The sequence below is a fragment of the Uloborus diversus genome, chromosome 9 (genome assembly GCF_026930045.1).
Source record: "Uloborus diversus isolate 005 chromosome 9, Udiv.v.3.1, whole genome shotgun sequence".
NCBI classification, from domain to species: domain Eukaryota; kingdom Metazoa; phylum Arthropoda; class Arachnida; order Araneae; family Uloboridae; genus Uloborus; species Uloborus diversus.
Window position 1 is genome coordinate 78,487,668 of NC_072739.1, and position 121,028 is coordinate 78,608,695.

At 32.7% G+C, this 121,028-nt stretch overlaps 2 protein-coding genes across 3 annotated transcripts; both read left to right on the top strand.

Annotated features, from left to right (window-relative positions):
- Positions 1-66,637: 66,637 nt before the first annotated feature.
- On the top strand, positions 66,638-86,176 carry LOC129230730 (uncharacterized). 2 transcript variants are annotated; one of them, XM_054865150.1, is made up of 5 exons: positions 66,638-66,760; positions 75,530-75,619; positions 77,936-77,979; positions 83,677-83,834; positions 85,691-86,176. In XM_054865150.1, exons 2-5 carry the CDS (start codon positions 75,598-75,600, stop codon positions 85,932-85,934), a joined length of 468 nt encoding a protein of 155 aa, XP_054721125.1. In that variant the 5' UTR covers positions 66,638-66,760; positions 75,530-75,597; the 3' UTR covers positions 85,935-86,176. The 2 variants fall into 2 exon arrangements, with proteins under 2 accessions (XP_054721125.1, XP_054721126.1); XM_054865151.1 differs by lacking the exon at positions 66,638-66,760 and adding an exon at positions 72,504-72,555.
- Positions 86,177-108,761: 22,585 nt separating this feature from the next.
- LOC129230731 (uncharacterized) lies at positions 108,762-119,084 on the top strand. Its single transcript, XM_054865152.1, has 4 exons — positions 108,762-108,833; positions 113,743-113,790; positions 115,150-115,187; positions 117,818-119,084. Exons 2-4 carry the CDS (start codon positions 113,772-113,774, stop codon positions 118,244-118,246), a joined length of 486 nt encoding a protein of 161 aa, XP_054721127.1. The 5' UTR covers positions 108,762-108,833; positions 113,743-113,771; the 3' UTR covers positions 118,247-119,084.
- Positions 119,085-121,028: the final 1,944 nt, after the last annotated feature.

Sequence of the window (121,028 nt, forward strand, 5' to 3'; positions counted from 1 at the left end):
CCCATTTTTTATAAAAAAAAACTAATTAAATATAAATAAAAAAATTTTTTTTTAATATTTATGTTATGATTTTGCTTATTAAATAAATGGTGAATCAGTGCAAAAAATTTCAAAACTCTAAAGTATATAATAAAAAAAATTTCAAAATGTGTCCCGAACCCCCTTAAGTTCGGAATCGATATTGATTTGCAGTTTTCCGGTAGGCGCTAATGTTTAGGGATTTGAACTGTTCAAAATTGAACGGAAAAATTTTCAAATCAAAAAGATATTTTCTATACATGCTCTTCGTCAAAAGCTTTCTCCTACAAAGTTTTTTTAAAGCAAATTTGCCTCGAAGTTTGGGATTGCCTTGAATTTCCCCGTAGGTGCTTTTGTAAAGTTTTTTTGAACTGTTCAAAATTGAACGAAAAATTGTTCAAATGAAAAACTGAAATATAGGAATGAGGTGTCCTTGCCAAGATCTTTTGAACAAAAAAAAAAGTCTCCGAATTGGACGGTTCACTTTAAAAAAAAATTATGTGGGGAACAGACAGACAGACTGGCAGACAGACAGATGGACATTTTCCCCCATCTCAATACCCTACATTCCAGTTTTTAATTTTTCGCTATTTACATATTTAGACATTTTTTTTATTTCTGACTTTTTTTGTTTTTTGCCGATAGTTTAAAGATGCATTAAGCCTTCTTTCATGTTCTTTTCTTCTTTCTCTGTGTTTTACTGGGACAGTAAGTTAAAAAGTGGTAAGGGAGTAAAACTGGGCATATCAAAACTGGTCATATCGATATATTGGGTTTCGAACTCCAAACTCCTTTAATTTAAGACCCGAAATTGCATTTTTCTAAGAGCGAAAAAAAAAATCTCTTGTGAGAGCGAAAAAAAAAATGTACACAAAAATTAGAAGAAAAAAAACGCCTATAGAAACCCCTGATTTTTCTGCGTTAGATAAAATTTGTTCCAGTGTTCAAAGGCAATTAAAACGTAAATTTTAACTGTTTTTAACCCATTTCATGCTGAACTGTAGGAAAGCCTTCGATCAAAAATTCATTGTTGATCACAGTCGTTGTTTAACAATGCTTTTATTAATATTTGTAGCGTGGAGAAAATCATTGAAAAAAAAAAGACCTGTTGCTTTTTTTCTCGAATGTGAACAACAAAATTCCAGATTTTGTTTTGAGGGTTTTTTTTTTGTAATCGGGTGATGTAAAAATTTTCCTTTTTGGTTATTTTTCTGCAATGTGTCAGGAAATTTTTCTATTTTTTTCTTGTTCAAGCCTGAATGCTGAACACGCGTCACAACTTTTATTTACGAGATAGACCGTGCAAACCTGAGAGGCGCAGCTCGTTAGTAATAAAACCAGATTGTTGTGATGCTCATATTTTCCCACTTTTATCAAATTTACTTCGAGGAAAAAACTGACTGATGAGCAAAGAACTACTCTCTCCTATATACCCTCTGTAGATGTTTTAAGCCATTTACTGTGGCTGTTTATAAATGTATTTGAAACAGCTCTGTGGACGTTGTGCATCAGATAGGTTGTTCCACACAATACGGTTTTATAAAGGTGCAGTTAAAAATAACACCTGCAGTGGAAAACCACTGCAGGTGTTATTTTTCAACTGGCTGCGTCGCCCGGCTTTGCACGGTCTACCTCGAAAATAAAAATTATATCAAGTGACACTTGTTCAAAAATCAGGCTTGAACAAAAAAAAACATCAAAATTTTGCGCCAGGTTGCGGAAAAATAACCAAAAAGGAAAGATTTTAAATCTCCCGATTACAGAAAAAGCCTTAAAACAAATGCCCTAACTTTATTTTTCTCTTTCGAGAAAAAAATGGCAACAGATCTTTCTCTTCAATGATTTTCTGCACGCTACAAATTTTTTATAAAAGCATTGTTACGGAAAGTTTAGATGAAGGACTGATAAATAATTTGAGTAGAGGAAAGCCTTCCAAAAATAGGGATTTTATGTCGAAATCTAAGTATTATAATTAATAGATTTTAATTGATATCTCTGCTAATTATTATTGGAGGATTATGTTAGATAGCCAAACATAAAGACGGGAAAATTACAAATCTATCGATACCTGATTCGATGGTCAATTTACTGGCGTTCGGGAGAAGTAACTCGGACATAAATACATACATAGGTGTATATATATATATATACAGATACATAAGCTCAGTTTTTAATTATATAAGACTTTTGCTAAAGTTACCCCCCTCCCCCCTCCTTTTTTTTTCTTCTAAAGAATGAACTTAGCCTATTGGAGTATAATTTGTTCACTTAAATGAATCAACATATTTAATTGAAAACGTATTTCAAATTGCTGTCAATATGTTCAAGGACAGTTGGGGCCTATATTGACTATATCGATATTGATATAGAGAGTTGAGGTTTATATGTTTGCATTTTTACCATTTTAAATTGCATCCCTCTGTTGTACTTAAATTGGGATTAGCAAGCACTTTTTAAACTAGAATGCTGTTTTTTTATGGGAGCTAACCTTGAAACAAATTACTTTGTTTCAATGTCGTTACTCTTGTATTTTAACTTGATGAGGATATTAATAAGTCTGTGTCGAAACATGAAACAGTATATATTAATATTTCAAAAGATTTTTTAATAAAAAAACAACGTTAAAAGTAAAATGTTAAATATTTGGCGCAATAAATAACCTCGAAAAATTTTACTTCGTTTTCTTACTTTTTCAAATTTGTTCACCATTAGTTTCTTATGTTGAACAGCAATATTTTATTACGGTTAAAATAATTTCTTAACTCTTTCCCTTTTCTTTATAACTCCCAGCGTTGAAAGTTAGGAAGACAAAAGCAAATAACAGAAAAATCGATTTAAAAAAAATATCCTTTCACGGAAGAAGTTCATTACCAAAGAAAAACATTAAAGATATTTAATTTTCTTTGTATTAACACTACAGCTCTTATTTATATTGGCAATTAAATTCCAAGAAAGCCTCTCATTTCTTTGTTCTCATGTCTTATTATCTCTCTAAGATGCTTGTGAACATCCTGCAAACATCGAAAAAACCATCTATTCGCATGCTAATAGGGGCCGACCTCTTGTGTCGGCTTCTTGACGAAATTTGTAGCCCCATAGGTGTTCGTCGGCTTAGCCTCTCCAAAAGTAGGTTGAAGAAGAAGAACGGCGAAGCTCTTGAAAGGGAACAACCATTTCGTTTTCTCCGCAGACAAGACCCCGGGTCATTGGGACGAATAAACAAACTGTGGTGGAGGTATATAGTTTGTTACAGGCACGACCAGGCAGAGGTCTTTGTTGCACTTTCGATTTTCTTCGAACTTCACTGCGGGAAATGTTTCTTGAGTGTTAAGATGTCACGCGAGGATGGGAATTTATTTGGGAGTATGTTTTTATAAGATATTCCATCACGCTCAATAATGAACAGATTTTATGTGAACTGGATTTATTTCAGGTTGCAAAGTCGTTTAATGTCAAGTTTTATCAGCATGATTAGTTTTATATTCAATCATGGATTTTAGTTTAATAATGCATTTTAATTCCCCCCATATTCTCAACACGTTTTAAAATTTTTTAACTCATTGCGGGCGGTCAACAATTTTTTTTACTATCTAGAACTTTAGACTTCTTTAATGTCTTTCCATTTTAAGTTTGAGTCAGATAGAACCAAACGTATATTTAGACTTTTTTTTTTTAAATCAATGAATTCTTGAGAAGACTAGAAGACATTTACTAAACTCAAATGCAATGCTTATAAGAGAAATTGACTTTTTCTTTCTTGATTTTCTTATAACCAAGTTTTTAAAGTTTTTATTTACGTCAACAGCTCTAGCGAAAAAGATTTGAAACTTTGAAAACATTGTAACTGATATAAAACTCAAATAGTTAATGTACATGCAATATGTGGTTTAGAAACAATGATCAATTAAACTTAGGGGGTAAAAAAACACGTTTTTCGGGGGAAATTTTCAAACATTTACCCGTAAAATCTGTTTTTAGTTAATTGCTTCCAAATTGGAGGGTTATATAACTCTCTGGTATCTAACGAATACATGAGCACAAAAAGTTTTTAAAACTATGAAAAAGTGAATGCACTGGAAGTGTTAAGGAAATGGTAGTTTTTTGCTGAAAATATGGCATTAAATGTCTGGCTACTGATAAGATGGAAAGGCAAGCATCCGGTTTACAGGTGGAAAGAAACGTGATAGTTTACAAGGATGCCAGTTTTTGCAGATTTGAGTTAGCCATTAAATTAAGCACAGCCACATTGAAATGAGCAAAACACGCGCAACAAATTCTTCCCTTTCCCCCTAATTCAGATAGATTCATATTACCTCGCTGCTTGCCAATTCCATCGCTTCATTTAATTATGTGACTAAATTTCTTATTTTGTTGCTTATTTTGTTTTAAGCATCAACAACTCATACAGATTTGTTTCAATCATGTAACTAAAATTTGTGTTTTATTTTGCCCTGTAATTTCACTAATTCAAATCATTGAATTCAAAATTTTGTTCAACTAATTATATTTTTTTAGTCAATTGAAATTATTTTATGTAAAAATATTTCGACTAAATTTTCATAACGTATAATATTGAACACACAATTTGCCGAAAAGTTAATTGAACTTTAGTTTTTATCAAGCTCTAGTTATAACGTTTTATTTTAATTTTAGTTATAGCAACTAAAAACAAAGTCTAACAAAATAGTCGGAATGATTAAGGATTTCTTTCTCCTGAAAGCTGTTTCTGAAATCGTTGGCAATGCGTAAAATGTAGTATACTTTTTAATAATAATGTACAATGCGCGCTTGAAATGTTTTTAATTCGGCAGTGTTGTAGTCATAAAAAAAAGTGTTTTTAGGGGATTCACCTATAATGGTAGTTTCGTGCCAATTCATATCACATTTGCATTAATTTTGCAATAAAAATCAAATATTTAGAAGGAAGGCGATTTGCGCATTCATTGTTTTTAGGTTTCGTGTACTTTTTAATTTTGAGTGCTTATGTTATTCCTCCTTTCTCTATCAAAAACAACTTATTTTCCATGGCTTAAGTGATTTTGATAATATTAATTTATTGAATCTGCCAAAGAATAACACAAGTTATAACATTCTTATTAGAAATCTTTTTGTATCATAATTCTTCCGAGAAAACCATACCATAGAATAATAATGAGGAAAAAAAATCTAAATAAGTAACAATCGAAAGAGCACAATAAAATATGTTTTTGGCCGGATAAATTATTTGCCCACATGTCCCGTTGCTGAACTGAAATATAAAGCCATAAAGTTTGCAGAAGTCGACCCAATTAACGAATTTCTGCGAAAAAAGGAAGACACCTTTCGCACGCTTTGATCATATATTTCTTGCCACATGCAGATGGTCAAGTCCTGTGGTACATTACATTTCATGCCAAGTCTTTAAATTTGGCCACATTTTTGACATTTTGGCAGACTTTAAGAACTAATATCTCTATATCTAGGGAACGGGGAAGCAGGGGGGGGGGGGCAAGGACGATAATTTATGCGTATGAAAAACTCTTATTATTTTTGATTGCAACACATTTAATTTTTTTCCACAATTATATATTCGTGTGGTTCCCTAATTAGATGAGTTTCAAGAAAACCTTCACCTTTATTTTTTAATTCACTTAAAAACGTTCAACCTGAGGAAAGGGTTTCACAAAAATACACTACAACTTGCTAAACGTTAAGAAACATTTTATGGAAAAACGTCACAATGAAGTGCCTTGCAGAAACGGGTTCACAGTTTGCCGAACTATAAAAAAAACACTTTCTGGAAAAACGCAACAATGATCTGACTTGATGAAACGGGTTCACCACAATTAAATATGTTTCTTTCCATACAAGGTAATTCATAAAATTGCTTGAAGCAGGACATAAATAAAAACACTGTACTATTTTTTAATGCCACAGAGCTCAAAAGTCAACTTCGCGGCAGATGTGCGAAAGCAATATGATCCTCAAAAAAGACCTTGTGCGCATCTCCAAAGGGCAAGAACTGTTTTACGAAAATCGTTAAACCAGTTTAATCATGAACTGACGATTTTTTCCTTTAGCTACTAACGATCATTTGTGAAAATTATCCATCTACTTCAACTGATGAATCTTTTTTAATAATCCATAAAAATCCGTGAGGCATTTGATGCCGTAACCTAGGAATCAGGAGTTCCTAGGTTAATGACTGTTTTGATTTTATTCATTCTGTCGAAAACAGTACGATAAATAAATATTGATGTTTTGATTTGTCGTTAAGATACTTGATGAATGAATGTGTTTAATTTTTTTGTTTGAAATATCTGAAACCGAATTTTCAATAAGTATCATGCACTGCGGACTTCAGTAACTTGACGACATCTGTGGCACAAATTGTGCTTGACTGTTCATTACGTCTTCATAAAATTAGTTAAGAATAAAAGGCAAAAACCTGCTGACCTAGTAAATGTACTTTACTTGCAAAATTTTTTAAAAAAAGCTCAAGTATAGAACAGATTTGTCATTTCGCTCTTTTCTGGTGCTCTAGAAATCAGCTTAAAATGAAAAAAAGACATGTTGACATAATTTGCAGCTTTAGCAAATTTAGAGCATGTTAATTAGATACTAGAAAGTCGATGTATAACGGGAATGTAGGCTCATCTAGTTGTGGACGGAGCTTCTTCTGCTTGGAATGTATATAGGCTAAAATTTCAGAATATATTCAGAATCTAAACAATATTTTCTATTTTTTCGCGCGAAAAAAATAATTTTTCTCATTGTCGTTAGGGTTAAAAAAAATAGAATTACTCAAAAAATAAGCGAAAAAGTACTACATCAAAGAAATCCGCTCTATACATGTTCCTCATAAAGAGCTGTTTCCAACAAAGTTTGTTTGAAGTAAATTTGCCATTAAATTCGAAATCTCCCCGTCGGCGCTAAAGTTAAGGGGTTTGAACTCGACGAAAAATTGTTCAAATGAAAAATATTTTCTTTATCAAAAGCTTTTCCCCAACTCTGTTTGAAGCAAATCTGTCTTTAAAGTTGAGTTCTATTTATATTTACCTTAAATTTCCACGTAGACGCTAATGTTAACTAATGTTTGTCACTAGAAGGATCATCAGAAATCTAAGGCACTTCTAGCAGTCACACAAAATGAAATTTTTAATACAGTTAGTATTTATCATGTAGGGTAACGGCACCAATATCACACAAAGGTCCAATAACAGTCAGTCGTAAGTTTAGATTTAAATAATAAGAATTTTACGCGGGTAAAACTGATGTTGCTGCGACCCATGAATACGGTTCAATCATCTAGTATTATGAGAAGGAAGTTTATGAGCTAGTTGGTATTTACAAGGCAGTGGTGGAAAGTTCTGAACAGCCACCATGAGGTCTGTCGGTATTTCATGTTCATTTGAATTTAATAAGGCTTTAGATCTAAAAATAAAGAACTTTTGGGAAAATAGCGATCCTGTAACTTACTCATCCTTTCCTCATCCTATCTAATACAGGGTAATATCAGGGTTGTGGGTGTCTGTCACTAGGGATCGGACGTTTTTTCGAAATTGAGAATTAACTAATTCACAGGATCCAGAAGCATCAAAACGTTAGGTGAGATGTAGTTGCATAAGAGAAAAATAGTTTTGAAAGTCTAAATAGATTAAAAGGCTCAGAATATTGATTTAATCTCAGACTCAGACCAATGTCTTAAGCATAACTGTTACAGTGCCACTAGCCTAGTGGAAGGAAAATTTGAAAAAATCCGAGATTTAAGTCACGTGATGTAAACTTAAGAACTGTTTTCCATGATTGTCAACTAGCTATCCAACAGAAGGCATTTTCTTGAATATTCTTCTCTATCAAATGGGATATCCCACTTTAATCAGTCGCGTTGATACATTTATTTAAAAACACAAGAGTTTACGAAAAGTGGCGATGCCGCCCAATATCTCTAAAGCACCTGTTTGTAAAGAATAGAAATGGACTATTTTTAGGTTAATTAAAAAAATTTTTATCTTTCCCCCGGTTACGGCAGAATTTCGATCACATTCCGTTAAATTTATTTTAATAAAATCCCTACCAAAGACTGAAAGGGCATAAAGCCAGAAAAAAAAGTTTCTTTTGCAACTTTAAGCATTGACAACTTTACATCGCAAACTTTAAGCATCATTAAAGACAAATTCACAGCAGCACACTGTAGGACTGTAAGTATTCTTGAGGTGGTACATCTATTGCAATAGTAAGCATTTAGTTTTCTACCAATCTCTATTTACAACACTAAATTTTTTAGCTTATCTCAAATCAAACACAAAATACCAGAACTATATTTAAAACTTTTTTATATATAAAAAGACATTTAGAAACCAAAAATTAAAAGTTCATCGTTACGTAAAATATTTCTATTAAAGTTATATTAAATTTACCAATTAGAAAATGGTTCCCTTCCATGGGGCAGTTGTAAACTTTGAGAAATGATTTTTTAAAGAGGATTCCCTACTAAAATCTCTAAGCATGTATTATTCAATTGAAATTTCATGCAAGCATGAACTGTCAATAAATACAACACAAGCAATACATCCTTGTAATTTTGAAGCTACAGAATTTGGAATAGAAAACGACTGCCGGCAGGAAAGTGAATCATTTTTTTTTTTTTTTTGAAAAAAAAAGTAAAAATAATTATTTACTCTTTTTATTATAAAATTTAAGATGCACAATATTTTGCATCCTCATCTTACTCATGTATTGATATGTTATTCTGAGTGAGAAAGCAGACATTGCCTATCCCAAGATCCACGCTTAACGCAGTAAAACGTCTCACAAGGGATTGCTAGGCAAGTTTCGGGCACTCAGCTAAAGCTCTGATTAAAAGCCATATGCAAGCTATAATTTTATTTAAGGTTTAAAAATCTCCAACTCAGAGTACAATATATTCACATTGCCCAACACCAGAAAAAAAAATCCCGTCATTTGTTTTATTACAGAAAAGATGTTTAGTGTCAAAAGAAAAAAACTAATTTTCTTTCGCCACTGTAAGCATTGTAAAAACAAATTCGCAGCAACACATTGCAGCACTTTAAGTATTGTTAAGGCGGTACATCTATCGCAATAGTAGCGTTTAATTTTCTACTAATCTCTAATCAAAACGCTACAAACTTTAGCTTATTTCACATCAAAATAAAACGCCTGAACTACATTTATTACTATTTTTTCCAATGAAAACACATTTAGAACACAAAAATTAAAGTTTTCTTCGTTACGTAAAATATGTCTATTAAAGTAATATATAATTTACTAATTAGAAAATGATTCGATTCCTTTAGACCAGTTGTAAACTTTGAGAAAAGATTTTTTAAAGAGGATTCCCTACCAAAAACTCTGAGCATGTATTATTCAATTGATATTTCATGCAAGCATGAACTGTCAATAAGTACTACACAAGCAATACACCCTAGTAATTTTGAAGCTACAGAATTTGGAATAGAAAATGACTGCCGGTAGGAAAGTGAACCTTTTCTTTTTTTTTTGAAAAAAAAGTAAAAATAATTATTCAATCTCCTTATTATAAAATTGAAGATACACAAGAATTTGCATCCTCATTTTACTCATGTATTGATATTTTATTCTGAATGAGAGAACAGACATTGCCTATCCCAAGATCCACGCTTAACGCAGTAAAACGTCTCACAAGAGATTACTAGGCAAGTTTCGGGCATTCAACTAAAGCTCTGATTAAAAGCCATAAGCAAGCAATAATTTTATTTAATGTTTAAAAATCTCCAATTCAGAGTACTATATTTTCACATTGTCCAACACCAGAGAAAAATATATCTTCATTTGTTATATTACAGTAAAGATGTTTGTGTCAAAAGAAAAAAAAAACTAATTTTCTTTCTCCACTGTAAGCATTGTAAAAACAAATTCACAGCAACACATTGCAGCACTTTAAGTATCGTGAGGTGGTACATTTATCGCTATAGTAGCGTTTAATTTTCTACTAATCTCTAATCAAAACTCTACAAACTTTAACTTATCTCACATCAAACAAAAATGCCTGAATTACATTTATTACTATTTTTTTTTAATAAAACACATTTAGAACACAAAAATTAAAGTTTTTTTCGTTACGTAAAATATTTCTATTAAAGTAATATATAATTTACCAATCAGAAAACGATTCGATTCCTTTAGGCCAGTCGTAAACTTTGAGAAATGATTTTTTAAAGAGGATTCCCTACTAAAAACTCTGAGCATGTATTATTCAACTGATATTTCATGCAAGCATGAACTGTCAATAAGTACATTACAAGCAATACATCCTAGTAATTTTGAAGCTACAGAATTTGGAATAGAAAATGACTGCCGGCATGAAAGTGAACCAATTTTTTTTAAAGAAGTAAAATCAATTATTCAACCTCCTTATCATAAAATTTAAGATACACAAGATTTTGCATCCTCATTTTATTCATGTATTGATATTTTATTCTGAATGAGAAAATAGACATTGCCTATCCCAAGATCCACGCTTAACGCAGTAAAACGTCTCACAAGGGATTGTTAGGCAAGTTTCGGGTACTCAACTAAAGCTCTGATTAACAGCCACATACATAATTGTGAACATAACAGCATATTTCTAATAAAGCAATTTGAGCGCTTTATTTGTGCTTACGTAATGCATAAATTATTTCTACTAGTTCTATTTATTACATTTAGAGTACACTAAATAGTAGATTATTCTGTATCTTACCATTTCACGCAAAAAATCTCGTCAAGCAGGCTTTATTCACTACTTTATTCAGGGTACGCATAAAAACATTATTTTTTTCTACTTAAAAGGTTACTACAACGGATTCTCCGCTTGTCGGATGCATCAAATCTGGCGATGACCAGTGAAACAGTTTAGTGCCATTTATTGCTATGATAGTATGTTGCCATTCGATTTATGTCCAATATATTACGGAAATAATGATGTCTAATGGCATTACGGTCACCATAAACATTGCAAGGTATCTTAATAGAAAACATTTTATTGCAAAGTTGTTTAATAGGTACTTCACAAAATACTAACAAAAAAACTGACTTTATTTCACATGAGATCTCAAAACATTTTACTGTGGAAGCGAGATTTGCATTTTTGTAATTTATAGTTTTGGTCGAATTTTGGATAGTGCTTCCTAATACAATCGATATCAGTTGAAAATGAGGCAGATAAGGTGACAATTTTGAGGTGATTTTTGTTTTGATCTCTCGATAAAACCTAAGCCGAAACACACAAGCGCTTAATACTTGTAAGAACATTGACGACCATAAGGAACATTGCAAAGAATCCCAATGGTTGACATTTTCCCGCACCTTTCGAAAGCCAAAATACCTTCCAAACAGTCTATCTCAACAGTTTACAAATCGTTGCATTCGTAAAATTTTACGACGTCGCCATTTTCTGCAGATTTTGTACTTGTTATTAATTGTAACAATGCCAAGTTCCGATTCACTAACGAAGAATTTCCTACTTAAAAGCTGGAGAAAACCATCTGACGGATAACTTATTAACAATTAAGGAAAGGGGCTGCAAAACTACATTACGTGACTGAAGTTTCAGAATGCTTCATATTTTCCTTCCATTTCATACAAACTACTAACCGCACTAAAAATTCTAAGCTTGTTTGCTTGAGCCTTAGATTTTTTTATGATCCTGCTAGTAAAATCTTCTGTCAATGGTAAAGTTTAAAAACTTTGGCTGGCAATATTTCGTAAACTATTAGTATAAATGGAATAAAATTACTTCTAAAATTAAATGGAAAGAAATTACTAATCGGATGATCTCGATGAGCACTCGGAAAGTGATCATCGGGAATTTGAGCAGCCCATCGCTCGAGAACTCGGAAAGTGAAAATCGAGAAGTCGAGCAGTCCATCGCTCGACGGTGATAAATGAGAACTCGAAATACCATAATCGAGTTCTCGAATGATCTTGAATAATCGACTGATTCGATTATGAGAACTCGATTATGTCCGTCAATAATTCTAATTAGATTCGAGAAAAGGATTTAACAGCTGTTCTTTTCTTCGCTTTCTTCTACTCAACTTGGCGTTTATTTAAAACTTAAATATTATCCTTCAAACAGGAAATTTTAGTTTATTTTGGTCTGGTAATATCAGCAAATCACAAACAAGTTACAACTCATTGTAAAAAAAGTCGTCAAATTAGTTTCAACTTTGTCTTTGACATCAAAAAATTGCTAACACTGGGGAAAATTGCAAAGGCTTTCAACTATTCTAATCTTTTTGAAAAATGAGTAATACTAGACAGCATCAGTTAGATATTATTAAATTTAAAAAAAATTAATGACGTGTAAAAGCAGCCAGTAAAATCGTTGAAAACTTATGACAGGAGGGCTCACAAGAAGGGGTTCATTGAAGTTTTCGGACGGTAGGTAATTTTCACGGGGTTTTCATCCTATTTTGGAAGGTCATATTTTCGGAGGGGTACTCTGTAGCATTTAAATAGGGGGCGTTTACGACGTTTTATGAAAGGGGGGAGGATGCGATTGACATCCCTGGTTATAACGCTGCAAAATTGGACTTAATTTCGCAATAATTGTTAAGTAAAAGCTCGGAAGTTGTAGTTATTTAACTTACATTACTAAATGTTGAGGTAAATAATGACCAATTACATAAAAATCTTAAATAAGGACTTTAAATGTTTGGTACGGTTCGTAAAGGTTTCTTTCTCTTTTTTCGAATGGCAACGATATGTTTATTTTCAAGCCAAAACTGCTAACATTTTGACTTGATTCTCTCAACGCCTATTGGCGCATAAGGCCGATAGCGTGGCATTCCATCCCGACCGGTTTAATGCCACCTCCCTGGCACTCCCCCAGCTTGGACAACCAAAGGCATTCCTTTTTTGAATGGCCATCTGACGCCAGGTTAGTTTCGGACAACCGCGCTTCCTCTTGCCATCAGGGGTCCACGTGAGAGCAGTTCTTGTAGGTCTATTGCCTGTATTCTGAGAACATGTCCTATCCATGACCATCTGTGTCTTTTTTTATCAGTGTGGTTATCGGTTTGCAATTTGTACGTTTGTATAGCTCTGCATTCGATATTTTATTTGGCCAGTATATGTTTCATATTTTTCTCAGGCTTTTAGTTTGAAAGGCATCAAGCTGTTTTTCTTGCTGTCTAGTGAGCTTCCATGTGATGCTGCCATAGAGTAGGATGCTAACATCTAGAGGGCGTAAATATTCGGAATAATGGTGAGTAACTCGATGATTATTATGAGCGTACGCATATGTATTATATTTCTCATTTACACAAGCAGAGCATTTCTCCCAAAACATAAAAAAAAAAGTACGTTATCTATAGTTTCCTTTAGTCAAAAGTACTACTTTTAGTCACTGAAACTGATGGAATAAGCAAAAAAATATAACATGGAGCGAGAAAAGATCTTCAATTTCCCAAAGCTTAGTTTTTAATTATTCTTTTAAAATATCCGATTTTAAAACTAAGACGTGGTTTTTATGACGTCACTAGTGATGTACTTTGACGCACCTCCATAAGTGCGCTGAATGCTTACGCGTGCTGTCTACCGTGTTTCTAGCTCATCATAATTCAGTAGCCAACTGAATGTTGCACTCAATGCTTGCTGTCAACCATATCGTTGCCAGTATGTGTGAGTAAAGAAGCGAATTAAATATCGCGCTCTGTGCCAAAGGCATTAGAGAATGTGCAGAAGCGTAAACAATGAAATTGCACAGTTTAAAATAATTGTTAAAAGATGCTAAACTTTGTCAAATTATTTAAAAAATTGTTAAATCCTATGTTTTTAAGCATGCTCATTGCTCATTCAGAAGAAAAATACCAGATTCAAAAGTAAAAATGGAAAGCAGTTAGAACTACCCTGCGTGTCTGAAACTTCGGAGCGTTTAAATTTTTCCCTTTTATTACATACCCCCCCCCATTTCCCTTTTGTTTCTAACTGAATAAATGTTTCAAGCTTGTGTGACTGCTAGAAGTACCTCAGAATTTTAATGATTTTTTCACACATGCGCCAGTGACAAAATTCATACATTTCGACTGGCTATAATTCGTAAACTATTGGTATAAATTTATTGTAATTTGCAAATGAGGAGTTTACTTTAAAAACGGTTTAAACCTTGTTTTATATTTTTTGACAAAACAAAAAAATAAAGATTTTAAGCACCAACTAGAATTTCAAATTTCTCAGTGTTTTGGTAGAATAACAAGTGACTGCATTAAGTCTAGGAATTTTTTCTCAATTTTACCAAATCTAAATTGCTAGTTTTATTTTGGATGTACTCGTTTGGAAATGAAAGTGAATGAGTAGGTACCGGCAAATAAGGGATAATTCCACTTTGCTGTAAAAGATATGGCGAGAATGGATAGATATACACCGTTTATCTGGTAAAACCAATGTTTACGCACTTTTTAACAGTAGATACAAACTACTTAGAGAAGAAAGATATTCATGCGTCGATAGGGCTTATATTAGAGATTCTAAAAACGAAAAAAAAAATTTCTCCAAAAGTTTATATAATCCATTTTGGATGTAAACTCCTCAAATATGGCCCGTACTCACATGTTCTCAAACTCCATAAAAAAAAATCAGACTTTTAGCTTTGCCACAATGAAGTTACAAGTGGGGGAAGGGAGGGGGGCCAAAATGTCCTGAATTTCTTTGAGAAACGGATACACTCTCCACCATGTTTCACTTAATGCAGTAAGACAAATTACGTGAGATTAGTATGCAAGAGCTTTGTTTCCTGAAAAAGAGGTAGAAACTGTTTTAGATGAAAATTGTTTTGCCACGAAGTTTATTTTATCAACTAAAGAACTCCCATCATGTTCTTTATCCTCGCATTTCGCTGCCATGAGGAACTCTATGACCAACAGAACTGGCTATTTCGCCAGTACTACTTTTGTCACCGAATTGACTGAAATATTGTTAAAAACGAAAGAATGATAACTAATGGTTTTAATTAATATTTCTGCAAATTAAAGTCTTATAAAAACGAGGCTAAACGAGATTGGTTCCCCTTGAAAGTTCAAATACTTCGTTTGACTTTTAACAACCAGTGGTTCTCGAGGAGATTGGATGTCAGACAGACAAACACGCACAAATGGAACATCGTATTTCACCTTTTTTTTCGAACGAAATGCCTGCGTAAAGTGGGCGATACTCACAGGGGCGTGCACAGGGGGGGGGGAGGAACACACGTTCGCCCGGGACCGAGCCTGAAGGGGGCCCAAAATTTTTAAAATAAGAGGTTAAATATATGCAGGGACGTAAGGGTAAACATTATGAAGGGGGGGGGGCGTAAAAGTCATTTGTGACGAACCCCAAAATTTATGTGCACATCCCATGAATACCCATAAACATTACAGATATAAAATCTTCTTTAAATCATTATCTTCTGTGAGAAGCATGGCTTCAAATTTTGGAATTATGAGCTCAAACACTAAAATGTTCTCCAATTTTGTAATACAATAAAAAGGTTATATTTTTGCTTTGAAAGAACTCAGCTGTGAAGAAATTTGATGATCAAACCTCAAAAGTTCAGGAAAGTATTCTTGGAGAAAGCAAAAATGCCTTCTTTGGTGCATGAAATGGTCCGTAAATCTAGTACAATAAGCATTTTTTTAGATTTTCGACGCAAAAGGTTTCATATTCATCTTATGCTTGGATTATAAAGGTAATCAGATCACATTTCACATCAGTTTGATCTCCTCCATCCCCGAAAAGAAGTGCCAGAAGAGACGAAACGGACATTTGCCAATTAGGTTGCCTCGTTTGGCAATTTTTCCAAAGATAAAATGTATTACAGACTCCGCAAGCGTTGCAGAGTTGCGGACTTTGACTGAAAATGACAGCCTTCGACTCTTTGAATTTAAAACCTTCTATACTACCGACTCCCACACCATCACCCAAAAATGGAACCGATTATGATTCGATCTGACTATGATTCCACAGCCCTGGTTTTTACTGTGAGATAATTGTCGTTGATATGATTTCCTTTAACTTTCGCTCGAAAATTTTGGTTTATGTATTCATTTTTGGCAACAGCAAATAAAAGGAAATTCGGAATGCTTTATGTTTTAACATTAAGAACTGCGTAGACTATTTTGTTTTCTTGATGATTATTTTTTTTTTAAGTGGACATTTATCATTTCTTATTTATTTTTAAAGTACATTTTCTTAGTTATTTCTTAGCAACGGGAAAAAATTTAAGTCAGAGGTGCTTTATATTTTTAATTTTCAAAAACAGCTTAACTTTTTTTTTTTTTTGATGAAATATATTTATTTTAATGCAATGAGGAGTTTACTTTAATTTGCAAATTCTAGAGAATGAGCTCATTCTTTTAAACTTTTTTTCCCTTTTTGAAATCGATTAAGGATTTGTTTTTTAATGAAAAAAATATATTAGCTGCATTGTTAAAAAGGTATTACTATTTTTGTTCATTTATTTTTTACAGATCAAATTCATCATATGATTGAGACATATTACGGGGCACGAACTCAACTTAAAATGTTAAAAAGGTATGTTTGGCATAATTTGCAGTCTTAGCTAAGTTACAGAATACTGATTTGGCACGTCTAGTTCGGGACGGAACTTCCATTTTGATCGTTCAATTGGGAAACAAAATCTGATATGGACTTGACATTACTTCTTCTTGCAATTGCAAAATAATGCATAGTTTAGAAAAGGGATGTTTTCCACCATAAATGCGTATTAGAAGTTGCTCTTCCGAATTAGTACAATTTTTTAATGAAATATTTGCTTTTCTATGAATTCTTAAGACACTTTTAAAAGAGGGTTAAGCTTGATAAAAATAGATACGTTCCGCGTGAAATTCCAAATAAAAAAAAATTTGATGCTTTCGTCAGCGTTTGAAATCTGAAATCGCATATCAAAACTAAATAGAACTCGTAAAAAGAACAAAAATTCAATAATAAAAGTGCCTTAGAGTGAGATTATTTCCAGCAGTCAAAAGTACTAATTTTAGTCACTGAAGTTGATAGAATGAGCAAAAAAGATAGCATGGAGCGAGAAAAAGCTTTCATTTTCCCAACGCTTGGTTTTCTTAATTATTTTTCTTTTTTAATTTCCGATTTTGAAAATAAGAAGTGGTGTTAATGATGTCACAAGTGATGTACTTTGACGCATCTTCACTAGAGCGCTGAGTGCTTACTCTTGCTGTCTACCGCGTTTCCAGCTTATGATAACTCAATAGCAAATTGAATATTGCGCTCAACGCTTGCCATCAACCATATCGTTAATGTGAGCGTAAAGAAACGAATTAAATATTACGCTCTGCGCCAATGGTATCAGTGAATGGCATTTCATACTTGAGATATCATGTGCAGAATGAAACTGCACCGTTTGAAGTAATTGTTAAAAAATATTAAACTTTGTCAAAATATTTAAAAAATCAATAAATTCTATGTTTTTAAGCATTCTCTTTCAGAAAAAAAATAGCAGCCCCATTAGCAAAAATAGAAAGCAGTGAAAACACAACAATGTGAACTTAAAAAAAAATCATCAAAAAAAAAAAAAAAAAAAAAGAATAGAAAAAAGAAGAAAAAAGGGGGGGGGGATATAGCCTGCGAAGAACTTAAAGGACTCCGAATGGGGTTGTTTCCATCAGTCATAAGTACTACTTTTAGTCACCAAAGTTGATAGAATTAGCAAAAAAAAAAAAAGAACTAGGAAATTCATTTTCCAAACGTTTAATTTGTAATTAGTTTTTTTTTTTAAATTACCGATTTTTAAAACAAGGCGTGGTATTCATGACGTCAAAAGTGATTTACTTAGGTGCTATTCCACTGGCAGGCTGAATGTTTACGCTTGCTCTCTACCGCGTTTCCTGGTTATGATAGTTCAGAAGTGAATGAAACATTGCACTCTACGCTTGCTATCAACCATATCGTTGCCACTACATATGAGTAAAGAAGGGAATTAAATATTTCTCTCTGCACTTATGGCAGTTCATCATTTGTACTGTCATATGCAGAATCGTAAAAAATGAAACTAAATCTGTGCACCGATAAAATATTTTTAAAAAATATTAAACTTCGTCAAATTACTAAAAACGAGTTGATGTGTGCATCACATGACTTCTTTTTATGCTAATTTAATGATGCTAGTGCCTTGGACTTGGACTAAGCAACGAAATACTTTAAATATTTTCACTCCAAGTTTCTTGCGAACCGAAGCAAAAAAACAACGTTTTATACAGATTAATTTTCCCAATGTTGGCAATTTTAATGTGATTCAATGTTTAATTCTTTAAATATCGCCGACAGCGGCTAAATTGAAACCAGATTTAAAAAAAAAAAAAAAAAAAAAAAAAACGCCAAATGTGTCGGCGACAAAATTTGGTGACCGAAAGCTCGACGATATATAGCCAAGTGTTTGACAAATTGAAACACCATTTGAGTTTGTATTGAAATTAACTTGATTTCCCCCTTAAAAGGTGTAAAAGACCCTCTTAGGAACATCTGAATGCAACCAAAAGAGGAGGTGCAGAACTAGACCCCACTAGGAGTCTACGTACCAAATTTCAACTTTCTAGGACATACCGTTCCTGAGTTATGCGACATACATACGTACATACAGATACGCACATATGTACATACGCACATACGGACGTCACGAGAAAGCTCGTTGTAATTAACTCGGGGATCGTCAAAATGAATATTTCGGGTGTTTATACATTTATAAGAACGTCTCCACGTGTGGTCGGGTTGAAAAAATAAATTATCTCCATTCGCGGGTTTGCAAAAATGGAAATTATTTTTGAATGAAAACTTTTGAATGAAATTTTTTTCGTGAATACAATACTTCCTAAACTATGTAAAGGGAAGTAAAAATGGTCACATCCTATGTTTTTAAGCATGCTGTTTCAGAAAAAAATACTATTTCATACACTATCTAGTTACATGTAGCCTTAAACAAAAAAAAGGTAGTTTTTTAAAAATTCATAATAGAAATATCGGCAGTGTTTAACATTTGTTCAATGGGAGCTGTGTCAAATATCGGTTGCATCAAAAAATCAACTCGGTATTCGGCATGTCAATTTTGGTATTTGCCGAAAATTTGAAGATATGTCCCTAATTTCAGACGTTACTTCAGTTTGCGTTATGTGGAATAAAACTTGAAATTAAAATAGATTCGCTTCAATTACACAAATAAAGTTACTAGTGGATGGTGGAAATTGTTGCTCATCACGTTCATTCTTACAGGATGTGAAAGAAAAGGGTGATTAAAACGAGAATTTGTGTTATATTTGAATCGGAAATGTTTAGTTATTGCAATTTTTTCCTTCACTTTGTATAAGAAAGTAAAAGTAGCTGCATTGTAGGGTTTGCGATTTGTTTTTAAATCAAAATGTTCAGATTTTTTAAATTTAAATCTTCTTTAAAATTTAAATCAATTTATTTGAACAAAATAATGTGTTTGATAATTACTTTACATTTGTAAACATATATATTTCACCCAATAGTTAAAAACGCAACTAGCCTTTTTCATTTCATTGCAGTACTATATTTTAATACTCCGTATAAGTTATACCAGTTTTAATACAAATGAATGATTAAAATTGAATTTAAAGTTAACCCTCCTACCCCACCCCCCTAGGGTGTTTTCAAAAAAAAAAAAAAAAAAAAAATCAGTTAGAGTCCAGGACACCCCCTATTTTTTTTAGTCTTACTAATAACATTATGCTGTAAACGTTTTAGCTTCTTGCTCAAATTTAAAGACGGTGCTCAATGACACCTTAATTTAACATTAGCCGTACCGTAGAAAATGTAACAAATTTAGAAACATTTAATTTCCCTAACTGTTTTTATGGAAACAATTATTTTATTGCAATGCATATGCATAATACTCGTGTATATTATATTATGTAGTGTTTTTTCATTTCAATGTATTTTTAACCCCCCCCCCCCCCCATACTGATAAAGTTTGGTTGAAGAGGTTGAGCACCCTCTTTCAGTTGAAATGGGAAGCTAATATTCTTCCAGTGTATTGCTATCCACAAGTCTAAAAATATTGAGGGGTGACCTTGGTACTCTAAGAGAAACTTTTTTTACATGTATTTTTGAACTACCCCCCCCCCCCCCATTCCCCCTGGCTTCAACCACCAACCCTTCTATAATTCTTGGAAACTGTAGTATGACTATTTTCCAGAATCATAATTTTCACACTTTTTAGAAGAAAAAAAATTCTTAAAATGTGGCGGTGTTCCATGTTAATCAACGTAATTTCTGAAATGGACTGAATTGTTCAATTGAAATGAAGGTAAAAAAAAAACTTGATTATAAAGTAATCAGAACTAATGAATCCATTCATCTTACTCTTAAAATTAGGATAAGTTCTCTAAACATTCAATAAAGTTTTTAAGATTTCAAAATACATTATAATGTTTAGATAAGATTTGATTTTGTTTCATGCTTTGCTTTCAGATAAGGTTTCCTTCATCATGTACGTTTATACGTTTACAGCGTACAATAATATGCTGAACAATTACTATTCTTAATTATATTAATCATGGTTTATAAGAAAAAACTGCAACTTTTTTTTTTTGCTCTAATTTTGGATAAAAGCAATACTGCAAGAGTCTGAAAATCTATTACACACAGAGAAAGAAGAATCTACGCAGTTTTGCCAGTTGAATTTAAGATTGTATATCACTTGACTCAATTCAATTGATTTAAATCAATATATATATATATATATATATATATATATATATATATATATATATATATATATATATATATATATATATATATATATATATATATATATATATATATATATTTTAATCACTTGATTTACATTATGGTTTTAATCATGATTTAAATCAATCTGGTTTAAATCAGTTAGCCCCCCCCCCACCCCCACCCCCTTATGTTGAATTTCTTGCTGTTGAAACTTTCATTGTACCAAATAAAGGGGGAAAGTAAAAATTAGACGAGCTTAGAATAGCTCACTTATCGTAAAAATTGGTCAGAAGATAATAATCCCACTCAATAAATGAATTCGGAGCATGCAAAATTCAAATACTCCCCATTTATTTATATATGCCTCAAATACACTGACATACAGTCAAAGGTGCCTGGACCCGTTGGGGGAGGGGGATTTTCAATTAGTTGAATGAAATTCCGAATTTCACCGAATGTGAAAAAAAAAAAAAAAAAATAGAAAAGCACGTACGTACAAACAAACATACCAACCATTAGTAAGAAAATCCATTCGGCAAAAAATATTTTTAAAAAACTGTAATATTGTCTTTAAGAAAACATTTTGGGTGGTCATGGTGACCTCCCATCGGGAAGCAGCTGCTTGTAGCAACCGTCATGTAACCGTAGCTGCAATCTCACATTCAACCTCAGTGATCATTAAAATTAAAGCAGAATAATTTGCGTCCGACTCATGTGTCAGACTTGATCAACAGGCATTTATTTTCTTGGACGTGATCTTTGAATTATCATTACAGGTTGCAAATACAGTAGACATTCTTTAATCCAAACTAATCAGGGAATCAGGTCCACATATATTTTTTTAAAAAGTATGGATTAAACAGAACAACCTAAAAATTAAGCCAAGGTGCAATGGACATACTGTTAACAGTAAAAATTATATTTTGAATTCAAAAGAATGAAAGATAAAACTGAATTAAGAGAAAATTGCAAAAATACTTTAGAAAAATACCTTATTGTGCTAACTCGCCTTTGGTTTATCCGGTTTAATGCGAGTCCCGTTTGATGAAAGTTAACTCTGTTACCAGTTGCTTATTTTCTGTGAATGCTAAAATAAAATGTGTTCACGTTTATCATCATTCTTCCAGACAGAGGAGGGGAGGGGTGGAAGGGGGATTGCAAAGTCTATGCAAAAATGCTAAAAAATTGCATATATATGTACAGCTACAAGTAGGTAACTAATTTAGTTGTTTTTTATACCCATTCGAGCTTCGAACAAGACAGCGAATTACTGTTTTCAAGCGATTTCGAAGGAATTTGAAGACTTGATTTAAATGTCACTAAAATACTGTCTTAAATTTCACTCAATTCGAAATATTTATGCCTTCTTAAGAACACTCCCTCCCCCCCCCTTTCAGCGAAAGTGGAACATACTATTACATCAAATTTGCAGTTTCATATTCCGCTAGTCCAGTCTTGTTCAGCCGACGATAAAAACCCAGGCTTTCTTGTTCAATTTTACATGTTTTAAGGTAGGGCAAAAATTATCACTTACGAACAAACCTCTTTTGTCCAAACAGTATTTTTGCGTATTTGTAATATCCTGAAAATAGTTAAAAGGAACCAACGTATTTTCTGATATATTCTATTATTTTTAGAAAATAATGACACTGATACAGAATCGCAGCAGAAGCTAGTTCAAAAGAGTATGTTAAATTACATCTACATTCATAAATACGATCTGATTACTGTCAGTAGAAAAATATTCACTTACCTTCTGCTGTTGAAAACTCAGCGAACTTAGGACCAAAAGATGCGTTCAAGTCCACACACAGAGCTTGATACAGCATTATATACTTGAATGCTTCAAAGTTAATTTATGTCAACAGTCATAACAATTATGTCGTATTCTTCTTGAAACGTTTCATTATTGCACATTTGAGTCAAAACACAATCATTTGCAGCTAAACGATATCAGACACAAGCTATATCTTTGCTTGTAAGTTGTTATTCGTCAAATTTTGAAAGAATTGGCGCCTTCTCTCTTCAACTCAGTTACTTGTTGGGACAGTTCTTCAATTTGCAAAGCCAAGCGGTTCAATGCCATAAGGATTTTTAGGTGAGTAACAGTCAGTGGTCGCATACAGAGGTGAAGGTGATGGCTGCACCACCTCTGCTACCTTGTCAGCCATTACTGCCAGCTTATCCAAGGGCTCATTAGATGAAGAAAGTACTCTCTGAAGCCATCCTCTCTGCAAAAAATCTTCAGTGACTTGATCACTAGCTGCCTCTCATCTTCCTCAACAATTGACTGGGACGCTCGTCATCCAAACGCGGCTCTTTGAGAATTTTTTTTTTTTGTAGCTCTTGATGTTGCGATTCCTCGAACTCGGCGATAAGACACCCACACAGCGTTTTATACTTCTCAGCTTGCGGTGTAGCTACAATAATGTCCGACACTAGCAAAAGAATTTTAGCATCGATTTTTGCGACCTTTTCGTGCTATCAGCTGTGATTTTATTCAGCGCAAATGCGTCGTCACACTGCGCTATCCATAGTCTAATATTAGACTTCCATAACGGCGGAAGTCGCAGAGCGATACTCGAAACCTGCACTGCCTTGCTGTCGGTCCCTCGCATTATTTCAATTCCACAGTTCAAAAGTAAAAACAGCTAAAAAAACTTAACGCCAGGCTAAGAGGAAACACAGCGGCTCAAAATTAGTTTTCACATGTCTTCAGTGATTGCAAAGTTCAAAAAAGCATTTCCAAAGCAACATAGTTCAACAGTACTCGTCACCAAATGCAGAGTCGCAAAAGAAGCATATTACACTCGTTTGAACAAGAACTAATTCAATTGCTTTAAGACACTAAAAAGTACGAACATTGCAACAGTTTAAAAACATTTAAAGTTAGAAACTACTACATGACAAGACCGCCGCGTGCAAGCATTCGATTCGATTCGATTCAGAGTCACAACTGACTTCAACTGCATTTATGTCGAGGTCTGCATACTGAGTGCCTTACCTCCATTATTTTTATATACCGATAGATGGCAGCACCATCACCGGATCGAGCAGTTAATGAGAAATTTAGAACTAGTCCAAGAGCTAATAGCTACCTGGTACTAGCACCCCCAGAGGTATCGTTTCACTTGGAGGACATTGAGACCACGAGCATATTTAACGTCTCCCAGTCCCCCTTTAATGACGACGCTGGGTCTTCGACCAGCAAGGATCGAACCCGAGGCCCTCCGGTCCCGAGTCCAATGCCTTACCGATCAGGCTACCACGGCCTTGTGCAAGCATTCTTTCTTTCTTTCTTTTGGTGCTTAATTGTACAGGTTTATTTTTGATGAGGACTACAATCTGAGTGCTTGCCTCCCTTACGCATGATATATTTTTTATTGGACATGTAAACAACAAATGAAAGATTTTACATCACAAAGAGGGGGAAGGTACAACCGGAGCGAGGGTGGGGGTCGAACCCACCGCCTCAAGTGTGCCAATGTCAAGCAGTCACTTATTAGACCGCTCGGCCACTGAGGCCCCTGCAAGCATTCAAAACGTCAACACAAGCACTCGCGAGTCGAGTTGAGTCGCACTCTGCTGGCGCCGCAAGGGAATCGATATTAGATTCTGCATCCAGCAAGTACAAGTGCAGTGCGATCCTCACCGAATCTTGTTAACATAGAACCACGTAAAAGTTTCATCTTATTCACAAACTTACAGACTTCACATCTGAAATTTTTATTCCTGCTCAGAGCAGTTTAAATGCATCTTGTGTTTAAAAGTTGTTACCATATTCGAACGTTCAACTGAAGTTCTGCTATTTCTGAATTGACTACGCCAAGAATACTCAAACTGGGTACTACAGGAAGAAATGAGGGGTGCCGCGAGGTGTCCGTGGTATCAATAAATTTACTTATTTATTTATTTATTTATTTATTTAGAAGCTAAACAGCCTCCGGACGCAAACAGGAAAGATTTACAACACAAGAGAAGGAAATAAAGCTCAGGGCACCAGCGGGAATCGAACCCACGATCTCCGGCTTCGAACACGAAGCTTCTGCCACGGAAGCCCCTGGTATCAATATATATAATTAAGGTAAGAGGGCCAAATTATGCTCAGTTGACCAGTAAAGAAGTCCTACATTTTTTTGAAACAGTAAACAAAAATTCACTACAATGTTAAAAATTCAGGAAATGTTTCAGGCAAATACTACTGCAAAATTAAATGTTTGCAGTACTGAAAAATTTCACCGGAAAAAGTAAGCGATTGTAACGTCAATTTGTACACTACGAGACTTACCGCGCGATGCACCAACCCGCTCACCTACCTCGTACCATTTGGCTTGGGGATAGCGAAGCGGCCTCGAATCCTGACGGCGCAGGTTCGGATCCAGTTGTGAATGTCTCGTTCTCTTAACCTGTCGCAACGTTCTCGTTTTTTTTTTTTTTTTTTTGTTAAAATAGGATTTTTCTGTAAAAAGTACTAGCAGCATAAATTAAAGTACTTTTTCCCGTAAAATGTTGGGCAAATTTTTAACAGTGTAGATCCTCTTTCAGCGCCAAAATCCTAACTGATGATAAAGCGTTATCAATAAGCAATTTTTAACAACCAGGCAACAGTGTTGCAAAAGTTGTTTCAGAAGAGTGATGTCCAAACCAACTGATCTTATTTTACAGTAAAAAAATTTCTTCACGATTCCTTGAAATTTAACTATAAATAAAAAAGTTGCATACTGTTCTTGAAGCTTAAATTACGTAGTTGAGGAATTCAAAAAGAAAAATGTTGTGTTCTGCCATTTTTTCCGAAATTTGATAACCTAGAAAAGTAGATTGTTGTACAATAAGACCATGGTTCGCCTTACTAACAGGGTGTTCTTATAACACCGGAGTATTTGGGAGGAGGATATGATACTATGCATGCTGCACATGCTGCACAAACTGTGCGCTGGTGTGAAACTCTCCCCCCTCAAAATCACTACTTGTTAGTTGTTTACATAATAGAGATGAACTAGAGTGCCGTGAGAAAATTCTAAATCTTCAAAGGATGCCTCGATTCAAAAAAGTTTGAGAAACTCTGGGCTGTGCCATTTTGACTCTGATAAACCATAGCTCAAATTCAAGAGGCACCTACGTCTTCTCGGTAGTCTCTGACAGTGGGACAACCAGTTTTTGAAAAAGTAATTCGTGAATTTACCAAAAATTGAGCCTTATCAAGACACTCGCTTAAAATTTAAAATTATTCCACATTAATTGTTTGCATTAGTTTATCAAAACTACTTGGGGTTGACTGACGAACGAAATGAATGTGAAAGTGAAAATACCCGCATGCGCAACAGATTTCTATAAGTTATCTAAAGCAGTGGTTCCCAACGTGAGGGCAATTTGACTCTTCAAGGGGGCAAAAGATTCATGAGGTGCGATTGGAGAGCGCTGAGTATTTAAAACAAAACAACAAAAATAAAAAGCCAGAGAACATCAAAGCTGAAAAGTATACGTGACCGATTGTTAAAAGTTTGAACAAGGAATCATATTTTAAAAAATAAACTAATTGAAGTTCAGAAGCTTCCTCCTTGCACTTTTCTTTGAACCTTGAGGAATTCATTCCTAAGTTTATGATTTTTTAAAATTCCCATTTCCATTTTTTTTTTAATTTTTAAGAGTTATTGCTTTTAATTTCTCCAAACACCTATTTAAATAAGAAGTTCCGTCCGGAACTAAACGAGACTACTTTCCCGTATACCAACATCAACTTTCTAGTATTTAATCAACATTATGTAAATTAGCTGATTACGAATTACGCCAAACGTAACTTTTTAACATTTTAAGCTGATTTCTAGAAATAAAACATGCCTTTCCCGTCTAAAGAAATAGCTACGTAAAAAATGATAAACGAACAAACAATGTATCAGCACATTTAAAGAAAAGTAACTAATATATTTTTTTTCCATTAAAAAAAATCTTAAATTACTTTTAAAATAAAGGAAAATAAATAAAATAGTTTCATTGAAATTAATACATAATATCAAAAAAAAAAAAAAGTTTGCTTTTCTTCCGTTGCCAAAAATTTATTCAAAAAATGAAAAAATATTCTTTAAAATTTAAAGTATATTTATTCATTTTTTAAATCTACTAAACTCCTCCTAACAGTCCACCTAAAGAGAAATTTTCGAAATTCACTTCAAAATTCGCATTTGTAAGCAATTTTAGTAAAACAAATAGAAAGAGGGGTAGCGATTTAACCCCCAATTATTTTTAAAAAATTAAATCAACTTTATTCACCTTTGGTAACGTCCAGGGATTTTCCCTTTGCAAGTTAGTTTTTAAAACTTAATTTTAGACTATCTTTGGGGATTTATGGTCATACAGAAATGAAAATTCAGATGCTCTCTTCGTAAACTTTTTGGGAATGAAATTTTAGAAACACATTTTTGCAAATCTTCAATGATGATAGAAGAATAGTTGGTATTTAGAAGCTATCTCGGAAATTGTTTGACATCAAAGTTTCAAAAACAATTTTAAAGCAATATTCCTGAAATATTGAAACGTTCGGGAAAGAGTTGAGGACTATTGTAGGAAATCGTTTGGAATTCGCCCAGAATTTTTTTGAAATTGCAGTTCCAGAAATGCAATTTTAAACTATCTTTGCTGACTTTATGGAGGAAAGTGAAATTCGGAGACTCTCCTCAAAGAACGGACGCTGCCCCCTTTGGCCTCTGGTTACACTCATGCTAATCTAAGTAGTAGTTTTTGAGATTTTCTGGGCTTAATTTTCTTTTAAATTGTTTAAAAGAAAATATATTGTCAAATTTAAAAAAAAAAAATCTAGTTTGTTAGCTTTTCGCGGCCAGTTAAAATCCCGCGGGCCGTGGGTTGGAGACCCCTGCTTTAAAAAGTAAATGAAAACAATGTAAACCTGATGTAATAATTTCATTCATCCCCCCCCCCCAAAAAAAAAGAAGAAGAAAGAAAGAAAAGAAAAGGGAAAAAAATCGTCTGCGCAACTTTTTATGATAAAACATAAAGAACTTCGAATTTGCTTCATTAGCCGTTGACAAAAACAGAATACACCAATAACACTTTAGAGTAAAAATAGAAGCAAATAATATCAACAATTATTATTTCACAGTAAAAAACAGGACTGCGGATTCGGAGTCGACCTGATTTTCTGATAAAGGAGTCAGAGTCGTTAGACGAAGATCTTAAATTCAAAGACTCGGAGTTGGTATCAGTCATTTTCCCTCGAAGTTCAAAAATCTGAAAATGTTTGCGGAATCGAAATCTGTAATTTTTCTTAAAAGTCTGTATTTCTGCCAATATTTGAGGAATCGGAGGCTGTCATTTAACCCTCAAAGTCTCAAATTCTATCAGTGTTTGCGAAATCATAGTTTGTCATTTTCCCTCAGTCGGTAACTCTGCCACGGAGTCGGAGTTATTTTGGGGTAAAGAAGTCAGAGTTGAAGACTTTAAAATTCCTAGGGTCGGTGACAGTCCATTTTCCCTCCGTGTCTAAGTTTTTGCCAAAGCTTTGATTTGGAGTAGGAGTCGACATTTCAAAAATTCTAGGAGTCGAGAGTTGGTCATCAAGAACTATATCCAACAAAGTTTGTTTGAAGCAAATCCGCCTTTAAGCTCGGAATCTATATTGACTTTTATTTTCCATGTAGGTGCTAATGTTAAGGGGTTTGAACTGTTCAAAATTGAACGGAAAATTGTTCAAATCAAAAAGATATTTTCGATACATGGGCTCTTCGTCAAGAGCTTTTTCCAACAAAGTTTGTTTGAAGCAAATTCGTTTTCGTTTGGGATTCAATGTATTTTATCAAATAAAGCTGCACACTATTTATTTATTTATTTAAGAAAGCCTTGGCAAAATTCTACCATATAATCATCTCTCATGTTGCTAAGAGGATAAAAACATAAGCATATAATCTTCGAACCGTCAGTTTTTACCTATTTATAAAGCATTTCTGTAATACAAATTTTTAAAGTGATATGATAAATGACGGAATAAAAATAAAATACATTAATTTTTAATGTTTACTTTATTCACTAAAAATACACCCATTTCTGTCAACTAATAAGTCTTTAAACATTCAACAAATATAAAATTATCTGAATATTACAAAAAAGCAGGATATTTAATTTTAAGTCAGCAATATTTGGGTGAAATTATAAGAAAAAATTTGCGTCGAATCAGATATTCAGCGCACGCTCCAAAATCATCAATTTTTCGGTTGTGGAAGTAAAAGATACATCACAAAACGTATTGCAAAATGTTTGGGCTGAATGATGAACCAGTTATGGGAAGCTGAAAAGACGAAAGGAAATTACTCTTCCGAAATTATATTTCGATACCCGCTGGGAAACTTTCGCGCAATTTTGCAACTCCTGTGGATTTCTAACTATTGAATACCTTTCCCTGAAAAGCCCCACTCTGCGATGATTCCTCACTATTGCGAAAATGCCCTTCGGTCTAAATGCAACGAGAAAGATCAATTGAAATGCTCTTGTAATTATTTAACCTCCCTTTACGACAAGGACTACTAAACTTAATATTTTAAAACGCAGGTTGTAAGAGAATGGATCGTAGAGTCAAAGGTCGTCTTCAAGGTGGTCGATTAATGTCTCTACGCTGGAACATTTATTCGAAAAAACGTCCAATTAACAAGTTCAGCTATGATGGAAGCAGCGATAAGACTTTTGCTTCAGCTAATAAAATGCTTTCTCATAGCTTGATGTGGGAGGATAATAACATAATCTTATCAGATATTTCACTTGAGGTGTTGCCAGTCTTTTAGAGAAAGATTGAGATACCTGTTACGAAACTGCCTTGGAGGATGATCAGTTCACTTCCGTTTCAGGTAATAACTGGAGAGGGGTACTCGAAGGAGATAGCATCTTATAAAACGGCAAAAATGAGTTAACTTCGGCAGCACTATGTGGCACCCACACAAACGCGTCTTTAAAAAGATGAAACTACTCAATTCAAAAGTTTAGATAATGATACTTAATGGTTTACTCATAAATAAAGTAATTGCTAAAATATTCCATTTATCATCTTCAGCTTATTTTCTTTTGAATATGTTTTTTTTTTCGTCACATAACAGCTCTTTTTGTATTGAGTGCAATAGGAAAATTTATGCGTGATTTCGAACATTTTTTAACACTAAAATTTGGATTGTGCGTTCATATCAATGGCATCTTCTTTTTCCATTTTAATGCTAAGACGATGTCTATAGTTCAAACATGTAAAATTTCATCAAAAAGTTCATGACAAGTGAATATCAGTGCTCTCTAAATTAAAAATAACAAGTGCCACAAAACTGACGAATCTTGAAAGAATATATTGCCGTGGCCAGGTAAAAGGGCAGTATCTACAGAAATGAGTTTTCGAGACATTTAAAGAAATGTGTTGGATTCAATACTAATAGGGCAATGTTCGAATGAGACGTTCTTTTCGTGAGGATTTTTTTTTCAGCGGAAACCAAAGAAGCAAGCCTGTACAGTAAAACAGATGACGAAAATGAAAAACAAAAAATGAAAAATAAAAGTCTTGCAGTTACTACCCTTTCCTGACCACGGCAGTATAATAAAAAGCAAACATTTTTCGTCTTGCTTCTTTTTCTTTCCTTTCAATGTCTTTTCTTTTTATTTTTTTATTTATTTATTTATTTATTTATTTTTTTTTTTTTTTTGCATTCTGAATTTTCAGATGATTGCTTGCTTTTCTTTCGTGTTCTTTGGCTTTCTTTATTTTCTTTTTTTTATTTTTTTATTCATCCGATTCCTTTTCTTATTTACTTTAATTTTCATCTCCATAGCAGAATTTGGTTATAACAGTCTTCAGGGTCGGCATGGCTTTTACCGTCTGTAGTATTTACCAGTTTTTACCGCCTTTGAAAAAATCTGTTTTCTCCGTAGTTTATACCATCTTGTAGGAAAAAATATAGTATTTTTTTATTGCTTCTGCCATTTCTATGCACATGTATTTGTTGTTAAATGTAAATTAAGTTTAAAGCTGTTCGTATTTAAGGTGGTAAACATGAACAGTTTCCATTTCTATTAATATAAAAATTAGTTTTGAACGACAGCGATCTAACTTTAGACCATTCCCACCTTAAAATGTGTTTTGAACTCAAGAAGAAGGGAGGGGGCGGGGGACGGAGTGTTATAAATAAGAAGGGCCGCAGGATTATACTTGGTGATGATGAAATATGAATTTTGAATTGATTTAGCATATTTTTGCGTGACAACTATATGATAATCTTAATGGGGGAAAAATTTGGCTGTAAAAAAAATTGTATTTTTGTTTTTCTATAATATATACTGATAAATAAATAAAAAATTTTGCCAACAACAATTTGCAAATTTTTCATAAAAACCCATGAATTTACCAGTCTAAAAAAAAAAACATGAATTTAATAATCTAAATCCTTGTGTGCTCTTAACGGTCTCCAGCTAAATACAAGTTTTGTGTTCTTAAATAATCAATTTAAATTTTTAATAGCACGAAGCTTGTCCACTCCCTTCCCCTTTATTTTGAAAATTATTTCCTACATCTTAAACTTATGAAATAGATTTCATCTCATTACAAAATAATAGTAAACTATAATATAAGTTCATACGTAAAATACACCGCTAGCTCAGTCATTCCCTCCGAGGAATGACTGAGCTGGTGATGTATTTTATGTATTTCTGCCTTAGACCTGGGTAAATACCATGCCTTGCCTGCAATCTTCGAGTTGAACCGAACCATTGCTTCGGTCACTCGTCTGGCCAGTGCTTTAATTTTACATTAGCTACCAATTTGTATGGCTCCCTTAAGAGGTTTTCCATCCCCTGATCATTCCTTTCCTAGTCCGGACTGATGAGTGCTAATAAACACAAAACTGCAGTCCTCGGAAGGAATGACTGAGCTGGAGGTGTATTTTATGCATTTCTGCTTTAGACCTGGCTATAGGACGGTAACTTACTGAAAATATAATATAAGTTAAGTAGAAGCTAAAAAGTAAAAATAATAAATCACTGCCTGCCAGCAAATAAGCAAGGTCTAACGCTAATGGTATTTCCTACGTTTTTACCACGGGTTTTTGCCGGTAAAAGTCCAACCCTTACAGCGTTTAAATGAGTTTTTTCTAATTAATGCAAAACTTTATTGCAAAATGTAGCCTTTAAATAGATAAACAATTTTAAAAACTTTGCAAAAAAAAAAAAAAAGCGCGAATTTGTATTCTAATCAATACATTCTATGCGTGTGTGGAAGGTAAGTCCTTCATTTGACTTTCAAGACACTAGGTTGCGTTTGATAGCTGTCGGAAGAAGGTGCAATAAAAATGCCTTTCGAATTACCGATCTAACCACCTTGACGTGCGATACTGATCCTCTGCAGCATGTTTCCTTTTTATTCATGCAGTCGTCAATCCATTTCTGAAACGTAATGGGATTAAATTTGTCTTTTTCAACACAAACATACATCACGAGACAAAAACGAGGCCAAGGTCTTGAAATTTTAACCCTAGGGTCAAACTTTCCGTTTTTTTTTTATAAATTATTATGTCGAGAAAAAGACTTATCATAAAAACAGGTAACTGTTTTGTTTTTTAAACAGATTAGGTTTTTTCTTTGTGTTGTGTGATGCTTGTGTTTGCCAAAGTCTAGTCTTTGATCATGCTGTTTCGTTTTTTGTGTCCAACTTGGTTGATCCTAGTGTTCAGAGAAACAAAAATGTAGTTTAAACACAGGGGTGCCCCGCCAAGAGCAAAGGTGCGCCCCCCCTCCCCATAATAGCGAGAACACTCCTAAAAGGAAAAACGTACCCCTAAAAGAATTCCCCGACTTCTAAAAATTTAAAATATGCAGCCTACGCAATGATTCCTCCTAAATACGCCCCCCCCCCCTATTTTCGTAATCTTACTCTCGTAAGTAGTTTCAAGCAAATTTTCTCAATTTTTTTTCTTTTGAATAATTTTGAATAAAAGTTTTGAGTTGAGTAAAGTTTCAACTGAAGTGGGAGCTATGTACATTCTTTTTTTTTCTTTAATGTATATTCTTGTAACTTTCTGAGCATTTTAAAGCACAATTTTCGTACTTGAAGCGATAACCATTTGCATAAACTGTTTTAGCACGTGAGCGAATAATCAAGTAAAATAAAGAAAAAAATGTTCCTGATCAATTCCCTGCAACAGAAAGAATTAAGCTGAAAACATAATTAAAAATTTGTACCTTCCAAGAGCTATTTGTATAAGACCTTGGAAAGAAAGGTACAGAAAAAATAAAAACATTCTAGTGATTGCAAAGATCCCTTACCATTTCTATTTCAAACTTTCTCATGTTCTAGAAAGAGATTTGTTTTAAAAGAATTATGTTTAAGTAATAAATCTTTATTTTGTATTATTTTTTGATAGCGATCGCAACCTTCATTTTGAAGCACCGTCACATTTTCATACTTCATAAGTGCCCCAGAATTAATCTATAAATCTTCAAGATAAATGCGAAATCAAAAGTACTTAATCAAGTTTGAGATATTTTTGCTTTTCTTTCCTATTACACTTGCTCATATAAGCAAGATAATTGTCTTTTTTTTGCGTAAAAATTAATTAAAACTTTCATATTGAAGAACCGAGATCTCGAGTTAATAAATTCAGAGAGGAAATCATTAAGAAACAATTAACTAATAAGGTCATTTACGACCTTCAATGCTTTTTATGAATGAAAATGAAGTTGGTGTCATCCCTTTGAAAGCGTTTTTGTAGCAGTTATGACCGAAATTGTAATTGTTTTTCTTTTAGCACGAACCAGTATTGTAAAAGAGTTTTAGAAGCCATTTGAAACGGGAGATTTTATTAAATGGTCACAGTACCTTTCAAGCAATTTCTTTTAATTTATATAAATTTTATATTTCTTTGAAATCGTAACATGCATACTTATTTCGTAATCAATAATTTGTTTTCAAAATTTAAAAATATTGCCGACTTTTTTTTTGAAAATTCAAAAAATTGGGGAAAATTTCAACTTTTTAAAATCCCTAAGGCTTTTTTATTTTTGCACTAATTCAAAAAACGTTTTTTGCAAAACGATCACTATAATCATCTCTAAAAATCTGTGCATTCATTTGCTTATGAGTTCATTCGAAAATTTTCTGTGATTAATTATGTAAAAAATCAAAGTTTTTTTTTGTAATAGTTTTTAAAGGTTTAACATGCTCTAAACATTAGAGTAATTTATAAAATGCTTATCCTATGCACAGTTTTGTCAAATATGTTATCCCAATTGCAAAAAGTATTACTTTAAAGCTGTATCTTTAATAGAAAAAAATCCTTAGGGATTCTAATGACATGAAAACACAAAAAAACCATCATCGAGAAAAGGCAATTTGAAGTTTTTCTTTTCCATAAGAACACATAGGGAGCATGGCCTAAAACCACTCATAACTTTTTAAATATTTGAACTACAGCATTGAAACTTTTCCCCTGTGTTCAGAATAGTTTTTTGTTTTGAAATAAGCAATAAAAAAATTTTTGATCGTTTCATCATTTTTGAGATACTGTAACCCCTTAAGAAAGCGTTTCTTAAAGCCGAGCAGGTGTAATAAAATGCAGCTGAGAGTTTCAAGGAAATACTCAGAATTGAATTTTTACTATTTGTTGGCGAGATATTTTTACTTTACTTTCATTACATCTGTCTCAGAAATAAAAATAATTTAGTGATTTATCCTTTTATGTACTGCGTGAATTCTTAGACCCCGTCAAACCGATATAGGAACTGCTAAAAATCTCAGCAGTAGTTTTTTGCTCAGTAAAGCCTGATCCTGATACCATCTAGTTTTTAACAAATAACAGAAAAAATAAAACGGGTTTAAAAAGTTCCGTAAGGTTTTTGTTGCGTGTTTATGATCTGCAAAGAAATGTCTCTCACAGGGCTCAAATCTCTACCTGATAAATAAAGAATCACGAGGCCTCTATGAGAACCAGAGGCGGATATAAAAGGAGGTGGGTCATAACCTCCCCCCCCATAAATCGTCGATACTTTTATGCATTCAAATTGTGTTTTAACATTTTTGGAATGAAATGAAAATAATTACAGTTACCTTTTAATTCGTTAAAATATTTTTACAATAAACATTTGAAATATTACTTCTTTTCACTCCTTGCCCCTACCCTTAAAATGGTAACAGATATCCACCCCTGATGAGAGCAATCGCTGTGGCTGTCTGGATTACCATCGGTCCAATTTATACCATCCATGGACAGGTCAACAACAACAACAAAGGATTAAGAAGTTGGCTGAAAGTGGTGACGTTCGGTGTCTAGAAGGAGAGGGGGAGGGCAGCTCACTGCTCTTACAGGCTGGGGCACCCGGAACTTACATTTTTGGGAAGGTGGACAGTTTCAGTTTGCAGAATATGGAACTCAAAATTTCACCGAATGTTGCCGAATAGTACTCCTAGTTTTGCAGAATGACGATAATTTTGCCGAATCGTAAGACAAAATTCTCCAAATAAAGAAATTCTCTCGACTGTTACAGTGACCTCCCGTGACCTCCCATCGGGACGACCCTGCTCATAGGTACTCGATAGACTTGGAAACATCTTCATTTTTAAGTAAAAAATCTTCGCAAAACTCTTGGTGACTGTCCATAACTGACGACAAGAAAATTTTCCGACTCCTCACCTTAGTCATAAAAGGTCACACTTCCATTTACCTCCTCCTCTCCCGTTATCACATGTTCCGCAGTTTTCATAAGCACATTGTTATAAAAAAAACCGTGTGATGTCCGGCTTCTTTGTTACTCCTTGCCTCCCTTTTGTCACAGTTTCACAATTTCACGAACCCTCCTCTTTTCCTCAAAACGTGACATCATTGGTGGACGACCCCTTGGGACGTTAATTGTTTCTGATTGGTTTAATTATGTTAGATTAAGTTGTGCAATATGTCTCTCACCAAAAAGGTAGTAAACAGCATTCTCACCCCACCAAAATGTGTATTTGATACCAAAAAGTAGGACTTATTTTTGCACGAAAGCAAATAAAAGGACAAATAATGGTTTTGTCGCTAGTTTTCATATTCCCGTTAAAATAATTTCTCGAACAGTCTGCTAAAATAGAAAACAAAAAACCAAGTAAATAAAAGAGGTCATTACTTTGGTTAAAACTTCATTTAAAATGATAAATGATAAAAACATATAAAAAAACATCAAAAACTCTGCTAGTCATTGCCAACCACACCAAGTGATCAGGTTTTCGTTAACCAACCCAACCGCGTAAATGTTTTTTTTTTTTTTTTGTTTAATGTTTCTATTTCATTCTTAATAGCGAAATATGTTATTTGAATTCGTCAGAAACAAATTCGAGATAAAAATAATGTTTCAAAAGTTTTTTTTTCTTTTTCTAATAAAAGTTTTTCAAAATGAAAATTCTTAAATTTTTTTTTCGCTCATCCTGCACATGGTTATTGAGGGAGGAAAATCTTTTGTTTCGTTTCATTTTCAATCATGAACATATTGCTCAAGGCGAAACAAATCGGCTTTTCAATTAAGTTAGCAAATTCTCTATAACGTAACAAAACTGTATTTAAAACGCATAGCAAAGATGCAAAATAACTTTTCTTTATTTTCGTCCGTGACGTCGAAACTTCGATATTCATTACATCACATTCTTATCGTGGTTCATTTTAACTGAAAATAAAACTTTGAAGTGTAGGCTCAAAGGTAATATCAGCTGATGAAATCGTGTTCCACAATCCAGGAAGAAGCTTTTCCTAATTATAGAAATTGCCCAATAACAGTGAATGAAGGTTGTAAGGCAAAATTATCTCCTGCATAATTATGCAAATGTCATAGGAATTTATCGCCTACTAGGAAAAGGAACTTCAATTATCCTGTTGCTGTAAAATTTGCTTTACTCCGTAGTTCAAAAGAGCGCCGTGGTAAAGTTTGTGAGGGAAAAAAATCGTAATTTTTTAGTTAATGGCAAGAATGTCATCTCATCAAGCTTACTACTGTTTAATGACAGGAAATTAAAACGTTTTTGCTTTGGAAAAGAGTTCTTTCTAACCAGATAAACAAACCAAACTTCTTTTTGTGGGAGAGAATTGATGTACCAGGCGAACACATTTTATAGAAGAATTTTCTCTGATAACTTCTTTTAAGTTAGCCGCCTTAGGATTGCCATATAGAACGGGAAGGTTTCTCGCATGGCTGGAATCGAGTCCGAGTTGTCTAGAAGAGTAAATTGACATTGAACCCCAGAGATCAGACTTGTTGGAGGTCTGTGGGGCACACGACGTTTTTGGTTTAGTACCCAACTTGAAGACTTCATGGAAATCGTTTTTTTTTTTTTTTTTCTTGATTGACTACAACACTTTGACAAAAATACAGTCAAAAAAATCAGGTTCTGTTTTCCGTTTTCCACGAGATGGCACTTGACTCCTCCTTCGTCACGTGGTATCCAATGATTCTATTTCTTTCTTTTAGGCACATAGAATTTTACTGTGAAAGCAGCAGTTTTTAAAATGTAAGAATAACTAAACTGGCATCAGACAAATGAAGCAAGTGATGAAAAGGACACTAAGACTTTTTTGCACGTTAAAATGCACGCCCAAGTTAGGGCTGTCTGGTTGTCTCCTTTAGAAGCGCGTAGATATGATTACCGATCATCCCCGCGTAAAATGGAACTCTGCGTTCGAAAAGGCGTGGCAAAGTGCCTTCTCGTAAAAGACGGCAATATTTTAACGACTTTGAGAAATCTCTACAGTCGCATTTCCCTGAAAACCTGAAAAAACTTACAAAATAGAAAAATCCTACTTCGTCTTTAACCTCATACACGCCATAAACTCAACCACTCAGACTACAAATATTTACTTTGGTCCTCTAATGGAAGCTTTCTCCTCATAGCTAGTAGAATCACTCAATTCGATCTTGCCTGATCATTTGTAACACGTTAAAAGACGGTTTCTGTGCATGAAAAATGACTAATGAGTAAGATCTGGCAATCATTCCTCATATATTAAATAGCCAATGATCGAGTGACGCTCCCAACGTCATCAACACTGAAACTCGCGCCGCGGCATGATAATTTGATAATATTTTTTGGTAATGTTTAACATGCATGGAAAGGATTTATTGTGACAAGGCTGAACTGGATCCGGTAACTTAACGGTTATACTGGTAAGACTGTAATTTTAGGAGAATAAAGAAACGAAAAAGTGGTCAACAATAAACGCTATCTACTACAATTTAGGGTTAATCCACTGGAGTGAGGTTTACAATTTCAACTATCAAAATATCACAGAATTGGCAATTGCTTCGTTCAAATGCAGAAGCAATTTTCACTCGTCATATCTGGATGAGCGATTTTATAGATAGTTAATAATTGCAATTACATTTCAGTCTCGTACCCTTTCTCCACAGGCCAATGATATGAGCAGAAGCATCCGATAGGGTAGTGCAATTCTGCGCATTGCAAGCTTTCAGTTTTTATCTTCTGAATTTATTTTAAAGAACGCAAATATACTCAGATGCTTTGTCTAGCAAATTCTGGATGCTTTAAGCTTTAAATGTTGAAAAAAAATCAGGCCGGTCGCTTTTATAGTTAAGGTATTACTGCTCTGTGAAGATAAGTTCGCAGAATTCACCCACTTTTCCCTACGTCTACGTTGACTTTATTTTTGAAAATAGAACTTGGAAAATTGACACACTGTAGCAATTTATTGCAGAAGTAGAAAATCATCCGTCAAGGTATGACGGATGAAATTTGATTCTCCCTTTGAACGAAGCATTTGCCTGTTTGGTTATGTTTTGATTTTTGAAACTTTAACCCTAATCCAGTCGATTAACTCTAAACTCCAGTGGACGGTATTCATTGTTGACCACTTTTTCTTTTCTTCATTCTCCTAAAATGCCAGTCTTACCAGTAAAACAGTTAAGTTGGAGAATTGAGTTCAGCCTTGTCAAAATAAAGCATTTCACTGCATTCCAAATATTATCAAAAAATGTTATCAAATTATCATGCCGTGGTGCGAGTTTCATTGTTGATGACGTCAGCTTTAATGGATCAATGAATTCGCTATTATATATAGGAGGATATCGCTGGTATAAAATGTTGTGAGTGACAGAGCTGGAAATTCTTTTACAATGACCAATAGCTTATTCACTGCAAACAGATTTTTCATTCCAAACTTCACCATGCATGCACGAGAAACGCGCATGTTTGAACTTATATTTGTTCCAAATGCGACGTACTAAACTGGATTCAGTTTAAGTCCTTAGTCTGGTCACAAATCTTTCAAGATGTTGCAGATACTTCGTAATGCTTTTCACAGTTACTTTTAAGGTCAGAGGCTAACGAAAGAGCTGTAGAGCTTTAAATCAAAAAGAGTTGCTCTTTGAACTGAAAGATCAAGATCGTTTATGGACAGAATTAATGTTTCTCGTTGGCCGAAAGTATTTTTCCATGCAAACAGTGGTGGAAACGTTTTTCTTAGCATGGACAAAATGAATCATACCACAAAAGTTTACTGTATTTTTTTAAAGGTTTTAAGCACATGATAACAAGCAAAATTTATGCTGGAACATATGGCCAAAAACTAAATGCTGACGTGCTATATTCACACTAAACTAGAAGCTGACGGATGCGTAACAGTTCACAAATTTATCACACTAAGAGAATTAACACAACCAGGGGAGCCCAGAACTTAAAATTTTTGGGAGGGCGGAAATTATCGGTTTGCCGAATGTAACTTCAAATTTTTCCGAATGATAAACTACGGGTATGCATACATAGGTACATCTAAAGAAAGAGGGCGTTCGGGTATTTCTGCAAAATCGTTACTATGTCTCCAAATTTGCCGAATCGTTAAAGTTTGCCGAACAAGGATAGAAGGTCTCGGTGACCTCCCCTGACCTCCCATTGGGGCGCCCATGCTTACAACATTTTAAATTTCAAGGAAAGTTTAGAGCGGTTGTTTAAAGTTGCGGTCTGAATAATCGTCAAGAAGCCGTCGCTAACACTTTTCACTCAATAATTTGTATAGTTGCATTCATGCACAAAACTGTTCGATAAAACTTATAAACATTCAATTACTGTGCTTTTTATCTAAATTATGCAAGACACAGTGATTGTTCTGAATGAATAGTCTTAGATTCAGTTCCTTTTTTCTGTCACAACTCACCCCCGGTGGTGGACAACCAACCCCTAGCATGGGGCTAAATGTTACACTGCTCTTTTCTTAGAATCAAGTTGCTCATACTTTCTGTAATAAGCAGGTACCTATCACTACTTCCGAATCTAAAACTAGAAGAGCTACTTAAAAAAAAAAAAAGAACTAAATTTATGTAAAACAACTAAATGTACAAAAACCTGTGACTGTTTGTTTAAACGAGCTGATGTGTGCGTCACATGACTTCATTTTACACTAATTTAATGTTATTTCCCTATTATTGCAATTTTAAAGTGATTCTCTCTCTAACTCTCTAAATATCACCAACAATGGCCACATTGAAACCAGATTTAAAAAAAAAAAATCAGCCAAATTTGTCGCCAAATTGGCGACAAAACTTGGTGACCAAACGACTGACGATATATCGCCAAGTATCCGCCAAATTATAACACCACTTGAGTTTGCATCGAAATTAACAATGAATTCCCCCCAAAAAGGTGCAAAAGACCCCTTTAGAAACACCCCGAATGCTTCCAAAATGGAAGGTGCACAACTAGACCCCACTAGGAATCTACGTACCAAATTTCAACTTTCTGGGACATACCATTCTTGAGTTATGCGACATACATACACACATACACACATACGCACATACATACGTACATACAGACGTCACGAGAAAACTCGTTGTAATTAGATCGGGAAACTTCAGTCCGAAATATTCGAAAACATACGAATATTTCGGACGTATATATACGTTCTTAGGTGCATATGTACGTGTGGTCGGTTCGAAAAAAAAACTCAACATTCATTTGGGGGTGAGTAAAATGGAAATTAAGGCCGATTTTTGAGTGAAATTTTTTTCTCGAATACAATACTTCCTTTTTTGTAAAAGGAAGTAAAAATGCCACAATCAAGCTCAGTCTCTCCCGCTGCTTATGCAATTCCTATCAAATCGCTTCTTTCGCTCGCTCGATGCTAACATTTTTTGGTCGATGTTTTTTCAGTATCTTAGGAAAAGTAGTACTCAGCCAAAAGAAAAAGAGCGATTAAAATTTAAGCTACTGTTTTTATTAAGGTCCTTAAAATTCTTCATTTACAATTTTAAACTTGGAACGACAAAGAAAGACATATTTTTAATGCCATTACAAGTATATTCCACTCATACGTCTTAAAAGCGCAGTCAAATGTTTTGCATTATGAATAAAAATTTAGCACCGCGGAAAATGGACAGATGGGTGACAATGGAAAAAACGCGTAGTTGGGACTTTTTAATATTGCATTTTTTAAATGAAAGAAGGAAACAGTTTAAAGTATAATATTTTGAAACTCAAAATATTATACTTTTTTACTTCTCTCTCATCTTCTATTTCACCTATTGTTGCGCGGACACAGTCAAATAAATTGGTTTTTAAACCATACCTCATTTTGATATTTTTTCTACCGTTCATTTATTAAATATCGATAAAAAAACTTCTTTCGAACCTTTGAATGTTAAACTATTTCTTGAATAAATGTCTCAATAAAAAGCTTTTTAAAAATTTTGCCGGCAAAAAGTGGAAGTTATTAGAAAGCAAGCAAGTTCTCTAAAAATGTCAAAAAAGTCAAATAAATTGGTTTTTAAACCATACCTCATTTTGATATTTTCTCTACCGTTCATTTATTAAATATCAATAAAAAAACTTCTTTCGAACCTTTGAATGTTAAACTATTTCTTGAATAAATGTCCCAATAAAAAGTTTTTTTAAAAATTTTGCCGGCAAAAAGTGGAAGTTATTAGAAAGCAAGCAAGTTCTCTAAAAATGTCAAAAAAGTCAAATAAATTGGTTTTTAAACCATACCTCATTTCAATATTTTCCCTACCGTTCATTTATTAAATATCAATTAAAAAACTTCTTTCGAACCTTTGAATGTTAAACTATTTTTTGAATAAATGTCCCAATAAAAAGCTTTTTAAAAATTTTGCCGGCAAAAAGTGGAAGTTATTAGAAAGCAAGCAAGTTCCCTAAAAATGTCAAAAAAGTCAAATAAATTGGTTTTTAAACCATACCTCATTTTGATATTTTCTCTACCGTTCATTTATTAAATATCAACAAAAAAAACTTCTTTCGAACCTTTGAATGTTAAACTATTTCTTGAATAAATGTCCCAATAAAAAGCTTTTTAAAAATTTTGCCGGCAAAAAGTGGAAGTTATTAGAAAGCAAGCAAGTTCCCTAAAAATGTTCTTTTCTGTGATAACATAATTTTTTTTTCATTAGCAGCAAATAACGTTTACTTGTTTGCCCTGATTGATGAAAAGAAAGAATGCAAGTTTCGCGGAATCCTTGAGGAATCGCCATGGAATCCTGGGGTTCCGTGGAATTCAATTCAAGAAATGCTGGCATATACGTATGTAAAGGGTTGTTGAGCAAACAGTTGTTTGAGCAATTTTGCGTATACATTAGTTAAGATAGGCGAATATCCTAATTTTCGTAAAAAATCGATTTTTAGACTATGAGAGGTTCAGAGAACTCCATTGTTCTTCTCTCCAATTCAGCTTTTTTTTTTTCAAATCGATAAATTATTGAGAAAACTAGAAGAAATTTACTCAACTCAAATGCACTGCTTATAACTGAAAGAGAATTTTTCTTTCTTCTAACCACGTTTTCAAAGTGTTTGTTTACGCCAACAACTCCAGCGAAAAAAGTATTAACTCTAAAGATTTGAAACTTTGCGAAAACTTGAACGTATTACTGTGATATAAACCTCGAAAAGTTAATGTGCATTCAATATGTGGTTTTGAAATAATTATCAATTAAACTTAGGGCCCAAAAAGCACGGTTTTCGGGGAAATTTTTCAAACATTTAAACATAAAAGCTGTTTTTATTTAAATATTTTCAAATTGGTGGGTCATATCACTCTCTGGTATCTAACAAAGAGACAGACACAAAAAGTTTTTAAAATTATGACAGAGTAAATGCATTGGAACTCTTAAGGAAATTGTAGTTTTTTGCTAAACACTTTTTTATTAAAAAAAAACCTACAGAAATTTTATTTTCAGCAAATAAGTGGTCAAACTGTGTTGTTTATGTCATATTTAATAAGCGTATAAAGTTTTAGAAATGTGTAATGAATATTGAAGAAAAAATATTTAAATTGTTCGCCTCCCTAAACCACCAGCATTTTCTGAAAACTAAATGAGTTTATAGCGGAAATAGCTAATCACACCTTTCGAAGGTCGTATACAAAAATTGCTCCGGTATAGATTCTCCCGATAATGAAGATTCTCCTAACCTTTGAACTGATGGCCGAGTTGCTCTCCTTGAAAGGATCCTCTCGCTACAATTTCCCCATTTATTTATTCATTTAAGAAAAAGAATGTTCCTGTCCACATTGAAATTTATTATTCAGGTATAAAAGTCAACACAAAGAATATCGTGCATTTGAAAATAATGAAGCAGATGAAACATTTTTTATTTGTGATTCTCAAGGATAATTTACTTTGAGATCGAGGACTTAATTTCGGTATTATTTTCCGGGTAAGCCTAAGTGCTTCAGTTATGTAGTTTTGAATGTTTGCTTTTTATTTGGTTGTTCTTTTTCGATTTCTTGTGGCATTCGTGTTTACCAACTTACTTATTGAGACTTTAAACACCTAAAAGCATTCAACCTAAAGCTTCATGTATTTATCGAGCAGTGAAACAATGAAAGTCATTATGCTATAATAAATATATGTACTTGTAAATGTACTACCACAGACAATTGATATGAATGTTGCTTTTGTGGGGTTTTTTCCATACATATTTCTGCAGAAAAACCCACAAACCCCTTCTCCTTGACTTTGACGTCAGCTGAGTTTCTGCCTTCATTTCTAGTAAAATAATGACAATAACTCTGAAAAGAAATCCGACGAAAAATAAATGAACCTGGTTTTGGGATAAAACTTTCAGTGAACAAGAGTTACATAATGAAAAGAAAGAAAAACTTTTCTTTCTGTTAAAAAAAAAAAAACATTAACACAGGTATATTAAAACATTTCATTGAAAGATCAAAATGTGATAAAACTGTTCAGTTCTAATCTAATTTTCTTGCAAATTATTCCACTGTTTTTTGTGTTTAAAATGAATCATCTAATCTATTTAGATATTGAACTACGTTTTATACTTATAGATTTCCATTCTCAGAACTGTGCTCTATTGTTATAAAATGCAGCACCCTATTAAAGATCGTGAGTTCAGAACTCGATTATTCATTTTTGTACAACTCTGGGGGGGGGGGGGGGGGGGGGGGGGTCTGACTTCGAATTTGGAAAACAGCAAAGGAAAGACGAGCAGAATATCAGATCATTAGTCTCACAGATTCAAAACGAAAAGCAATGTCCGTTTTCTGTGAAAAAAAAAAGACAAAACAGGATTTTTAATATAAAACCTTACCCATCATAGAGCTCTTATGTTTTAGTGAGTCCCCATTACTTATAGTAGAACCTCGATTATCCGAGCTAATTGGAAACGCTAGTGCCTCGGATGTCAAAAATCTCGATTAATAAAAACTTTACATAACACTTACCAGGATCGCAAATTTTTTAAATGAGTTACTAAAAACACAATAGAATTTCTTCAAAGTGTGAAAATTTACACCAAAATTTATGTTTTGCAGTTAAAAACTGAAGTAAGAAAATAACTTAAAGTAAACTTTTACAAAATAATTGGCATTTCTTACAATGCCAAGTTAAATATTGAAAGATGCATTTAAAAAAAAAATCCATAAAATATTATAAAATATTATTATTTTCAAGTTAAAAATTCATCCTTTAGTAAAATGTACATTATAAAAAGAAATAAATAAAACTTCATAAACGGCTCGGTTAACAGAAGCTTTGGTTAATCGAGCTTCTACTGTACTTAGTGTTAATTTAAGAAACAGACTGTCTTTTTTTTTTTGATAATATCGGTCGATATTCGACATTTTGAATTGTGCATATAAGTTTATGTCTTCCCCTATGTGGCGACTAGTAGTACGTAAAAATATAACTACAATGCAGATTTGTTTGTTCGGACTAAATGGGATCAAAGACAGTCAAAAAAATGGGAAATCTTGATAATGCGGTTTATATGCATAAATAGCTAATAAAACTCTTTAATAGGTAATACACTACATATTTATTACATTAAAAAAACAGCTTTGCATCAGACTTACGCAAAATTTGCTTACAGGGTATTAGAAAAGATTTAAAAAAATTGCACACTAGTTTTCAACAAAAAGAATTGGAATAATATCTTCTGTTTCAAACGTGAGGGGGTTTTTTTCAAGCGCGGATACGGAAACACTTCATCATAAAACAAAAACAGCGAATGTTTGTGGTACTTATAATTGCGTTCTTGATATCACAGTTTAAAACTGTTGTCTATGGGAGCATTAAATGAAAAGAAAAACAAATCTTCAAATTATATCCGAAATATTCAGCGATCCGAATAATCGAGGGCCGGACAAACGAGGTGCTACTGCATTGAAAACTGCGATGAAATTTATATACATCCATCTTATCACCAAAAGTATTGGAGCACCCTTTCAAAATTTCATTCGCTCGAGAAATAAGAGGCCAACATTTCTTCCGTGCGCAGGTAAGCGGCAGTATCCGGCAAAATGAGTTTACGAGACATTTGAAGAAACGCGTTCTGGATTCAGTGCTAACAAAATACTGTAGGAAAATGTTGGAATTAGACGCTTTTTCGCGCTTTTTTTTTTTCTTTTTTTCAGCTGAAACCAAATAAATAAGCTTGTTCAAAGAAGCTAACGTATTATGGATGACAAAAAAATAAAATAAAATAAAATAAAATGAAAAATTTGGAATTACTGCTTTTTACCAACCCACGGCAGGATTTTTCTGTAATTATTTTCACACAAAAGGTATTATTCTCCAGTTATAATTTTCGAATTAAAATTAAAAGATGAATCATTACACACGCTGTACAACAATAGTAAACATGAAGTTTTACACATATATGCAGAGCACTAGGTAATAATTAAACTTAATTAAATTAATTTTAGCCTTCATTTTGACGTCAACCAAGAGTTACCGAAGGACAACATAAACTCTACTCTACTTTAAAATTACAACTCCAGCTCAACTATTACACGAAAAATGAGCGCGATACACCTGCCAAGAGCCACAGGCCCTGTTATTTACTTAACTGATAATGTAGTTAGGTCGTGGCGTAAGAAACAAGAGAAAAGCAGTTATTTCACCAAATTGCGGTGAGTCATGCTATTGAAGTTCGTAGAAGTCATGATAATACTTGCGTTGGAAAGAATTTTCGTGGAGCAGTTTCATTTTATTTCTCCCACTTTTTCTTTATTTCGCCCCCATTACCTGATGTCATGATGTTTAAGAATTAAAACGTGGTCTATCTCGCTCTCTGAACAGCTGTAGACTAATTTCACACTTCTTCTATGTAATTTTATCAAGAACCTTAGCTGAAACGCCATGGGCACTGGGGTGAGATGTCTTTTTTTGTGTAGGAAAAAGGCATATTCAAGGCTCAAAACCGGATATGGCATTCCGAGGAAAATTTTTTGAGGGGGGGGAGGCAGAGACATCTCATCCTTCTTAAACTTCGTGATAGTAAAATAACAAAGAAACGTTGATTAAAACACCAACTAATCACTCAATTACAGTTAAAATAAAATAATCTTATGAAATCTAAATCAATTTATGTCTGATTTCCATATCATTAACTCTATATTCGAATGCTTTTTTTTCTATAAATTTTGAGCTTGTGTAACTTAAAGAGTCTTTTTTATAAACACCAAAAAAAAAAAAAAACAGCACATTTATATTAGTACATTACAATTAATATTTAACAAAACAACTCGCAATTTATCAAAACGTAACCATATATTAAAAAAATGACGCTTCCCTTTTCAGGTTATTTTAACTGTTCATATATGTGAACTGAAATATCTACTAAATATGCACTTACATTGTACGGTTCTGCACTTCTAGAAATCAAAACCTGCTTGGTATAAAATTACAGTGAGCGTGAGCAGTATACACATGTTTTGAAGAACTAAGATTAATTTATTAACTTTTTTATTGCATAGATGCTGTAAATATTGAAAAAAAAAAATAAAGAATTAAGTTTTTATTAATGATATTTTTAAATTATTTTCTTTTTTAACTAATGGAATACCAGTGCATTAGGTAGTTCGTTAACAGTAGTCATATCTATTATCAAAATGGCGTGTGAAGAAGTTACTTCGTTTTACTCACTTTTATGTTCAAAAATCAATTGAATCATTAGTGATTGTGGAAATACGTTTCTGTTCTTTTGGGTAAAACTATATATCGATATAATTACTTATTTCAATAAACTTATAATAGTATTTGCTTATGTGATGTTGATACTGAGATTTTTATAATGTATACGAACTTGTAACTGCACCTTTATGCAGATGAGTTATAAAAGATACTGGAGACATATTTTATGCATCTACTGTTGTGGATTTTTTTCCCTAATAATTTAATAACCTAATGAAATTACAATTGCGAGAAAAAAAAAGAACGATAAGTCCGATTTTGTAGTAATTTTACCTACATTTTTATATTTTTCAATGAAAAAAGCATATTTTTAAAGCTCGTAAAAGGTTTACCCAGTTTTGAGGACAGCGATGGTGTTTTCAAACCAGCAATTATACATATGAGGTAGTGAGAAGCAAAGGGATGCAAGTAGCAAAATTAAAAATTTGGAGATAACCAGTAAAAATGGTAGGTGAACCTTTCCTCTGTCTTGGGACAAGAGATTGTACTAGTAGCCCTGGTAGGTGCTGCTGTATAGCATGATTTAGAAAAAAATTTTCAATGAAAGCCTACCTAGGAGCTGACCTTTGAACGCGTTTTACTCGAAACTTAAAATAGTCCACTTGCATCGTTTTGCTTCTCATTGCCTCATATGAGATTGTGAGAAGCAAAGTAGTGTAAGTGGACATTCTCAAGTTTTGAGTAAAACGCGTTTGAAGATAACGTCCTAGAAAGGCTTTCATTGAATTTCCTTTCTAAATCATGCTATACAGCAGCACCTACCAGGGTTACCAGTACTATCTCTTGCCCCAAGACAGAGGAAAGGTTCACCTACCATTTGTACTGGTTATACTCCAAATTTTTAATTTTGCCACTTGCATCCCTTTGCTTCTCACTGCCTCATATGAGGCAGTGGAGATAATACTAATGGCTCTGGTAGGTGCTACTATGCAGCATGATTTTGAGAAAATTTTCAATTAAAGCTTACTTAAAACCGGCATTTTAAACCCGTTTTCTTCACAACTTTAAAAACTCCTTAATCCCTTTGCACCTCACTGCATCATGTGTAATCATCTAAACATCCGTTTTCTAAGCAGTTTTCTTCTACTATCTCTCCTCTTCCTGTCAGTTTGATGGTTAAATTGACCAATTTAAATCTGTAATTTCTCAAAGCGAAATAAAAAAAGAAGAACTACAAAAGTTTAAAATAATGATCAAACAAAACGTCTCTCCTTTATCCAAATATGGGACCATTTGTTAAAAAAATAAGTTCGAACATTACTTCTGAAATCATAGGAATGGAAAAGTTCTTTTGAATACAGGAAAAGATCTCTCAAATTTAGGTTGCAAAGGGTGCAGAACGCCGTCTGCCTTGACCCCCGTGGTCTTCTTACGGAATTATCTGCCGGCTGCAGGTCGAAGATTATCGCCGGCGCATCAGTTAAACATCTTTTTACACAAAAAGTCATGATACATATATCTTCCACAGTTAAATTATTGTTGTAAATTATGATTAAGTTAAAATGAATTACGCCGGAAAAAAAATGGGTAATATTAAGAAGTAGAATTTAAATTCAGCATGTATTCTAACCGGAAGTGGAAAATTGATTCTTTGATATTACCAAACGTTATTGTTAAAGCAAAATAAGAAATATAAACTTATAATTGCACAAAATTGCATATTACTGCAGGCACGTTTTTCGGGGTTACCGTTTTCAAAGCAAAATGAGTGACCTCATAGATGAAAAGACATCCACTAAAAGTGATTCGAACAGAAGTCTCAAACGCAGTACCGAACGAAGGTATTTAAGGAAAGCCATTTTTCGTGATAAGGAACTTTGCAAAGTATATTGAAGTTTTTCATGAATAATATTTTATCCTATTAATGTCAACATCCTAAATTACTAAAAATGGGATTTGTTAGTTTCATGTCGGATTTTATACACTCAGACAACGATGAAACCCGTGGCTTGATCGAAAAGTTCATTGCTAGTCATCGATAAATGACGCGGATTGAACGGAAAGATTAGTGTCATTCACTGGTGACTGAAATGTTACTTAACGTGTCTACGGGTTCCTAAAGTGGGTGCCGCAAAACTTCCACGGTATCAATGCGAAACAAAATAGATATAGAATAAGGTGTCGTGAAAAATTCCAAATTCTTTAAAAGGTGTCGTCAATCGGAAAAGTTTGGGAACTCCTGTTTGTTGCAATCAAAAAAAGTCAAAAAAATTTATCAGTAGCATTTGAATAAGGCAGAACTACATACAATTTACCAGACAGCTCCAACTGCAGTATCACATCCTGATACTGCAGTCTGCAGTTTCGTTCTTATTAGAACTCCTCAGTCAGGAATATTGAATAACTGAAGCTGAGAATGCCAACAAACTGGTAGATAAAGTAAATTTATCTCCCAGCGAGTGCCAGCAGCATAGTGCGGTTTGACTCGCGAATTGAAGGCAAAGTTTGGGTATTTTTAGCAGTACGTTACCGCCCTTAAGACAAGGCTGAGGCAGAGACTCACGAGCTTCAATTCACGAGTCGAACCGCACCATGTTCCGGACACTCGCTGGTGAGATGAATTCACTTTATCTACCAGTTTGTTGGCACTCTCAGCTTCAATGAGATGACATCTGCCTCCGGCTCGGTTATTCATTATTCCTGACTGAGGAGTTCTATTAAGAACGAAACTGCTGTCTCAGATGTGATAACCGGGCTGTCTGGTATATTGCATGTAGTTCTACCTTATCCCTGAGTTCGGGGTGGTAACTCACTGCTAAAATTTGAATAAGGGTTTCAAATATAATTCTTCATTCTCACACTTTGATTTTTTAACCAAAGTATACATTTGACTGTTAAAAGTGCTGTGAAGTTTTTCCAGCAGTTTAATTGTTTATTCCAATGTAGTTAATATCAATTCTGCTCTAAGTACTTAAAAGGCTGTATCTGCAGAAATAAGTTTTCAAGATGTTTGAAGAAACCCGTTTTGGATTCAACACTAGGGAAATTTTGGAACTACACGTTTTTTTCAGTGGAAACCAAACAAGCACTCTTGCACAATGGATGACAAAAATGCAAAATAATAATAATACGTAATAATAATAATAATAATAATAATAAATAAATAAAAATAAATAAATAAAACGAAAACAAAAAAATTGTAGTTACTGCCCTTTGCCTGCTCACGGCAGGGTTATCTTTTTACTTGATCTTGGAAAGTAGCCAACATTTTAGTGCCTCCCTGTTATTACGCAAAAATAAAGAACATTAATTGTCAAAAGTATAGTGCAGACTTAAAAATAAACAGAAATAAAACAAAACTAATACATTAGTTTTGTTTTATTTCTGTTGTATTTTCTGCATTCGTATGATATGACAAATTTCTTGTCTTTTTATATATAATTTATGTTTTAAAATTGATTTTTTTTCTAAATGCCTTTTAATACGCATGTTGAGTTATTGTTAGCGCGAGTATGCTGCCGTGTGTTGATAAGCGGCAGTATTTGCAGAAATGATTTGAGACATTTAAAGAAATGCGACTTGAATTCAATACTAACAATAGGGAAATGCTGGCGTTATACTTTTTTTTTTTTTCAAAAACCAGATAAGATAGCTCGTATAATAAAGTTAACGTACAATAGATGACAAAAATGATAAATTAAAAAATTGCAGTTACTGCCGCTTTCCTGCTCATGGCAGTATTGCTCGAACAAAGCATATTTAATTTAAATTTATTTTCGTTTAAGTTTATTTTTGCATTTATCATGTTAACGACAAAGAATTATTTAAAAACATAAGTAAGTTTAAAAACGAGTCTCCCCTAGAAAGACTGATGTTTGTAGCAATTTTTGAAATTTTCAATAACCAGATAAGATAGCTCGTACAATAAAGCTAACACACAACAGATTACAAAAACGAAAAATTTAAAAAAATGCAGTTACTGCCCTTTCAGTTTATTTTTGCATTTATCATGATAACGACAAAGAATTATTTCAAAACATAAGTAAGTCTACAAACGATTCTCCCCTAGAAAGATAAACGTTTGTAGCTAAAGTTGTGTTAAATAAATTTACCAAAACAAAACAGAAATCGAAACATATTTTTTCATTTACGACGAAGAACGTCTACCTTGAACTCGAACGGTGTCACGCAGCCTCTTCTGGGAATGTATCTCAGAAGATAAAATAAGGGGAGCTCAATCAAACGGTGGGGAGTAAAACTCAATCATTTGATTGAAGTTCACGGAGCACGTCGGTTTCCTTTGATCTGGAGGTATTTTTCAGTGACATCTACTTAAAAAACATTGACAAGAAAAAAAGAAGGATTTTTCGGCGTTTAGACTATATGTCGTTTCACGTGACAAAGCTTAACTTTTTAAACTGAAGCAGACTGTAAGAAAAGAACATTTAGATTGCATCTTAGATAAAGCTCTAGACAAGGAATGCTGAACATTAGCCACTGGCTACCAGAATCACAAAAAAATGGTACTTTTGACTTTTAGTAGCCATTTTTTTTAAATAGTGCAAAAAATATATTCAGCGCAAAAAATAATAAGAATAATAATAATAAAGGAGTTTGTTCCGAATGTGGTCGTTTCCGAAATTTTAAAAGTGTCCAAGGATTATGTTCTTTGGATACAGGAATTGATGTTTTTAAACACGCTAGTTTAAAAACATAGGATTTGGCCATTTTGTAAATAGTTCGACAAAATTTAGTATTTTTAACTATTATTTTAATCGGTGCGCAAAATTCAATTTCATTTTTTATCTTTCTGCGCATTACATCCGAAGTGATGAAATGCCATTCACTGATGCCATTAGCGCAGAGCGTAAAATTTAATTCGCTTCTTTACTCATAAATAGTGGCAACGATATGGTTGATAGTAATCGTAGAGCGCAATATTTAATTCGTTTCTGAATTATCATAAGCTGGAAATACGGTAGACAGCAAGCGCAAACATTCAGAGCGCCAAAGGAATGCATCACTTACGACGCCATAAAGTTCACGCCTTATTTGAAAAATTGTACAGTTAAAACATTGATTAAAAATTAAACGTTTTGAAAAAAAAAACCCCTCTCCATGTCTTTTTTTTTTTTTTTTGCTCATTCTATCGAATTTAGTGACTAAAAGTAGTACTTTTAACTGATGGAAACAACCGCATTACGTTGCCAATGTAGAGTCGACTGATATGCTGCCATCTGAGGATAGAAGGCGTGTTGTCGTTGCTCGATATACGATCTGACTTTTATCAATTAAGAAACCCATAGTCGCCACTTTTGGCGAGGAAGATTTGATTTTTTGGTAGCCATTTTCATTTTAATATTCGCTTGTTGGCGATTGGTGACCGCCAATCTAAAGCTATAATCTTAGAATGTGATAATAATTTGTAGTTTAAAATAATTTTTGACTGATTATTGGGCAAACAGCTGTTTTGGGGGGGGGGGGGGGGAAGGACGCTTCCTCTCATTTTACTAAAGTACAAGAAATTTTACGAGTTCAAACAAAATTCCTCCCGTGATCATCATCGTCGAGAGAAAGAAAATATGTTTCAATTTATCTTCCCAAATTTTATTTTAATACGGAGCGCGATGTTAGGACACATTTTTTTCTTTTACTGTTTTATTCACCCAAGTTCACTGTCATCATTAAAATAGATTTGAAGTAAAACTACTATTTTCCGAAAACAACGGTAGTTAATAAAGCAGCTATCTCGCAAAACAATCAAATCAATGTTTTCGTATGTTCAGCAAATGCTGCTCAAATCTGTCACTGTGTGTAAAGTAATGTTTTCTGTTTGATTCAAAAACACGAACGTTTTTAAAGTGAAAACGAGTGAAAAAATGTATCTGTAGTAATAAATTGCCTCTCAGGCTAAAACTACAGACAACCGTGTAAAATGGGGGTGGGGAGGTCCGCTATTTTTCGGTTTTGCGTTTTACATTCAAATCTACGAAGGAATAAAATAATCTCATTTTCTACGAGAACAAGAAATCTCCAACCAATGTTCCACAAGATATTTGAGGGAAAGAGCTACAACAGGCTACGTTTCATGAAAAGAACAGCTCAACTCCTGATTGCTATATTTTGAAATGAAAGTGTTTCTTTTATCGCAAGACTCGTATTGTTTTCTTATTAGGTTTAAATATTATTGAGCAATCACGATTGCTGTTTCCACTTGACCGTCCTTGACGTTCCGGTTCCTTTTTCAACCGCACCGTCCTCTGCAGGCGCAGCTTCTCCAGTCCTGAGCAATGTCCCCCGGAATCGTCTTCTCTTGGTCCAAGTCCTACACACACATACACACTCACTCACATACACACTCACTCACATACACACTCACACACATACACATTGACTCACGATCACACACAAACACAGTCACACACACACGCGCCTTGACATACATACATGCCAACAGCATTCACGCAGGTCTACGCACACATACATGCCAACAGCAGGTCTACGCACACATACATGCCAACAGCATTCACGCAGGTCTACGCACACATACATGCCAACAGCAGGTCTACGTACACATACATGCCAACAGCATTCACGCAGGTCTACGCACACATACACATATACAAACATACACACGTAACCGCCCAAGAGGAGGGGCAGAAGCCGTTTCTGGAAACAATAACTCCAATGAGTTGGGTCCTGTCGCAGCTCGTGATTGCGAAAAACATAATTTGAATTAAAAATTTCAGAATTCAAATTAATTTTACTTTTTTTAGCTTATTATTAAAACTCCAAAATGCATTTGGATCAACTGTTGCATAATAATTCAGCATTAGTAAATTGCAATTAATTAGACATATTTAACACTATATGTTTTTAAAATGCCATTGAGCTTGGGTTCATAGAGCTAAAATTCTTTAGACAATTTGTTCAAAATCAATTCTAAAGACTTTTTTGTGGGTTTTGAATTTTTTAAAAATGTTGAGCTGACCCGTTCTTGGACCGAGGTCTTTAGCTTAAACGTAATGGTACATAAAGTTGTAAAAATACTGATTGCGTAAAAAACACGAAAATGGTTGATTATAGTTCTGGAGTAACATTTAAAACTAGACGAACATTCAGCCTTCGTAAAAGAAAAGTACGTTTTGTTTGATGCTATCCATGCTTGATTTGAAAGAAAACAAAATCCCTGTTTCACCTCGTTTTATTTCTAGTACCAATTGCTACAAAATATAAAGTTGTTCCAAATCATACCAAAACGTGACTCAAAAACATGCTTCGCAACAAATGAAAGCAGGAGATTGACTGATAGAATCGCTGCAAGTAAAGATCACAGCCTGACCTTTGCCTTTCAGCGTGAGATATCGAAATATCCCCTTCAAGTTGTGACTAATTTTCTGTTGAAATCCTCATTAGGAAACATTTTGCATTGTAAATTGATAAATCTGTTCTTTTTACCGTTTCTGAAAAAAAAAATAATAAAAATAGGCGTTCATGGGACTGCCGACAGAAGTGAAAACGTAAAACTACAAAATAAATTTGGTGTGTTTGTGCACGCGCGCGTGTGTGTATATTGTGTTTAATTTTCCTTTAAAATTAATTGTAGTTTCAAAAACTAAAGTTTTATAAAGTTATCAAAATTATTGACTGCAGATCAGCTAGAGTCTAGTTTTCACGTTTATCAGCAATCCGAGCATCAATTATATACATTTTGTTATGGTTTATTTCAGTTCATTTATCAAGTAAATATTGATGCAAATACAGGAAATATTTGAAAATAAATTCTTAGTTTGTGTTATTCAGTTTTCCATGGATAAAAATAAGAAACAATACACGTACTGAACTTTCCACATAATCAACTTACTGCATTCCCCCTCTTTAGCTGACATGCCGAAAACCGCTGACATGCCGTAAGATGGACCAGCATACCGGAGAATTTGAATTTTGAGGCATGCCAGATAATTTGGGGTTCATTTAGGGAAAAAAAAAGAAACGGAAACACAAAGTGAACTTATGGAGGAAAAGACCTTTGCTGCCGATGCCGAATGCCGATTCGTTTGCCCTGTTTTATGCATTTATACGTACAGCTATGCAATCTATTTTAAGTTTGAATGAAACATATGCAGCTTATTAAACTTCTTTTGCATGATGATATGAAACGTTTTGGTGACGCGTTATTTAAAATTTAATTGTTTTTTAATTTTTGAAACATTAATTTTAAGTTTAATTATATTTAAAAGTGTATAAATTAATCAATTAAGAACGTTTCTAAAGCCTTTTTAAAAAATAACAAAATATCGATTTAAATTTAAAAAAAATCTGATTTAAATGAAAAAATTCCATTTTTTTCATTATTTTAAAAGACATCATTATTTTTTCACACCCTGATCATTATCCTTATATTCCAAAACTGATGCTATAGGTTTATGTTTACTAAAATAGGAAATAAACAATTTTGATTCAAACTTATTTATATATCTTATACACAGGCTGCATCAACTTTAGGTTTATATCTCATTGCGCTAAGATTGCGATCATTGGACATCGCTAAATTAAATTCTCTATTTAAAATTCAAATAACGGTAGATTTTTATCATCTGCAAAGTTGATGTTGAAATCCCCACTCAAAATCATTAGAAAATCATAAAAGCACGTCCCAATCCCATAGCAACTATTACAATTAGATGTCCATTTGCAGAGTGGCAACGACAAACACATGCATCACCGATATAAGAAACACTATCGTGTTGCCCATCTCAAAAAATTCCCAAATCGTTTAAAGACGTTTTCAATTCAAAAATATTTAATAAGCTAAAAAATGTTTTCTTCTAGAGAAAAAATGCACTGACCCGGGTGATTATCGAACTCATGCTCCTTGAGATTACTTACTCAGGAATCGGATTATGAGACTCACGCGCTGCTGACAGCGCTACTGATGTTCGCAGTTCTCACCGAAAGCAACGTAGTTAATTAACTGAGAGAAGCCGCGCATGCGCTGTATTCCAAATGTCGGTGAGGTGATGGTGTCGCGTAATGAATGGTCTTTCCCCACCTCAAAAATTATCAACGTGCCTAAAGAAGTTTTCACTTAAAAAATCGTCATATACATCGGAACAGTCAGTCCATCATTCTAGTTTTTCATTCTGTTTTTGATTTAAGCGTAATTCATGTATTTTGCAATGTTATTGGAAATAAGAAGGAATGCATATAAAAAAGGAACACTGCAAGTCTTCAGGCACACATTTTCAACTCCGCTTTTTGAACACGGACACCTGTCACCTTTTTTAGAACACTTTGAAGCGCAGTTTATGAAACAGTTCTCTAAACACGTCCGAGCACACTTATATACTTCAGCACACCTTTTCGGGCACGCATTTTAGACCACTTTCTGAGCACTGATACCCATCTTGTTTTAGATCACTTTGTACAACACTTTTTGGGGGGACTTTTTGAGCGGTTATTAAACATTCTTTTAGTTAAAAATGTGTGGTTATGCCAGTAGTTTTTGCTGATAATTTTGCAGAAATCAAGCGGGGAAGCTGTCAACCACCACTGGGCAATGTTCGGTATTTGACTATTAATGGCCATCGTTTTTGACGGCGTTTGAAGCACCGACCGACATTGATTCATTGCAGCAGTTTTTTAGTAATATCATTAAACAGTTTGCCAAGTGAGAAGCAGTTTCTTTTTTATTTGAGACATAACCCCTATGCGGTAAAAAGTACATTTCCGCTCAGTTAACATTTGTGCCTGGTTTTTTACTTCTTTAAGCTATCTAGTGTTACCATGTGTAAGCAAAAGTTATAAACTCTCCGCTTTTTAAGGGAAAAGAGAAGTTTTTATTGTAATAAACACTGGCATCAAACAGTACTGCAATGCTTCGTTAGGTAAAGTTTGGGGCAGAAAAGACAATTTAATACTAAAATAAGTGCATTTTCTTACTTTCTTTTTTTTTATGCGCTCCCATGTTTTTGTGTTGTTGAAGTTCATGTTTATAAATCGAACAGTGCTAGTTATTTTTCCTATAGTACACAGCTTTACGGTGTATTCCAGGATTTTATGTAGCACGTTGTTTTGATATAAGGTTTTGCAAGAAGCATTGATAACGGCCGGTAGTTTTGGAAAATAGCGCCAGTTTTAACAGCATTAAAAACATGGAAAGAGTAAACATTAATTAAATAAAAATTCAAACAATAAAAAACACTAGAATATGTCCTAACCTTGCATTTTTCAATAAGAGCAAACTTTTCACCAGAAATTTGACCTTTTTTTTCTCTCCCGATAAAACTACTTGCTCTTGTTATGTGTGGGAGGAATTTTGTTTGAACTCGTAAAAATAGAAGTGACTGGCATTATTTAAAGTAGTTTCCTTTTGAGCAAAGAAGCAAACTTGTACTCTGCAACAGCGTTTTTCAATCTTTTTTAGCCCATCGAACGGTAAAATTTGTCAGTATTTTGTGGATCTGTGTTTTACTTTCTTTGTAAATTAGTAATCATAATGATAGTAATAATAATAATAATATTAATAATAATAATAATAATAATTATTATTATTATTATTATTATTATTATTATTATTATTATTATTATTATTATTATTATTATTATTATTTTAAATAATAATAATAACTACCAGATTAAACATTTTTGCTGTAATTATCATGAAAAAATGTTTAAATACAAAGACGAATAATCATCGTATTACATACGTCTGCAAAATAAATAAATAAATAAAAAATAAACACTGAATAAAGTTTAAAAAAAGGCGAGACGCAACGAACGTGTGCGTACTCCAGTGATGCCAACTTTCAAAGATAAAATAAGGGATTATAGTTCCTAAAATTATGATATTGCGTTAAAAAAATGTCCCACAAAAGTTTAATCTTTGTTTTGTTTTCTTTATAAATGCATTCAGTGTGACCGATGTTTTTTTTCAGCGAAGACAGGTAAAAATCCGAGCACTGGTCAAAGTTTAACGCGAACCAGTTCCAATCCGCCGGACCTGTGGTCGCGAACTCATTCTCTATTTCTACTTCCATAATCGGGACCTCCGTGGCTCTGTGATAGAACTTCTAAGACGGAGGTCGTGGGTTTGATTCCCCCCGGTGCCCTTGGTGTTATTTCCTTCCCTTGTGTTGTAAATCTTTCCTGTGCGTGTGTCCGGAGGCAAGGTGCTTGGCCCACAGTCCTCTATGTATATAAAGCTGTGTGTGTTTAGCTTCTATATTAATAAATAAATACTTCGATAATTAAAAACAGTAGCCATAACATAAATTTCATAATTATGAGAAATTTGCAGGGTTCGAAAAATCCCGGGTGACAAAATATACCTTGGCACCTATTTCTTTCAGAACAAGAAACTTTCAGAAGACATGTGTTACACTGAGTTTGCCTATAAACTCTGAGAAATAGTTTCTGTCCGTCTATGAACATGTTTGTCGTTTAAACAAAAGTTTGCTGAAGCCTTTTTGAACACCAAATTGCGTCTTCGAAAACAGTCTAAAGTAAGCGCATAAACTGTTCTTTGTGCCAAGACTTAACATTAGCGCGCAAACAAGAGCATTCAAGTAAAATATAGCCTTCACAAAACGATCTCGAATGAGCAACTAAGCACACTATGCCATTACAAACCACTTTAGCTTTTATGACTTTTGAGAAAACTACCGGAACTACAAATATATTTTAGATACATTAAGCCATTAGCATAACACTAATTTAAAGTTATTTCATGAAGAAATCCCATTCTGCTTCACGAAAACGATTCAAAGAGCTTCGAGAGGAATGAAAATTCAATTAGCCTTGAAGAAGGTCTTAAAAGTAAGTCTTCAGCTTTATTGTTGAAGCCTTGAGCTCGTCATTTTTTATGATGAAAGAAAATTTTCAGCGTTTGTCGTACATATAATTTACATAACCAATTAAACTGGAAAAAATCCGTTCGTTGCTGACCATGATACGTCAAGCATTTAAAAAAGAAGACTAAATGTAAGAAGAAGAAAATGGGTTCATTTCTTAAGAAGAATGATTGTCATTTAAGATGCATATCACTTCATTATATTATTTATAAGGTGATACTTCAGATAGCATTTTTTAAATGAACATCATTACTTTTACTAGGAATTCCTCTATCGACAAGAGAATACCTTCATTTGGCAAGGATGTTTCTATAGTAACCTTTTTTTTTTCATTTTATTTTTTGTTATCTTTATTACTTGCACAATAGTGCGACATTATCAAGTTGTTTCCAACAGAAAACAATATATATGCATCAGAAACATTAAATTCTTTGCAACAGTTTCTCCAACTACTTAAAATTTAACTATGATGAATACTTTCAAAATAAGATGCATGAAATTCTTTACAGCATATTTTCAATACAAATAATGATATTATTTGAAGTCATAGGAATTTATTTTGGGCCTTATTTTTCTTGATGATTTTCTCAGATTGAAAGTAGAATAAAGAACCACTAAAAAGAATCAAAACGTTCCCAAAACATCCATATTCGTGTCCTTATTTCACATAGGGTCCAAAAAAAAAACCATTACGTAAAAAATCATACTTATCATCAATAATATATGATAAAAATACAACTTAAAGCTTGAAAAAAAATCTAAAAGAAAAAAAAACTTTTTTAAAAAAAAGGCTTCATTTCTAATATTATTTTTATTCATGTATTATGAAACATGACCTTCCTTAGTGAAAATTTCTTTTGTAACAAAATGTTTGTTGCAGTTATAACTTGTTATAAATACAGAGGTTCGTCATTTTAAGCGGGGTTATTTTATGCAAATTTGATTGTACACGGTTTATGATTCGAAGTCTTTATTTTACTTAACGCGGTGAGTTTTGATTTTACGTGGATGTGGCATTGCAAACAAATAAATTTCTCTCTCTTTCAAAATCTAAACTCCTGACATTGCAAGAGACCTGGAAACATGCAATGAATTGCATGTGAGAGTGCTAAAAAGCTAGCTTTTTCCATTGGAGACATTTTGTGCGATGGGTTTCCAGAGCTCTTTCTCAAAAATAAAGTTATTAAACTGAAAAATATCTGAGATCACCAGAAGAATAGCTTTCAGAACAGACAAAGGAAGACTAAACCAACAAGGATACCGACATCGATGTCACGCAATCAGAAAGTTTCACATCGAACGTTTTGAGTCATACCTTGGCAATGGCAAGTGCTTTTTCTGAAATGTTGGTGAAGAAAGATCTTGGCAAGGAAGTGACGCGAGTAGTCATGGATGCTTCAATGCCATACAAAAGATCTACAGAGAAAAAAATAATAACTGCCGAAAAACTACCATCACCAGATTTATTCATCAATACCAAGTTTATTCATGTTTTCTTCATGCACATTGTGCATATGTTAGCAAAATAATTTCGCATTAAACTTATTTTTATATTTCTATCACAAATATGATTTTTTTTAGATATACATGAAACCTGACCCCTGTTTTAACACTACTCTCAAGTCTTAATTTACGCGGCATTTTCGTGGAATGCAACCCCTGCGTAAAACGCGGGTCTAGTGTATCTCAAAATAATGTCTCTCAGGATTGTCTCAGAAAATTATTTTATTTAGCCACCGAGTGGTTTTCCAGATCTCGATTATTAGATACAAAATCAAGCAAAATATTCATTCGTGTGTTTACAAGGAAACATTTAGTTCATCATGTTGAGTGATTTTAGTTACTCAAAATGAAAAACTGGCTTTTGTATAATGCTTCTGGCAGTAGCGGCTCATAGAGGTCGAAGACGTAAGAACTGTTAAGAATTTACAAAAATAATAAACCAACAAGCTAAATTTTATTTTTGCATTTCAGATGCTATTGTTGTAAGACAAAATACATGTAACCCTAAAGCTGACACCCAAAGCTGTCTCTAAAGCCGATATCTTAAATAAAACAAATATTTATAGCATTAGCAGTTTTTTAAAAAAATTAGAAATAACCTTACTTTATTGGAATTTTTAATGTTATCCAATGGCTTGTTTTTACTTTTTTAAAGGCACAATTTGATGATTTGGAAAATAGTATTTATTTAATGGATCTTTTAATTTTAATTTATGTATTGCTTAGTTTAAAAGTAGTTAAAAAAATCCTCAAATAATGTGTGATATCGCCATATGAGTTGACTCCATGTAACATTGACAAAACATGATGCTTTGCAGTTGTAGAAAGACGCCAACAAAGAAATCCTTAGTTTCCAATGGCGATAAATCTCTATTATTTCGTGAATTTCCCCGCATTCTAGAATAATGCCAAATAGACTAGATTCCTGCTAGTACCCTACTAGTACCTACTGCAGTGGTGGCCAATCTTTTTTTTACTCGAAGGTCGCACCTCATACTAAGATAAATCTTGCGGCCAGAACATATATAAAAGTAAAATATATTTATTTATTTATTTTTTCTTTTTGATTAAATGGGAAGACTTGGAAAAGGGAGAAACCAGGAACTGTTGCTGTTATTATTACATCCTCATTTTATTGTTATGAAGTTTTTATTTGTTTTTAAGAAACAAATTTCTAACAATTTGACTTCAAATTTGATAAAATCATTCATATTACCAAATAAAGACTACTTATTGGTTTGGTAGGTCCACAATATACATTTACTAATCATAGTATCGAATATCAAAACGGATCACATAAATCGGCAAAGCGGGCCATAGCTTTTGGCATCACTGATCTACAGAAAACTATAGTTTTCATACGAACCCCTAAGAAATCATTTTTAACATTTAACTGTTCTTTTACGAAGAAAACAATAAAAACAGGTAGTTAAACCACACAAGTTGTTAACTGCTGAGGATAATGAAAATTATCAATACCACGGGAAATTTAATTAAATCACTCCTCAAACTTCTAGTAAAGCGGTAATAAAAACTTAAATACTTCCCAATGACCTAGACCTTGGTACATTTATTAAAGAGTCACGTTTTAAAATGTTAAAGCATGTTTAGCTCCTCCCATGAATAGATGACTCTAGATACTTAGTTCTGAAGAGATATTTTTAATGGTTAGAAGGGAGTATTTGACCAAGAGAATTGACGATTCGATTGCCATGATGATGATGTTTGAGGCAGAAAAAGTTTTGAAAATGAAGTTATTAGGTAGGTGGTAAAATTCATGAACTAGTCTTTAGAAAGATATTAGTTTTTTTTTCACTTTTTCTCTGGGTAATAAGGATATCGCTGCTAATAATATAAGAAAAAAGTTCGACATACTTCAATTTTCATAAAAGTGAAAATAATATACTTTTTCATATTCTTTACACAAATTTTAATACAGTAGGAGAGGCTAATTTTAGTGTTGTACCTGACGAAATTATTTGAAATAATTCGAAAAATAATTTTGGGCTGAAAAGTAAGAATTATTAACAACGAAAATTATTTAGCAGTAAGTTACTGCCCCTAAGCCAGGGCTAAGGCCCCCCAGAACTACATGTAATATACCAGGCAGCCCGGTTATCACATCCTATGAGTTCTTACAAGAACGAAGCTGAAGTCTCTGGATGTAATAAACGGGCTGCCTGCTATATTGCATGCAGAGAAAATTATATTGCGAAAGATTACAAGCACGTGTTTCGAGGTTACCAGGACCTCTTTTTCAAATCAAAAAGATGTGTAAGCAAATATCGTAGTTATAACATTCCAGTGACTGCAGGTACTCTGGATACTGAAACTGAGCTCTTGGGTATAAGCCGGGAATTCAGCTCCGGCTATGGAACAGTAATTTGTTGCTTTCAAAATAAATGCACTTTTGGATTAGAGGATATTCAAAAAATGAAGCAAGCTGAAAAACACTTTTGTTGGATGTTTTTTGCTCTCTTACGCTCTGACGTTTTTGCCTTAGAAAGAAAGGGCTCTTAGTAACTCCAAAGACGCATGCGCAATTTTTAACAGATTTTGTTCTATTTGGCAGTGTAGTTTAAAAATCTTACTAACTTAAATTCGTTTGGGTTTTTTTCTGGTTGGATGAGCAGTTAGTCACATGCATTTCTTATGATTATTAAAAAGATATATAAAGAAAGGATATTTTTTCTTCTAAAGGAACACATGAAAGCGAAAACTATTTAGAAAAAAACACTAAGTAGAATATTGCAAGGTAAAATGGAGACTTTTTATCTGCGTAAACCGCTGAACTGCTCAACAGACAGCACCTGTGAAATTTTTTTAACTAAGTTAATTTATGGCTTCAGTGGTTTTTGCTGAATATTTTGCTAAGATGAAGTTTTATCGAAGCCTTGAAACTTTATTTTACTTTGTCTCATTGATAAATGATGCTTTTAATTATTTATTAAATGCAGTTTTTATAAGATCACTGTAACGATAATTCTTGTGATATCGTATTGAAAGATTATCGTGAGTGCTAGTTGAAGACAGCTGTTAACACTTTCATTCCAATAAGCTTTGTGGTAGAATACGGCAGTGCAGAAGGCAAGCAGTACATTTGCAGTACACATGATGAAAAAATGTAACCAACCAACCTTTTACTTGTCATTATCATTGTAACAAAGCAATGCTTTCACAAGAGCACCCAAACGCTCTCAACCTACCCCATTTTTTTTCTCAAATGTGTATCCTATCAGTTCTCCTATGTGGCCTTAATTCGTTCTCAAATATGTTCCCAAGTTAAATTTAGCAATTATCCTGCACAGAACACATTTGGAGTGGATTCGAAAAATATTTCAAACGCTATCTTTTTAACGTAGTGTATTCAAAACAGATTTCCTTGCAAAACAAGGCAATTGGAATATTTTCTGAGTTTAAGTGACCCAAAAGTATTTCAATCTGTACTCAGAAGTTTCAGTGCACAACAATAAGTATCATGAGAAGAGCCTTACTGTTGTAAAGGACGAAAAGGACGAAATTAATTACGATTTCTGAGTTTTTCCCTACACAACTTTATTTAAGACAACCTCTTCACATTCGCGTGCACTATGAAATGGAAAAATAACTTCCGAAAAAAAAAATGCAAAAATAAAAGTCAGCAATAGCCAGTCTTGCTGCAGCGAACGAAGATGGATCAGAAAAAGTTAACTGAGGTCTCATATCCATCATCTTTTCTATTAATCCTGAGTGGAAGAGGGTGGACGGTGGTGAAGTAGGCGTCTACCCTGACGAAAGTCTTCATTTTATTCGGCACGTGCTACAATTTCTCAGTAAATATTCCACGCTTCATGACAAAAGATAAAATCCCTACCTAATTTCTCAGGGAACTAAAACGTATTCAAAGTAGTAATGACTATGTTTCTAAACTTTTTGTATTTATCGTCTACTTATCAATTTCAAAACAGTCTGAAAACTATAAAAACATCTTTGCTGCCTGTTTTTGCTATAAACATTTTCGAAATGTTTATAGCAACGTATTTAAGCTGATTTTTTTGAATTTTGACTGATTTAATCATAGCCCCTACATAGGAGAGGGTAGGAGAATAACAGTGACAGGGATAGGAATGAAAAAAGCAAAATTAAAACTCAATTAAATATACATATTTCAATGCTTGACATCGCTGGGAAGGAGGCCCGCTATCTAGCATGGAGAGGTCTTGTAATAAATTGGTTTTACAATTGTTGAACCAATTTTTAGCACTTTTGATAATTGTCTGTTTGCATGCATGCATGTGAACGATTTTACGTGGTCATTCTAGTTCAAGACGTAATGGATAAAATCGAATGAAATTTAGCTTACATATGAAACCCTATGAGAATTGGACTATGTGAATTGGAGCTATGAGAATTGGAGCTATGTGAATTGGAAGTTCTAGCGTCAATAGCAGTCTGCACATCTACTGTTTGTTCCTGAGTGAAATATGGAACTGTTTAAGTAAGGTCTTATTGCATTCCATTTCCTATTTATTTTGTAGTTTTAAACTTAAGTATTAAACTTTTTGTAGAAACTGTCCCTTGAAATATGTTTAAACGATGCTAGATTGTAATCAAAACTTCCTATAAAACGTAAAAAATCGAATGTAACAAGAACTTTCTTAAACAGTTTTGCCTACCTCTCAGATACACTGCCTCTTTCTAATACAAAACTCAAATAAACGTAAAAATTACCTATCATGGAGTGATTCGGGATAACACGCCCCGGTAGGTAAAATGCCCCAGTAGTTGTTTTTCACGATTTCACCAACATGGCGCGCCTGTGTCGATATTTTTAAGAGCATTCATGTGTAAAGAAGTTTTAAGCATGCACTACAGCCATTCTCAGCAAAATTTAGGAGGTAATTACAGCTTTATAGTGAGTTGAAAAGTAAGAGTGCCTTTTTTTTTTTGCCAAGTAGAAACCTTCTTTTCCATTTTCCTACTTTTTCATTTTGCTAGAGTAAATTTGATTTCGATTTCTCATTTCGTTGCTCATACTATTATGATTTGTATTGATGTGCATTAATTTAGTTAACTTTAAAATGTCTTGCTTAAAGTAACAAGTTTGGTGATGCTACCTCAAGTGGGGCAATCATACCGATGGAGTGGGGCGAACTGCCAGACTGTCCACGTAAAATGCACTAAAGATGCCATTTTTTTTATTGGAATAAAACGCAGTTTGTAGTTTTTGTTTTTGATCATGATAGGTTTATACAGCACCTGGACTTACATTAAAAGAGTTCACAGGTATTTCTTTTCTTTTTGTTCACAAAAACTTTTTTTTTTTAAGTTTCAGCTTTGCTGTGGCGTAAACAGCAGCTTACTCAAACTCAATTGGCGAGAGCACTTGGCGCACGAGGTTCTGCAGTGAGCTATGACGAAAGCATGGAATTGTGCATCTGACGAATACTACTTACTGCCTTTCATGTCAGTGTGTAAGTATAAAGGTCATGCTCACTAAAAAATTAAAGATACTCATTTAACCCAATACAGTCAGGCTTTATGGCGATGCACATACCTGATGCCTGAAAAACTCGCCATATAATTCCCTTGAGTTAAGAAAGAACACGTGCATGTTAAAATATAAAAAACAATTAATTTTGAAGATAAATTACAGGTATTTAAAAATTTACATTTTTAATGCTGAAATATTAGCCTAAGTTTACTACCATGAGTGATTTGCATTGCCTAACCACCAACTTAAATTCATCATTGTCCTTTCTCCCCATCACACGCATCCTTTTATTTTCTTTTTCGGCCCCAAACGCTTTTTCAAACAAGCTAAAGAAAACAAGCTTTCAAAATTTTCGTCAAAACGTATCATTTATTGCTAAGATTTTAAGGAGTGTTTTACATTATCATGCACACCGAATTACGAAGGCAGCCATTGGCTGAAAACATTACCGTTATTGCATTAAGCCATTTAGCTCCAAGCTTATGTCATTTATGCGAAGGATGTTCTTTTTCTTAGAGGTCAGAGGTTATTTTTATGAAATTCGATAGGTCCTAAGTGTATTTTTCTTAAAAACATTCATTTTCATTAATCACTGTATTTTCTTGCAATTCGAAGCACGTTTTTAAAATGGCTAAAAAGAACAGCCAATGGTTTCTTTATGTTTATGTTAAATTATCCTTCCTCTGTAATTTTCCATTTAAATTCTAGAGCAGATTCTATTTGGGCTTCAGTTAGTTCATATCTAAATTTGCTTACTAATTTTGAAAAATGCATTTGCGAGAAGCTTTTTAAGAATTACGTAGTTTCATTGAAGGTATGTAAAAACTGCATGAATTACACTTAAATCAGTGTAATAAAAGCTTTTGATTCTTAATTTTTCAATTCAGAATTTGTGTAAAATATTGAATGTAACTATTTTATTATTATTATGCTTTGATTACAGAATTGTATTTTTTTTCTTACGAAAGAGAGTTTTTGTCGCATTAGAATTCGCGTTTATGGTTATTTTAAGCTCTGCATTTTAAGCATTTATCCGTTTATTAATTTATTTAATTTTAAATGTGAATATCTTATGATATTTTAAAGATATGTAAATAAATAAATACATTAAATTGAAATTAAGCTATGTTTTCCAGAAATTCTAATGTATGTAAAAATAATACACAATATGATTCATATTTTATTAGACAAGCAATAGTGCATGCGCTAAATGCATATCCTAAGCAGCTAATTTAGTGCTTATTGTTGTTACATATAGCTTTAATCAGGAAGATATTAATCCATATAAAAGGCAGCTAATAACAGAAAAAGTAACTACAATAAACAATACAACATATAACATTGCTTCCCTCAGTGCTTATTATAATAGCAATAATATTGTAACCGCACAAAATTGTTTAAAAAAATAAAATTGCCAACTTGCAAAGCATGAAAACTTGTAAAATATAGGAAACAATGCACTTCAAAAAATGTAGTAAAAAAGATTTACATTATTTTGAGCAATTAAAATATTGTTTACATTGCGATGATTTATATGTTTAGCTATTTTATTAGTTTTGACACTTTTTTGTATTGTTCTAGATATTTTTCTTTATTTATTTACAAAACAACTTCGGCAACAATCTGGCTAAGCTATTTTATTTTTATCTGAGACCAAGTCATTATTTCCTGTAGAAAAAATATCTATGTAACAGACTGTTAAAGAATTGTGTATTTAGCACACAAAAGGTGGGTTTTTGTGTGTTTTTTAAATATATATTCTTTTACAATTTCAAAATACATTTTAACGCTTCTAGAGGGAAAGATAATGATGAAAGTTGATTTAACCTATAAATCAGGGTGGACAGTAGAGGTCTAAAAGTGTTTTAATGAGTTTATTTTATTTTATTTTTATTTATTTATTTATTTTGCATTTTTTTATCAAAAAGTATTCTATCAAGTTTACATCGGAATATATATATATATATATATATATATATATATATATATATATATATATATATATATATATATATATATATATATATATATATATATATATATATATATATATATATATATATATATATATATATATATATATATATATATATATATATATATATATATATATATATATATATATATACTTGCAAAAGTGAGATATCACAGGAAGTTTTTCTTAAAAACTGCTTAAGACTTTCACGGTCGGCGTCAAATATGAAGAAAACACATTTCCGGGCTTTTTGGCCATGGTCGAAATTGAAAATTGGTTTTTATCCATTTCAACCATGGCCAATAAGCCCGAAAATGTTATTTCTTCATAAAGTTCTTTTCGTTCACACTACAGTCCTTTGAATGATTTTAAGCATTAGTACATCAAATATAAATCAATAAAACTTGTATCAGATTTAACAATACTTGCGCTTTTTAACCCAACTAGAAAAAAAAAAACGGTTTCCAAGAAAATTTGATGAACCATAACGGGCAGTTTAAAAATAGCTGGTTTTAATAATATCATTCAGTTTAAGATATAATTAGATGTAATTTTTAAACCTATCAAATGCAGTAAAACCCGAGAATCTACATGTTTTAGTTTGATTCCATATAAGCTACTTTACGTAAAACCGCCCCCAAAATTTAAGAAAAAATTACATTAAAGAAAAGTACAACTAATATTGGTTAAACACAGCTGTAATGCACTAAAGTAGTCCAAAAATCAATTGTGTGGTCTAAGTTATAAGACAGAGCTTAAATACAGACATAAATTATGCGTTATCTCTTAGTTTTTGTGTGAAGAAAGATATATTGTAGTGTCCAACATAATTTGACAAAAAAGTTTAATTATTCATTCATATGGGTTCGTCTTTTCTTTCTTTCTTTTTTTTTTTCGTTTATGCTTCATTTTCCTTTCTTTCTTCTTTTTTATGAACTGAAGACAACTGCGACAGTAAGATTAATTTCTAAAGGTTTCAAGGAATAATTTTCATTATTGTTCCGTGAAGTAGCAAAATATGAAATATTGCTAAACTTGTTAGCAAGCAATGTTGGATTTGCCACTGTAAGAACATTTTTGCAAGATCAAATATTTTCAAGCTAAAGCACTTTACGTTTCTGATGAAGGTATCAAAATTAATGGATGTTCATGTGAGATGTTTTATAAAATTAAAGAAGCAGATTTTGATATTTTCAACAAACGTATATCATATTTTTCATGATCTTCAGAATAAAAAAGCTTCTTTACTAGTTTCTTTGACTGTAATAAAAGATTTATGACATTTAATAATGCGACATGTGTTTCCAGCAATTTCACTTTGGAACTTTAAAGCTAGGTTTCGATTTGAGCGATGTTTAAGCTTTTGGCTACATTTTCCTTTTTGACACATCTTCAATATTTTTGGTGCAATTATCTGAACTTGCAAGTTTCATGTTGAACGCTCTGTTTTGTAATGGCCCTAAAAAACATTCCATTTAGTTATTTCATTTACAATTTAGAGCCTCCTTCCCCAGAGGGATCCGTAAGGACATTTAGTCCTCGGTATGTTTATTCAAATATTAGTGGAAAGGTGGTTGGTTGCTATATTACAGCCAGCGAAATTTAAGAATTGTGAAAATATAAACTGTGACAAGCATGAAAGTTTGTGCGATTTCATAACCATTTAGCTAACGTTAACTGTCACAAATATTTATCAATATTATTCCATTAAACGTTGCTTAAACGTTTATTTTCTTAATTAATAATATAGGACCTTACTCTAGTAATTTAAATTTGTCCGACAAAATTGTCCCGTACATTTTAGTACTCTAATTCTTTTAAAGTATTGTATTTATCACCTTTCTTTCATGTATAGACTGCAAGACAAAGCCATAGACTCATCTTGTTTTAATCATCTTTGATCGCAAAGGAAATCGCTTTATGTTTTGTTTTTAGATACAAAATAGGATAGTTGAAAATATAGTTCGAAATTCAGTATAACCCATCATTTAAATAAAACAATAAACGTCTTTTCAAAACAGCATGTTTCACATTTTATCATCACGTGTAACTTGAACAAAAGTATGAACTCAAAGGTTAAAATAAAAAATAAAAATTAAAAAAAAAACCTGTATTGCGCTCGAATTTTGTTCAAATAAGTTCCTTTAAAGTTAAAACATGAATTAATCTTGTTATTATTGTGATCGTTAGTTGCTTTTCTCTAAAACAAATGACAAACAAGACAAATCTGAATGAAAAATAGAAAATCATGTGTATAAAACTGGAAATTTCAGGTTTCATCCCCATAAATGCGCATTATGGAGAAAAAAAAACAATATTATCATTAATAAAGCTTTACTTGCTTATCTTTAAAAGTTATGTCAAAAGATCAAATATGAACGAAAAAAAAGAATATATACCACTATGCTACTTTCCTTAGGAACAAACATTTTCTCTTAGTTTACATTTCCTGGATTATTCACGCAAAACACTTTTTAATGCCTAATTTGATGTGCAGAATTATTATGTACTTTTATAATGCTTGTTTTTGTTCTGTTTAGTCGCTAAATATCGTTTTCCGTATGTTGAAATCCGAAAGAGTGTGAAATGCTTGGAGGTAGAATAACTACAGCATTTCATATTTAACAATGACGTAATAACATCTTTCTATTAAAATTGTAATCCCTTGTGTTTTTAATTTAACGTCATTTCTTATTTTCACTGAGCATAAAGGAAAGAGCTGTTAATACATATTTTTAAATTATTAACTTAAACGTAACGCTTAGAATGTAAACATATTTTAACAAGTTTTTTTTAAAGAAACTACTGTATTATTTTCTAGTTAAGCTGTTAAATTAGCTAAGCTATGTGAAAGTTAATTAATGATTTTTGTTCGGTTTAGTCTTAAAAATAAAGAAGTAATTCAATGCATGCAGAAGAAACATTAAAGGTTAAATCGCGGTTTCACGGATTCAACCACATACTAAACTTTATACTGAATTTTTCGTTCAGCTTGCATTAAAAAAAATACAAAAGAAAGACGCAGATAAATTGTTTTCTAATTCTGGTTTTTTCAATATCAAATGATAGAACAAAAACGCATCAACGAGCAGAAGAATATGTTCTCTAACATTCTATGTAACTAACTACCAATTGAAAAAATCTTAGTATAAAAATTTTATGCTCTTTCACGTGGGAAAAATTGATTTTTAGTTAAACTTATATCATTAAAATGGTTTCCAGATCATTCAAAAAAGAATTGAGATGAATCAAGGCTTTTCTTCATCTTAAATGGTAGCATAAATACAAAAACTAATTGCTTTTCATTTTGACATACGGCTATGATGAAAAAACTTATGGACAAAATGCTCAAGCTACTGCAAACATTAGCTCTTCAAGATACGTTTTCCTAAGAGCAAAAATTTACTTTAAAGTATTTTGCTTCGTTCATTGCATTATGTCCTTTTCATATGTATGCCCCCACAGACTGTCGCAGAAAAACTTGCTGCGAAGAAGGCTCTAAAACCTACTCTAAGTCTCTATACGCCTTTATATTGAAAAAGAACATGATTTTTGTAATGAAGAGCTTTCATAAATTTCAACAATGGCGCCTCCAACTGTGTTGGAACTACCAGCAGATGTTGGAACATCTTGATTGTTAACTGAGATTATGGTAAAAAGGCCATAATGTAAATGTATGTAAAAGGGTTTAAAGTACTTTCCACGCAGATATTTTTTATCTTTCATCGTGAACTTGTTTATTGAGATTACGTAACGAAATATTTTGCTTCTAAATGAAAATATCCAAAAAGTTTCCCAATGGCAACATAAATTCTCTGATGAATTAGCAACAAAATGGTGCTTCCAGCTGCGAGATTACAAACCCTGCTACATCTCATCTTTTCATAATGATTGGGAAAGTTTGTAACAACATGAATTACGTTCCATCCAAGATAAATGGTATACCAATCACCCATTTACACCGTCATTAATCTTATCGGTTTTGTTTCAAGGAAATGCATGTTTACATTTTATTCCATGGAAACAACTGCTGCCGGGCATGTATTCGCCATTACTTTCCACGGTTCATCCTTTTGGCAATGGATTACAGTTCCACCAGACAAAGCAAGGTCTGAAGAAAATGGCCAAATGACAGCGATTCGTCGAATTCCAAGCACACTTTTTGTCTTAATCCATTTTTGGCGTGCAGTGGGTGCTTTCGACTAGTGGTTATAATTCCTGCGTCATAGCCATTAACCCTTTGTGTAGAAGGCTTAATTGCCAAGTCATCCACTGACATCATCAGATTCTCAACAATCGCGGATTCATGACCAACTTTGCATCTAAGCTGTTAATGGTTGGAGGTCAAGATAGCAAGGGACCTCACAGAAGGGGGGAAGACAAGGGACTTATGAAGATGGGGGGAGAAGAGGGAGGTGTTATTTTTTCTGCAAGGACGTTCGAATCGACATACTTTTTTTCTGCCGACGGTTTTTTACCTGCGGCCTGTGGTGTGCTATGATTGGATGATGCTGACGTTAAGTAGATGTTTTGCTATTTTGCGTGAGTTTGAGTATGTATATAAATAAATGTTAAAAGGAAGTTTTGCAATGCTCTTCGAATTGTTCGTTCTCTGTTTTCTTTTTGGGTTTGAGGTAAGATCACGACGTTCTTTCAAATTTCTCCTGTTATAAAGAAATTATAAATTTAGGCTTTCAATTTGCATTAAAAATTTTCCTTTATTTTTTATCAACCTCCTTACTATCTTAATATTATTAAATTATATATATTTCATTCCAATGAAATAGTTTGGATTTGAAATTATTCTTCATTAAATTTCAGAATGTAATCAGTTCTAATCCGTTGTTTTAATAACGTCCAGTTTTTTCGTTTATTTATTTATTTATTTATTAATTTTTTGAAATACAGTGATTTTTCCAATCTTCACTACAGTTGCATATAATTTCGATTACTTTACTGTTATATTGTATTTGTTATATGCATATACTATAATTGTGTTACATACATAACATATTTTATATTAATGGAATAAACTAAAGTATTAATGGAAAATTTAAGTAAACCCACAAAACTTTTATTGGCATAAACTTAACTATGAGGAAATGATTGCATTATTGTATTATTGATTTGTATTTTCTAATAGACAAGGCACTAGAATGGATACACTTTATTTAGAAAAATTTAATTTTCATTTTATTCAGAAATCACAAATTGCTCATTGCTTTTAGCAAAACACAATATTGAACAATCTTTTTTTTTTGTAATTTATATTTTAATTTCAATTTTTAAGCATTAAAAATTAGTTTTCTATTACATTTTTGTTTAACCTTTATCGTAATGCATATTTTTAGTTAAAATTGTTTCATTCTTGATAGGAGAGAAACCATTTACATAGTTGAAAAATATTATCTGATACCTAAAAACTTAGGTGCTTGAATCTGGAACAATTAGTCTATTAAAAAATTTTTTTTTTAAATTTATATTTTCTATATTATTTTTCTAAAAGTTAATTTTTCCTTAAAAAATTACAAATATGTCATTATTTTATTTTAGTTTTACCTTTGTTTCTTCTTCTAATATTATGTAACATCAAGCAATAAATAAATACCTTTGTGCCGAGGAATAACAGGAAATATCCAACGTTGTTTAGCGTTGTCCAACGTTGTTACGTTTATCTGTTTATTTGTGCTAAACAACGTTGGATATTTCCTGTTATTATGTAACATCGTTTTGAATATCTTTTCGGAAAGTATCATATTGTATTTCAACATAACACTTGATCGGGAAACTGAGAACTGTCGAGTGACAAAATATTTCATTAAATGTAGAATAGTTAACTTATCAAAAACAGGTTCAACTTACTTTATTTTATGATTATTTTTCTATAAATTGATTTCTCCTTTCAATACTTCGGTGATATTATTATGTTATTGTAGGTATTTTCCTTTGTTTTTCCTTCCACATATTATCTAATGTTTTTTGGACGTCTGGGAAGTTATCATATTTTTTTTCTACGACAGGTGTACATTATATGTGTCACCTTTGTTCATATTTCTGCAGTATCAGAAAAATTTGACTTGCAAAACATTTGACGAAAAGTCCGCTAATTTGTCCCGCATGTAACAACTCATATGTTTCATTAACAAGTAATAAGTTCAATAGATAATGAACAAATATTCCGCTTAAGAAATTACAAACGTGTGTGAAACAACAAAAGTTTGTTCATTTCCCGTTTAAATTAATATTTTTAATAAAATATATGAGTTGTCATGTGCACAAAACTTCCTTTTTCCGTGCAATGAACCTTTAATCTCACAAAAAAACATTCTTAACGCCGGCTCGATTTAAACGTCATAAATTCAGAAGATCGTCCAATATCACAGCAGCCGAGGTCTGCTGCATTTAAAACATCCTCAACCAATATTTTGAACAAAAAATTAACGCGCACATAAATTGCAGAACTGAATGTTGTACTTTCCTGTAAAAAACAGTAGACAAAAGTTTAATTACTCATACAGTGAAACCTGTGTAAGTTGACCACTTGCGGTGCAGTACTTTGGTGGTCAACTTAGACAGGTGGTTAACTTATAGAGGGTAGTAATGAAAACTTTTTTTTTTTGTCATTTTTGCCCCAAGCATTCATTTTTCAACTAATTGGAATTATTTAAACTCACTTTCATTGTTTAACATTGCTTTAATACAATAAGAAAAACTGTTGATTAAATATTTTTAGAGATTATTTACCAGAATGACGTGTAAAGTATCAGACAAATTTAAAATTTCTGTAAATCGATCAAAACAAAATGTCCCATTGCTTCTGAAAAACTACTTACTTAATATGAGCAATTTCTAAAAATTCATAACAAGTCAAAAATGACTCAAAATTCTTCATTTAATATTTTCTTGTACATTTGTAACCGTGGTAATCTACTTTTCAACAAAATAACCCTTTAAAGTTAGGCGCATTTTCTGGGACTTAAAAATAGCCCAATATTTTTCAATTGAAACATAAATATTCTAAAATGTCTGGTTACTTATTTGAGGGGTAACTGATTAAACTTTTAGTACAATCTAATGCTTTTGCCAAGTGGTCAACTTGCAAATGGTTTTTTAAAATACTCCAAACCAAAGCTGGTGTATATAAGTGGTCAAGATAGAGGGGTGGTCAAGTTACAGAAGTTTTCCTTCACTATGTAAGATAGGACTAATGCCGTTCCTGACAAAAGCGGTCAACTTAGTCAGGTGGTCAACTTACAAAGGTGGTCAACTTTACAGGTTTTACTGTACCTTCCGAAGGCGAAACCTCAGAAATAAGCATATCTATATCTTATTTGTTTAAAGTTTTTTTTTTTTTTTTTTTTTTTGTAATTTATCCACAAGTGATGTCTAAAATTATTGAGACCTATGTAAAAGAGATAGTGCATTGGTGAAAACCTGCAACTAATATAATTCCACAATGTATTTTGAAAAATTTTCATAAAACATTGAGCAACTAAGTCATTTAGAAGCATCTCACTAAAGTTTGCTCTGAAGTTTACATACATCGAAATTTCGTTTGTGTTTACTTATTTTTTATACTTAAATAGCCATTTGTTATTTCTCTTCTAGCCATTGTTGAGAATACAGAAGCAGAAAGGCACTGGATATAAAAGATTAATTATATCTAAATAGTTAACATGCTTAGAATCTCTTTAACAAGTAAGATTTTTTTATATTAGATTCGTATTTTAATTTTCTAAACTTATTTTATAAGTATAATCTAATATTATTAATGATTTGTTTATTTATTTATTAGTTCCTTTCAAATATACATTTTCCTGTGGCTAGAGCTGATGATAAACAAATGACGAAAATCAAATTGTATTTATTAGGAGTATCGAAAAAAATGGCTCTTTTTTCAAAACCTTAAATTTTTAACTAGCTTTGTTTTTTAACCAATGACGTAATTACGCTCATTGTCAACAATTTTTTGCCATCAACTGTGCAAATTTTCAATTTCAGGTAGACAAAACCTCAGTTTTTGATTGCAATTTCTGGAGTTTACATTTTGGATATCCTCGAAACTTTTTGTCACATAACGACCAAAGGTAAGGGGATATCAGATGATTGTAATGTTGGTGAAGTTTATTCCAGCAATTGCCAATAGAAAAAGCATGGTTCTGAAACGTAACAACGCATGACTACACTGCTAAAAATAAATCCTGAAAAAACATATGGATCTTTGTAGTTTACCTCACCCCTGACATTGCATCATCTGATTTTCCTTTATTAAGATCGGTGAAAAAAAATTGAAATATTGACTGATATCCTCTGGACATTTTAATCCTTAGCCAACTAAGTTTTATCAATTCGAAATTGAAAAGTACGCACATTCAATGGCAAAACGTTGTTAATGATAAGGATATTTCCATCATTAAATTAAAAAAAAAAGTTAAAAGTTTATTTATCTGAAAAAAATAATGTTATTTTCCTCGACCCCTAGTGGGTTTTTTATTTACTATTGTTTCTATCTTTGTTGTTTATTTCATTTATTCTTTGTGGGGGCATAAAAAGTGTTTACCTCAAAATTAAATTATTATGTTAGTGTCAAGACATGCTACCATAAAACAGCAGCAAGTAACATTCAGTGCAAGCACGTACATTAGTTGCATGTTTTCAGAGTATGTTTTTTAACAATGTAATGTTTCATTATTTATCGATACGATATTTTTGTCTTATTTACCTCTTAGACTTTGATCAGCTCTTGCTATCTTCCTAATGTATTTATCTTTTCAATTTAAATAAGTTATGTTTGCTACAATGTGCATATTAAAAAGTCGAGATCCGAAATTGACAATGTTTACCGATTGTGGGGGTAATTGGTGTGGAGGTGAGATGGGTTGCTTTCATAATTGCTTTGTAAATATATTCCAATTAAAACCCGCGCCAATATAACACGCTCCTTTTTCACTGAAGTCCCCGAAAACAAGTAAACACTGTCAAGGTCATAGTTCAACATTTCTGATTCATACTGTACTATCTAGCATTTATTTATGGAAATTAAATCTGAATCAAATTAAAGTTTAATGTAGCTTACGTTGTAATTCATATATGATATCATCAAATGTAAATTTTAATTTTAATTTCTGTGTTTTCTTTGTCAAATATATATATATATGTGATTGTCTATGAATATGTTTTATATTTTAGTAGATTTACCTAAAATATCTGCCTATGTAATATACTTAGCATCTTTAAAGAATTACAATTACTCTGAAAATGACTGTCGCTAGCAAAACAAACAGAAATATTATACATATTTGAATGTTTCACTAGTTAAAGCCACTGTAATAAAGCATTATATTATATATTGAATTAAGATCCGTGCATCAAACCATGGCCACACTTTATTCGCTTACGCTTATAGGCCGTGACAATAACTGAAATTCATGGCGACAAAGAGGGCGCTACAGGCAATCCCTGTTTTCCATTCTTACAATCGAAATGTCCTTTGCTTGCTGGATACACAGGATTGAGTTCAGCTCCTCTTGCGGTCAAAACGGGCGTCATATGAAGTTTCGCATTGTTCGAGAATTTAAAGAGCAGATCATCGTAGTCTACTAGTAAGTTTAACACAGAAAAGTCATAAATTGTCAAGGTCCGTAAGAATCAAGTGCTGTCATGATCAAACTTAACTCTGAAACAAATACAAAAAACACTCTGTATTGATAATATACTAGTCAGTAGATCTCTTAAAAAATCAAAATTGGCATTAAAGGAACTTTTAAAAGCTTTCATATATTACTTACTTCTTAGAGATAATTTTTTTAATTTTCATAGGTAATTCTAATTTAGTTTTCTGGTTTTTAAGTAATTCTATTTTATGTTTTGATGGAGGAAAGCAGTTCAGAATATAAAAATCGAAAATCTGTATTGGTATTTATGAGTATATTAACACAGTTCGATAGATATTATTATGTTTTAAATACTCCTACATAAAATGCCAAATAATAAAAATATTTAAAATATTTTCAGTTTTTTTTGGAGTACTGGTTTGTACGTCAGCATTTCCAAAACGGGTAAGGACTAAAGAAGATTTCTTTTTAATATAAATCTTAATTACAATTTTGTCGATTTATGTACAAAAAGTGCTATTACGCTGATGCAATTGTAATGAACTGTAAATGAATGCTCAGCTTCAAATGAATGCTTGTTTTTCCACTTGAGTCATTTACAGCGTGGACTTGTCTTGCAGGCTTAATTAATTAAACAAAATGCTTTCTTTTTTTTTACGAACATTTACTTGCTTTGAGTATCATTTATCACGCATAAATTTGAAGATTTTTTTATTTGTAACATCATTTAATCAATTTAACATAAGTTATACATTTGAAGAATAAATTTATTGTTTCGAGAAAGTAAGTCAGTTTCTTATACAGTAAACTCCCGAATATCCGCGAGTTAATCAATAATCAAGAACATGTATTTTCGCAGCTAAAAGGAAATTCAAAAATTTTTTTTCGAAAAATTGTTAATTTAAAACTCAATTGTTTTTGTTTTATTCATTTACTAGTGGTACCCGCACGGCTTTGTCCGTAATAGAAAATTAAAAGGTCTCTTGGTTCGCCTGTATATTTATAAATAATGCATGGTGAATTTTCTCGCCAGTTGGCTTGTGCCCATGTTACGGTTCCACCTTATGATAATTTCGTAATTTACTCGTCCACCTTATGACAATTTTGTTTTTAAAATTGGAATAGAAAAAGAACCACATCGAATTTTCGAAAAATCGCTTCGAGATGCACACCCCAATGCTACTAACTAACTTTGTGCAAAATTTCATGAAAATCGGCTAAACGGTCTAGGTTTATACGCGTCACAGAGATCCTGACATACAGACAGAGAGACTTTCAGCTTTATTATTAGTAAACATTTTCCTATTTGTTCATTTTTTGTGCTTTCTTTATCTTTTATACTCTTGTTCTTTACTAATGTCAAGTTCCGTTACGCAAAAATACAAAACATTTTTACGGTACTGTATATATGATCACTGTTTATCGAAAGTATTTTGCATCAATACAGTCAAGTTATTGAGTAAGGACAATTTTTACCTTTTTTGTCTCCCATTTCAGCCTTTTTGCGGTTTATCCGCCATTTTTATTATCCACGGCACTTGGGTCACCCAATTTCGCGGATAATCGTACAGTGGGAAAAAGAATAAAAATAGTTGCATATAACTGTATTAAATTATTATTTCCCGTTTGATTCTATTTCATCAAAATTGCTTAAAGCGCAACAATATAAATCAAAGAAATTATATGCGTTTTTCCTAACTCTTGAAGCATGCAAAAAATAAAAAATTGCTTTTTAAAACTTAAAGATACAAAATTATTTTAAGAATAACAAAAAGTGTGTTATAGCGGAACCTTTTTAACCTGAGTAAGGTTCCGAACTACTGATGCCGATAAAGACTGATATTTATTTTTAAGGAATCAACTACGAAGGTGTGTTACTTATTAAAAACTTAAAAATTATCTTTTAACTCGTAACAGGGGAGGTGAAAAAGTACTACGTAACAGGAGACGTGAGGTCTCAGAGACCGCTCTATTTACAATTTTTTCAAAAATCGAGCAGTTAAGATACATTCCTATAATTTCCCTTTGATGTTTTTTGAACTTTTATTAGCACGGGAAAAAAATACTTTTGAAATTCGAATCGAAATACTCCTTTCCCAGGGAAATTTTTTCTAGGGTCTTAAGATTTTTCGAGAAAATCATATGCTACAGTAAATTACTAACTACTCGTAATCAAAATTAATTTATTATTTATTAATGATTTAATTTTGGTTCCTTAATATATACAGCACATTTTAGTACCAGAAAGTTGATTATATTAAGTTACGGGAAAAATTTAACAGCCCTTTAACTACTAGTATTTCGAAAAACAATTCAGTCTCCATTGTCCCTAGAAAATCATTGCGTAACGTTTGTGAACATTTCAAACAAATCTCAACCTCATCTAGAATATTTTGCGTCTCTTCCGCCTAACGCGGATAAGATAAATGAACCTATATCAGCGGTTCTAACGCAAAGTGTCATGTCTACTACTGCCGAAAAATGTAGCATTGAAGTGGAGGTGTGGTCTCACAGACTGTTTCTAAAGAATGCAATGAAATTTAAACCCGATGCACTTGCCCAAAGATACTGATAAGCAAGGGTTGTGTTCAAGGTCACAAAACCAAAAGCTTTTGGGAAAACCATTCGAACGGACTAATATTAACTAGAGGTGATCGGATGAACTTTTGAGCGGTTTGTGAGACCGCACCTCCCCTGTTAAGGGTTAAAGGAGAAAATTAAGAGCCATTGTCTGTAAGAATCAGGCAGTTTAAAGCATTTGTGATTGTTGACATTTTTAATTATTTTTATTTTCACATATGTTGTTCCTTATCATGAATGTAATGTAAATCCGAAATTTGAGCTTTGTCTGACTCACCGTTTTTGAGAAAACAATTTTTTTGTTTAGGGGGCGTGGCACATTTTTGCTGGTTTTTCAAATTTGCAGATCTTAATGTGCTTGTTGCTTGAAGCGTCCTTATAATGACATGGATTTTTTAATTCCATATTACTATATGGTCTTCTTAGATACTGTTACAGCTGTCAAATCGGTGACACTACGAGGGCGACGCTCACAAACTCCGTTTAAAAATGACCGAAAATGAATTTTTTTCTATATTCAAGGCCAATTTCCTCAAAGCGTCTTCATGATGACACCAACATTTTTAGATCATTTTCTAGCCACATTTACATACATCAAAAATATGTATCAAAATCGGTGTCACTATAGGGGCGCCAGAAGATATTGGTACTTTTATTCGATAAATTTAACAAAAACACAACTATTTAAAATTTAACTACAACTGTCGCCCTCATAGCAGATATCTGATACTAAATTAGGTTGATAACCAACATGTTTGTCTAACATTTGCACAAAAAAAATCGGTGTCACTCCTATTATTTTTGGAAATATAATCGTTGCAAGTTAGTACGTTATGGCGTTTTTTTATATTTATTTATTTAATATTTTCTCACCCAGATTTTTTTTTGAACATATTTATTTTTAATTTAATACAAAGAAGTGTACCTTATAACATAAACAGCTTTGGGCAGCAAGAGAGTCTTTTTCTTGAATAGAAAATGCCCGTTTTGATATAGGTACCAGGTGGATCTATTGTGCATAACATGTCTAGACTATTATACTAATACTCGTCTTGTTTTTCCGGTCAAACAAATTTATTGATTCCAATTGTTCTTGACATGCATTTGACCTAAACTTGCAAATGGTCAACTTCTACTATTTTTCTGGGATACCATGTTTTCCCATGCTTTAGTGCTACAAAATTAGCAGTTTTCAATAAGAGATGACCGTCTTTCTGAAATTGGTTGATTTGATTCTTAATGTTATCTTCGTTTTGGTCTACGTTATCCTCAAATTCAGTTTCAGATTCTGAATGTTCTCTTTCTTCAATATTTTCATTTGATGTATTGAGAATGCATTCGTTTTTTTTGTTTCTTCCATCGAAAAAAAAGGGATAGGATTTGGTTCATAGTACAATACTCTAGCAAACGAACATTTTTTTCCCCGTTACGAACTGCATTTCTCATCAAGTGTGCAACTTGACAGGGATGTTGTTTTTCCCCAGTATTTTCACCAATCGTAAATTGTTCTTATAAATACTGCTTCTGCTTTGAAGTGAACTTGAACTGAGCTCGTAAAGATAGGGCCCATCCAATTTCATTAAATTGAACTTGTGGCAATGCAGGGGTATTTATTAGTTGAAAATTTGAAGCATTTATATAAGATGTTTGTAAGAGCTTCTCTCTATACATCTTTCGTATAAAATACATTTGCAAGTTGAGGTCAAATGTATATCAAGAACAATTGGAATAAATAGATTTGTTTGGCCGAAAAAACAAGATGAGTATTGGTATGATAATCTAGACATATTATGCACAATACATCCGCCTGTACCTATATTAAAACGGGCATTTTCTATTCCAGAAAAAGACGCTCTTACTGCCCAAAGCTGTTTATGTTAAAAGATACACTTTTTGTATTAAATTAAAAATAAATATGTTCAAAAAAACTATCTGGGGGTGAAAAGATTAAATAAATAAGTATAAAAAAAACGCCATATCGTACTAACTTCGAACGATTATATTTCCAAAAATAATAGGAGTGACACCGATTTTTTTTGTGCAAATGTTAGACAAACATGTTGGTTATCAACCTAATTTAGTATCAGATCTCTGCTATGAGGGCGACTGTTGTAGTTAAATTTTAAATATTTGTGTTTTTGTGAAATTTATCGAATAAAAGTTCCAATATCTTCTGGCGTCCTTATAGTGACACCGATTTTGATACATATTTTTGATGTATGTAAGTGTGGCTAGAAAATGATCTAAAAATGTTGGTGTCATCATGAAGACGCTTTGAGAAAATTGGCCTTGAATATAGAAAAAAATTCATTTTCGGTCATTTTTAAACATAGTTTGTGAGCGTCGCCCTCGTAGTGTCACCGATTTGACAGCTGTAACAGTATCTAACAAGACCATATAGTAATACGGAATTAAAAAATCCATGTCATTATAAGGGCGCTTCAAGCAACAAGCACTTTAAAATCTGCAAATTTGAAAAACCAGCAAAAATGTGCCACGCCCAGTAAACAAAAAAAATTGTTTTCTCAAAAACGGTGAGTCAGACAAAGCTCAAATTTCGGATTTACATTACATTCATGATAAGGAACAACATATGTGAAAATAAAGAAAATTAAAAATCCCAACAATCACAACCTGCCTGATCCTTACAGACAATGGCCCTTAACATTTTGCATTGTAAAAACTCCAATAATGGAAAATCGATTTTAAAATTTCCTTCAAGTTAATCTAATAAATATGATTGAACCGTATGTATGATATTTTTATATCCTTACATTTTTGTCAATGTTCTATAATTCGAACTTTTTTATGTGAATGAAATTATCATTTTATCAAATTAATAATTGCATTTTAGAATTTTATTAAAATGTAAGTATTTTAAAGTAACTCAGTTTCATCAGCTCTGCCCTTAAAAAGAACAGTCTGGAAATTTTCGCGGCAGTTTATCCAAATATATAAATTATTATTAGCTTAAAATCAATCAATGAATTTGAATTTATAATTTAAGATTCACAGTATAAACAGCTATCACTTTATAAATAAAACATGACTAAGAGAATAAGAAAAGAATATGAATCAGACAATACTGTCCACAATTTAAAGAGTTTTTATTCAATTTCTATTGTCATGCATCTATTTGTGAACGTTTTCATAAAACTTGTCACATAACTATTCCGATTCACAGGAAATACGCTCATACACATGTGTGCACACATGTGAGATAGTTTTCTGATTTTTACCAGTAACGTTTTTCTCACTAAGGTGTACATTTTTACTTTTGAGATTTTTAGTTTAAAAAGATTGAAAAAAAATTATCATTGAAAGTGAGTGACGCACATTACTGATATGAAAATATAAATAAAATTAAAACAGTTTTTAATGTGAAGTATGGTATAATTAAATAAATGAACATTTTCCTAGTGAATTTTTTTCCTCATAGTATCATACCATGCACATATAGGTTAACTAAGGTTACAAGAAAATAATATGTATCGATTTTACTTTCAGTGAAACTGAATATGAATAGCATTACTTCAAATGTATACTGATTTTATGTTTTAGTCAAAAAGGGAAGCTTACGATCTTCCAGATGGAATCAATTTGCTGCTACAGGATATTAGATCCACATTTAGTTGCCAAGGTGATGGATACTATGCCGATGTAGACAACAACTGCCAAATCTTCCACGTATGTCATGGATATCAAGAAGGTTCACCTAGGTACGTAAATAAGGAATGCAATATCCAAAATAAAAGGACTAAAATATTATAAGCATCTTAAAATGTGGTCATGTAAGATAGTTCATGAATAGAGGATATGAGGAGGTTTCATCCTCTGTTCATGAACTATCAAGAAGGTTTCAAAAGGAGGTTCAAATACGAGGAGGTTTCAAAAGGTAAAGTAACAATTCAACGTATCAAAAAAATAAACATTACAAAAATGTATGCAATGTAACACTAAAAACGATTCAGAAACGTTCCAGAAAAATAATGGGCAGCTGATGAGACCAATTTCTTCCAGTAACAGATCTTGCCAAAACCAGGATTGCTTTCCGCTAAATAACAGTAACCTTCCTAAAATTATCATTGAATCTTTCTAAGGAATATAGAGACATCACTGGCCCGTCTAAAGCTTTCAAGCGAAATTCGGTAGGTTTAAAACAATCGGTTAGAATCTTCCAGAGTTACTAAGAAAGCCCCAGAGGCATAAATGCAAACCATGGCCATAATACTAAGGCAAGATTGCAAGAACCAATCATCTCCCTCGCCTTCAGTTCTTGTCTTGAAAGCTGCAAAAATCCATAGACTTATTCGCTCTTATTAGGAGCTTAATCAACCTGGACGGGCCGTAATTGAACTAGAGACGATACACTTAATAAATACATTCAGTTGATCTTTAAGCTGGTAGAACTAAAAGTATTTCTTCCTACGAGTGAGGAGTCTACATTCGGGCACCTTGAAGCAATTCAGGAAATTGTTTTGCAAAGATACTTAATTTTACGGGGAAATAAATGAAAACCCGTAAAATCCAGCAACGTTCCACAGATATAATAAGTTTCGGATTTTTTTACGGTGAAGGAGGCAAAGGTACATAACGACAGATTATGTGCTATTTTGAATGTTTACTAACATTGTAACTAACGCTGGGGGGTTTTAAAACATTTGTTTTGAAAACCTTTTCGACTATAACATACTCTTTCTTAGACCCAAAGAATTTCAAAATAGTTAATGTGATAGTTTATTAACCGTCACATGCAGATTTATTCAACTAGCAATTCTTTCCTAGATAGTATAGGACTTAAATGTTCCAATCTAGAGAAAAAAGCCGACGAAAATATTCCATCACACATACATCTGTCATATATACCACGAGAGACCAATCAATTCAATTACTACTTCAAATGATGCTTATAAAGGAGGAAAAGTTTTTAATCCGTATTATATTTCTAAATTATAACATTTCATTGGCTATATAGCGGTCAAAATATAGTACCTCGTTAAAAAAAATGATATAACGTAAAATTTCATCAAATACTTGATTTCTAAAATATAACACGCCATTGGATATTCGTTTGTATCATCAGATCGTGAAGGAAAAGTTTTCCATTTATTATTACATAGGATAATATTAGCATTTTATTGGATATTAACAGACTGGTGGAATGAAACGTGATGTTTTCTTTTAAAGATATGATATGTCATTTTCCTTCGCTTTATTGGAAGTAATATGTATAACTATACAGCTTATATAGCCCGCAAATCATCTCAACCACGTTATCTTCTGAATCTATCCACTGGATATTAATATACTGTTTGAATGAAATGTGGTGTTGTCTTTTTAAGATATGATATGTCATTTTCCTTCGCTTTATTGGAAGTAAAATGTATATTTATACAACTATATGGTTCGCTTAGATAGCTTATATAGACCGCGAATCATCTCAATCACGTCATCTTCTGCTTGATTTATTCATGAGAAATATAATCTTATATCATCAGAAAACATGAGATAGTGAAATTTAGAAATTTCTGTGCAAACTAAATCAAAATAATAAAGTTAATGTTTCCCTTTACAGACAATGGAGCTTTGCATGTGGAAATCAAACTGTCTTCAATCAACTCACCATGACTTGCTCATACCCTGAAGAGGCGATTCCTTGCGACAGGGCACCCGATTTCTTTTACCTGAATGGCAACGTCCAGCAAGGTGATCCTGAGGTGCCTTTCCTTCAGGATCAGGATGTGCAAAACGCAGCAGCATTCATACCTGGATACAACAACCTGGCAGTCGACGAGCCAGCAAGACCAGGAAGAGGATAAAGCTGCCAAAAGATTATTTTTTCTTGATGACAACTGAGGACCAGACTGGGACTGTCGTTTGCTGGACATGGTGTTGGGTTTGGTGTGATGTAACGCGCTTAATGCTGCTGGAGCTGTTTCTTCTTTCTGCAAGTGCTGGATGGCTTTATGCATTGCAAGGCTTATTTGTGTTGCATACCAAAGTGATATTTACATAACTGTTGGTTTTTATTTAATGGACTATTAAAGCTGGTTAGAAAGACTGTGCATTGGTCGCTTACTTAAAATTCTTCAAGGAAGATCGTATTATCTTCACAAGTTATACTTAGGTTATTTAATCAAGGAATATTTAAACCATTTTAAAACCATACTTCTGCAACCATAAACATAGTCCATTATGTTTTAAGCATGGAGTGCCATGCTTTCAATAAAAAATTGACATTACATATGAGGCAGTGAGAAGCAAAGGGATGCAAGTGGTAAAATTAAAAATTTGGAGATAGCCAGTGCAAATGGTAGGTGAACCTCTCCTCTGTCGTGGATAGAGAGATGGTACTAGTAACCCTAGTAGGTGCGGCTATGCAACATGATTCAGAAAAAAAATTCAATGAAAGCATACCTAGGACCTTATCTTTAAATGCGTTTTTCTCGAAACTTTATAAGGATTACGTACATCCGTTTGCTTCTCTCTCACTGCTTCATATCATCTTTCATCTTAATAAAAAGTGTTTTGTGATAATCTACGGAAAGCAATTTCTTAGAACATGCCTGATTTACTTCAGCACTGACATTACCGCAGGAGAGCCTTAGTTGTGCACAGGTGAAAGTGCACAAAAAGTTTGAATTTATGCTTTTAAAAGTTTGAGAAATAGTATTCTTAATTGCAGTGTTGTCATTGAGCACTTTAGAAAGAAGCATTTTTATTAGAAAGCTAAATGTTTTATTAAGCAAGTAAATTACAAATAGAGTTAATGACTGCTTATCACTGATAGACAATCATAAACAGTGTGTATTTTGTTTAACCGTTTCCGTCTTTTATGGGTGTTGCATACTTCTCTAAATTAACTCACTGAAGCATGAGCTGCGGTAAAGTATTTATATTGTTAAGAAGAGAAATAACATTTCCTTGAAATATTGATCTTGATATAAATTTGAAAGTATATGGTATCTTTTAACGCGAGACTTTACATTAAATATTATCGTTACATTTTTTTTCCATTGAAAAATTATTCTTTCTCTTGTTGTTATTAAACCGATAATTATTGCAGAAAACAGCATAATTGTGGCAGCGAAAAGCAAAGGGATGTAAGTGAATTTTTTAAAGTTTGAGAAAAATGCATTTAAAGTTGAGATCCTAGGATGGTTTTCATTGATTTTTTTTCTAAATTCTGTTGTATAGCAGCACCTACCAGGGATACTAGGTCTATGTCGTGTCCGGAGAAACACAAAGGAAATGTTCTCCTAACATCTCTACAGGTTATCTCGAAACTTTTAACTCTAGAATTGCGGAAAGGGTCATTTTGACCCCAAGCAAACTTTTTTCGCTAACTGTCCTTCTATATTTTTACTAATATCTTAATAATTTCTTGACTTTTCCTGAATCATTGTGCTGTGTGATACTACATAGATTTAAAGAAAAAAAAATCTTTTTGATCTCCAATCGGAAGGTTATACCTAGAATTACGGGAAATATCATTTTGACCCTTTCATGAAAAACGAAATGCTAATGCTTTTTATCGCGATATATTTCTGTTCTGTAAGCTATATTTGATTTTGCCAACGAAGCAACGAACAAAAAATAATAAAAAGGGTGTCTGCATAACATCACACTTGCCTGTCACGTGATTTGTAATACTGGAAATATACTTTCTAAAGGAAAGCGAACAATGAAAAGATATTAGGCGTAGATGAATGATTGTAGGTCCTGCTAGATGGTTTTATTTTTAAATTAATTTTTGATAAAATAGATTGTTTTATTTACGTAACTTTTTGTGTTTGAAAAAGCATATTTTTGTCTCGTAAAAGACGGCTAAGGCAAGATGAAATTGTAAAAATGCTATAAGAACTAGAATCAAATGGGAAGGAAATTTTCTCTGAAATCCCCTCACGCCTCTGGCCAGTTTATTATAGTATATCTTCCACACTATTTTGGATTGAGCAGCTGTAAATGCCTGAATTTATGTTCAGGACAGGTACAAAAGAATATTTAGCAGAAGAACTCAGAGAAAAACACATACTAAATGTAAACAAACTTGTTCTAGCTGTAAGTAAATTTATGTAAGTGCAAGATTCGGTGGAGTAAAGAAAAAAAAAGAAAAGAAAGAAATGTCAAAAGAATGTAAGGGTAAAAAAAACTTAACTTTGTGCCACTGTAAGATATCTGTGTGTCGATTTTGTGCATAAAAAATTGGAAGTATTAGCTCGTGCAAAAAATGCTGCGCAGACGAATAACCTTGTAAGTACAATTATTTGTTATTTTCACGTTCAGTAAAAAAAAGCCATTAATCTACTTAAATATTTGGGTTCAAAACTGTTTTCTGCGAAATTTGATAACATATTCAATTAATTTAGTGTAGACTTTTAAAATGTTCTTAATGAAACCGAACCAACACTGAATATTTCAATCTAATTTAAAAAAAAAAAATATTTTTTAAATATTTCATTATACAGATTTAAAACTTCTCTACCCTCAAAACAAATAGTAATTTTTATAAATTAGTTTATTTTAACTTCATTTTGAAAAATGTATGACATTATGTAGGAAACTACGTCGATTTCTTTAACGGGGGTCAAAATGACCCCAGTCGTATATCTAGGTATATAAAAACTGCCGTAATTCTAGTGTTAATTTTGTTACTTATGTCACTTTGATTTTCACTCCAGCAACTTGGTCAGTTGCAGTCATTCGGAAAACTTAGGAAAACGTTCAAAATGTGAACAATAACCTAAAGAAAACAAATCAAATATTAGTTTAAAATTCATTATGTGATCGTCTATATGTAACCCTGTTAAATCAATTTAGTTAAAATTTTCTATTCAAGTACTGCCCTTTCCTTCTTCAGAGATTTCATTCGGTCTCTTTTTTATTATAGCTTCTGAATTAATCGGAATTTGTTTGGAATTTAATTGGATTTTCAAAATTGGAAATTCATCATGTGAAAGTCCATTTGTAGCCCTGCTAAAACAATTTAGTTAAAATTCTCTATTCAAGTACTGCCCTTTCCTTCTTCAGAGATTTCATTCGGTCACTTTTTTATTATAGCTTCTGAATTAATCGGAATTTGTTTGGAATTTAATTGGATTTTCAAAATTGGAAATTCATCATGTGAAAGTCCATCTGTAACCCTGCTGAAACAATTTAATTAAAATTCTCTATTCAAGTACTGCCCTTTCCTTCTTCAGAGATTTCATTCGGTCTCTTTTTTATTATAGCTTTTGAATTAATCGGAATTTGTTTGGAATTTAATTGGATTTTCAAAATTGGAAATTCATCATGTGAAAGTCCATTTGTAGCCCTGCTAAAACAATTTAGTTAAAATTCTCTATTCAAGTACTGCCCTTTCCTTCTTCAGAGATCTCATTCGGTCTTTTTTTTATTATAACTTCTGAATTAATCGCAATTTGTTCGGAATTTAATTGGAATTTCAAAATCCTTTTACCTTATATCTCCTGAAAATATGTTGCTAGCCTGTTTTTCCTTTCAAATCAAGACAACCTAATCAAATGCTGTGCTAAGTATTTCTTTTGTAATTTTAAGTTTTGGAATAATTTAGGAACAATTTTAAAAAATATATTTCGGCTTTCAGATCAGCATCATTTGTTCCATAACTGTTTGATTATCAACAATTTTTCGGAACTATCGTCAATTATGGTTTTTTAGTCAAAAATCTTAATACGTCAATCAACCAACTGAAGGGTAACTATAAAAGAAAGTGCCCGTGTTTCATGGTCAAAAGCAACCATTCGCGAAAGAAACGAACACATTGCCTATTGAAAACTGATTCATGCCAAGTTCGGTACCTACGTGAGAAATGTCGAAACAGAACTACATAATTCTTTACAGTTCTAAAAAAACGATCTTGATTGCCTTTTTAATTCATTCTATAAAAATTTCAATCCGAAAGTGCTAAAACTAAGACCAAACGTCTAACAACATGTGTTTTTTCTCCCGACAATAAACATCAGCTAATTTCGAAGTCAAGCACTTTCGGCAACTTCGTTGAAAGTGAAGATTCGTCATTCTCATCGCTTCTTCCCTTTCTCTGCGCAGTAAGTATGTCGGGTCGGTCCTGCAGGGCAAGGTCTCATGTGGTCATCAGGATTCTGAGCAGAGTCTCACGAAGACATAACCAATATTGGCCAAAACCCGAGGGTTACAGATAAATTATTTACGTACTTATCGTTTTTAATAACATCAAGAGGCATAGCTTTCGAAGGAAAAAAAAAACATTATGTTAATTTATCTGCGTCGTCGCGATATCTATCTGAAATTGATCCTTAACCTGAGCAGAAGACTTATAAAAGTTTTCTCATAAGAAGTTTGGATACAATGAATAACATTAAATAACACTACACAACAAAAAATAACTTTTTGTCTTCATCCTGGATTTAAATAGCCAATTAACACTAATTGTGGGTTGAGAAAATGAATATGATTGTGGATTATTTTTTTATTTTATTAGTTCTTGTTTTCAAGCATGCAAAAGCCCTCTAGAGAAAGATGCACTGCAACCACGTATTGATTTAAAGGTAAAGTTAAAAAGGAAAAAAAAACTCATTGCAATAAATGTTACTAAATTGGTCCTGTTTCATTAAATAATGTTTTTTTTCCCTCGATAGCAACGGTTGTTTCTGTCCTATTGTTGTAAACACTTTTTTTTGGATTCCTTCTTGTACGTCAAACATGGATCGTCTCTTGCAATAGTTCAGCAGCATTTGGCGAGCATCAACTCGGCCCAATGACCCTGATATGTGAGTTCTTTTATAAAAACATCTTGGTGAAACCTTTCCCCATGCACATCGCTCATAGCTCCACGTTTTTAGGAAAAATATCCTGGAGAAAGTGAACGAAATAGAGTTTAAGAAACATACATTTCATTAATGGTCACAGAACTTCTGTAGGAATGTTTTGGCCAACTGTTTTTAGTTCTCGTCTTTTCTACCACGTAGAAATACTTTTAATGCCTTTAAAGGTTTCCCAGGTGTTTTTCTCTTCCCCTTCAAAATTTTTATCAAAAACAGTGATCTTCATATTTGCGCATTTTTAAAGGGCCGATAAAAATTCTCTCCTTAACCTTAGCTTCATGACACTGTAAAAAAATTCCGAAACGTAACTGAGTATGTCAATATAAAGTTTCAGGATTTCAATGTTTTGTATCCACTTCCAGGAAATATCAAGTATCATTGTGAAAAAGTTTCCTGAATTGCAACAAGATGTCCGAATGCAGACTTTTCTCTGTTGCAAAAAATGTTTTTTAACTCCCAGTTTAAAGCTTAACTGAGAGTATTTATACGGTGTATCGGCTTCGATTCAGCTATGGCTTGTCCATATGGCTCGTCTGATTAAACTTCCAAAGGGAGCAAATAAGTATGGACTACGTAGCTTTGCAAGAATTGCATTTAAGTGAGACGCTTGATACGTTCTTTCAAGTCTGGCTTTGCTTTGGCCATGGTTGCGATACTGCTTTTGGAACAGTCTTAGTAAACCGAGGAAGGAAGCTGTTATGTTATCTCTACCTAAGATTACGCTGATTTTCCAGAGACACGACAAGCTTTAAACGAGAAGATCTCTGAATTTTTCAGGAACGTTACAGAATTTTAGCGGAAAACGTTCCTGGATTTTGCGAGATATGTTACTGGCAAAAATTAGGCACATCAGCTGCCTATTATTTTCCAGGAACGTTTCTGAATTGTTTTTACAGTGTATATCTTGGAAGTTTCCTTCTGAAGTATTGATTAACCATTTTTTTTTCTCAGCTTTTGAGAAGTTCTTCATTAATTTCGGATTCCTTTTAAAACACAGTGAATTGTAAACTTCTTACGAACATCATCTTTTGGATCCTAAAACACCGTTCCTTTAGATTTTAGATGGAATCCTTAAAAGAACGATTTCAAGCTATCGCTTTAACGTCCATTTGTACGTCAGATTAGACAGCGGATTCCATTAGACACCTTACCACATAAGAGTTTTCACACACTGTCCGCATTCATTAAAAAACGTAAAAAGCGTGTAGCTTTTAAAAATTACACAACGTTATTCTTTAGGAAAAAAGAAACAATGCATACATTAAAAGTACCATCCCTGCTAAAAACAGTTCTCCATCAACCTACCACACCATAAAAGCGAAATAAACCTTCTCCATTGCCAACAAATCTTGCTTTTATGAAGCGAGAAATACTTTTAAAATCATTTTCTAGCAACAGACGTAAATGTTGGTAGATTTTACGATGTCGTAAATATCATCATAAAAATCCCTATCCACCGTGAAATATTCCATTTAATTTCCAAAATGGGAAAAGAAATCGCATCTTTGGTCGATTGCTACTTTTCCAAGACCAATCAATCTTGAGTTGCATCACGCACTAAATCAACTTTACGTTCTGTGATGAGATTCTTAATGACAGTAATTGAGTTTTTCTAGGTGCAGCATTGCTTCACACTATATAAGTCATATGGATGTCTTTATTGAACTTTAACCTTTTCAAAAAATAAACAGTGTGCATGGACAGCTTGTTTATATTGCAAGACAGTTCCGAAGCGCCACCGATTATTTCCAGGAAAGGTGTCGCAACTACATAGGGTTTCCCCCAATTTTCTGCGAAAAAACAAGTATCTTTGTGAAAAATTTCCTGAATTGCTGCAAGTTGCATGAGCACAGGCTTCTAACTGTTGTAAAACATCTTTTTAGCTACTCGGGAGAAAGTTATACCTTGGGACACTTTTCATATTTAATTTTTTATCGTCAATTATTTAAATTCTATTTGAAATCCAAAAGCAACATTAAAATACTCCAAAATATTTCTCAGCAATATATTTTTTAACATTCAGACGGTTTGTGAATAAAATATTGCCGGCTGTTTAAAGCAAAGTTCCAAACTGTTACAAGGTACAACATGTATTTAAAGCTGAGTTTCAAACTGCCCCAACGTACAACATCCTATTGTACCTTGAAACACATCGTGTTGTACCATCGGAAAATCTTCATAATTCAAGAAACAGCTTACTTGAACCTGAAAAAAAAAGGATTTTTTCATGGTAATGAATTAAATGATGAATAATGAATACTGAATCATAAGTAATGAATTTATGAATTAATATCTGACTTTAAATGTGTTTAAAGACTAAATCAGATTAGAATTTTTTTTCTATGCTTCGAAACAGATCTTAATTATTAAGAACCATGCATATGTTAAACTTTGGAACGTGTCCTAAGGTACAATATGTTTGACTGTCCCAAAATACAATCATAACGTGGTTTAAGAAAAAACAAAATGGTAGTCAATCTAGATACACTGTCATAATTTTCTCATAACCAAATATTTAAAGTGCTTCTGTTTTATAACAAAAAAAAAAAAAACTCAGTTGGTTAGATTTACAAATACAAAGACAGAAAATGAAATAAAAACGATGAAAATATGTACTTTGGAGTCATGAATTTTTCTTCTCCCACATCAATTTAACTCTTTTGGTGCTCATTGTTACTCTGACTTCATTTAGAGGTGAAGATTATAATGAGAGATTACAAAAAAAAAAACATGACTGCTAAATATAGATTCTTAGAAATTAGCAGTGCCCCAAGGTACAACACTTTTCTGTACGGTTAAGCTATGCTTATTTCCTTTATTGGGTGTGTCACCTACAGTTCTGTTATAGCCATTCCAGATTAGAACTCCTATCAAGTGCAAAAAAAAAAAAAAAAAAGATACTGAAGCTTTTTCAGAATTGCAGATCAAATGAGCTGTTTGGTACTTGACTGTTTTACTGGTAAGACAGTGTCATTACAGGGGAATGAAGAAAGTAAAAAGTGGTCAACGATGAAACGCTATCTACTGAAGTGTAGGGTTAATCCATTAGAGTTACGGTTAAAATTTCAACTATCAAAATATAACCAAACAGGCAATCGCTTCGTTCAAATGTAAAAACAGTTTTCTCCTGTCATACCTTGACGGGGGATTTTCTAGTTGTTATTGGACATAGATTTGGTAATTCAAAATGAAACTTCGCAAAATACAACGCTTGCATGTTCCTCTAACGCACATTATGCCACTTCACACTTTTTTAATGGCGTACTTTGTAACACATCATCATAGCACAGCTGAACAATGTTTGCTTTGTTACTTCCTCATCAATATTCGCTTCGAGCAAATATTCTACATGTTTCTCTGCTTTTAATGGTTTTAGTGAACTTTTAGGAAGAAAAGAATGCAGTTTTTGAACAATTAACCTGTTCCTCGCGCAACTTTGTTAATATCACTTAATAAGATAATCACAGACTTGTGAGATCATAGGCCACGAAAAACTCGACAACCACATATTAGAAATAATTGGTAAATGCGAGCATTCGATTTTTGTGGGTCAAGGGGTATGCTGCCTCGTGAAGTAATCTTTTGCAACGTAATGGTAGAAAAAAATCCTCTTTAACTGCTGATTTTACGTCTTCAGTAAGCTCACTACTAAATACAAAACTTAAATCAATCTTCTTCGTTTCTAAATAAGATACTTAAAATGTTCCACGTATAAACAATTGCGCTGGAAATTACAAATCAACGTTTTGACATTTTGCATTCATTTTTTAAGGAATAATTGTCCCTGAAAATCGTGGAAGTGTGGAATGTGTGCAGAACTTTCACATGCACTCTTTCTTTAGAACTAGCTCAAGATATTTTTGTAGGGGAAAGTAAACCATACAGCCGGTCAAACCGACACCTCTCGTTTTGGTTTCATGCGTGTTACTATTTGATGAAAAGAATATCGTTTGGTAAAGTAACTATTACAGAAAGCCGTTGAAGTTATATTCAGTGTTTGTGGGTCACTTTGTTTGGGAGTAAAATGTTTTCGAAAATTTTCGTAACATTATTTTTAGTTTTAAGGGCGATAAAGAGCCAATTTTAAATCAGAAAACCGATACTTTTGTACGGAGTAAGCTAATATACGAATTCACTATATTTTAGTTTAGTAATGGAATTAAACGTTTTGTATTATAGCCCTAGGTTATAATGCTATTATTTTACAGCAGTGGTTCACAATTTTTTTTCAACTCATTTCCCCCTCTAAATGTAAACAGTTACGTATCACCTCCCCCTCCCCCTTTTCTTTCTTGAAAAATTCATTGATTAACGCTGGTGAACATCCACATTATTGGCAATATCGACATCCACTTTGACTTATTATTAAAATTAGATCGCCGTCTAATGTTAATTATTTAATCACTTTTTAGCTAAAAATAAATAAAATAAATAAATAAATAAAATTCATTTTTTTTTTACGTTTTTTCTTTCTTTTCTCTTAGAAAATGAATTATATTATGAATTATAAAATGAGTTATTTGAAGGGAAATACGTACTTAACTAAGATCACTCACTTACTTTTCAAAACGAGAAGAACATTTTTCATAAAATTATTTCTTTTACACTGGATCCTAGAGGGGAATTAAAAATACTGACACTTTAAATTTGAAAACAAATGAAAATGTGAAAATTTATAAACTTGGCGCTAAGTGATGAAATACATCCATAAGGTTCAATTGGGGTGTGAAGAGAATGTTGAACTTTAATTAGTTTCTATTTTAACTTTCAACTCCTTGCCAGAACTCTGAACAATCGGGTTCATATGCGTTTTTGATTTCAATACTCTCTGGCTTTTTAGTATTTATATTAGAAAATCTCGACCGTCTTTCAATGACAGGTGAAAATCGCTTCTACATTTGAACGAAGCAATTGCCTGTTTGGTGATATTTTGATACTTGAAATTCTAACCTAACTCCAATGGATGAACCCTAAAGTGCAGTAGATTGCGTTCCTTGTTGACCACTTCTTCGATTCTTCATTCTTCTAAAATAAGTCTTATCAGTAAAACGGTTAAGCTACCGGATGCAGTTCAGCCTTGTCAAATTAAAGCATTTCCCTGCACGCCAAATATTGCCAAAAAAGTTACCAAATTATAAATAACTTACTAAAATTTTGGTGCTTCATTAATGAAATAATGCCACTGGTATTGCATGGGAACGCATGCTATGGCGCGAGTTTCGTTATTGGTGAAGACATCAGAGCGTTACTCGATCAGTCACTTTGGCTATTATATATATATGAGGATTTTGTCTTTTAAATACTCATCGCCACCTATCGCCCTTCAAGAATGCTGATTTAGGGGTGATCGCCCCCCTATTCGGAACCACGGTTTTAAAGGTTTCTTTTCCGCACTCATAAATGGTTTATGCAAACCTTTCAAAAACATATTGTGTACCACATATAAACTTTTACTAAATTGTTACTTTGATTTGCGAGTATATAACAATTATATGGTGAAGCTTTTAAAAAGATCTTAAACTGATGACTTAACTTAAGGAAAACATTGAAATCCTGTATTATTTGAGAAGTTTCTAAATCCTTAAATCAATAAATATATACTAGCGACGAAATTAATTTGTTGACTTTGGTAAATTATAGTTGTTTTTGTTTTAAGCAACGATTAAAAATCTTGTCCCACTCAAGACAGAATAAGCATAGTGAAAGCTAAGAACGATTTAATTTTATTTGCTCATTGGAATAGTTTTAATTAAATTTCAATTAATTTAAAAACCAAAAAATTTTACTAAACGTTTGTTTTGATTTGGGCACGGAGTGAAAAAAGCAAATCCGTTACTAATCACAACCATTTCCACTTCCTGAATTTGTTAAAATTTTAAAATTAAGAATAAAAAATAAATAAATAACATAATATTTAGTTCAAAAAAAGTAAATAAATAAAAATAAACTTAAGTTTTTTTTTTACCTTCAGCAACGAAATTATTTTTCAAAACGTACAGTTGATAAATTATCGTGATAAATGAAATGAAAACACAAACGTTCATGCGCATGGCTTCTCCCCAAAGATTATCAATCAAAAAGTGTAAAAGTGATGTTTTAATTTAACAATAACTTTTTCCCTGTATCCTCCCAATTCATTAAGTTCTTGCATAAGGCGGCATTGCTCTAAGCACACAGATTCACCTCCACATTCTTTTTCACCACGGTAGTCAACAGCACCACATTAATCCTAGCCCTTGAGGGCAAAAGGTCAACATTTTTTTTTCTCTGTTCATAGTTAGCGTGATTGTGGTTCTTTTCGTACATCATAACAGAAATTCATCTTCGTTTGTTGAAACCTGTTCCATACCAACGTGTTGAATGTAGGAGAGATCAACTAAAATCGAAAAAATTAAGGAGACTCCATGTGTGTGCTATAACTCATGTAACTTTTTAAGATCTTGAAAATATCTTCCAAAAAGCTGAATCTGATTCTGATACTAAATGAGGGAATTTTCAAAGTCCATTTTTGTTTTTGCCTTTAGAAATTTTTGTAATAATATGATTTTGACATGACGACAAACAACGTGACCAAATTATAACGTGATGAGTCATAGACAAAACGAATGAGTTCTACATAAGAACATAGTTGATGATTCTTACAATAATTTTCTTTCTCCTTATTTGTTACATGATTATTATAAACCCTCTGTACCGGCGGTTTTCTTACCCTTTTGTTTGGCCCGCGGACCGGGTGAAAATTTCGAAACATCTTGTGGATCGGTGGAGGCTAGTTTTTTACCAAAACTTTACCAGGTATTAAATAACTGCTACACAAATTAATGTTTATTATTATTATAAATTGATAAAATTATATTTTATTGTAAATATCATTTGTTCTACTTATCTTATAAATGAGACGACTTTTATGAAAACTTAATAATCGGTAATCATTAGCAATTGATAAAAAAAAGTAGTAAACCTGGATCTCGACTTAGGGCGCACAGTAGCCAAAACTACACCAAATATTTTCAACAAATTTAAATAATTAAGCAGCATCAATCATCTCATAAACTATTTCTTAATTTAGCAACAAATTGCTAAAAATAGGTGCTTTTCTTGCCTGAATGATTAAAATTAATATTTTCTTTTGTATTTTAAAGGAAAAAAGGTGCAAAGGCATACTAGTTTTCACATAATTTTTTTTCTCGGCTAATTAGCTATTTATTACCCAATTTATGGGTATTGGCCTTTAAAAGGTTCAGAGCTTCTGTCTTAAAGGACTGTATACAAAAATGACTGTTGTTTAAGAGCATTTTTCTAAAAATATTTATTTTGCATTCCTTTAGTAATTATTTCGTCTATTGTAGCAACAGAAATTTTTAATTTTATTTAGAGAAATGTAATATGTTCATAACTATATTGTAAGTGTTGTAAATTATCCTTAGTAAACATTCAAATATCTCCTCGCTTAGGAAAGCAACATAGCTTTTGAGTGATGATTCACTTTTTTAGCACTAAAAAGACTGAAACGTCCAGTATACATAGAAAGACTAAAGCGGCCGGTGTGTCCCCTACCCATTTTTGGGATGAACTATTCTTTTTAACTCTTCCTGAGTGAGTCCACATGACCGATGCACCTTCTTTTATAACTAAATAAAAACTTAGTAAGTAATTATTTTAAGTCTTTCTCTTTACTCACCAAAAGGCAGAATTAGTTAATATTTCCAAGAGCATTGGCTACCGTGTGGCTGCTAAGCAATCGGTACAGTTTGTAACATTTGAATATCCAACCGACTGTATAAAATGGAAGTTGCAGGTTAAACTAGAGTGAATAGCATTTTTGTTATGCTACTACAATTAGGAAAAACGGGGGGGGGGGGGTGAATGTCTGTTTGTTGTAAAATAGCTTAGGGGCCACTGTGATCCCTTCCGTCTTTCTAGGTATAATGATCAATATTTACAGTACTATGATACGAACGATCAAATGATTAAACAAACATTCAAGTAGTGTAGTTCCATAACGAAAAGTCAAAAAGTTCCATTCTTCTCCGTTAGATATTATTGCAGTTTATGAGCAACAAAGTATGCGAGGGGTTACAGAGGCCCCTCCGTCTTTCTAGTTTTAAGAACTTAAAGCAGTTGTGGACATAATTATCGTACTGTATCCCACTCATAGTCATTGAAAGCAGAGAACGTGATTCACATCAGGTGAATACTGCGAACCGTTTTAGTTCTGCTTTGCAGTAATTTGCGACGTTAAGTGAGTAAAACGTATACTTTTGGGCAAAGCGAAAATGATAGAATCAAAGTTATTAAAGCACAATTTTGCATATTGTTGCAATTCTGAAAAAGGTGTTTCTTGTAGCACACCCCTGAATAATGTAAATGCAGTACTGATTCCAATTTGTCGTTATAGCGTTGAATTCATAATTCATTGTGTTAAATTTGTAAACTAGTGAAAGGCAAAGATGTCTTTACATAGTACACAAGAAATTCCGTTCAGAACTAAACAAGCCTGCTTCCTCTTATATCGGTATCGGCTTTCTAGTATCTAATCAATATACAAGTAGTTATGACTGCAAATTATGTGAAACATATCTTTTTGATATTTGAAGCAGATTTCTAGCAACGAAATATACCTCACTCATTTGATGAAATAAATATGTAAAAACTAAATAAATGAACAAATAAAGTAGTAGCACCTTTTAGACAATGAACCTAACATATTTTTTTTCCATAAATAAGGAAAAAAAACTTTCAAAAAAGAAGAAAAAAAAAGGAATTAATACAAAAGCCCGTCAAAAATTATACGTTACATTATTTTTTAAAAAATAGTGTGTTATGCGCTTTATTTCGGGTAAAAATAATGCACCTCGGATTTATTTTTCCCTCGTCGTCAAAAAATAACAAAAACAATAAATAAAAATACTTCAGAAAATAAATAAAAAATAATAAATATCCACTGAAAAATAAATAATTTTCATCATCGAGAAAAAAGATCATCTACACAGCTCTTTCTCTTAAAACATAAAGAACTGCGAATTTCCCTTTACTTCCTGTTGTCAAAAATATAATAAATAGATTAAAACTAAGAATTAAAATAAGAATATATCATATCAACAATCATTATTGCACAGTAAAAACCAGGGATGCGGAGTCAGAGTCAGAATGATTTTGGGGTAAAAGAGTTAGAGTCGGGAGTCGTAGGTTTAAACTTCAAGAGTTAAATTTGCAGTCGGTCATTTTCTCTCAAAGTCCAAAATTCTGCAATTGCTACTGGAGTTCTCCCAAAATCAGCCGCAGTGGTTTGGGGGCAAAGGAGACAGAGTCGGAGCCCCTAAAATTCCTGCAATCGGAATCAGGGCAGGAATCAGTCATTTACCCTACAAATCCCCAACCCTAGTTTCTACCGGGCCTGCGGAGTCAGAAGCAAACTGATTTTGGTCTCGAAGTCGAGAGTAGAAGGCTTTGAAGTTCCAAGATTCGGAGTCAATCATTTTCCCTCCGAGCCTGTATTTCTGCCACTGCGGAGTCAGAGTCGGAGTTGGATTGGTTTGGGGGGGGGGGGCACATGAGTTGGACTCGAAGCTGAAGGTCCTAAATTTCTGAGAGTTGAAGTCGGAGCCGGAACTAAGTCATTTTCCCAACGACTCCCGCATCCGCACCCCTGGTAAAAACATTTGAGCTTTGAATTTATTTCATTTTGATTCTGTTATATTTATCTCTACTTGCGTCAATTTTAAGACAACGAATGTCTATGCTATGCTATTTGTATAACTACTTTCTTTCTACTTCTTAAAACACATGTGCCCACCTATAGAGACACATGTGTACAATTGAAAACTTCTTTTTTAGTACCACAAAGTAAAGAAATGATTCTTTTAAAAACCTCGAACAATTCCTTGAGACAAAAGAGACTATCTTTTTCTCTATTTTGGACATATTTGCTCTAAGAAAATGATAATAACTTTCGAAAGAAAACGATATTAAAAATAATTAACACGTGCCACCCTTTCCTCTACACGTCAAATCTTTTACTGCCATTGTTTTTTATTATACACTTCTAATTCCTAATTAGAAAGTTATTTTTCCTTTCTTATTTTTTACATAAAATTGTTACCTATTACGTTCATCATTTTTTCCGTATATTTCACTCCTTAAAAATGATTTTCAATCATTTATAAAACGTCAAGAAGAATTTCAACGCTTTGGAACCAACTCTAACAATATTCCTGACCACGTAAAATTGACGTAAATCGTAAGAACTTGAACATTAGCAAAACAACTTTAACTTACAACTTTTCTAAATGCTATATCTTATTCAAATATGTACTATATGCTTCTACTTGTTGTTTATGTTTTGTGACAGTTTGTAATTTTAACACGTCTTGGGATTTTATAGCCTCTCCATCTCCATGGTCTTCCGAAACCTATGCATCCATTCAGAGCACAAATTCACACTCAAATCAAGGACGAAATGGAGAAATCATGTTTAAACGGAGGTCATTTACTTTTTAAATCTTATCAGTCAATGTAAATCAATACGCACAACAGTATTAGCGTCATTTTGCTAATATGATTTTGTACATTTGAAAATAAATGTTTTTTATGCACTGAAAAAGTAATTTTAATCATCACAACATTCTGCCTTTTGTGACAATCAATTGCTTCAATTTCAACTAATTGTTTACAATTTAGAAAATAAAATTGTATTTTCCAGCTTATAAGATACTCGTTCCGCTAGCTCCTTCACTCACTTTTCTTTAATTATTGAGTTTAGTTCACTTTGTGCAGATTTCGATAACTGACAAAATCGGCGTCGTTTCAATTATTATTATTTTTTTGTTCCTAAAGGCTAATTAAAGCATTGCCGATGCAAAACATAAACAGTGGATAACTAAATTATAGGTGTTCCATTAAGGGGCAATCTCTCAATTCGGCCGCTTAAATATGTATAATTATTCCAAGGGAACCAGTGTTTTTGAGCAATCACGATTGCTTATTGTTCTCATCGACTGTTTTGATGTGCTATCATTTCATTTTCCAGCCAGCACCCTCTGCAGCATCACCGTCGATCTGCTCCTCACTATGCTGCTCCTATAGCGAAAACCGTCTCCAGGTTGCTTCCATACGCTACACACACGCTCATACATACACAACTACACGCACACACACACACGCACACACAAATACATACACCTACACACATACACAAACACATACACACACACAAACACATGCACGCACTCAAACACATACATACACACACGCATACATACAGACACCTACACATACACACGCACTTACACACAACTACCCACACACTCATACCTGCACACAGACACAAACACACATGCCTACACACATACACATACTCCCTACACACTCATGATTGTGAAAAACATAATTTGAATTCAAGAGGTCAAAATTCAAATTAATTTTCTTCTTTTGTTTGGTTTGGTAAAAAGTCATGAGTACTCCAGTAATGGGCAACCAAGTGTATCAATAATGGTTCGTTTATTTCTTTATTAGTTTCGATTACCAGATGAAATGGTCAAATTAAATCAGATGGAAAGTCTTTTTAAAGTGTAAACTAAACACCTAAATATGAAATTTAGAAGTTTATTGTACTGTAGTAATTAGCAAATGTACCTTAATGGAATATTGAGAAATACAATGACCCCCCCCCCCCCTTAAATGAATCACCATTTGAATACTAATACAAGCTTAATTTATGTTTTATGAACATCATTATTAGATTATTAGTAAACGTTTAAGGAAATATAAACTTGCATACCAATAAAAAATTATCCCTTTTTTTTAGAAAAAATAACATCAAGACTAGAAGTGAGAGTTACGCCTTGAAGGAATCCGTTATAACAGTTTAAAAAAATTGCCTTTGTCAGAAATTAATGGAAAGCGCTCATTGTAATTTCAACCGTAAAATACATGCATAAATGAATCATACCATTTGTGGACTGCATTTAGCATTTCTGAAATTTCAAGTGAAGAAAATAAGAGTTAGACATCAATATGGATTTACTGAAATAAAAATTACCCCATAAACCGTATGCTCTGTGATGTTTTTCAATCTAAATCCAGTAAAAAAAGAACGAAAAATTGATGAACATTGCATTGTAAGGCTTAATTCATTAAGTCATTGAAGAGTAAAAAGATAAAATCTGTTTTGTGTATGAAAGAAAAGTATTTAACAAAATTAAAACAAAACGGTGAAAAGATTTTCTGAGACGAAAATTTTAAATGTTTTATGAGAAGAAAATCCTGAATCACCCATTTTTCAGGAAATTCTTACAGAACCCTTTCATTTAAAACGAACATTTCCTTAAACAATAAAGATTGATAACACCTAAACATTAATTTGCTTTCTCAAAATACCGATAAAAAACTTTTCAGGTGGCAACATCTTTGTTAAATTTTCTTTCCGATAATAAAAAGTTCAAAGCCTCAAAACCGCAAAAAAGAATCAACATGATTCAGCGAAACTTTATTTTTTGAACTCTCACTCCTCTTCCAAAAAAGCAAAACTATCGTGGTGTTATTTGCGGAATTAAGGCCAAATCTTCAAATATAAAACCACGAGACCAGACAGGCACTTCTTTGTTTCCGTCCAACAAAACGTCTTGACCTCTGGCTTGCCACGCAATGTCATAAATTGGCGAAAACTCTTTGACCTCTTTTCTACAGCATCCTTTGTTGGAGATGAAGTTTAAAAATCCGTTCTGCCCCTGTTTCGATGTTTCTGCTTCCGTATGATCCAGGTGGTAAATTCATGAACACGCCAAGAAGATTCTTCTCGAAGAAGTATGTCGGGAAAATGATCTCGCACATAGACTCCGTCCACAGATGATCTGTACGATAAGATTGGGCGTGTTCCAAGCCAGTACATCATTCCGAATAAATATCGTTTTCAGAGTTTATGATTTAAATTTGTGGCAACAGGAAATAAGTGTTGTAATCATTTTGAGTACATTTGTCATTTAAAGTGGCAGCTCTGCTAGCTTTTAAATTACGGATGAAGCTTAAGCATTTTCTTCTCAATAGAGATGTGGCACAAGTCTATCAGGAAGGAAAAAGGAGTGTCAAAAATTTAAATATCTAACGGTTTGAGCCATTTACATGTAAAGCAGATTTCCTTTGTTATTAAAATATTCGACCACCGCAAAATTTTACATTCAAAAAAGAAACACGGAGTAGAATAAAACCTAGAAAATTCAAATGTATTTAAATATTTTTAAATTTTTGAGCACAATAGCACTAAAAGATATTATAATACAACGAATGAAGCTCTATTAAAGGAAACATTTTTCATTATTTTTGTGTCAACCTTTTCTTAAAAGCTATAATAAGTAACTGCTCAGTGGTTGCTAAACATAAAATAAGAGGATATAGAGCAGCGATTCTCAAACAGTGGTCCTGTGGACCGGCAACGAATCGCAGAAATATTTGAATGACGCTCAGAAATTTTTGCTCTTTCACGTTAAAAAAAAATCCTTACTCAAAAGCCGAAAACACCGTAATAATGATTTTAAAAAAATCCAACACGACATCTTTTGCCTGCATTTTGTGATGAATTTTCGCACTTCTATATGATTTTTCAGCAATTTTTATTGCTTCTATATAACTATTACAATAATTAACTATTTTATTTCTAACATCTAAATATTTTTTGTTCCTCTTATTTAACAATAAGTAAAGTTTTTATCTTCATTAGTTTATTCTTTATTATTAATATATTTTGTAAAAAAAAGAAAAAAAAACCCTCAGTCTTCCGCAATTTTTTTTCGCAAATATTTAACGGTTCTTGCGTCCTTTTTTTTTTTTTTTTTTTTTTTTTTTTTGCAAAAGAAGAAAAGAAAGAGGAAAACCTCATTGGTATGTAAAAAGCATTCACATATTTTAACGGTCCGCAAATGCAAGTTTTTTATTTTATTTTTATAAAACAGGAAGAAAAAAAAGAAAGAAAAGAAGAAGAAAAAAAATATCATCGGTCCGCAAATTCTTTTCAAAAGCCCTGCCAGTTCGCCTGTCAAAAGAGTTTGCGAAACGCTGCTATAAAGAACAAGTTATAACGCTTTCGAACTTTAAAATGATTAAAATCCTTACTCTTTAATAAAATTTAAGTAAACATTTAGGGCTGTTCATAAGAAATGTCACTCTATTTTTTTATCATAAGTGACCCCCTTTCCTCTCTTTTTTACACAATGTCACACTTCCTCTTAGCCCCTTCGCTTACCATGTCACATGCCGCACTGTATCACATGAAGATATTAGAGTAAAAATGATCTTTTTCTCAAACGAACACGTGATATCCACACTTCCATGCAATATTTTTTTTCAATTCAGACAGTTTGAAAATAAAATATTGCCAGCCGTTTAAAGTAAAAGTTCCAAGCTGTCCCAAGGTACAACATCCTATTGTACCTTGGGACACATCCTGTTGTACTGTGGGGAAAGTTTATATGTTTCAGGAAACAGCCATATACTTAAACCAACGTTGCACCAGAAAATAAAAAAAAAAATAAAATAAATTCATGGTAGTGAATTAAATCATGAACTTTTAATTATGGATTATGAATTATTATCTAACATTAAATGTCTTTAAAAAACTACATAAGATTAGAACTTTTTATCAATGCTCCTAAACACATTTTAATTATTTAGAACCATGCATATATTGTACCTTGGAACGTGTCCTAAGGTACAAAATGTTTGGCTGTCCCAATGTACAATCACCACGTGGTTTAAAAAAAAAACTAAATAGTGGTCAATCTAGATGCACTATCATTATTTTCTCATAACCAAAGTATTTAAAGTACTTTTCTTTTATAACAAATTAAAATTCAATTGACTAGTTTTCCAAATACAAAGACAGAAATGAAATAAAAATGAAGAAAATATTTACTTTGCAGTCATGAAATTTTCTTTCTCTCACAAAATCGTCGATTTTACTCATGAGATGCTGATTTTTACTATGGCACCATTTAGTGGTGAAGGTTACTATTAGAGATTACAAAAACATGGCTGCTAAAAATAGATTCTTAGAAATTAGCAGTGTCTTAAGGTACAAACGTCCCAAGGTACAACACTTTCCCCTAAGCAAGTTTGACATTAAAAAAAATAATAATTTTGTGCGCAAGGGGTCTATATTTCATCAGAAAAATATTTTATTAAAAATTTCCATCTTTTTTTCGAAGGGAAAAAAATTGACCGCAAAAAATAAAAAACAATGTTTCAATGCAAATTCTGTTATAAAATACATTGTTCTTTCTTTATGTACCGCAATTTTCAGATCAAATTTCCTACTTGTTCGTTTTTAAAAAAGTGAGGTATCTAAAGTCTGAACTATTTCACTTCGTCCCACTTCTCCCACAATAAAGCGACAAAGCTCAACTTAGGAAACAATTGCTTCATGCAGTCCGTCGAGGTTTTCGAAATAAATTTAGCATTAGCTTGAAATCGCCCTAAAATATATAAGCAAAATTTGAGAAGAGTTGAGTGCAGTGAAAAATTAAAAATAACGGAACTGCACTCAAAGTATTTTGTGCATATGTAATGCTGCAACATTATAACAGCCTTGACTTCACTTTTCCTCAATAAAACTATTACTCATATTTTGAAATCCGAAATACAAATATGTGAGAATTTTACATTAGGATATAAAATACGAAATAATTGAGAAATTCGGTTCAACGGACACTTATCACCACGTTTTATCTCATCACCATTGGTAAACGTTGCAATTATGTTTGCGACATTCACCTTAAAAAGGAAACAGCGAAAGAATATAATTGTCGAGGAAGTTGACAGCCCGAAGCAATGTCAATTAATTATGGTTTGATCGTTAACGTGGTTGACTTTCGACTTTTGACCTCTAGGAACGAAATAAAAGTGAATTCTATACTTTGTGCCCATGGTTGCCTTTCTTTCTCTTTTGTGAAATTCACAGGTTGAACATGGGAAAATGGAGATCATCTTTGACCTAAATCTAATTGAAGTGCAGATGGCTAACTCCCCAAATTACCCTCCAGTTGCGAGATGGGATCGCTCGTGGAAAACGGAGACACTTTGACCGCCATATTTGGTCATGAAATATAAGATTAAAAACCAATTACAGAAATTGAACAACAACTTAAAGCAAAATTTCAGCATTAATAGACGTTCACAATAAGAAATAATTATATTTGTTATTGGTTTCAGCTAACGAGCTCCTAAATTGAAATTTGTTATTCATCCACAAAATAATGAACCCTGAAATAACATTATTTTATTCCTTTACGTTCAAATGTTACTCGCATCGCACCAAAAGAAATTGGTGTGACATAAAATGATAGCCGCAGAGGTAAATTATGCTAAGTAGTACAAAGTATTAAGTACAGCATATCGGGTAGACTGAGGTTCCCGTCCAAGTAGTCAGTTTTAAATTGCTTTGATTTTTTTTTTTCATGAATTAAAATGCTCATTTTTTGTTCGTATTTTTTAAGAATACATTTCAGATGATTGACCTGCCTTTTTCTTCTTCGTCTTTTTCTGTTTTTTCACTAACTTCTATGCCGAAATAGACAAAAAATGATGAAAAGGTTTCTTCATAACAATTAATTATTATTACATAAAACATTAAGTATAATTTTTAGAATAACTGCCAAAATGTGACTTGTTTATTTTTCGTTGATAGCATGGAAAAATTCTTTAAATTGCTATCTTTCTCATGCAATTTTATGAGGTGTCATGGAAGTTAGGGCATACCCACAAAAGCACCTTTATAAAATATCATATAATTTACTGAGATTTACCATATTTAATTGAACGTTTTCGTCTTTGATTTTAATGCAACAGAATGACTGTGGTGTGGTTCAGAATCTGGCCTCCAATGAATTAAGATTAAAAAGAACCGTAGTTCAGAATCCTGCAATGAGTTAAGATTGTATATTAATGGAAATTTGGATCAGAATTCTGCTAAAGAAAATGAGTTGTTGGAACATTTTTCTTACAATGGGGATTCGAACTCACGACGTGTTAACTTTCAGTGCTAAAAAATTGATCAAGGTAAACGCTATAGAGATTTATTCTGAATAGCGACAATTATGTACTTAACAGATGAAATCACTGAAAATCCAAAAGAAAAAATACACCAATTGACACTCTTACTTATATAAAACTAAGGAGAAAGCAAAGTGAATGCCGGGCTTGTGCAAAATATACACGAAAAAATTGTATCGTGAAATCAAACACAAATGTCTCGTAAAATAAAAGGTTCTCAAAAAATTAGGGTCTGCAGTGGGTTTAATCATTTCTGTTCAATTTTGAACAACTAAAAGCTGAGCGTGTGGTTAAACATTCAACAACGCTTAAGAAAACTCATTTTTTTCTCTTAACAGGCTTTGCCCTGGAAGTAGGGAAATCCGATGTGAACTTCAAAATGTTCCATCTCGAACCAACCAATCTGAAAAGAAGCCATCGTAGACCAAAGATGGCGATTGTCCACCACAAAATTTTTATGGAAACACGACCGACTACCAGGAATACCCGATTATTGCAAAGACAAAAAAATAAAAGCTCGAGATCTGCCCATTTCGGAGCGGCCAGTGTCGTAAGTAATCTTCAATCCATCACAACTTGATGAGGGTCAGGGGTCATTCCACACGACAAGGTTGTGTTCTCTTTCTTCCGGACACATTTGCACATCTGATCGCTTTATGATTAGCTGTTCTTCCACCTCCTTTTTTTCTCGTTTCTTTTCTCCCCTTTTTTCACTCTCCGTTGAGGAAAAATTTACGGTGCGGCCTCGATGACCCTTTTGGGTAACACGTGGTGAATTACAGCAGCCCCGGGTGATATAAAAAGGCTAAACAACGCAAGGCATTCATTCTCACCCGAGCAAAGCACCGACGAGGGGTAAGTCCACATCATTTCATTTTATTTCCGAATTTATTTCTACCACCGAAATACCCAAGGTGCCTTAGCTTTGTTGACAGTCATATACTTTCAGCTACGTCCAACAGCTCTTAAGTGGACCTGATATATAAAATTTGTCTAAATCAGGGGCAAAAATTTCTATTGTTCCTACCGCACTCAAGAACATTTTTTTGTTGGACTTACGTCAAACCATCTACCACTAACACATCAAAGGAGTTAGATCTTAGTTCCACATCGTATACCTACATCTAAATCCAACACTTTATAAGTGGACCTAGTATATACAATTTTAGGCTGTAGAGCAAATGCAAAAATTCCTGTTGTTTCTACAGACATCTTGGACTGTTTTTGTATTGGATTTACGTCAAACCAACTAACATCGTATCAAAAAGGTGCCATATCTTTGTCGCCTATCAGTATACCTCCAGCTGAATCCATAAATTTTTACGCTGCTATGGTATACTAAATTTAAGTCCTATAAAGCAAAAGTAAATATTCCTTTTTCCTCTTCTATTTTATTGGAATTACGGGCCCACTGATAATATACGAGTATCTTTTAAGTAAGGAAAACAAATTTAAAGTTTATCTTGTTTTCACAAATTCGGTTCTTGATTGCATGACTATGTCGATTCTTCTGAATCCTATCCAGTCATTAGAGCCAACATAATTAGTAAGGCAATAATTGAATTTTTTTAACTGATTGATATACCTTATAAACGTTTCAGTTTCATAATAGATAATTTCATTGATTCATCAATAAATTTTTTACTCTTCTTATGGTTCGGTTTTTTTATTGATTCTGGAGCTTCAAATTAACCAGGAAGTAAACTTCTAGTTCTAAATTTTAATCATTTTTGAGTAGAGTCGTTTCTTTGCAACTAGCAGTCGTATGTGTCCCTTAGCCAGATTTAGTATTTACCTTCAAGCACTTCGTGTATCAAACAAACTTGCCCTATGAAGAAATGTAACACAATATATGAACACAATAATTTCAGTTTATGTATACTTAATGCGTCTCCAGACAACATATGAGGCAACGAGAAACAAAGGGATGCAAGTGGACATTTTCAATTTTTGAGAAAAACGCGTTTAAAGATAAGGTACTAGGTAGGCTTTTATTGAAAAGTTTTTCTAAATCATGCTAAATAACAGCACCTACCAGGGATACAAGTACCATCACTTGCCGCAACTTAGAGGAGAGGTTCACCTACCATTTGTACTGGTTATCTCCAAATTTTAGATTTTGACACTTGCATCCCTTTGCTTCTCACTGCCTCATATATAGTTATCCCCATATTTAGTTGTGGTATTTTGGCTTATATCGTTTTATGAAGTGACAAAATGAAAATGTTTCCACCGAAAGTCGTTGGGTGGAATTGCTTAAGAGCTTCCAAAACAAAATTTTTACCGTGCGAACTTTCGCATATAGCTAATGAATTGTATTTTATAATTTCCTGGCCCTGACTTCTAAAAAGATTGTTGAATGCTAAAGTGAATCGTATGAAATACTGCAAATTATTTCATTTTCATTTAAAATCAGTACAAAATGTGCTCAAGCAAAATTTATGCATTAAAAAAATATAAATCTACATCAGTTCGTTTCTCTCAAGTGTTTATTTCTGTTCCATTCAATAGGCACGAATTGTAACAACATGCGATTATTTAAACACATAAAGTCACTTAAAATTGTAAAATGAGGAAAAATAAATAATAATTAAATGGTCACCTGTGAAATATGTTCTATCTTCGTCTAAAATAACTTATTTGTTCTTTAGATAACTAGCGATTAAAAATATAAAATCAAATCCTTAAAACACTAGAAAGACGGAGGGGCCTGTGTGGCCCCTCGCGTAGTTTGTTGTTTAATAACTCGGATAATATCTAACGGAACTTAATGGAATTTTCTGACTTTTCATTATATGACACTATTTGAATGTTTGTTTAATCATTTAATCATTCGCCTCGTAGTACTGTTAATATTGATCCTTATACCTAGAAAGACGGGAGGGGCCACAGTGGCCCCTAAGTATTTTGACAATTAAAAAATTTATTTTTTTTCCTTTCTCCTTATTGTTGTAGCATAAAAAAATGCCATTCACTCTAGTTTAACCTGTAACTTCCTCTTTATGCAGCCGATTGGATATCCAAATGCTATAAACAGTACCGACTGCTTACCATCCTAACGGTGGCCATTGCTCTTCGAAAGGAAAACTAATTCAACCTTTTGCCCAGTATAGAGAGAAAAATTAAAAATAATTAAGTACTAAGTTTTTAATTAGTCATGAAAGAAGGTGTATCAGGCATGTGGATTCCCTCAGGAAGAATTTTTAAAAGAATTAACTCCAAAAATGGGTAGGGGCCACACTGGCCCCTTCAGTCTTTCTAGGTATACAGAAAATGTCAGTCGTTCTAGTGTTAATGGAAGAAATAAGACATGGTTAAATTGAATCGCAAAGTAAATATCTTTCGCTCATCAATAAGAGCGTAATAGTGAATTCATCTTTACTAAGAGCAATGATGCTGAAAAATATTGATTTAAAAAAACCTTAATGGAAGAGGTAAAATGCATTCTAATAAAATCTTTATGAAATACTTTCCTTCTGCAACTAATACTGAATCCGCGAGTGCTCTTCATTGTCACTTACAGCGATAACGATGAAAAAGGGAAGAACGTATCCTAAACTTCGGAGTCAAAAGGATTGTAATTACAGGGAGCTGTTTTTATTTGAATTAGCATGTGGTAAAAGCACCATCCTTTCTAATTTTAACATTGAGGCATGAGCTGTTTGCTATATGTCCCTCAGTTTATTTCTTTAACAGTTATAATCTACTTAAAAGAAGAATCTTTTACCCGCATTTGTTTCTTCTCTCTTGCTCTCTCACTAACTCAATTAATGGCTAGATTTTCTGACTTGTAACTTTATATCTAAAACGGATTAAAAAGAAATCTTGCTTATTCTCCATCATAAATATGTATAATACAGTATTTCATTTAATTCTCCTTTTATTAAGCAGTTTACGGCGCGTTGCCGTTGCCCAAATATAGTCTTTGCCAACAGTGAGTCACGTGATCCATCGTAGTACTGATGGCAAAAAAAAAAAAAAGAAAAAAAAAAGAAATCATAAAACCTAAATTCATGAGCAAAAAAAAAATCGCCGTCTATGGAAATAAATATTATTTTCTGTCCTTGTCGCATGTAAAAATCTAGCTTTTATCTTCCTTTTACTCATCTTTCTTTGCTTGCCTTTTTCATCTCGGCAATTTATTCCGAAATGGATATTTTTAATTATTTCTCTACATGCTAGGAAAACTCGCAGAGAAGGTGAAATTCTTTAAATCGTGTGTAACTTAAGCATTGCTTATACCAAAGATATTTAAAACAAATCGTTTGAAACTTGTTTTTCATTTTGATTTTTTATGTTTGTTTTTCGAATGTTATTCAATTTTAAACGCTAAAATACGAAAATTATGAAACTTTCATTAGATCATATCTAACTCAAGATTCTCTTATATCAAAGATATTTTTTAAAATTATTTCGAATGTGGTTTTTATTTTTCTTCTAAAAGTAAAGTTTTTTTTTCTCATTTTTAATCTTATAAATTTTAATCAAATATTATATTTATAATACAATTGTAAACGTTTCTTACCTCTTAGTTAATTTATTTTTTGATATTTGCTTCATGAAAGCATGAGTGTACTCAATTTTGAAAACTTCATTTTTTTCAGTGTATATTATGGCATAACGTTTTTCATAAACGATTTATTAATGCTATTGTTGTATGATATTTTGGGAGAATAAAAAAAAATCTGAAAGGACTGACTGAAATTGATGCAAAATAATTACCTTTATGAAAACAAAATAATCGTCTAAAAGGGTGGTGGCCCGATCAGTAAGGCGTTAAGCTTGTAATTGGAGAGATCTGGATTCAATGCCAGCCGGTCGAAGATCCGTCGTGTTAATTGACAATGACAAAAGCACGTTAAATATGTAGTGGTCATAAAGCCCTCCACGTGTATTAATACCTCTGGTCGTGCTGAACCAGAAGTTTTTCGGGTTCCGGATGTGGTCTAAATTATCGAAATGTTGGTAGATGGTGCTTCCTTGGATCGCGGGCTATCTGGGCCAATTCGGACCGCCACATAAAAGGTGTTCGATAAAACATTATATTAGAACAACAACGACATATGCTAAAAGAAAAAAACAAATTTTTTAATCTCTATTTAAACTTTTGATTGCAAAAACTTGATATTGTCAAAATCAAATCCCTTTATCTACTTTGTTTCCAAATGATATATCTTTTGCATAATTTCATCTCAAAATTTATTCTATTCCTTTATGTATTGTCAGAAATAGTGTGTGTGTGGATTTGCAATTAAATAATCATACACTTTCAAATAATATTCATCGAATAACTATTTACTAGCCAAATTTTGTGCTCTGTTATTAAAAATATGTAACACAGCAGTGGATGTGTACAGTAGATTTTATATTCAAACAAAAACTATTAGTTTTCATTACTTTCAAAGACATTTCTGTTTTTCAATTCATTAACTCGATGAAACTGAAATGCTTAATTAAATGTGAAATCTTTCAAAACATTTCATATTTAACTAAGGATTAAGATTAAGGCTATAAATACTGTTTTCAAACATATTTTTACAATGTTTTTCTCAATTCCAGATTTATTGTTACTTAATTAAATCAACGACATGAAGATCGTCATTTATTCATTTTCCTTTATGAAACATTTCCTTTCCTCAATGAAACTAAAATGCTTAAATAAATATGAAGTCTATCAAAGTATTTCACACTTAATTGAGCAATGAAAATTAAGCACAAAATTATTCTCTCAAACGTAGTTTTACAATGTTTTTCTCGTTTTCAGATCTATTGTTCCAAAATTAAATTAACAACATGAAGATCGTCATATTACGTAAGTATTTTTTTTTTTTCAATACTACATATTACAAAGAAATATGTTTATTTGTACTTGCTTCGTTTTCGGGAAAGTTTAACCTATCAAAATTGATTTTTTTTAAATATATTTTTTAGTATACGTGAATGTGCTAAATAATCATTACAATGTCTTTTTGATGTTAAAAAATAGGAAAACGCAAAAAGCCAAATTGATTAGATAATATTAAAATTAGCATAGTCTCCTTTGTGAATGATATTTCCGTTGAATATAAAGTTTTCAATCTATTGCTCTCATTTTCTTGACAGATTAACTAAATTCTGCCTATGGTTATTTTTATAGAAATATTAAAGAATTATAAGGAAATGAAACGAATAAATAAATAAAAATAATAATCATCAAGATCAAGATTTTGCTTCAATGTAAAATATGAGAGCTACTGTGAAATTTTTCATGCAACCTGAATTTTTGGCTGGTGTAAGAGTAACTGAATTTTTAAATTGATATGACTATGATTTTTATCGGTCAATATCGTTTGAAACAATGTTCATACTAAAGTGATGTTATCCCTTTTTGCTTTTATCTAGAAGTTTTAATTTCATATACCAAATTAAAGTAAATTGACGCAAATTAGAACATTAAAAATTTCCTTCGGATAACAATTCTTACTTTAAAGCAAAAAATATAATGAGAACCCCACACTAAGACCACCACTAGTATACACCTGTTAATCAAAGAATTAGTGCGCGTACGCACGTTAGGAGTACGTTGGTTGAGAGATTTTGACATTCTCCTTACTTACCTGACCTTGCACCAGCAGATTATCACCTCTTTTACTCCCTGGACAGTCATCGCTATGGTAAATCTTTCAGTATTGAATCAGGTCTGCCCCAAGCACTTACGGACAGTTTTGCACCAAATGCCCTCAAGTTTAAGCACAAAAGGATTTTGCAGAAGGAGACACGTTGGCAGAAGGCTCTAGATGTCAATGGATACTACTGCTAGGACTGACAATAGAGTACACTTTCTGTGAGTCGCTTCTGTTAAAAATGGCAAGAAAGCCATTGGTTCACGTACAGAGAAGTGAAAATACATTATATAATATGCCTATAAAGAGTAAAGCTCTGTAAGTTTCACTTAAAGATTCGGAAGTTATCTGAAACGATTATTCTTTTTTTATAGAATTTTTCTGTATAAGTTTTTTAAACAAAATCTTTTCTAAATATTTAATTAAAGCACAACTTTTTCACAAGTTTTTGACTTTGAAAATAATAACTGAAAAGGCAGCAAGTTTATTTTTCCTGTTAAGTTTGTTGATTCTAATTAAATTTAAAACATGAGTAACTACTTAACTAATGAATTTCAATATAATTACAGTTTCCATTTGGATAGCAGTAGCTGTAGCAGCACCAAAGGTAAGATTCGTTGACACATTTATTGTTTTTCTCACCATTACCTCTCGAAGCAATGATACCTCATATCTTCATAAGGATTATTAATTACTAGAAAATCGTCCGTCAAGATATGACGGGTGAAAATTGATTCTACATTTGAACAAAGCAATTGCCTGTTTGGTAATATTTTGATAGTTGAAATTTTAACCCTAACTCCAGCGTATTAACCCCTAAACTCCAGTAGACAGCATTCATTGTTAACCACTTTTTCGTTTCTTCGTTCTCCTTAAATTAAAAGTCTTACCCATAAAACATTTAAGTTACCGGAAACAGGTCAGTCTTGTCGCAATAAAGCTTTTCCCTGCATGTTAAACATTACTAAAACATATTATAAAATTGTCGTACCCTGTGCGAGTTTCTTCGTTGATGACGTCAGGAGCGTTACTCGATCATTGGCTAATCGAGCAGTCACTGAATAATCTAATCAGCAAGAGAAGTACTTTTTTTCGCACTTTTGTTTAGTTAAATGCAAGGAACAGAATCACGAGTTCTGTATTAAATTTTAGGAAAGGAATTGTACGGGGTTCTCTTTTGTAGAGTTAGAAATTGTAAGAGGTTGTTAGAAATGGCTGCAGACAGATCTCCAAACAGAATTCAATTTACATACACATCAGGTTCTTAGTTTTTCAACTTGTGTGTTGTCATCTGTAAGTAAAATGTAATTATCAAGTAACGTAAACAATCAAACAAAAACAGAAAAAATGGCTTTTATTAGCTTTCTGATAATAGTTTAGAACTAGAGAGTAATCAATTAGAAAATTGCCTTTTTCGGAAACATTCAAGAATAAAACTAAGATCGGTGCTAGGAACTAAGAGAACGTCGTCTTGACGTCATGATTGAGATGAACATTGTAAAGAAAAAAAAAAGTTACATTGACTGTGTGGAAACAAGAGACGTTTTAATGTATTTTGGAAAGAAAAGTTAAGAACAGAAGAAGCATTTTACTAAGGTGAATTTAATAGAAGTTATAAAAAATACCTTACAAATTAAGGCCAAGTTATTTCAAAGAAATATTTTCATTCATAGTTGAGGGTAGTGTTTTAACGATTAAAACGAAGTTTTCTCATACATTCAAAAGTTCGATGAAGAATGGAACGCATTTCATCTTTTGATATGGCTATTTCAATGGGTAATGACTGAAGGGCTGTCAATGAACAATGTCAGCTTTTCACATATTTGACTCCCTTCTCTCTTTGTCACTAATTGTCATTTTCAACTCCCTTCTCACTTTGTCACATGTCATGCAATTGTTCATAAACATTTACAAAATAATGTGTGACGTCACACGTCTTGTTGCTTTCTCCCTCTCCCTTGTCAAACTGTCAAAAATGTACAAGCCCCTTGATCCCTCAAAAAGCGTCACATCACTTTTGGATGACAATTAAGAGGAAATTCCCAATGTAAAGATACAATTTTAGAGCACCAAGTGAAAATTCTCAAAAACTTGGAGAAAGTTTTATTAATTACAAAAGCAAAAAATCTCAATGATGAATGGAAATGTCTGAAGAACTAAAAGATGAAAAATACCAGTCGACCGAAGGGACAAGGGAAAAATGTCCTAAAACTTAGGGAAGGGGGGAGAAACGCGAACGCCTTGTGTCTAATATAAAAACGACAAGTATCAAAAGGACTAAGGAAGTAAAAACAAATGACTAACAGAAAAATCATAATAAAGGTAAAATAACTGTGCTTACCCAAACCGAAGCACAAGTAGTTGGATGCAGGGGGGAGGGGGATCTCAGTCAGGGGTTCCATTGGTTAAGACTGCTTCCTATGGTCATATTCGAATAGATTTACCAGTTAACCCGGGTGGTTTCGAAACGTTTAATTACATCAGTGGTTATTCGTTGAGTGTGCATAGAATGCTTTCATATACGATTGGCTAACCGGTAATCTTTAATCACTTCCGGTTAGTCATCTAAAAGCCCGAGCTAATCGGTCTCTCTCTGGTCTAACAAGATCCTTAACTAAGCCGAACAAATTAGCAAAAGACCAGATATAAGAATGAGTAATTTTCATTCAACTTCCTGTTTCAATTACATCTGGTTTCCATTACAGTTTGAGAGTTCAACCCACAACACCAAAAACCTCCTTCAAATACCACTCATAATATTCTCACCTGTGAAGTTTTCTACATTTTTTTTTATCTTACGCACTTAGAAACTGATTAAAGCAGTTTTCAATTATTTGATACTTATTTTTCAAATGATGAAGTAAAATTTAGCAAAATAATAGACAACATTTGCACTAAAACTAGAATACTTTTTATAATTTGTCGTTTTATTTAAAAAAAAAAGGGGAAAATAGTCAATTGTAAAATATTTAATAGAAAAAAGAACTATAAAACTAAGCTAGATAATTTGAAAAAAAATTTTGTATTAGTAATCAACTAAATAGTTTTGAAGTTTAGAAAATAAATGCAAACCACGAAGATTCGGCATTTCTAAAATTTTAGCAGTTTTTAACATATAGGATAGTCGAATTATTTATTTCATAATCTGATAGAAATTATTTATAATCTAAATATTTTTATAGCCCACCGGTTACTGAATGATAATAACTTTTTGCTCATAATACATTTTCTTTACAGAGGGCAAAACGAGAGGCCTACGATCTCCCTGACGGAGCTGACATCTTAGTAGGCCCAATTAAGACTTCCTTCACCTGTTTCAACGATGGCTACTATGCCGACGTGGACAACAACTGTCAGATCTTCCACGTTTGCCATTCAACAGCCAGGGAAGACGGAACCGCCGAAACTCAACAGTGGTCTTTCCTTTGTGGCAACCAGACCCTCTTCAACCAACTGACCCTCACTTGTGCGGACCCAGACGATGCCATTCCATGTCCTGAAGCACCAAGTTTCTATTTCGTGAACGATCGAATCAATGCTGGAGATCCTACATTGTACTTCTTGAATGAGGAGGATATAGAGAGAGCAGAGCCCTTGCTGTACAGGTCCAGGACTGGAGACTTTGGCAACCAAGTTGCTCCACAGAGACAGCCACAGCGTGGATAAAACTCCTATAGCTTCAAAGTAACAACTTCTATAAGAACTGAACCTGGCCTGGACTGTTGGACTTTGTAGAGTGTGTGAAACCTTGTACTCAAATTGCTCGCAGCATGCATTAATGGTAGATTTTTGCTTCCTTCATAATGCAGAACTTTGTGCCAAACTCTAGGACATAGGGAGATACTACATAAATAATCTTCCGATTTTTTTTTCCATTAAATACTCTTCTGATGTTTTATTTTTATTTATCTACCTCATCGCTTTTTCTAGAGCTTAAACCTTTATATTTTCAATTTTTCAAAACGTTAATTTCAAAACGATTTTTCCTTGTCTATAGTAATCTTTCAACAGGTTTTGCTTCCTAAGACACTATACATCAATCACTTCACTTTTGAATGCTGGTGTTGGCAATATTTGGCTTTTTCATCTTTCATGGTAACATTTATGTTTTGGGGTTGCAAAGGGCATTATTAACACATTTTACTAATCAAAGCATGTGCTTTGAAACTAGCATTTTGTTTCAAGTCTTAAGTATTATGTTTCAAGAATATGATTGCAATGTGCAGGTACTACTATTTCGTGTTTTTCTATCGCTCACAAGGTTTCTCGTTACTCAATCACCTATTGTAAACTATGTCAGCCGTGTTGTTGCTGCAATTCTTTTGGGGGTTTTAGGGAACTTTCGGTTGCATTATGAACCTCGTGGGCTTGTACGTTGAGTACCTGTGATAAAGTTGATCATTCTCGTCAACGCACTGTTTTGTTTTTAATAAATGTGTTGCACAAGTTTTACAGCTGTTTTCTGATTATTGTGTTTTTCTACTTTGACATCAAACATATAACAATGGCAATAAACGCTTACAAATTGCACTAGTATTTTTCTTCAAGCATGTTTTGAAAATTTTGTGCTCTAAAAAACTAGCCAACTCATTCGACTAACAGTCTATTCACCAGCTGTTTCGAATCTCTGGCAGAATCTCGACCCACGGATTCATGGTTTCTTATTCTCTAAAGAAGACTTCAACGACGCTATGTTTGTCTAACCAAGGCTCTACTCGTTCGATGAATATGACCGTTTGTGTTTGACTAAGTCATCACAGCGCCAAATCACAGGAGTGTGCAATGGCGTATAAAATAAACATAAATGGATCCTTCTGACAACAATACACACATTTAGCATATCTCAATAGTTTCATATGCATAAAATGTATAACCTTAAAAGTCTCATGTGAAAAATCAGTAATGAACGTTTTGGTAAGAGTTGGAAAGGCATTACAATGTTAACGATTTAATTTGAATTTTGAACATTAAAAGTCATATATGTAAATACTTATACTGCCGTAGTCAGGAAAAGGTCTTAAACTGCAAATATTTTATAGTTTTTCAAATCTATTGCACGTAAGTTTTACTGTACAAGCTTGCAAATTTGGTTTCCGTTGAAAAAAGAAGCCTAAAAAAAAAGAAAAAAAAATGTCGGATTCCAAGATTTTCCTACTTTTTGTATTGAATCTTAAAATGCGTTTCTTGAAATATCTTGGAAACTCATTTCTGCTGATACTGCAGTTTATCTACTCGCGGCAGTATAATTTAACACGTGGTAGTTGAAGTATCTATGTAATATGAAAAACAAGAAACTGGAAAACAAGCGTTGTACTTCTACGAACCTTAAATATACAATTCATCATACATCTTGTAAATAAAATAAAAAAAGATTATGTTACACAATGCATGGTAAGGATTTCAGAATGTGAAAAAAATGCTGAACCATGCTTTTTGATTTTATTTGGCTTACCAATATGGATGAACTATTTTTAGTAATTTAGAATGTAAAACGGAGGTTTGATCGTTAACTGTCTCTTTGCACCATAGTAAATAGCTTATTTCTTAGTAAACCTTTATACAGACTGCTTTAGACAATGTAATAAGATATTCACTGCAAAACTTAAATGAATGTCGTCACAAAGAAATATTTTCAACAGTTTAATAGTTTCAATGTTTTTATTTTTCAAAAACGTACTATAAAACGAATTTGAACTGAACGAAAAAATTTTTGGTTTACGTATTTGCTTTTGATGTTAAATTAAACAACTAACACAATTTTTTTTAATGTAATAGCTCATGTGGCTGAAATTTCTTTCTCTCCTCCCTGAATAAACTTCTCATTGGTATGAAATGTTTTCATGAAATTAATTTGAAGAGGATAGATCAAGAATAGCAGAACTTAAGTTATCCAGGGCTAATATTTTATTTTTGCTACATTTATCTTGACAATAGATTTTGGTATTGCTCTCTAAATAAAATTTTATCGTGAACTTCAAAACGATCATTAAAACCCTTTGTGATGTTCTGATTAATGCTTTTCTCAAAGTAAGTTTAAAAGTGTTTCTAAAAGTTCGTTAAGTGCAAACATAAAACTATATTTTTAGACTTTGCGGCTGAAAGAGAATGAAATATCGTCCTTAAATTTTAAGCAAAATAGTTGACTGCACACTACACACAATCTGAAGCAATCTAGAACTATTAATTTGTGCTGAATTCAATTTTTAGATTAGTTGAGAGAAATTTCGATAGATGGTGCAGCAATCACTTCAATAATCCATTGAGGAGAAAAAAAACTATTGTAAGAATAGTGTGAAAACGAAAAGAAAACGCGAGAGAACAAAAACAACGTAAAGTTTTAAGCACATATTACAGAGTATGTGAGGATTTTATTTTCAAAACGGATTATATGCAGTTTTATATTTTTTTGGTAAAGCGAAAAAAAAAACGTTTTACGCACAAGCACTAA

Coding starts and splice junctions, on each gene's coding strand:
- LOC129230731 (XM_054865152.1), top strand. Junction 115,188..117,817: donor TAGCTGTAGCAGCACCAAAG/GTAAGATTCGTT, acceptor TTTTCTTTACAG/AGGGCAAAACGAGAGGCCTA.
- LOC129230730 (XM_054865150.1), top strand. CDS start 75,598: ATGCTTAGAATCTCTTTAACAA. Junction 75,620..77,935: donor GCTTAGAATCTCTTTAACAA/GTAAGATTTTTT, acceptor AAATATTTTCAG/TTTTTTTTGGAGTACTGGTT. Junction 77,980..83,676: donor CGTCAGCATTTCCAAAACGG/GTAAGGACTAAA, acceptor TTTATGTTTTAG/TCAAAAAGGGAAGCTTACGA.